Source organism: Chenopodium album, chromosome 26, assembly GCF_948465745.1.
Source record: "Chenopodium album chromosome 26, dcCheAlbu1.1, whole genome shotgun sequence".
NCBI lineage: Eukaryota > Viridiplantae > Streptophyta > Magnoliopsida > Caryophyllales > Amaranthaceae > Chenopodium > Chenopodium album.
In genome coordinates, this window is record NC_137859.1 from 18,618,753 (window position 1) to 18,762,931 (window position 144,179).

Here is a 144,179-nt window from a genome sequence, read left to right on the forward strand (position 1 = left end):
GATCTCCCTACTGATCACCCCCGTGTTGCTGGCTGCAAGATTCCCAACCAGGTTGTGCTGAAAATTGGAAGTTCCTCTCTGCCCTGACGTTGCTGCGACTATTGGAGTGGAGTCCTTGGCTGGTGATCAATAAAGGTTATGGCGGCTGTCACCTTCTTACTCTAGTAGCTCCTTTGAGTTTCCCTCACCCAGATCTGTTGTAACTAGGTAGTTTTTGTAACTTTCTTTGGGGTGTATAGCCGCCAAAGATTATGTTTCCTTGTGTCTTCTCATAATATTTTGTCTTTCGTTGCTAGCTCTGCCCAGCTTAGCTTGAATTTGTGTTTCTCTGACTTTACTTGCTGAGTGTTTTCTTGTCCTGGTGGACGAGGGCTCAGGTTTGCCTATATTGTAACTGACCCACTGAATGTTTACTCTGCCATGGTGGGCAGGGGTTCAGCTTTATATTGTATGCACTTTGTGATCTTCTTCTACTGTTTTGCTTGCTATTTATTTCGTTGCCTACACATTTGTCTAGAACTAAGTACTCCATAGCAGTATCTAGATCTTTTAGCATAGCAGCTTCTTTATTACATTTGGTAAAGCCTCGTAGGTTAGGGCTCCCTGTCTTCTTAATTTGGCTGCTGAGTACTTCTGCTGTGCTTTGGTAGGGACTTTAATGAATTTTATTCTTCCTGTTCTATTTGTTTTTGAGTGCTTATGCATTATGCACTATGTTTAACTCTGATAGAGGTTTGTTTGCACGCTGTTTTGTTTATTCAATTGTTGCCTGTCTAGGCGTTATTCTGCTTACTTTGTTGAGACTTATTTGTGTCAATCAGCTTTCTAATTGCTCGTCTTATGTCATCCAGCTTGTTTTGCTGCAACTTGTTTTATGTCGTTCAGCTTGTTTGTGTTGTGGCTTGTTTTATGTCGTTCAGCTTGTTTATGCTATGACTTGTTGTTTTGTGCCACTTACTTCTCTTTGTAAGGGCTTATTGTATGTCTATCTCCCCCTTTCCTCTCCTTCTCAAAGAGGTGAGCTAGGTGGGACTAAGAGAACCTTAGTGTTGCCCTCGTAGCTCAACTTCTTCGTTTCCCTTTATCTCTCTAGGTTGAACGTGCTAGGCCTCCCCCTCAGGCGTCCCCGAGGTGGCGTCATGTTTTACTTTGAGCAGGTGAGGTGAGGTCTCGGGGAGGGATGCGTTAATTTGCCACTTTGCACTGGGGTGCTTTTTGCCTCTAAGACTTGTGTGTGTGTGTGTGTGTGTTTTTTTTTTTTACTTCTGCATGTTAGTATATGACGCTAAAGCATGATGTATTAAAACAAGTGTACACAACATACTCCTCACGTAGAGGCTCGTATTTCATTGAATAAAAATGGCTTAAATGCCTTAATTAATATAACATGAACTAGATAGAGTTTTTGCAGAATTGAAACGACTATCCTTGTTTCTTCTTACTTACTTTCATGCTTCTCAAACAAAATATTTCTTTAACACATCAGCATTGAAACTGTTTCTTAAGACCTGACCTTCTTGATCTGCGAGGAGTAATGCGCCTGGTCCTACCTGCTTGTGAATGATGAAAGGGCCTTCCCAGTTCGCTGATAGCTTTCCATGTTGATTTCTTCTTCCCACTGTTGTTGTCCTTCTAAGGACTAAATCTCCGGGCAGGAGCTCTTTGTGCTTGACTCTCTTGTTGAAAGCTTTGGAAATCCTGCTCTTCTGAGCTGCCAGCTTGAGAGCTACTTTTAGCCTTACTTCTGGCTGGAAGCCTAGCTCTTCTAGCATGCGCTTTTCGTTTTCTTGTTGTTCATAGTGCTGTATTCTCAGGCTGGGAATTTGCACTTCCACTAGGACGACTGCATCAGCCCCGTAGGCTAAGGTGATAGGGCTTTTACTAGTGGACTCCTTTTATGTGGTTTTGTTTGCCCACAAGCCCTTGTATTCTTCCAACTTCCTCTACAGGGCTGTTAGGATCAGCTTGTTTGCTGATTTTGCCTGGCCATTACTCTGCAGGTGGCAGACTGAGGCACTTGCGTATTTGGTGTCCATGTCCTCTAGGTAATCCTTAATCATGTCGCAGTCAAATTGGCACCCATGGTCAAAGACTATGCAATGTGGCACCCCGAACCTTGTGATGACGTTTTTCCATATAAACGTCCTCACTTGGGTTGCCTTTATGTACTTTGTCAGTTCAGCTTCTATCCACTTACTAAAATAATCTACCGCCACAATGAGGTACTTTTTGCCCGCTGACCCAGTGGTGAATGGTCCTAATATGTCCATTCCCCACTTAGCAAATAGGATCGGGCTGAGGATTGGGATCAGATCATTTGCTGGCTGGTTTATGACTGGGGAGTACTTTTGGCACTTGTTGCATTTTTTCACGTATGCCAGCGCGTCTTGAGTTAGGGTCGGCCAATATGCACCCGTTCTTAGAACTTCTAACCCTAATGCCTTTCCACTAATGTGATTGGCACATATTTCTAAGTGGGCTTCTTCCATAATGTTTTCTTGCTTCCACTCTAGTATACACCTCAGTAGTGGCTTTGAGAAGCCTTTCTTGTTGAGCTCTCCATTTATCACCACATACCAATTGGCGTCTTTCTTTACTTTCTTCGCCTGTACTTCATCGTCGAGCAGTTAGCCATAAACTTTGTATGCCAGAATGTCTGCGAACCAGGCTCTCTGTTGCCCAATGCAGTTTACCTGCTCCTTTTCAACAATACTGCTTTCCTCCAGGACTTCAACCATCACTATCCTTGTGAGGCTCTGCGGTGTGGAGCTGGCTAACTTTGATAAAGCGTCAGCCTGGGAGTTTCTTGCTCTTGGGACCAAGTCTATCTGAAAGTAAACTAGTTCGGCTGCCAGCTCCTTTACTTTAGTAACATATTTCAGCATGGCGGCTTCTCAAATCTCACACGCACCCTACAGTTGGCTGGCGACGAGCTGAGAATTAGTCTGCAAGTGGACTTTGCGGGCTCCGACCGCGATGCTCATGTGTAGGCCTGCCAGCGCTACCTCGTACTCTGCCTCATTGTTCGATGCTTTGAACTTGAACTTTATAGCGTACTCAAATACATTTCCCTCTGGGGATGTCATTATTACTCCTACCCCGCTCCCCGTTTGGGCTGAGGATTAGTCTATTTCTACCATCCAGACCCCAATGTCATCCTCTTTCTCCTCGTAGGAGGCTTCCACAATGAAATCTACTAAGGCTTGTGCCTTGATGGCTGCCCTAGGTTTGACCTCGAACTCATACTCCGAAAGTTCGATGGCCCACTTTAAGAGTCTGCCTGATGCATCCATTTTCTGTAACGCTTTTTCCAGCGGGTGATTTGTGAGGATTTGTATTACGTGCGTGTCAAAGTATGGTTTCAGCTCCCTTGCTATTTTTACTACTGCGAAGGCCAGCTTTTCTACCAGTGGGTACCTTTGCTCTGCCTCGGTCAGAACATTGCTCACGAAGTATATTGGCCTTTGCTGCTTTTGTCTCTCTACCAGTAGGACGGTTGCGATCGTCTGAATTGATACGGAGATGTACAACTGCAACTTTTCTCTCAGCTCCGGGCTAATCATTGTTGGGAGCTTAGTCAGATGCTCCTTAATACCCTCAAAGGCTTCTTTTTCTGCAGCCCCCCACTTAAAATCTCTGTTTCCTTTCAGTAGCTGATAGAATGGTAAAGCCTTGTCTGCTGACTTGCTGATGAACCTGGTCAGCGCGACCATTCTGCCTATCAACCGCATGATATCTTTAATGCACTTAGGTTCCGACAGGTTTAGGACTGCTTCAACCTTTTCTGGATTTGCGTCTATTCCCCTCACGCTGATCAGGTTACCTTGGAACTTTCCTGAGCTCACTCCGAAGACACATTTCTTCGGGTTGAGTTTGATTTTGTACTTGTTCAAGGTAGTGAATGTTTCTTCCGGATCCATTATATGCCCTTCCTGCGTGACACTTTAACAATTGAGTCGTCAACATATACCTCAACATTTCTACCCTTCTGGTGTATGAACACTCTATCCATTGTCTTCTGAAAGGTTGCCCCAGCATTCTTCAGCCCGAAGGGCATAGCTATGTAATTGTATACTCCCCCTTCGGTGATGGATGCGGTTTTTTGCCGGTCTGGTTCATGCAGGCTGATCTGATGGTACCCTAAGAAGGCGTCCATGAAACTTAGCAAGGCGTGCCCGCTGGTTGAGTCCACCAGCTGGTCAATCCGCGGCAGCGGGTAGCAGTCTTTCGGGCATGCCTTGTTCAGATCTGTGAAATCAACACACATTCTCCACTGGCCATTTGCTTTTTTCACCATGACCACGTTGGCTAACCACTCTGGGTAATCGCAAGGCTCGATGAATCCTGCCTCCAAGAGTTTCTCCACTTCCTCCTGGATTGCTTGATTTTTCTTTGAGGAGAAGCTTCGTTTTTTCTGCCTGACTGGCTTTATATCCTCTTTCACATTCAGCCTGTGGACCATGACTGCAGGGTCAACTTCGGGCATCTCATCTGCGAAGAATGCGAAAATATCCTTGTTCCTTCTCAGCAGCTCTATGAGGTGTACCCTACTCCCGAATCGATGTCTTTCCTGATCTTCATCGTTCTAAGGGGTCACCCTCTGTGAGCTCAACTGTGACATACTCTCCACTTCTGTTTATCCACTGTGACAGGCTCGAAGTTTTCCATTGCTAACTTCTGTTTATCCTTCTCCCTGTGATACTCTTCGCGCTTCCTTTTCCTTGACTTCCTTTCAGCCTGCTGAACGGGTTTCCGTTCTGAGGTTGGCTGCTGCCTGGTCCTTGTAGGCTGCTTTAGAGCAGTTATATAACATTGTTGAGATGTCTTCTAGCTTCCCCTGAGCTTTTCTGACCGCCCTTCATTAGTTGTGTAGGCCATGGCGAGGTGGTAGGTGGATACTACTCCGCCTATCTTGTGGATGAGCGGTATGCCCATTATCACATTATAGGGCAAAGGAGAATTTATCATAAGGAATTCTGCCTGAACATCACGCCTTTTTTACCTATCACCTACTCACATTGAGAGCTTGATTATACCTTCGGGGGTCAATCCTGATCCATTGAACCCGGTGACTTCGTAACTCACCCTTTTCAGATCCTTCTTGTCCAACTTCAGCTCGTAGAACGCGCTGATGTATATGATGTTGGCTGAGTTGCCTCCATATATCAATATCCAGTCCACCTCCCAGTTTGAGATTCTCATTGTCACTATTAATGGATCATCATGAGGGTAAATTATGCCTTCCTGATCATATTCGTCAAACGTTGCTCGCGGCTGCGGGGGAAGAGATGGCCATCTACGCTTCTCATTGTAGTTTATCAGGTGTATCATCGCCCGCAGATCAGCCCGTGCTTTGTTCACAGTTCCTCCATGCACAGGTCCTCCACTGATCACATATACTCTGACCTCGGGCTTACCATCTCTGTCTCTGTCCCCAACGGGACCCCTATGACCCCCTCTACAGTAGCGCGGCCTGTTCTATCCTCGTCCCTCCTTTTAGGAGGGTCATCGCGCTGCTTAAACTAATTTAGGTACCCTCTCCTGACTAGATCCTCTATGTTATCCTTTAAGTGTGTGCATTCATCTATGGTATGGCCATGATCTCTGTGAAACTCACACCACTTGCTGGTATCACGATTTCTATTGACCATCCTTGAGGGTCTCTACCACTTATCGTCAACTTTGTTCACGCTGAAGATATGAGATCTTGAGTAGGTTAGCAGGGTATATTGGTCGAACCTTCCAAGTCTGGCCCTCTCTTTTGATCTGACCTTCTCACCCCCACTGCCTTGTCCGCTTCCCTGCGGCTTTGCTCAGCCCTGCTTGGCTCGTCAGCCCTGGGTGTGTTCTCTGCCCGAGTAACCTCTGCTCGATTAGTTGAGTCACCCAGTACTTTCCTACTCAGCATGGCTCTGTCTGTTTCGTCTGCCTTAATGAACTCGTGCGCTTTACCCAGCGCTTCAGCTAGTGTTTTGAGGCTCTTACGCCCTATGTACGCTCTGAATGGCGAGCCTGGTAGCAAGCTGCTCTGCATTGCTAGCAGCGCTACCTCTTGACCTATATTTGGAATGGTTGTTGCCTCCTTATTGAATCTGGTGACGAACTCCCTCAAGGGCTCGTCCTTTCCCTGAACCAACGACATTAGCTCAGTTGTCATCTTAGTTCAATCTACCAGGGTTATAAAATGCTCCATAAACATTCTTTTCAGCCGATTATACGAGTACACAGAACATTTGGGAATGGCTTCATACCACTCCGCTGCCTTCCTTATAGGGTTGGCGGAAATGCCTTACACCAAACTGAGTCCATCATAAGAAATAGAGTACCATGTGGTTCTCAAAAGCTGATATGTGGCTCTTAGGTGTTGTGATTCCATTGTATCTGCAGCTCAGCATCTTTACTTTCTCCATTAGTTCCTCCAGAATCTCCCGGCAAAATGGGGAATCATCTGGAACAATTTGGATTTGCACTCGCTTGTCTCTCTTCGGGCTAGGTCCTCGCTCGGAGGCTGGCGACCTGCTGCTGTGGACCCGCTTCTCCGGGCTGATCTGAGCCGGGGTTACTTCCTCCACGCTCCATTCTCGGTTCAGATTACGAGCTTCCAACTCCAATACCTTCTTCCACAGCTGAACGAGCTCTTTCTGCTCGAGGGCGAGGGCTGAGGGCGCCGGCTTCTTTACTGCGGGCTCCGTAGTCGCCGTTGTCGGTGACGGGCTTGCCCCCTTACCCATATTGGTAAGGACCGCCTTTATTGCTTCCAACTGTTCCTTACTGCTGTAGACATCTACATTTGGCCTCTTGTCCCTAAAGGAAGTGCTAGATCAAAAACCCGTTCTTCATGCTAGATCAAAGTTGAAGTGTTTATGGACTACAAAAAGTATTTTGAAGTAAGTTAAAACTCGTATTTGAGACCAAGTTATCTTAGATCCTTGTCCGATTAATAATTAAGCCTAAAACGTGTTCATACATGTTTAAACTTGATTAATAACGGACCCAAATGCGTCAAATGCAATGATTGGATCCAATGGAACCTACATTGTTGAAAACCGAGCAAAACAGATAAACCCAACCATAAAGTTACCGTGAAAGGCCTATAAAGATGGATAGCCCTTTCAAAGAGCTTTCTAACAGTATATCATAATCACAATTCTGAGCCAAAACGAAGAAGTTATGATCAAAACACTAAACCGGGCCTAAAACCGACACCCTTGCACTCCAACGGCCATAACTTTTGATCCATAACATAATTTAACCTAATTCTAACGGAATTTAAAAGTAGACATCTAGAGCTTTCCAATGATATCTTACACGCCTAAATCCGACTTTACAATCAAAAGTTATGGATGTTTTAAAAACGCGTTTTCTTATAAGGCAAACCGCAAACCAGCGCAACTCAATAAGTTGCGCGCGCCTGGCACGCACGACTCATTGAGATGCGCGCGGCACTCGAGCGCGACTCTCTGAGTTTTGTGTGCCACCTGATGGCATGGCTCTAAATCCCTAAACCGAGATTCCTACGCCTATAAAAAGGGGTCTTCGCACAGCTCCAATGACAGAAAATCAGAATTTAAAAACCGTAAATTTCTGAAACCCCTAATCTCTCAAACCCTCTTACTATCATACTACTTTTCCCTCTTTCTTCCCAACTACTCTTCAACCCTAATCCATCCATTGAAGCTCTTGAAGGTAAGAAGAAGAAAGAAAGTCCATAAACGCATTAAACGGAGATTTAACATAAAAGAAGAACGGTTAGTTTCCTGAGCACTTAGATAAATCACTTTTATTTTATTGTTTAAATAACTTTAATTGATTAATTAGTGTTGTTTGATCACTTTAAACAAACTTTTAATTAATTAATTCACATAGTATTCTTTCGTTAATCAAGACTAGAATTTGATAATTAATTGTTGTTTTATCACTTAAGCCAAGGCGAATATTGTTTATTTCTTGTTCTTTTCATAAATTTGATTAAATAAGAATAACGACTTTTGCAATGTAATTCCTACATGATTAACGCGTGTAAATGAAATCAACTAACATAGTTTTAGGTATCACGTTGCATATATTGTTTGGTAATGAAATTGTGCAAAGGAAGAGCTAGTAGAGGCCGCACTAGGGCTAGGATCGTGATTCCCCTCTAAAGGGAACGTTATCTTAGTTCCCTCGCTCTCGAACTCATTTCTGGTTTCTAGATCAATTTGGACATGGGTAAACTTATGATTCTTGATTGTAGGCGTCGTTCGAAGCGCGCCTACGTAAGCATATTGTGAATATGCTTGGAACTCATAGGAAGTGGGAATTGACACAACGATTAGGGACATGATTAGGGACAAGGAAAGTAGGGAGCCGCCAACAAGTTTTTTAAGGAACTTGTAAACCGTTCACGGATCATTATAAGGCAACCACGATTAAGGGACAACGATAGGCAACAACGATTGACCCGTGAAGGTTACACCCCATTCATAATCCATGAGATTACTAACTCCATATGGTTCGGAACCACGAAAGGAGGATCGGGGATGATGGTACGAAGTGAGTCATGGAGTCACATTCGCCCGTATTGGCCTCTACTCGATTCTTATATTGAAAAGTATTCTTGTGATCTCAAAGGCATACAAACAAAGATTCAATTTGCTCCAAACTATTATTATGCTAAATTGGTTGAATATTAATGCAACACATAATTCTAAAATATTGGTGATCACTTCGATTAAACAACAAGATTAAAAAGGAACCTAAACCGGTTGTCCAAATTATCTTATTAAGCGTGATATTCAATTACAAATTCCCTTTAAACATGCAATATGGTGATCATAAAATAATAATAGAACAAACATTAATATTGGAAGCAATATAGCAATAATTCCAACAATATAAAATCGTTAGAAAAATAATAGAAATAAAAGGAACATGATTCCTTACTTTGATTTTGTTTGCTTGCTACTATAAAAACAATAAACGCGTTAGTAACTTCAAGGAAAATAATTAAACAATAATTAAAATGGAATTAAATTAAATGAGAATTGATTTGGGCCAAACCCTCAAACAGTTCTACCTTTCACGCCGTGGCTTAAGGACAGAACCTCGGGTAAAGTATGGACTCCTTGGAGTGCTTAAGGAAGGTATTTTGAAAGAGAGAAGGGTAGGCTAGTGTTTAGGCTAGAGCATAGAAGAGAAAATGAGAGATTATTTTGATGCCCCGTACATCAGAAATGAGGGGTTATTTATAGGGAAAATGTGCTGAGGGAGCACACGGAACCCTAAAATGACAGAAACCCTAAAACAGTATCCCGTGACACGGCAAAGTGTACCGTGATACGGTAAACCCTACCGTCAGACGGGAAAAAATCCCGTGACACGGTGCACTTTTGTGTGACACGGGATAATTTTTAACACACGGGGGAAGAAAACGCGTTAGGGTTTACGCGGAAGGGACACATACTGTACCCGTGTCACATCAGATCTCCCGTGACACGGGATTCTTTGCCGTCAGACGGGAAAGATTCCCGTGGCGCGGGATTTCTTGCCGTGACACGGGACAATTTTATCCTTTTTTCCATCTAAATTCATTTTTAACCCTAATTTCATTCAGCATTTTAGGTGCCGATTGATAATTTCGGGCCATTTTTCTGATTTATTAAAATTGGGCTAAAATAATTAAAAAGAAATAAATAAAATCTATGGGCCAAAAATAAATAATAAAAAAGGTTTTGGGCTGGAATTAAAACTATGCTTTTTACTAAACACCAAGACTGATCCATGGACTATTCAGAAATACGAATTTAATTAAATATGATTTTTAAGCACTCTCGGGATTAAATACTGAACCCGACCAATAATGGCGGTGAAAGGTTGTTCATCATCGGGTTTGGTTTTGGGGAGACATTTTTAGGTGTCTACAGAAGCCCCCACTTTGACTGAGTTTGTAGAAACGTTAGTTTCGAAAACGATAGTCAAAGTATTCGAGTGGGACGGAGAATGATTTAAGACGTTCTGCGATCTCAAATCACTCTGTATACGCCGATACCTGCAGAAAAATGTTAGTTCTACAGATAAAATAGTAAAGGGATAGAATACGTATCTGACACCAGTGTATCAGTGACAAATGAGTTTGGAAGCTTCATATGCTTGAAGGAATCCACCGGATCATGTTTCGCTGAAATGCTTTCCATGCCTGAGGAAAGCCGACTGATGAATTTGGTAGTTTTCTATGCTTGAAGAAATCTACCGGATGACATTTTCCATGCTTGAGGAAAATCGACAAATGATTTTGGCGGTTTTCTATGCTTGAAGAAATCCACCGATAATGTTTTCCATGCTTGAGGAAAACCGACAAATGAATACTTTCCATGCTTGAGGAAAGCCGATGAATGAATACTTTCCATGCTTGAGGAAAGTCGATGAGATGAATGAAATTGCAAGTCTCTGTGTATCGAGAACCTTGCGCCATGAAATGATGGTGGTTCGATTGTCCCCGAACGTGGGCTGTAGATGGTCCGCTTGTCCCCGGACGTGGGCTGTGGATGGTCCGCTTGTCCCCGGACGTGGGCTGTAGATGGTCCGCTTGTCCCCGGACGTGGGCTGTAGATGGTCCGCTTGTCCCCGGACGTGGGTTGTGGATGGTCCGCTTGTCCCCGGACGTGGGCTGTAGATGGTCCGCTTGTCCCCGGACGTGGGCTGTAGATGGTCCGCTTGTCCCCGGACGTGGGATGTGGATGGTCCGCTTGTCCCCGGACGTGGGCTGTAGATGGGGGCTGTAGATGGTCCGCTTGTCCCTGGACGTGGGCTGTAGATGGTCCGCTTGTCCCCGGACGTGGGCTGTGGATGGTCCGCTTGTCCCCGGACGTGGGCTGTGGATGGTCCGCTTGTCCCCGAACGTGGGCTGTAGATGGTCCGCTTGTCCCCGGACGTGGGCTGTAATTGACACCTGCAAAATAAAATTTGCCAAGGGACTCGTATAGACCATGATTGACTCGACCAACTGACTTGACCAAGTTTGACTTGACATGACATGTGTATGACTTGTGATTGTGTGTGTGTGTGTATATGTATGATTTGAGTGTGTGCGCAGACACAAGCAAACTAAGATGCAAAAGCAAAAATTTTCCGTCATTTTTGTCATGAGTGGAGGGTACCGACTTTCTCCCGAAAAAGAAAGACATGAAAAAGATTTTATTTTCGAACTTCCCTCGATGAGAAAATTTTGAAAAAGTTTTTGAACTTCCCCAAAAGAAAATAATGAAAAAGGGGAAGAAGTTTTGAACTTCCTCCTTAAGCAAGACGAAATGAATCGTATGAATTGAATTTCTTGTCTTGAAACAGTTTATGCATGATGCATGCTCTTTGGCCAGGAGGCTAAGGACAATTACATCATGTGACACGATAGATGAATGAACTTAGGTTATGGAGCTAAGCATCATATATGGTGTAAGAAACGATCTTGAACGCCACTTAGGTCTAGAAGCTAAGTACGTATATAGACGAAGTGATTATTGCATAATGAATGTTGCTTAAGTCAAGGAGCTAAGCACGATATGCTTTGTATGATTAAAAATCACAGATATATAAATGTAACTCAGCACATTATGCGATGCATGAAACAATGAATATTGCTCAGGTCAGGAAGCTAAGCAAGTATACAATGTTTTTTCTAATGAATGTTGTCTTCAAATATGATGACATGCACAGTGTTGAAACAAGATTTCATGATAGAGGGTTCTTAAAGGGAAGGATGATATGGCTATGTATGTGTGAGTGAAGTGTGTGAAAGTGATACTGAGGTTGGCTGCAGGGTTGTGGTGATGGAAATAGATGTGAGAAGAGTCAAAGATGATGACTCTCGTTAGGCTGGGTAAGCTAAGTGATGTGGGTTCAAGCCCCCAAGTCTAGCTCTAAATGGGTAGGGATAAGCATTGGATATTCTTTGACTCGATCATGCACATATATGAATATGAATGTGGCCGCACCTCAATGCGAGGTTGCCTACGTATCCGTTAGGAATCAGGCCGAACGTAGCTTTAACCGAACCTTGCACAAGTGTATGTACACCTCAAAGAGGTCTTTCAAGGGTTGTAATGTGGTTAAGTTGATGGTTTAAGGAAGAAAGGGATAAAAGGCTCAAAACCCGAGAGAAACTCCCCCGAGATGTGAAATTGTGTATTTGAATACTTTGAATTTGCAAGTTTTATTTTTCACATATTTTTTGCTTTGAAATTCTTTTCTATCTCTTCCTTTTTTTTTTTTTTACTCTTTTGAATCAATGTAGGCAATCTCAGATCATGCGGTTCATCACTCACTTAGCATTCATGTTTCTCAGGCACGGTACCAAGCACTCGATGAGAGACGCAATTTGAGACGTGTTCATATCGAAGACATTGAAACACTTGCCTTTAGACATTGTTTTTTTTTTTATTTTTATTTACTTTTATTTTTTATTATTTGAACTTGCTTTCTTACTGTTACACAAATTGCACATCTTTCCATCCCTGGGTTAAGTGAATGTGGGTTGAATAAATAAGGTCAATCGTTAGACGAGGCTCAAAGTGGTTGACGAAGAAATGGAATGAGTGTTTGAAAATGTTTTAAAGGAATGAATGGGTTGCAAAGGTGCCTCAAATCATGGGTGTACCTTGTGTTTAGTTCGGCAATTTTTCTTTTTAAAAAAAAGAAAATTGCTATGATCGATATATAAAGAAATAATGCTCATTTTATTGATGGAAATGGTGAATAAGATAACAAAAATATCAAATTATAGAAAGATGAAATCTAAACACTAAACTTAGGATGGGAAATCTATGCTAGACTTAAAAGGGCGGAAAGGAAAAAATCATGAAATCTTGCACGAGGAGCTCGTCGTGCGCTTTGTCTTCATTGCTGCTTGTCATTTTTTACCACCTGGAGGGACTGGAAGTTTGTTGGCATCAACAAGATCCTGAATAGCATCCTTCAAATTCCAGCATTGTTCGGTAGAGTGACCCCTTCCTTGATGGAACTTACAATGGGCATTGGGGTTCCATTTGGCGCTCCTTTCTTCAGGTTTGGGCTCTGGAAATGGCCCAATTGGTGTGATCAAGCCTTGTCCGTAAAGGCGATCAAAGGCCGCATCATAAGTCATTCCTAAAGGAGTGTAGGTTCTCCTTTTCTTGGGCTAATACTTCATTGAGATCAACTTGGCTTATATTGTTGGTAGTATTTTCCTGCTTAGAAGACGAAGAAGAAGGAAGGTCGTTCTTCTTGTTTTTCCAAGTGTTGTTATTGTTACTACCAGCAGTCTTTATTAGCTCGTCCTCGATATTGATGCCAATGTCATATACAGCTTCAAAAGTGTTCAACGGAAGAAATTTGAGATGTTGCTTGTACTTGTGAGTCAGATTTTGGATGAAGAGGCGAATCATCTCTTTTTCTTTGGGAGGATCTACCAAGAGTGCAGCTGTTTCCCTCCACCTATTCAGGTAAGCAGTGAAGCCTTCATTCTCTTTCTGCTTGAGAATTGAGAGTTCACGTTCAGAAGTTTTACTTTGAATGTTACACTTGTAACGGTTCATAAAACTGTCGGTGACATCTTGCCAAGTCGCAGTACATTTGGCATCTAGGGAATAAAACCATTGTTGGCAAGCATGTTCTAAGGAGAGAGGGAACACTGTAGGGAAGAGTGTTACGTCCAATCCCTTAAGAGCCATGGTTGCAGAAAAAGCCTTCAAATGAAACATCGGGTTATCAGTAGGCTTGAACTTGGGAATGTCAGCGGTGGAAAATTTCTCGGGAAGCCTATCCCTTATGTTCAGAGAAGTGGCAGGTTGCTCGACATAGGTAAACTCTTCAGAGATCTTACTCATCTGTTCTCTGATCTTGTCTATTGCAGCTATAGTGGCATTGCTTTGATTGTTTTGCTCTACTGTGAGAACCCTGGTAGTGAGTGCTTCCATCATAGTAGACAACCTTTCGATGGCCTGGTTCATGTTCTCCATATCTTCCTTAGTGGCCATTGGTTGAAAATAAATGGGAGATGGATTCTGTGGGGATGCTTGTGGTGGTTTTCTTGTACGCCTCTTAGGTATAAGAGGTTGGTGAGGTAGCGACTCAAACCGTAACAGTCTTCCCCTGCTTCTTGACCAAGTGCTGTGAAATGAAATAAAATCACTTAATTGTTTGACTCATTGCTCAAGATAGGAAAGGAAGGAAAAAGACATTTGAAAACAGGTGAGAAAACTCCACTCATTTTTTATTATGACGGAAAAGGTTGCATGAACCTAGTATACGATCATAAACGACATGGTGCACGACTCAAGTCGGAACATAAAGAAAGTGTGTGGACTATACTTGACTCGTAAGTGACTAAGTGATGTTATAAGACTCGTGGTATGATCGTACGGCTAGACATGTGAACAGTAACCAAAATGACTCATGCGAGGACACGGAAAACTTGACTGACGGCTTTTTTTTTTTGAAAAAACCACTGTGACACGGTATACATTCCCGTGCCACAGTACGGTACCCCGTCAGACGGTGCACTGTACCGTGACACGGTCAATTTTTTTTTTTTTTTTTTTTTTTTTGAAAAACCCACCGTGACACGGTACACATTCCCGTGCCACGGTACAGTACCCCGTCAGACGGTGTACTGTACCGTGACACGGTACACATTCCCGTGCCACGGTACGGTACCCCGTCAGACGGTGTACTGTACCGTGACACGGTCAATTTTTTTTTTTTTTTTTTGAAAAACCCACCGTGACACGGTACACATTCCCGTGCCACGGTACGGTACCCCGTCAGACGGTGTACTGTACCGTGCCACGGTCATTTTTTTTTTTTTTTTTTTTTTTGAAAAACCCACCGTGACACGGTACACATTCCCGTGCCACGGTACGGTACCCCGTCAGACGGTGTACTGTACCGTGACACGGTCAATTTTTTTTTTTTTTTTTTTTTGAAAAATCGACCGTCTCTCGATCGGTATTCTGCGAATAAGGGGAGGATACCATCCGACGACACAAAAACAAGACTTCCCTAAAATACGGTCAAAAAGTGGTGCACGATTTAAAAATGTGTGAACACTACATGTAGTGATAGACGCGTGTTTTGACCGTATAGCTAAACATGACACCAAACTGGACACATAGACCACATACGCACACAGAACCAAAAAAAAGATAGACGGGACATTTTCCTGGGCACCGTGTCACGGTGCTGTCTTTCGTGACACGGTGCAGTCCACCGTCAGACGGTAGTAAGTACCGTGTCACGGCAGACTTGCTGTGACGCGGTGCTCAGTTCCAAGCCTTTTTGTGACATTTTTCCAGATTTTAATCGATTTTATGGTCCGTACTAATTACTAAGTGGAAATAAAAAAAACCCTCGGTCATAGATTAGTCCAAGAAAAAAAATGAACAAACACATGTGGGTTAGTATCAAATAAACCACGTAGCATTTAGTCACGATGATGCAAAAACGTTCTCAACCTAAAGTCAAGTTCTATGTTCGACTATGGTCAAGCTTTGGGTGTCAAAAGGGTACCATGGTTAAGAGTTTGGACGCGTTAGCAAGGCAGCCACCCTTGAGGGTGTATGCCAACGGGCGGCTCCGCGAGTTCGTGATGAAATCGAACTCGACTCCATGGTTTGGGTGGATTTAATAACTCGGATGAACCCTTATTGCCATGAGCGTTTTTAGGTTAATAGAGCTTAAATCCCCCGGGGCTAAGACGTATGTAGAACACATACGGTTTTTCAGAAAAATCGAAGGAAGTCAACTGTGAGAAGAGAAAATAAGCCACCGGACTGATTTTAGGACTGCCGTGACACGGCAAAAATTCCCGTGTCACGGTACAGTGCACCGTCAGACGGTACATTGTACCGTGACACGGCAGACTCTGCCGTGACACGGCAGTCAGAAAATCTGACCGGTGCCCTATTTTTCTTCGTACGCAATCAAGTTGTTCAATTTTTCCTACGGGACAGATCTAATTCGACGTTAGAACGTCGATTGCTTATGCAAAAATGCCAAATTAATCACAGGAATATTTTTCAAGAATCTTTCAAGTCTCATCCACTCATCTCGATTAAATACCGATCACTCAAATCGACAAATAACCGAGAATCCTCCCCATTGGAGTCGCCAAATTGTAGGCGTCGTTCGAAGTGCGCTACGTTAAAGCATAGTGGTGAATATGCTTGGAACTCATAGGAAGTGGGAATTGACACAACGATTAGGGACACGATTAGGGACAAGGAAAGTAGGGAGCCGCCAACAAGTTTTTGAAGGAACTTGTAAACCGTTCACGGATCATTATAAGGCAACCACGATTAAGGGACAACGATAGGCAACAACGATTGACCCGTGAAGGTTACACCCCATTCATAATCCATGAGATTACTAACTCCATATGGTTCGGAACCACGAAAGGAGGATCGGGGATGATGGTACGAAGTGAGTCATGGAGTCACATTCGCCCGTATTGGCCTCTACTCGATTCTTATATTGAAAAGTATTCCTGTGATCTCAAAGGCATACAAACAAAGATTCAATTTGCTCCAAACTATTATTATGCTAAATTGGTTGAATATTAATGCAACACATAATTCTAAAATATTGGTGATCACTTCGATTAAACAACAAGATTAAAAAGGAACCTAAACCGGTTGTCCAAATTATCTTATTAAGCGTGATATTCAATTACATATTCCCTTTAAACATGCAATATGGTGATCATAAAATAATAATAGAACAAACATTAATATTGGAAGCAATATAGCAATAATTCCAACAATATAAAATCGTTAGAAAAATAATAGAAATAAAAGGAACATGATTCCTTACTTTGATTTTGTTTGCTTGCTACTATAAAAACAATAAACGCGTTAGTAACTTCAAGGAAAATAATTAAACAATAATTAAAATGGAATTAAATTAAATGAGAATTGATTTGGGCCAAACCCTCAAACAGTTCTACCTTTCACGCCGTGGCTTAAGGACAGAACCTCGGGTAAAGTATGGACTCCTTGGAGTGCTTAAGGAAGGTATTTTGAAAGAGAGAAGGGTAGGCTAGTGTTTAGGCTAGAGCATAGAAGAGAAAATGAGAGATTATTTTGATGCCCCGTACATCAGAAATGAGGGGTTATTTATAGGGAAAATGTGCTGAGGGAGCACACGGAACCCTAAAATGACAGAAACCCTAAAACAGTATCCCGTGACACGACAAAGTGTACCGTGACACGGTAAACCCTACCGTCAGACGGGAAAAAATCCCGTGACACGGTGCACTTTTGTGTGACACGGGATAATTTTTAACACACGGGGGAAGAAAACGCGTTAGGGTTTACGCGGAAGGGACACATACTGTACCCGTGTCACATCAGATCTCCCGTGACACGGGATTCTTTGCCGTCAGACGGGAAAGATTTCCGTGGCGCGGGATTTCTTGCCGTGACACGGGACAGTTTTGTCCTTTTTTCCGTCTAAATTCATTTTTAACCCTAATTTCATTCAGCATTTTAGGTGTCGATTGATAATTTCGGGCCATTTTTCTGATTTATTAAAATTGGGCTAAAATAATTAAAAAGAAATAAATAAAAGCTATGGGCCAAAAATAAATAATAAAAAAGGTTTTGGGCTGGAATTAAAACTATGCTTTTTACTAAACACCAAGACTGATCCATGGACTATTCAGAAATACGAATTTAATTAAATATGATTTTTAAGCACTCTCGGGATTAAATACTGAACCCGACCAATAATGGCGGTGAAAGGTTGTTCATCATCGGGTTTGGTTTTGGGGAGACATTTTTAGGTGTCTACATTGATAAATATCCCTTGAACTCTACTTGGGAGAAAGGCATGAACGAGGTTTATGAGTTTTCTTAAAACTCATTAGCGACTCCTACTAGTTTCTTACAAAAAAGCGTGTATGATAGAATCATCTCTAATTCAAGGTCTCCCAAACAGTCAGGAATTCAAATCCTAATATACCCTAACAAGTGTAAAGTCCTAGGCTTTAAAGGGCCATGGACATCTAAGGAGAAGGATCCCTTACGACGGGAACACCCTCCTAACAATTCCACTTAGAGAGGTTCTGCAGGATAACTAGCATGTTTACGGGCTGCGGTTTCTGGTTTATAGGAGTTGAAACAACGGGCTCATTGTTCGCGCCTGTTAACGGCACTCCGTATTTGAAAATGGAACTGGATCCTGTCGGATCGACTGGTTTCGACGCCACTTTGGCTGCAGCTGACGTCGATTCGATAGGGTTGGATTTCTGTGAGATGGTCGATTTGGGATTTCCGGTGGATCCTTTTTGATCGAGGGTTACTGAGGGTGTTTTTTGTGGTGTTTGGTTGGTCTCATTGGCTTTGGATATCGGTGTTTGTACAGCTTCTTCTCCGGCCATGGTGGTTTTTTAAGTAGTCCCTAGCTCAGTTGGTGAACCTCAGGTTAGATGATCCTTCCCCTCCTTCTAGCGCCAATTGTTCTAGGTATGGACCCAAGGGTTCTGCTGGGTGAACTGGGTCCCGTCAACAACCTACACACGACATCACACGTAAACTGCTCTCGGGGGTGGTTCGAGGAACCCCCCACCGAAGCTTAAGATAGAGAGTGTTTAGAGAGAGAAAGTGTACTTAGAGAGATATAGAAAGTATAATAACTTGAATGTCTAACCTCCTTTTTGTTGTACTTTACCCTCTATTTATAGGCGTAACATCTCCTTCATGGAGATTTTAGCCTGGTCAGCCCTCCACTGGGCTAATGAGCCCTCCTTAATTGCTTTCTCGGCAGTGAGTACGCACCCTGGGGGCTGGGCGATAGTTCAGCGGGAGCTATCCTATACACTACTAATGTTATGTCTTCTTCTACTACTTTCAATCACAAGTTCAATCTCTATTGCACTCATTGTAATTGTGCGGGACACGATTACTATGGTTGTTTTCTTGTTCATGGTCTTCCCGAATGGTGGTTATAAAAAATATGGCCACCGCGGACGATCGATTAATGTTTCATCGGAGACCGATGCTACTACCTTGCCCACTACGACTGCTCTGCCTGCTGCTCCTCTGCACGCTGCCCTTTCTGCCCTGCCCGATGCTACTGCCACACCTGTTTCTGCCCTGCTTGCTGCGACTGCTCCGCCTGTTGATGCGTTTTCCGCGGCTGCTGCCCCCTCTGATTTGTCGCTGCACTCTAATTCTGTCACTACCCCTCTTGTGGGTGGTGTGTTCGATTATACTACGGACTATATTGATGATGAATATTTATCGTCGTCATGGATTATTGACACCGGTCCATCCCATTATGTTACCGGCAATGAGAAATTTCTACAAGATGCTCACTTAATCACTTCTTGTTCTGTTGGTCTTCCCAATGGTGCTAAGGACATGGCTACAAAGGAGGATCGTCTTGTTCAGTCGGATGGCATCACTCTTCAACATGTTCTATCTGTTCCGTAATTGAATTGCAATTGGATTTCGGTGTCTAAGTTGATTGATGATTCTAATTGCTTTGTCCGATTTACTAATTCTCTTTGTGCTATACAAGATCAATCCTCGGGGAGCTTAATTGGAGGCGGTGAACGGATAGATGGACTATATTACTTTCGGCGTATCCCCTAAGTATGTGCAATCACAGGTCCGGAGATATCTACATTTGAGTAGTGGCATCGTCGTTTGGGGCATCCGTCGGAGAAAATTGTCAAATTGATTCCTGCTATTCAAGGTAGTACTACTTCTAAGTGTTTACATAAAGCATGTAAAATTTTCCCTTTAGATAAACAAACCCGATACGGTTTCCCTGATAGTGATAGTCGTGTTAGTCGTCCTCTTGAAATGATACATTGTGATTTATGGGTTCGTATAAAACTGCTTCTACTTGTGGTGCTCATTATTTTTTAACTATTGTGGATGATTTTTCAAGAGGTGTTTGGGTTTATCTGCTGAATAATAAAACTGAAGTTTATTCCTCCTTCTGCTCAATCTTTGCTATGATTAAAAATCAATTTGATGTTACTGTTAAGTGTGTCCGAAGTGATAATGGCACCGGATTTAAACACATGCTTCCCTATTTTGATGAACATGACATTCTCTTTCAAAGTTCTTGTGTTGGTACCCCTCAACAAAATGGTCAGGTTGAGTGTAAACACCAACATATATTAAATGTCAGTAGAGCATTGATGTTTCAAGGCAACTTGCCGATTGATTTGTGGGGAGAATGTGTTCTTGGGGCGGTTTATGTTATTAATCACACCCCTTCTCTTTTACTTGATAAGAAAACTCCATAAGAAATGCTCTTTGGCAAACAACCTGATTTTGATGCATTGCGTGTCTTTGGGTGTCTTTGCTTTGCTCATAACAAAAAGGCTAAGGGTGACAACTTTGCTCCTCGGAGTCGGAAATGTGTGTTTGTGGGTTATCCTCATGGTAAGAAGGGTTGGAAGATGTATAATTTTGAAACCGGTGAAATATTTGTCTCACGTGATGTCAAATTCTATGAGAATGAATTTCCCTTTGTGCCTAATAGTGACTCGATTAATGATAATGTGGGAACCAAGGGTGCGTCGCCAGAAAATGTGGTGCTTGATCATGATTTTTTAGACGATTTGGAACATGTTTTGGAGGTCGATGAAGACTCCATTGCTCACGAACCTCCGGCCATCACTGCTCATAGCAGCCCTGACACGGGTAATGCCACTGCTACACATAACAGCAGCCCTACGGTGACTGCTACCTCTGCTGCCCATCACAACAGCCCCGGGGTGCCTGCTGCCACTGCTTCCCATAACAGTAGCCCCGGAGTGCCTGCTGCCACTACTGCCCAACATAGCAGCAGCCCCGTGGTGCCTGCAGCCAGCCCAGGGGCGTCTGCTGCTATTGCTGATAGTGTCAGCAGTCTGGACCGCATCCCCCCTATGACATTTAGTGCTGATCGCAACCCTCTTGCGGTGTCGTCTGCCGCTGCCACGGTTTCGGGTTCAGAACCATTCTTCGGCTTCTACTTCTGTTTTGGAACTTGGTCAACGTCCCCGACATCCTCCGGGTTGGCACCGTGATTATGTTGCACATGATATCTCTCTACCGAGTCCATCTATCTCTCCGTGTTCATCTACTCCGAGCTCCTCAGGTACTCCTTATCCTTTAGCAGATTTTGTGAATTGTGATAAATTTTCTGTGTGACACCGTGTGTTTATTGCAGCTACTTATACGATGGTTAAGCCTCGTAATTTCAAGGAGGCAATGCAAGATGAGGGATGGAAAGAGGCAATGTAAAAAGAAATTGATGCATTGGAAAATAATGGCACATGGGTGATGGAAAATTACCTTCGGAAAAGAAAGCTCTTGGGTGTAAATGGGTTTACAAGGTCAAGCTTAATTCTGACGGCACACTAGAGTGATTGAAGGCACGTCTCGTTATTTTTGGTAATCATCAAGTTGAGGATATCGATTATAACGAGACTTTTGATCCTGTTGCTAAAATGGTAACTGTTCGTGCCTTTCTTGCTGTGGCTGCTGCAAAGAATTGGGAATTACATTAGATGGATGTCCAAAATGCATTCCTTCATGGTGATCTCGATGAGGAGGTTTGTATGAAACTTCCCCTGGTTTTCATGGCACTCAACCTGGTATGGTGTGTCGTCTTCTGAAGTCGTTGTATGGTCTTCGGCAAGCACCTCGTTGTTGGTTCTCTAAATTGGCCTCATCTCTGAAAAGGTATGGATTTCTACAATCGTTCTCTGATTACTCTCTTTTTACTCTACAATTTGGGTCTGTTCAACTGAGTGTTCTGGTGTATGTTGATGACTTGGTTGTATCCGGTAATGATTCTTCTGCAATTTCAAAATTCAAATCAAATTTGAGTGACTGTTTTCATATGAAAGATTTGGGTGTGTTGAAGTATTTTCTTGGCATTGAGGTTGCACGGAGTCCGGAAGGCATATTTTTATGTCAACGGAAATATACACTTGAAATCATTGCAGAGTCCGGTTTGCTAGGGGCACGTCCGACAAGTACTCCTATTGAGCAAAATCATAATTTGGCAAAATCTGAGTCCTCTTTTCTTTCTGATCCAGAAATGTATCGCGGCTTGTGGGTCGTTTGATTTATTTGTCTTTTACTAGACTTGATCTAGCTTATACGGTGCATATTTTATCTCAATTTATACAACACCCGGGACAGGATCATTGGGAGGCTACTCTTAGTACAGTGCGATACTTGAAAGGATGTCCAGGTTAGGGAATCCTTTTGAGTTCATATTGTGATTTACGTATTACAGGTTGGTGTGATTCGGATTGGGCAGGTTGTCCCTTGTCGCGACGATCTATCACCGGCTGGTTGGTGTTTCTTGGTGCTTCTCCTATATCTTGGAAGACTAAGAAGCAGGACATTGTGGACAAGTCTTCTTCAGAGGCCAAATTCCACTCAATGTCTAAAACTACTGATGAGTTGAAATGGTTAAAGGCTCTTCTTTTGGGTTTGGGTGTCTCGCATCCCCATGCAATGAGTTTGTTTTGTGATAATCAATTTGCTTTGTATATTCGCAGAACCCGGTTTTCCATGAGCGTACTAAGAACATTGAGGTGGATTGCTATCATCTTCGTGATGCGATTCAGGACGGTATCATTAGTCCATCTTATGTGAAGACAACAGACCAATTAGCAGATATATTCACCAAGGCTTTGAGTAAAAGTCAATTCATGTACTTGGCAAGTTGGGCATTTGTGATTTGCATGCTCCAACTTGAGGGGGGGGGGATTAGGGCCTATTATTGTGTATAGTATATAGCTAACGGGCCTAGTTATTGTGCCCTAATCTCTTGTATATATACTCTGCTCATACTCTAATACAAACTATGGAAAATCATTTCGTGACAATTTCTCTCTCTTCCATAGTCCCCACTTAAATAATAAAGTCGATGAGGTGCATATATAAATACATTACTTCCAAGCAAAGCTTAAACGAGAAGTCTTGAGCTTTCTAACTTTGAGGTTGGGGTTCAATACGCACTAGGGATACTTTGAAAGTAGGAATTTTTCTTACTCCATCCGTTTTTTTATTTTTTTTTTATTTGCATCACTTTCCTTTTATGGGTGTTTTTTTTAAATGCATCACTTCTATATTTGGTAACTTTATACTTTATTTTATCAATTCTCTTTCTTACTTTAAACCCCACTCAAATTATTTTATCATTTCTCTCTCTTCTATGGTCCCCACTTAAATAATAAAATTATCTATCTTCTTTTACTCTTTCATGGTCACTATCTTACCTTTTACTATAATAATTTATTCACCCAATCAAAATATTTTATTACTCTCTTAAAACTTTCTGCATCATCAAGTGATACAAAAAAAAAAAAAAAAAAAAAAAAAAAAAAAAAAAAAACAAACAAAAACGGAAGGAGTACCTTTTTTCAACCTTCAATATGTCTAGTCCGCAAGCTCAACCGGGTTGACATATAAAAGTTTTAAATCCGATAGAGTTCATCTTACCTACATCGGCTACATATAATGCAAAAATCAACATATAAGTGCATTAGAAGTAACATACTAATCTTGGGTATGAGTTTGGTGACCTCAAACTAATCCCAAACATATGGGGCCTAATTTAGTTAGTTATATATATCATCTCTATAGTACTCACAAACCTTTTCAACACGCCTTATTTCATTTTTTTGCAGTACAAAAATACCAAACATGGTAGTACAAGTACAATGGACCATCTAGTCAGATTTCAACAACGCCAACTCTCCCACATTTGTCAATATTTTCTCTCTCTCTCTCTCTTCTCCCACCTGCTCCATCAACCTTCAACCTCCTTCTCCTACTTTTACCTCCTTAAATCCTTCTTTTTCCTCCTCTTTTCTTCCCCCCTCAATTATTAATTAAACCTCTTCCCAAAAAAAAAAAAAAAAAACACCATTTTCAATTTCCTGTGTTTGGCTCATGCTTCTATTATTATGGCGTTCAACAACATGAAAGACCTTCAGCTAACGTCGACCCGAGGCTCCGATGTTTCCGACGCTGTAGACCTCGAAGATGTGCGCCTACTTGACCATTATGAAGCTTCCGGCGCATCGTTGGAGGATGGAATTCGTAATTCGCGTAGAATTCAAGTTAGTGTTGGTGGTATGACCTGTGCTGCTTGTTCTAATTCTGTTGAGTCAGCTCTTCTTGCCGTTAATGGCGTCTTCCATGCTTCCGTTGCTTTGTTACAGAATAAAGCCGATGTTGTTTTTAATCCTGATTTGATCAAGGTTTGTGTTATTAATTTACTTTATTGATTGATTGATGTTGGATTTAATTCAGCTTTTATATTGGATTTTGGATCATGTTTTTACTTGAACTTTCCTTACAATTATGAACACAACTATTTAACTTGTTACTTTAGGGGTAAATCGAAGTTTGGTGGTTAGTGTAGGGTTGAGTGGGATTGCGAATTGATGCTGAATGCTACATATATTATAAGATATTGATTTCGAGTTTAGATAGTGTTACTGGTAATATTAACTAAATGTTGTATTTGCGGAGCAAGGTGTATTGTTGATCATTGATCATAATATTTCTATTTCTGGAGTTGTTAGATTCTGGATTTTATGATTAGAAGTAAGTAATGACTAGGGTGTTGCATTTCTTATGATATTTCAACTTGAAGCTGTATTAATTTGCTGTTCTGTGTAACTTTTATTGATTTCTCGAATCTAATCGTAAAATTAGGTTGTACATCGGTGACAAAGGGTTAGAGCGCGGTGTGTACATGGCAAAATAAAAATTTTAGGGGACAGTAGTTCGAGTGATGTGTGAGTTTGTGTGTTGAATGCAGGACTCCACTGCCTTCTTAAAGTGACCAACTGTCCATTCCAATCCCGTCGATCATGAACTGTGTTGAGATTGGTTTCAATCATGGTTGTTAACCTTTTCTGGGAACGTTTATTTTATGTATAGTAGAGCGCTAGAGCTACACAATCAAACCAACTTCCCAACCAGGATGAACTCGTTTTACGGTCAAGAATCCTTTCCCAAAATGAAAACTCAATGTGGAATCCTCAAGATAGCTGCAAGATTCTCTATAAGCAACTGGGATGCCATGTTTGTTTGGTGGAAATTGAGTTCATATTCATCTGTGTTGGCGTAATGTAACGGAGTTTTGAAAACTGCTTGGCTGAAATGTTTGACTTTGGAGGGGATAGAACAAAATGCATCACTGTTGGAAAGTTGATTGGTTTTAGCTTTGATGCGTATCAGTCCTTTTTTCTGCCCTTCAGCATGGTTATATCGGTGCTTATCTATCCAAGATAAATTTCTTCTAGCTGGTGAAAGCCATTCTGTGTGATTATTGTATGAGAGATGTCCTTTCATGTAAACCTTGATATCATAGTTTATTTATTGTTTCTGATTATTATGTCTTTATCACGGCGAAGGGATCAAATCCTGGAACTTGCACACGTGCTCCTTCGAGTAGCTTGAGAGGGGTCTTCTAAGTTTTCAAATAAATGGGTTCATGACCTCGGGTGCGTTTGTCACCAATTTACCGTCTGGCAAAGCGAAATTGTTGTCTTTTTTTCATCTCAAGTTCATTAGGTCCAGGGTTAATTTGGCTTCTTTTTGCACTGATGTGTTTTCATAAATAATTATTTCTATCCTAATAATTGTCACGGTGACTTATTTTTTAATCTTGTCCTTTGCATTCTTCTGCTAGGTGGATATTTAATTAGCAACTTTTTATATGTCTTCATCATGACTGCATATTTTAGTGTAAAGCTTTTGTTGAAGTTGGTGCTGCATTGGTCCACTTAATGTATGCCTTTTACTGCTTTTTCTAAGGTGGGTACAATCATCACCAACCATAACAAAATAAAATAGAAAGTAGCTGGTTTGAAGGTATATCTTATGTTGCTTTAGTCATACAATATAGTATTGTATTCTACTGTGATTTATTGGCCCCAATTTGTGCTACGCTAACTTTTATTACCTGGTTGCCTTGCAGGATGCGGATATTAAATCTGCTATCGAAGATGCAGGATTTGAGGCAGAAATTTTGCCTGAACCAAATTCTTCTCGGACGATTTCAAATAAAACTTTGTTGGGGCAGTTCAGTATCGGCGGCATGACTTGTGCAGCATGTGTTAACTCAGTTGAAAGTATTTTGAGGGAGCTCCCTGGGGTTACCAGAGCTGTGGTTTCCTTAACAACTTCGTTAGGAGAAGTTGAGTATGATCCATCTGTAGTCAGCAAGGATGGCATTGTGAATGCCATCGAAGATGCTGGATTTGAAGCTTCACTTGTACAGAGCAGTGAGCAGGGCAAAATAATTCTTGAGGTTGCAGGGATTTTTGGGGACCTGGATGCACAGTCTCTGGAAGGGGTGCTTTGTCATATAAAAGGAGTACTACAGTTTCGTTTCGAAAGGAATTCAAGAGAGCTGGAAGTTTGCTTTGATTCTGAAGTCATTGGTTCTCGGTCCTTGGTTGATGCCATTGAAGAGGCTAGTGGTGGCCGATTTAAATTGAGTGTGAAGAACCCTTATGCCAGAATGACCTCTAAAGATTTGGAAGAATCATCAAAAATGTTCCAGCTTTTTACATCCAGTGTCTATCTTAGTGTAAGTATCAATTATTCTGCTACTTGATTGTTATATGTTTCCACTAAGGCTCAATGGCTTCTGGCAAATTTACTCTCTTTAATATCTATTTACACGCATATTTTTAAACAATTCTTCAACATGACCAACAACTTACATCATGTTCTGGTAATCTAGTGGTTTGCACTTTCTAGTTGTTTAGCACTATCTCCTTGTTTTAATTATTGTTTGCAACCTGCAATAGATTTCTATTAAGTAGGAGCATTGGATTGGGAAAGTTATATGCAACTATTCATTTGAAGAATATGCATGTAGGTAGAATAAGAAAGGCTGCTTAGTTGACGTTATCTATCCTTATTGGACTTAATTTACCCAAATTTCAGCTCCTTGTAGCTGTGATTGAGAGATGTTTAAGCTTCACATTCTAACTTTTTTCGTCTGGAGCATATAAATGCTGTGGACCATGTGTTCTAGCTTACTTCAAATATTGAGCCATTATCAAGTTTCTGCTTTTTTTTTTTACACACAAAAAAAAAAAAAAAAAAAAAAAAAAAAAAAAAAAAAAAAAAAAAAAAAAAAAAAATATTTGTAGACCTCCAACTATGCTTTCCTTGTATCTTGCAGGTCACTGCGTATTTTATCAAATAGAATAGAGTTTTGTGATTGTAAATTAGACAATTGGAAGCATGCTTTAAAATTTATTCCCTCTGTTCTCAATAACTTGACTCACTTACTGTTGACTCTTGTTTCTAGGAATGCTTTTAAAAGGTGAGTGGATGCAAGAAAAATATGGATAAAGTAAGAGAGATGGGGTTTAAAGGTGGGTGGGTGTAAGAAAGAAAGTGGGTGAAGAGAGAATATTAAAAGGTGTAAATTGTGTGGGGTAGGAGGGGTAAGATAGTAAAGAGGGTTTTTAGCAAAATGGAGTATAGTAGAAGTGAGTTGAATTTTTTGAAACAGCTCAATGGAAAGCGAGAAGAACTTTTGGAAATGGAGTATATCTGAATAACCGGCTACGATATTTGCTAAACTCTTATGATTTTTCCTAATGTATGTATTGGTGAAGTTTAGAAGGGAAGATACGCTAAAAATTAACCTCTTGAATTCAAATTAAACAGCATGTATTCCCTCCAGTTCTATGTTAAAAGAAATTCCAGTGACCATTTGTTGCTTCTTTGATATTGGAAACTAATGCATTCAACTTTGTTTCATCAAAATCACAGGTTCCTGTGTTTCTTATTCGTGTCTGCCCCCATGTACCGGTGTTGTATCCTTTTCTCTTGTGGCGTTGTGGACCTTTCCTGATGAGGGATTGGCTGACGTGGGCATTGGTGAGTCTTGTTCAGTTTGTCATTGGAAAGCGTTTCTATGTAGCAGCTGCTAAAGCGTTAAGGCGTGGAGCTACAAACATGGATGTATTAGTTGCATTGGGAACTTCAGCTTCCTACTTTTATTCTGTCTGTGCTCTTCTTTATGGGGCTGCTACTGGTTTCTGGTCTCCAACATACTTTGAGACAAGTGCCATGCTAATAACATTTGTTCTCTTGGGCAAATATTTGGAGTCTCTAGCAAAGGGGAAAACATCAGATGCTATCAAGAAACTTGTTGAACTTGCACCTGCTACAGCATTGTTACTTGTGAAAGACAAAGGTTTGCTTACTAAGGGTCACTTATAAATTAGTTTGATTATACTTCATTCTTTTTTGCTGCAACATATGACATTTTATACTTCTCGCACAAACTCCTTTGACCTTATTTCGTGATGTATGTTAGGAAAAATATAGTCATATGGGATTTTGTTAGATTTGTCTCAATACATTGAATTTTTATGATTAAAGTATAATTAAAGATATTAGTTGTACAAAATGTGAATTGAAAAGTGTGGAAGCCCCAGCATTGCAATTAAAAAAGCCAGATGAATTATTATTTACAAGGCCAAAATTGTTGATTTGAGTAATGTTACATTGTTGAATTGGTTTGATTTTATTCTATAGGTGGGAAATGTTTAGGAGAGCGCGAAATTGATGCTTTGTTGATTCAACCTGGTGATCCATTAAAAGTTCTCCCTGGTACTAAGGTTCCAGTAGATGGTGTAGTGTTGTGGGGTTCAAGTTATGTCAATGAAAGTATGGTCACTGGTGAATCTGTCCCTGTCTTGAAAGAGGTCGAAGCACATGTAATTGGGGGCACAATGAATTTGCATGGGGTTCTTCATATTCAGGCAACCAAAGTGGGATCTGACACATTTTTGAGTCAGATAATAAATCTGGTTGAAGCTGCACAAATGTCCAAAGCTCCAATACAGAAATTTGCTGACTTTGTAAGTATTGAGCTGGAATAAGTGATATAATGTTACAATTTAATGACAGTTCGTTTAAATCCTTCTTAATATGTATGTCATTGCTTGGTAAGTGGTTGGGAGTTGGGATAATTGATACATTTATTGTCATAAACTCATAATTGGAAAACAGCTGTGTTGGTTTTTTCAATAGTACATATAATCTTCACCTTGGTGATGCTAAGCAATTCATCATACTAGCCTTTCCAAGATGGAAAGAATTGATGGTTTCTGAATGCTTAGAGTTTATCTATCCTTTTTATTTCCATACTGTATTTTTTTCCCCGGGTGCTTTTCGAGGAAGAAAGCAACCTTTTGGAATGAGGAAGAGGGCTCGGTGAGATTTTATAATCTTTTTATGGGATATATGGGAGTAAAGGATCTAAGATGGCATAAATATTCAGCTGTTAATTAGTGAATCAATGTGGCTCTTGTGAATACTATGTGTTTCACAGAAGTAGGACCTGTTAATTTATCTTCTGAAAGGTTTTACCATTTATTTTTAAACCCTACTTTTGTAGTCAGTAATTAGGATTTATGTGGAATTAGCTATAAAGTTGCTTTGATTTCTGTATATATTCAACTCCATCCTCATGAATATCTCAGACTGACATGCTTTTACTGTAGGTTGCAAGTGTATTTGTTCCTACTGTGGTTGTTATGGCATTGTTTACACTACTGGGCTGGTAAGTCACTGCTGGTATTTGGCTTTTTGTGCAATTAGTTCATAATGATACATTCTGAGTTTTAAGTCTAATGCATTTTCTGCACTAATCATTCTAGGTACATTGGTGGAGTGACTAGATCTTATCCTCAAAGCTGGTTGCCAGAGAATGGCAATTATTTTGTATTTTCCTTGATGTTTGCAATATCAGTTGTTGTAATTGCATGTCCATGCGCTTTGGGTTTGGCTACACCTACCGCTGTCATGGTCGCAACTGGGGTTGGTGCAAAACATGGTGTGCTTATTAAAGGGGGAGATGCATTGGAAAGGGCTCAAAAGGTCAATTATGTCATCTTTGATAAAACGGGGACTCTTACGCAGGGAAAAGCCACAGTGACAACTGCTAAAGTTTTCACTGGCATGGATAGAGGAGAATTTCTTAGATTGGTGGCTTCTGCTGAGGTGAATTGTCTCCTATTTCCACTGAAAATGTTGAATTATATTTCTATCTGATGGTTTCCAGTATGACTTTAGTGCTTTGTATAGTGGTATGGTGTAAAATCTTGAATTAGCATTTTAGATTTTAGGTGTTGCTGTCAAATTTTCAATATCCTATTGAATCGAATCTCTTTGTATGTTGATCTCATACTAATTAATGTTGTAGGCTAGTAGTGAGCATCCTTTGGCAAAAGCAGTGGTTGAATATGCTCGGCATTTTCATTTCTTTGAGCCTTCTGAAACCAAGGACTCTCAGAAGAATGACAAGAATTCTGGATGGCTTTTAGAAGTTTCAGATTTCATTGCTGTGCCTGGAAGAGGAGTCCAATGTTCTGTTGATGGAAAACATGTTCTGGTGAGTTCCAGACTTTTGAGTGTTGCCACATATGTCAAATAGAAGGATATAGTGTTATTTGTCTTAACGACTGCTTAATGATACATTTCAATGACAGATCGGAAACAGGAAGCTGCTTACTGAAAATGGGATGGCAATTCCTAAACACATTGAAAAATTTTTGGTGGAGCTCGAGGAAGGTGCACAGACAGGAGTACTTGTTGCCTGTGATCATGTACTAACCGGAGCTCTAGGAGTAGCTGATCCTCTGAAAAGAGAAGCTGCTGTTGTCATTGAGGGCCTTTGCAAAATGGGCATTAGACCTGTCATGGTCACTGGGGATAACTGGCGAACAGCTCAAGCTGTTGCCAAGGAGGTATTTACTGATCTTGTTGCCCCAAGTTTATTTTTATTTCCTCTGCATTTTTTATGTCTTCCACAATAAATGTTATTTTGTTATTGAAAATGTTCTAGGTAGTAGATTTGGGCTTATGTTCTCTTCACCTTATTTAAGGTTTTTTGATCAAGAACCAAACTGATCTGGGGGTCTAATTTTAACAAGAATTAGTTAAAAGAACAAGGTGAAGAGAACAAATATATTGAAATTGCTATTTTGGCTTATGGAAGAATCCAATCATATGTTGCAGATAGTGACTTAATTATTGTGGCAATAATGCTTTTTCAAAAGTAATTGTGTCCTTGAAAGCAAAACCATTTATTTTCTGGAGTTCCTTAAAAGCATGGATGACACATATTTAACACTATATTGGCAAAATAATGGCTTTTGCAAAAGCGATCGTGTCCATTATATCTTCTCTAAAGTTGTGACATTGCCCTAGTGCTTCACTTTTGTTCTGAATTTTGAACTAAATAAAGATGACAAGGAAATCACCTGACTGGCAGGTGGGCATACATGACGTGAGGGCTGAAGTGATGCCAGCTGGGAAAGCAGAAGTAGTTCGTTCGTTTCAAAGTAATGGAAGTGTGGTGGCAATGGTAGGTGACGGCATCAATGACTCACCTGCTCTTGCTGCTGCTGATGTTGGTATGGCAATTGGTGCCGGAACTGATGTGGCCATTGAGGCTGCCGATTATGTCTTGATGAGAAGTAATCTGGAAGATGTAATAACAGCCATAGATCTTTCAAAGAAGACATTCTCACGTATCCGTCTGAATTATATCTTTGCCATGGCTTACAACGTAATTGCTATACCCATTGCTGCAGGAGTTTTTTATCCCTCGATAAAGTTAAGCTTGCCCCCTTGGGTGGCTGGTGCTTGCATGGCTCTCTCTTCTGTAAGTGTTGTTTGTTCTTCTTTGCTTCTTAGGATGTATAAAAAACCCAGATTGACAAGTATACTTGAGATAACTGTAGAATAGGGCTCGAACTTTGAATTTGTGGGTGACCTTTGGTTTCCTTCAAGTTTTGTACATGTGAGATATGATTTTTAACGATTTAATGGGGGAAAAAATTAGCTGCCCTACATTCCTCGTGTATAGGGGAACTGTTGTAACACATCCTGTATACTATGTAGTCTATGTTAATGATTTTCTTTAGTGGTTGGTGAAAATATGCCACTGTCTCATTGTATGGAATAGGCATCCGTGTGACGGTGTGAGCTGGGATAGTCTTATGTATAATGCTAACACCATCTGACTCCCTTCGTCACGATTTAGGTGCATAACTTTCTTTTTACAGTCAATCCTGTAACAGTTCAATGAAAGGAAAAGACTTTAAAATTTTATTTATAATTTGTCTCACTATTAATAACAAGATTAACAACTGTAACTAAATATATTCCCACTCACTTCAATATATGATCCACTTCTAATTACAATTTTTAAGGGAAAAAAAAAATTACTGACAAAAACTCAAAAAATAAGAAAGTTAATTGTTTTGTATAGGGGTGCTAATCGAGTGAGTCGATCACGAGGGGTGCTTGACTCGTGATCAAAATTTGTGGCTCATGCTCATGCTCGCCTCGTTACTCGCTAAACTCGTTAATTTGTAGCTCAGCTTTGGTCATAGCTCGACCTGGCTCGTAACTTGTGTAGCTTAGTTGTGCTCAGCTAGATGCCTAGATTGTTTGGTAAGTTGGTCTTTTCATTGTAAAACAAGACATGTAGAGCAATGGCACAACAATTATGAGGAGCATGAAACTATATTTATTATTTTCTACTTCTTTTTTTTTTCCCCAAGCATGAAACTATATTTATTATTTTCTACTTCGTTTTTTTTTTCCCGGGAAATTCTCTTTGGTCACACCATATTTTATAATTTTTTCGTTGATAAATTGTAAAAATTCTTATTATCTTTGATAAACTCTAATTAGATACATTAATCAAATGGTGACATTAATTTTGTATTATAGTTACGGTTAACGTTTTTTTAAAAAATTCCCTTACATTATTTTTATTTTTTTACTATTAAAAATATATATATAAATAATTTACATATTTTTTAACAGTTTTTTTTTAAAGAACAAATATATAAAAATAATCCACCCCTCTCCACCAACTCACTCCCCACCTACAAGAAAGTATTAACGACTACTAGATATGGGTAATACTACCCAATACCACAATATAATTTTTTATTTTATTTTGCTTTTCCCTTGTTTTTCCCTTTCCTCTTCATCTTCTTCCTCCCTTAAACCCTTTTCCCACATCCATAGATAGCTCCCATTGATGGCCAAACCTCTGCCCACCACACCTTCACCTCCTATAGCAAGAAACCCACCCCACCAGCTATAACCTTGGTCGAAATCCAAAAACACACAACTACCTCCGTTAAAAATCATCGGAATTCACCCAAAAACACATAACCCAAAATGAGAGACACAAACTTATGGCTCTAGCCATTAGAATCGGTGAGTTCTATGCTAGAAATAGTTGAGTTCGGTCAAAATTGACGACAGTACTTGTTTGTCGGTGCTCAGTTATTATTAATTTATATACTGTTATTATTGGTTTGCGTACTGTTATTCTTGGTTTGTATACTGTTATTCTTAATTTGTATATTGTTATTGAGAGGAGAGACACTACATCTTTACAACATGGGTAAATAATACGTGAAATTACATTTTTGCCCCTTGTATGGGCCCAACGAGCCCATACTTGGTAGTGGTCTATCACTAGTAAATTAATTAGTAACGTGAGGAATAAGCTAGAGGCTTGTTCGGAGGGATTTTTCTATAAATAGGCATCATTAGGAGGAAAAAGAATATGTTGAACATTGAGTGGTATGTTATTGGGAGAGAGTGAGCCTCTTGAAAGCTCATATTAGGAGAGAATCCACTTGTCGAAAGTGGAATTATCATTGATTTATTCTCATCTTATTCATCTTCTAATTAATATTCAATCATTGTTAAAGTTGTCACCTATGTCAGTTCTTAGCAAATGGTATCAGAGCGGAACGGTCCCCAATGACCTTGCCGTAAATTAAGCGTCGATGACCAGTGAGAACGTGCAAATAGACTAAATTACATAGAGAATGTGAAAGAACATAGAGAATATAGTTGATAATACATTTTTTCGGTTCAAAATTAGATTTAGGTCTAATTCAAGAAGGTCTCAAGGAGGAAGAACATCAAGTAAGTGCTAAGCAGTAGTCAACCACCACTAATTTGTCATGTGGTGAGGGAGGAATGGTATCAGAAGAGGAAAAGAAGGTGGAGGAGAAATTAAAAATTTCGAGATTAGACGGGTACCTTTGCTCCGTCGTTAGTAACTTCTGCAGTAGGTGGAGGACTCGTAAGACCGGAAGAAGATTTGGAGGCCGGAAAGGTAGTGGTCAAAGAGGTGTCACCGACGATTGATCGAGTGATGGGAATTGTCTCGCAGGAAAATTGCTAAGACGAATGTTCAAGCGTGGTGGTGCCGGAGGAAGTGGATCCGGTGGTGGCCCGAGTAAATGTGCTGATGGTAGTGATTTTGTGGTGGTGTAGTGTGGAATTGCTGAAATGATTTCCAAAAAATGTTGGGTATGGAAGGATTCTGCTAACTTGGGAAAGAAGACAATTGTAGAAGAAGATACTAGTAAGGGCAATACAGTAAAAGACAAAAAAGATGACCAAGATGGTACACTATGGGGACACATACAACTCAAAAAGGAGATTTAAAAGAGTTTAACAATCAAATTAGATTAAAATTGGTGAGGTGATGTTAGAGGCAATGCCCACTTATTTTAATCCTTATTATTCATTTAAAAATGAAAGTCAAACGTTGGGCTTAGTGACTATAGGCCCATTTTTCAGCCCCTAAATTTCAATCTTCAGTATCCTCCCACTCTTTTAACAACTCAACCCAGCACCCTTTCTCATAGGCTCATAGCCCATTTACTAGCCCTAACCTAGCCTACAAAATTCCAACTCCAATACTAAGCACTCCACTCAGTTCATGACTATTGTCCATAACCATATTCAACCTCTAGGCCACAAATCAATCTATTATGTCTCCAACTCTCCCATCGGTTCCTGATACCATTACAAAATTATTTTATCATAGCTCAACAATTTAAGATTAAATAAAACCTCACTAATGAGTAGCCTTATGGCAAGCTAAGCAAGGGTAACATAGATCATCATCGTTGCTGCTAGTGCCAAGAATCAAGTGTCGACTACTATCCACCTTGAGGACAAAGGTGAAAGGTTAGGCGGCGGGTAATGCAAGGAATTAATATTTAGGGGAGGGCACTTGGGGAATAAGCTAGAGGTTTGTTAGGAGAAATTTTTCTACAAATAGGCCTCATTAGGAGGAAAGAGGATATGTTGAATATTGAGTGGTATGTTATTGGGAGAGAGTGGCCTCTCGAAAGTGACATTATCATTCGAGTTATTGTAACTCTCATCTTATCACTATTAATTATCATCTTCTTATTAATTTTTTGCCATTGTTAGAGCTGTCAGCTATGTCCATGGTTAATGACTTTAATTTAAAAATAATAATTTATCATTGGTAATCAATAATACAATATTACAAAAAATAATTGATTTTTTACAATTCACCATAGAGAAATATAAAAACTTCGATATTATCAAAGAGAATTTCTCTTTTTTTTTTTTGCTATTAGAGGGAGTTTCAGTTTGTCATCTTGGAAAATGAAATTCGTTCACCAAAGAGAATCTCTTTAAGTGACTTGAAAGACTAAGGGCCTGTTCTCGTCAGCTTAATTTCAGTTCAGTTCGGTTCAGCTCTAATCAGTTCAGTTCAGTTCATTTCAGCTCTAATCAGTTCAGTTCAGTTCAGCTCCTAATTTCTTTCTCTCATAAAATATTCATTTCAGCTATATTCAGTTCAGTTCAGCTCAACTCTAATCAGTCAGCTCAATTCAGTAAATGTGAACAAGCCCTAAATATATTAGTTAATTTTGAACTTCTCTTCAAAAAAATCCTAAAATATCTCTGTTCGATATCTTCAAACCTAACCACCATAGTAAAACTTAGGGGCTGCCATCGATTTTTATCGATGGTAAGCCCCAAATTCTTCTTTAATTTAATGTTTTTAGCCAATAATCATCACCAACAATATGGTGATTATAGTCTGTCCCTCCATGTAGGTTTAGTTTGTCCCTCCATGTAGGGTTTAATAATGTTTGTTTGTTTATTTTTAGTGTGTACATGGATATAAATTTGGAAGATTATTCGTCTTGCAAACTTGTGGAATTGCGGGTCTATTGATATAGGGATGCATATTTAGAAGATTCGTCTTACAAATTTGCAAATCTTGATAACCAATCAAGTCTTATCACTTTTGCGACTATATATCAATGGAGCTCCGACCCGTCAACAACGATGCAAAGATATCTAATATTATCAAATAGCAGTTCAGAAGCGATGTCATTAGTTTAGGGGTGTTTAATTCTTGTATTGAAATTTTAGATCTCCTAGTGAATGATTGTAAGTGACTCCACTAGCTGTAGAGCAAAGCAAGGCAATCCAGCTAAAAGCAACAGCAACTAGAGCATCATGTTTGAAGGCCGAGGAAAAATGATTTTCTTTTCCCTCACATCGATGTTCTAGTGAACAACTGCCATGATCAGTATAGGTGTTCTTGGATTTCTTGTTTGGGTAACTTGGTTCACTTTGGCTAGCTACCACTTATTCTAAGGTTTCGATTCAAAATAACTGGTTAGGTTACTCCCCTTCTCTCAGGGTGCACACCTGGTAGCTATGTTTGTGAGTCCGCCTCGGTCTCACTCACTCTAGTAAGTACAACACTGATCGATTTCCGATGTCAGATTCTCAAGTTTTGGAGCGATAGTCACTCCTAACCGATGAAGCGAAAGAACAGCCGAGGAGCCGAAGAGAAGGCAAGGTATGGAGTTGCTTTCTCCCCGCCTAACATCAAGTGGATCATCGCCTGTTCTCTTCTTTCTTTTTTATTTTGGTTTTCAGTATTGCCCGGAACGCTAAAAGGTAGGGAAGAAGCTAGCCAAACCCGATACTTGAATCTTAAGTTGCGATCATGTCTTGCCCTCCTCTAGTACCCCATTCTGAGGACAATCGGCAGGAAAGCCTCTTCCGGAGGAAATCTTTCCATTATCTCCGAAAAGAGATTCCCAGCATGTAATTAAAAGTCAATTGAGAAAGAAAAAGCCCATGCTTTAGTGTAGCACCGGTTCTGGCAAGCTTTTTGTAAAGATCCCAATACCGGTTTTTCCGGCTCCGTGACCGAAAAGACCTAATGGACAGTCCTAAGAACCCTCGAATGACTATTATTACCTAATGAAACTAAGCCTCCTTATTCCATTAAAAAAAAGAAGAAGAAGATGAAGACGAGAGAGAGAGAGAGAGAATTTTCCTTTTTTTGCTATTTTTTTTTTTTTTTTTTTAATATTGTAAGGAAATAAGAGGGAATTTCATCTTGCTAAATGAAAATTCGTTCATCTAGTGGTGAAACCGTACATAAATAAACAAAAATGTAACGTAACTCTTGTAATTATATAAACCGTGGGGCTCAATTTTAATTTTAAAAAAAAAAATTATTCATTTACTTATTGTTTTGTCATCTGGTAAACAAATTATCAATGTGCACTTGTATTTTCTTGATAAATGAAAAAATTTATTGTTTCGAGTTTATTTTTAAATTTTTGTTACCCACTTCTAATTGTTTGTTCTTCTCAATTTTAATTGGCACGCTCGCAAATGTACATTATACACTAATAAAGAAGATAAAAGAGTATCAAATGAAATGTCTTTAGATTGCATTAATTTTTTTGAAACCTTTAGATAATTAAATTGCATTAATAACCACATTCCAAACATGAAAATTTCGTCATTTTATTAATTACAAAATTTAAAATATTCAGAAATATATATAAATGAAATAAAACAAGACAAAATTTTGCACTAAACTACTGAAGCCATTTACAAATAAAAATGACATTTATTATTACATTTTTAACAGATCAAGAGGGTACAACAAACAGAAGTGCTTAATAGGCATTGTAACCAATATGAATGAACTGCTACTGTCTATATATGTACAACAGACAGGTACATTATGTACATTTGATGTGCTGTTTGAAACATAGCCATGAATCCTACACATGATTCTCTAAAAATGCTAAGACTGCCAAACCAGCAGCCCAAACATCATCATCCAATACATGTTCTGCAGGTGAATGACTGATACCTCCACGACAACGAACAAAGAGCATGCCCATCTGTTTGAACAATCTCCATTAGAGTTGTATATTATATTACTTCTGAATAATCAACATATATAACATAAGGGGTGCAAAAACTGACCTTAGTTAGATGAGCCATGGCCATGGCATCATGCCCTGCCCCACTCATTAATTTGGGCACATCAACATCAATATTACCTGCCATTTTTCTGAATGCAGTGAGGGCAGCCGACTGGAGCTGCAAACTCAATTCACTGTCGCATTTAACAGCATTGGCATCATGCTGAAAATATCAAACAAGCATTTTAAATTATAATCAGCAAAAAGAAGAAGTGACTTGAAAAAAAAAAATTAAATTAAAAATAATGAACAAAAGTACCTTGCGTTCAATTACACACGAAACTGATCGTTTATCACAAATATTGTACATTCTAGCTGATAATTCATACAATACAGCCTCACGGCCAGCATCATCCATAGCACGTAAATCTACAGTAAATGTCACCTGCAAAAAGGGAAATCAAACATGCCTTAGCATTTGGTCCAATAATTAATTTGAAGACCTACTAAGTTAACCAAAAGCATAAGGTAAAGATCCTGCCTGTCCTGGGATAACATTACTGGCACTTGGCCACAATGATATTTCTCCTACGGTACAAACAAGTGAACCAAAAAGAGATTCAACTGTACTGCAATCATCATCATAGGACAAAAAATTTTGAGGTTGTTTACAAAGGCTTTCAAGTAATACAATCAATTCAGCAGCGGCTGCCATAGGATCACGCCGCATAGACATGGGGACAGTTCCTGCATGTCCTTGTGAACCTGAGACTGTTACCTGCAGTGAACTTCATGTGAGATAATCTAGGTAAAGCGTCACTACTTTACTTTTAAGCAAGATCCTAGAGATATATTCTAGTTGTTTAGCCATTATGATTTCCAGGACTGGCAGTTATATAGGCTCAGTTCTAAACTAATTTAAACACATTTAGAATTAAAAATAAATAATAAAATAAAACAAGTTAAGCCTAAAAATATTATGTGAGTTCATTATATAAGAAAACTAAAACAAAAGTTAAGCAAAAACAAGTTAATGTTTTTTTTTTTCAGCAAAAAACTAAGCTGAGGAGAATAGAGCCTTAGTCACCTAAGAAGGATGGAAATCATGAAGACAAAATAATGAAATTTAAAATAATAGAATACAGGAAGAGGGTGATACAACTGCATCATAAATAAGATGATTTATTTACACCAAGTGTTACACGTTGCACACGAAATCTATCATAGTCCTGGTGTGCCTAAAGGAAAATACACCAAATGCACTTCAAGGTGGCGTGTGCTTCTCATGAACGTCACATGCATCACATCCAGCGTCTGGTGCGCATTCACACCACAAAACATGTGGGCAATGAGCCAATGATAAGACATGATCATTACCTCATTGTTAACTAGATGTGTCAAAGCTCAAAGAAGAGCCCATGCTAGGTCTCTAATTCTTCATTCTTAGATCATTAACTATCAGTTTGGAGAAGATGATTATCAAGCTTGATATGTAAACAAAATACACACTATATCTTCATCAACCAACCTTGAAACACAGAGGGCCTACCTTGTCAACATTGCCATTTGACACCATTCCCAGAAGTGTATTTGCAATCGATGAAACATAAAATACTAATTTTTGTCCATCCATTTTAATTTACAATTCCAAAGAAAAATTATCAATTAGCTTTCATTTGCCTGTATGTGTCTATCACTTAGCTTGAGCCAATCTGACTTCGAAGCATAGCTACTTAAAAGAATAGAGATGAATGTTCCACCTTTTCCCTCAAAAGTTGTCCGGAGGAATGCCAGGTTGGCCAATGGCCAGGACACAGGAGCTGAGGCCCATCTGGTTCATGTGACAACTTTGGTACTAGTTATCCTGTAAGATATTTTAACGAAAAGTCTTTGGTGTGGTTGCGGACAGTTTACATTTCTTTTATTTACATGGATTAGAAAGAGTATGCAGCTGAAAGCAAGCAGAAAGGGACGTTTACCTTTAACCGTGTCTGCCCAGCTATGCCTTTGACTACCCCAAGAGGAATACCGGCTGATTCTAAAACTGGTCCCTGTTCAATGTGAACCTGCAAGATTTATGCCCAAAACACGTCAAAGGCTGTCAAATGACCTAAAAGCTCATGTTAGAAAAAACATTAAAGCATGTACTTTTTGGAGTTTACAGCTCATATACCTCAACATAACCTAATACAGACTCTGGCTGATACTTGAGCTGGATAAATTTGTCCTCTGTTACCCCAACAGCATTTTTGTTAAGGACCTCTTGTAAAGTTATCCCACTGATCATTGTGCAAGGGGGAACAAATTATAAGAAATTATATATAATTAGGATAAACAGAAAGGTGGTAAATTCAAACCTCTTGTCTGATATGTTCAATGTGGAAGCTGGTAAGATGCCTGCTATGGCAGCACTCCCCAGGAAGGTTGACTGGAATCTCACACCTTCTTCATCACTAAAGGCAATCACCTAAACATTATGAACAGCAATTACTTTAGGCGACGCACAAGGGATCTTGCAGTAAAAAAACAAACAAGAATTGTTTCAAGTTTTAAATCCACTATAAAAGACAGAAGGAATAAAATCCTTGCATGCCAAGAGCCTGATCAAATTCCCTAATACTTGGACATACATATATCCACAAAACCTGAGTAATAAATGAATCAAACTTTGGGCTCTATTTTTCCATTCCCACCATTAGGGCTGTCATTGAGGAATAGTGAATTTGTGCCAGACTAAGCACCTTGGAGGGACACAAACGAGGTTTTGTAAGTCGGCTATTAGTGTATGACAGGGATATATTTGGGACCTGTAAGAGAGGAGAGGTCTATTTCTCTCAGCTATGTACAAAGGCAAAAATTGAGCGTGTTGAATATTCAGCAACTTTAGGTGATCAAACAACTTGGTACAATAACAACTCCAATGTATTTTTGCCTAGTGCAAAAGCAATTTTAAAATTGTAATGGAATATATGTCCTATAGATCTCAAGAATAACAGTAGTGTGCAGTTGTATTGTGTAACACTCTAGTTGATGGATGCAACTGTGCAAGCTATTACTTTAGTCTAGACACATGCACTGATTCTCAGGCCATGAATGAAAGTTGATTATCTATGTATAAATCTACTTCAGTTCCTATCAGGATTTAAGAGAGCAAGAAGGAACAGAGGCAATTAGTCAAATAATTAAACCAACTAAGCCTCAAGCTTTTGTGATGCGGCTATGAGCATATGCTATCACAATCTCATACTCGGACACGTGGAGGACATGTATGGGCAATAACATGGAAAAATACTCATCAACAAATGTAGTTCTACTGGCTTCAAGCTGTTATTATTATAATAAATTATTTTTTTTAATTAGCAAGAAGCAGGGAGAGAAAAGGAAAAAAGTACTTTCAAATACCTCAACTGGGTTCTTCAAGTTTTCTAGCTTCTCGGTCACCTTCAAAACCTTCAGGGCTGATATTGCAGATACAATACCTAGCGCACCATCAAACTTTCCAGCATCGACTACAGTATCCTTCATTGAGGCAAGATCCAGACAAAACTCTATTAGTAAACTACCCAAAAAAAAAATGCATGAGAGGTTAAGAGAACCGATTTAATCTTACCAAATGAGATCCCATCAGCAGAGCAGGAGCACTTGCATTCATCCCATCTACCCGACCATGCACATTACCCATAATGTCTACCCACCTGCAAGCAGAAGTTTATTGAAGCATAACCTTCAAAAAGAAAATACATTAACAAGCACAAGAAGATGCCTCACGTTCTCAAACCCGCATCTTCCATCCATTGACTGATAACATTTGCAGCCCTCACAGAGGCAGGGCTCAAGAAAGTCCTCTCAAGATAGCCATTCACATCACTAACCTGCCACATAAATTTAATATTTAAGCTCATTTCTCAAATACTAATGTACTCAACCTATCATGTGATATGACTGTAAATCAAATTAAGAAAATTTTTACAGGTACAAAAGACTGTATATTCTAATATCTTGATCAACTTCTTCAGCTGCATTAGCCTTTGTTCTAACTGGTGCATCGACAACACATTATATTTGATATGATAGAAATCAATTGGTAAATGCAAAAGATGATATAATTGATATTATGGCTTATCTTGATTAACTAACATAAATATGTATGATGTATTATTCCTTCGTATCAATCAATGTTCTATATAAAAGTACAAATCGTTTTCAAGGGAATAGTTTGATATGGTCTATGTGAATCAACTCCATTACATAATTCATATTATAAAATATATACATGAAACATACAGCTATGATGATGCAAGACAATAAACCAAGTTAGCGTTGACAAAAGAGTCAATCAAACTGTTTAACAAATCATATAAAAATCGCACCAAAACTCAAGAATTTCCAAAATCTGGTTTTATTTCATGATATAGCACAAATTCATAGGTCAAATAATACCTTAATCGATTGATCATGACAGTTAAGTTTAAATATTTATACCTTCCCCAGCTCATTTAATCTTGAGGCCGCTTCATCCCTCAAATATTCCCGGTATAAATCATGCCCCACTGCTTCAATTTCTTCACCTCCTAAATCGAAAGTGCACCAGAAAGACTGTCATACTTAAACAACCACAAACTCGCAAAACCAAAATCACTAAATTATTTAAAACCAGCCATAAAAGTTGCTTTTGAAGCATCATTACAGTTATTTTTCCTTCATAAAAAAAACCTCGGTCGAGTTCAAAATACCCATCTGCATTCTTTAAACCTTGAACTGTAGTAGATCATTATTCAATCTATCAACCATAAACTTTTTTACTTTATATCCGTTTCCTAATACAATAAGATTAATTCAAATAAATGTGAGTGTGTGGATGATCAACAAGCTTAGTTAGATAAAGTCTTGCGGGGTTGTAAAATCAAATCTCGAATACATCATTTAAGATAATAATAGACGTTTATATAAAAGAACAATCATCAGCGTCATTAGATTATACTTTTATATGATTGTTAATAAAACCCATCACTGATAACAAGCAAACGCAAATATATATACGTCCTTTGATTGATATTACCGAAGTATATTAAAAATAACACATCCATTCCATACATTTGAATACACCTAAACGTAGATCAAATAATGAAGACCATATAATAAGACAAGATGATAAATTTACCATGTAATAAATCAGCAGTAGTAGAAGTAGAAGCAGAAGCAGAGGATAAAGCAAATAGCAAGAAGGGCAAGAAACAGAGAGAGGAAGCCATAGATGAGCCTGCGGCGTAAAACAACGACAGAAGAGGGGTTAAAGGGCGGCGGAAAGAAGAAACCCTCTGCAGTCGATGAGTTACGGGGTTAGGATTGTGATTTGTAAATGGTGGCTAACATTATAAACTACCATAAAATATAAGCGATATTTGTTTATCTAAATCACATTTTTCTAATACGAGTATTAATTACGTATTCACAATTATTGTTGATTGGATAATTTTAAATGACTACTGTAAAATTTTTATTGGATAATAATTATTGGTTTACATGTAATAACATGGTTTTTAGATGCAATATTTATCAAGCAGGACGAGAATGTAAACTAGTGGCCTCCAAAAATGGGTGTGTTGTGATATGCGAGGTTTTGTTTGGTAGTGGAGTAGGACGTGAGTAGTTTTTAGAGTGGAGATAAGCAATTTGACAACTTCGCTTCATCGACGTCCGCTATTTCTTTTCTATATTTGTAAGTGTTTTTTAATTATTTTTTTTTATTTACTTTTTTTTAATGTTACGTGGTCCATTAACGTAGGGCCTAAATCTGATCAGGATATCATTATTTTTCAGTGGTAAAGACTGAAGAGGTGGACACTTTTTTTATTTTTTAAGCATCAACGCAGGCGGAAGCACCAAAGTATTACACATTTACGTGATGTCCTCTTTTTATTCCATTCGTGTTTTAATAAATGTTACACTTATCAAATCAGGTCAGTTTATTAAGTGTTACACTTCATTTTTTTGGTAAAAAAGTATATTAAAATATTATATCTCTCTGCTCTCATGGTCCCCACCCAAACCCACTATTACTTTATTATTATATACTTTCTCTCACATTCATTAAATTTCATTAAACTATTAACCTCACTATCTTTCTTTTACAATTTTTAAATACTCCAACTACCCCACTTACCTCTTATTTTATTTAACTCAATTAAATTGCCTAAAACTATATGCCGGTCAAACTGTAACACTTAAAAAAAATACGGAGGTAGTATTACGAGTGCCATTAGAGGTGTCAAAACAGAACCGACCCAAATAAAATTATCCATTTCCAACCGTAACCAATCCGATTTGTTCCTAGAAATTTAAGATTCAAACCCGATCTGTAACCAAACAGAACTCAACCCGAATTTGAACTTGACCCGATCTTAACTTAACCCAACATCGATTTGATCCGACTTGAACTCAACCCGAATCCGATTTGACCCGACCTGAATTCAAATTAAACCGATTTCATCCGACCCGAGCTCAACCCGATTCGTAATTGACCCGGAAAATAACATCTAATCCGATCTGTTTTGACCCGAACTGATATTAACCCGACCTTATTTTAAATCGATTTGATTATTGTCCGATCCGAATTTAACCGATCATAATTAATTATTGACCTTTTTATCAAGTTCTTATACTACGGGGTACTACATTTACTAATTATTAACAAGTTAACGTTTTTAACCAACAAGAGTTGGCTCAAGTGGTAATTAACTTGATTTCGCTTAAGAGAGGTCTCGGGTTGAGTCTCACCGTATGCAAAAACTCTTGTTGGGAGACTCGCCCACCATAAGCCAAGTGTAATACCCAAGTCAAATCCAAATATAGTCGGAGAATCGGGTGGGCATCCTAAAAAAAAATAAGTTAACGTTTTTTACTACAAAGAAATAATATGGAGTAACAAGTTTACTTCATGTATATACAAATTTTATAAAATTACTTTCTAAGATTTATATTTGTCTCATCTAAAATTTTCTACAAATCATTTGTAATACTTGAACATTAAAACCATTTCTTTCTACTTTGATACATGAATGACTTGATATTGACCCAATAATAAGGTAAAACTCAATAATAACTCTAGCTTAAAAATAACCTTATTTGGATATGAATTGGGTCAACTCGATTAAAATCCGACCAAACACATAAAGGAATTGAATTGAAATTGACCAATTAATGAATCAATGGATCAACATTATTTTAATCAAACCGAACCTAACCGAACCGAAATGATCTGAACGGAAATCAATCTGACCCAAAATTAACCCGTTTTGAACCCAATCTGAATCATCCAAACTGAACATGAACCGATCTGGAGTTGACCCTATGATCCAATCCAAATTTGACCTGACCCAACCCTATCCAAATTAAAAGAATAATTTTGACCCGAATAGACTCGACCCAAACTCTATCCAGTTATCCGAATTGACACCTCTACGAGTGCTAGTTCAAGTTTCGATTTACTGAAAACAACTGATCTGAATTAAAATGAATTGAACTGAATAGAGCTGAAATGAATTGTTTATGAGAGAAGGAAATTAAAAACTGAACTAAATTAAACTGAACTGATTGAAACTGAATTGAACTGAACTAAACTCAAATTAAGTTGAACAGAACAGTTCCTTAAGTCTCATTTAAATAATTGTATGTTTACATACTCCTATTACTAGGAAATAATGTAGATTTTATAATGGAAAATTTGTCTAGAAGGCACATATTTGTTTACTGTTTTGTTGGGAAGGACCTTATATGTTTAAAGTAGTCTAAAAAGACCTTATAAGTTGATTTTGTTGTTTGGGGGCCTTGAGGTTGGAATCCGACAATAATTGACTTTTTTCTCCGACGTTGACTTCTGACATGACCTTAAAATATGACCCATTTTTTTTCCACAATTTCCCTCAAATTTCTCCTCTCCAAATAACACAAATCAAAATAAGGGAATTTGAGGGAAACCGTGGAAAAAAAAAAGGGGGTCATTTTTTAGGTCACATGAGAGGTCAACGTTGGAGGAAAAAAAAAATCAATTATTGCCGGATTCCGACCCCAAGGTCCCCTCAAACAACAAAATCAACTTGAGAAGGTTTTCCGTAGAACGGACTCACGTGAGTCCGGTTTATAATGAAGACATTCATCCCCACCAACTGCCACCCAAGTCAGCTCATTCCACCGCCCGCCTTCGCTGCCATTCCCAAATCCTTTAATCTGTGCACCATTAGTAGAGATTGAAGACGGTTAAAATGAAGAGAAAACGAAAATAGGAAGTAAAAACTTACAAGAATATTCATCATATACTTGGTTTTGCCATGAATATCAGCGAAGTTAACGAGAAAATCTCGAGCAAGACCCGTAAAACCAAACCAAATCAAAAGCAATTACACAAAGAGATGGAAAAAAAGAGGAGAGAGAAAATCGAAGAAGAAGGACATGGAAATACCTCGATCTTGTTTATAGTCGACGTCGTTGTTCATTCTTGCGGTTGCAGATTAGAGAGAAAGTGGAGAGTTGCAGAAATGGCGACTTTGAGGAGAGAGAAAGAGGGTAAAGGGAGAGAGATATGCTTGCCAAATATTATGTAATACCCGACTAATATTTGACATTTGCTACCACTAAAAACACATTGTTTCACATTTACTACCGGTTTAAAAAAAAAATTTACTATACTACCACCCAAATCAGAGTTTGTTTAAAATACTTAACACTTAACGGAATCTGTTAGGGTTCCGTTAAGTTTATTCAATTTTTTTTTTTTAAAGGAGCCATTCTCCCCCCGATCGGCGGCCGGCGCTGGCGACCCAAACCTCCTCCCTTTCCTCCACCTACGCAGCCCATCCTCCTCCACTTTCTCCTTCTTGCTGCCCCAACCCCCACCTGAAACTGGAAACCACCACCAGATTCCTCCTACAGCACCGGCTGAAGTTCAAACTTCATGACCTCTCTTCATTGAAGCTGCAATTACATCAAAATCAATACAAAATCTAACTTAAATTAATTCAAGAACTTTTTTTAATGGAGTAGATGCCCCGATGTCGATGAACTAGGAATCGGATTTGATGGCGAAATGTATCGAACTGGACCATCATCATCCTCTTCGTAAGTTAACAACATTTTACATGATAGTGGAAAGCTAGCCGAGTGGAAAACCTCCAAAAACGTCAACCAATTGCGTGGAAATGGTGTGATTTGTGTGGATAAGCACACTGAAAATGCTACTCCGTGATGCTTTGGGTGGGTTGCCGGGAAATTGAAATTGGGGGTGGCCGGAAATTGAGAAGGAATGCCGGTGGGGGCTGCGTAGCCGTAGGGGGGGAGGAGTGGCTGACGAGGAGGGGGTGGCGGTGGGGTGGTTGGAAGGTGGTTGGACGGTGGTTGGATCCCACTAACAGCAATAGCAACGGTATAAGACATGAGGTATTTATTTTTAACAAACTCTGGTTTGCCTGGTACTAAAGTTAAAAAAAAAAAATTAAACCGGTAGCAAATGTGAAGCACAGTGTTTTTAGTGGTAGCAAATGTCAAAATTTCCTATCATGTAATACCTAACAAATATTATCTAATACCTGATAATTTTATCTAATTTCTGACACTTATAATCTAATTTCTAATAATTATTATCTAATATTTGACCATTATTATCTAATACCTGACCAATATTATTTAATTTCTGATACTTATTATCTAATATCTAACCATTATTATCTAATTTCTAACAATTAAATTTTTTTGTATGATTGGATTCACGTGAGTCCATTCTACACAATACTTTTCCTTTCCTATGATTAGGAATGTCAATAAAACTAGTGGTTCATATAAATAATGATGCTGTATTGCAATAGTTTCATAATATCTTGAAAAAAGCAAACATGTTAGTCAGGGACTTTAGCCTTCCGATTAAGAGCAAATCAGTTTAATGCTTCATTGCTAGGATACGTGATGAGGCCAGACATACTCATGATTTATCTAATTTTAAAGTTGAGCTTGCTCTACAACAGGGGCTGATGGAACCAACTGCTGAAGCTGATGAACAACATGAGACATTCGGGGCCTCATTGAAGGTAAGTGTTGAGTGCAAGAATAGACGAGGTCAACTACTTTCTGAATTGCTCCGGCCTCTGGAATCTCAGAGGATGAGCTTGATATGACTGGATCTAGTAAGTCTAGATAGCGGTGGGACTGTACAAGGGTTGTAGCCCACTGGAATATACTCTGCAAACTACCTGAATCATCAGCCTGGGCAAGATGACGCCCGCTCACAATCTCAAGTAGCAAGACTCCAAAGCTATACACGTCACTTTTTGTTGTAAGCTCATTTCTATAGACAAACTCTGGAGCAAGGTACCCATGAGTTCCACCAGCCATTACAGTCCTCTCTTGCACAACTTCCCATGGCACAAACTTTGCGAGTCCAACTCCCATTAGATGTGCTCCAAATTCTTCATCGAGAAGCACATTGCTTGCACGAATGTCTCGATGCACAACTTGAGGCTTGACCTTGTCATGTAAAAATCTATTATTGGAATAAGTAGAACAATCAGTTTCAATAACAAAGCTTTAAAATTCCATAGATTTTTTGCAAGGAAACAAATATAATTTACGCAATTATATCTATTTACATAAGATACGTACTGTGACTTTACAAGGCATGGACACTGTCTAACATCTACGACAAGTCCTAGCCAAAAGATCCCACAAAAGAACAACAACCAGGATACTCAGTAAATGAACGAAACTACCAAATATAATCTAAACAAAAGCCAGCATGATGAACATTCTTTTCCACACAGAAATAACAGCCTAACAAACTAGTGTTGCTTCACTGAATTGCCCCTCCAGTGAATTTAACACAATTTGGCGCCTTTTCCTTGCGTGCATAAGTGGACCAGCAGTGGTGGTTTAGGTGTCATGCATCCAAACATTTTTCTTTTTGTTAAACAAATAATATAACTAATAATTGGTTCATCAAAGATTCAAAGTATAATTATCACTCTCTTAGTTGATAAAGGAACTTAATTCAGCCATGAAAATTAAAAACCAAAGCCACTAAATCATCACAATGAAAATACTCAGAGCAAAAACCCAAAAAGTAAAGAGCCAAAGCATGGATATGTAAGAAAAAAAAAAAAAGAAAGAAAGAAAGAAAGAAACAAAAGAAGAAGAAATAGGCTGCAAGGAGATAGAACAGGACTGTTCATTTTTTTTCTCTATTTTTTATTCTTTTTTTGGGCAGGCTGGTATATGGTAGGTTGGTAGCAACTAGGACTCAAACATATATTACCTACGCTCATATGAGCATTAGTCACCGACAATATAATGACTCATACATTGAGGAGGTACTTTGGAAGGATTTGTGTGCACGTACACCCCAATAATTGTCTCAGGCTATGCTTTTATGCATGTGTTCCCTTTCTCTTTTCTTTTTCCTTTCTTCTAGGTGCTCCCCCCCACCCCCCAAAACAGTGGGGTATCAGTGGGAAGGAGGAAGGTTTAGACTAATCATTGTTTGTCTTGCTGATCTGGTTGTAGGTTACACTTACTGATTACGAAAGCAAAGATGGAGATAACGTTTATACATTGACATGCTTGATCAGTCTACCAGAAGCATTTCCAGATCAATGTAACCTTCTACTGAGGACCAACGTTTTCATAAAGTCTTGCATGACTTTCATATTATGTATTCAATACATATAATAATCAGAAAAGGAGATAATTTATAATTGTATAATGGCATCAAAGCAAGTAAAGTGAATATGAACTTACGCAATTCCTTGGGCAAGGGTTGTGGCAATTTTCATTCGCATAGGCCAGCTTAAGCATCTACCACCTCTTGGAACATGGTGCAGCCACCTATCAAGAGGACCATTCACTATGAATTCATAAACAATATAGCGATGACCATGGTTAAAACAGCAACCTTTCACAGATACCAGACTTGGGTGATGAAGCCGTGCAACTCTCCCAACTTCAGAATAGAACTCTTTTTTCCTTTGGTGATTGGACCTTTTCAATTTCTTAATTGCCACCTTTGAACCATCAGCTAAAATGCCACTATATGTACCTCCTGTCTTGGATTCGCCAGGAAGACGATTTCCCTCACTGAAATTCTTTGAAATAGACTTCAGCTCTTCAATTGTGAAGACCTTCCAGGATGGAGGCGCTAAAGATGATGCTACTAGATTTGATTGCCTACGGGACCTTCTACGCCTTTTACTTCGTCTGTAGACAAGTAACCAAACCACAACAGCTAATGTGGCACAGAGAATCCCACCACTAACAACTGCTAGGATAATTATATACAAGTTTTGGCACTGTCCTCCATAGCATTGGTTTCCTACACAAAAATGATGCATTTATTAGAATTGAATTTCAAAGAACATTCAAGCATTAAATGGCATGCAGTACTTCCCTAATTCACAAGGTACGAGAAATCAAGCACTGACTTTTAAATGGTAAACCATTCTTCATGCTTCTGCCTGATATGAAAAAAGTAATAAAAACAACAAAAACTTCAGAAAAAAAAATATGAGAGGTAGCCTCTGAAATTTCTAGTGAATCTACAAGGATGTATGTATTAAATAAAAATTGTTTATCAATTATCTTAAACAACATAAGGTGCAAAAGCACAGAAATCAGCCTAGAAAAAAGCGCATATAGGCACTCGCCTTTTGTTGGTTTTAAGCCTTGCAGAACTAGGCCTAGTCACGCCTAAACCACAATTTTTAAAACTAAGGTTGGAAGAGGTTGAAAAGACTCCGTAAGGTGCTTGATAAGCAATAGAAAGACTGGCATAAGGAAAAGATTTCACACCACGTTAGATGCCAGAACATCAACACCAATAACCTATTCACCTTGAGGACAAGGTGGAAGTTTGTGTGCTTGGTAAAGTTATGAATTTTCCTAAGGGATAAAGCATTATAGGTAGTGCATTATATATACTCGTAGTATCATGATGAGGAAGATAGTCAGTCAGTCAAAGGGAAATGAGAATCTGATGTTATAAATAAAGGAGAGTAGGCAAAGAAAAAAGCATCAAGCAAGTCATATTAGATTTGTTTAGATCATGGGAATGAATCAGGCCACTTGAATGCTTGATCAATCATCCTAAACTAACTGTATTTCCACTTAATCTTCTTCCTTTAATTTATTATCCAATTATGGATTTCATAAATAACCAAAACAAGACCGATAAACAAAAATTGACATAATAATAGTATTGACACAATAATGCTATATTGGATACATTAGATTTTCCCTCACCCAAATAGGGAGGTAGAAGGAAAAAAGAAAACAGATTTTTTTTTTTTGATCAGAAAGACATAAACTTTTGGCAACTTGTCAAATAAGGTGTAGAAACACGTCAAGAGTTACAAAAGCTATAGAGAGAATATGTGGAAAGTTGAGTTTTATTTGCAGCTGAGTGTGAATCATAGCTGAATAAACATGAAAACGTTGAATCAATCGTGTCCACTATATTATAATTATTTATCAAGAAGAAAAACCACTCCCATTAGTGGAATAGTATTTATTTAAATACTTTCATGTTAAAAAGTCAAAGCAATCATCAATAGATTTAGAAAAAGTAGTACATCCCTTGCTCCTATTTGTTGGTTAATTTTTTGATTTAGGGCAACTTCCTTCTCTTTTTGTTTTGGTTGATTAAAAGTGAGTAAAAACAAAAAACTGTGGGATTTCATTGATTAAAAGTGGGTAAAAACACATGATATAAGGGTTTATTTAATTAAATGTGGGTTAAAAAATAAGACAGTGATGTGAATCAAGCAATAAATTCTTTGGAAGGGTCTAATACCTTTTTAGAAGGTCTAGATAACTTTAATATAGGCTACCCAAACAAGGAAATAAATGCATCATTTATTGTTTTTACTTAGTTTCTTCTAGAATTTGCTTGCAAATTATAACTTTCACTTGAAAGGGTTTTTCTTGGTCTAAGCGCTTAGGATTTATTTTATCATCTAGTTTATAAGTTTCCTTATGTTTCTAGGAGTTTGTTAGATTTTGTAGAAGTCTAGGAACTACAGATAGACTTGAAGCTCAAAGAAAACATATGCCTTATAATATGTTTTTGGAAACGCCAGGATGTCATCTAACTAATGGAAGTGGTTTCACAAGACTCGGAGTTCATTTAGTCAGTCAACGAAGGCTAAAACCAAAACTGCAATTACTGCCAAGTAGGTTGGTTTTGATAGTTTCCTAATCTAAGTAGGTTTAGTATTCCTATTCCACTTAGGTTACTTGGAGGGGCTTGTCCTAGTCCTATTAGGCTTAGAATTAGTTTTTTTGTCTATAAATAGGGGAATTTTGTGGCTTTGTAATACATAACAAGTACACAACATTAAGCATAATAAAAGTTGATTGTTTAGCTTTTGAATAAACGTTATTTGCTAGTTTTCAATTCAAGGAGTTGGTTGAAGATTAGAACATTAAACACTTAGTATCTAGGAGTAGGCTAAGAGTTTAATCTCAAAATAATTAGCATCCAAAAGTGGGTTAATTAATTTGGGAATTCGAATTGTAAGTTAAAGAAGTTATCTTGTGAGGATAAATATCGGTTTGTTTATATTCGATCGTCAAGAAATTCTTCAAGATTGGATTTTTATAACAAAATTGTGGATTATCTAAAAACTTGGCTAAACAAGGGGTTAAGATCCACATCAAACAGTTTGGTTAAAGTTGATTAATAATGAATAAAGTACTCATGAAATTACAAGTTCTAGGTGTTATTGACTTATTGTTACATGTTAACATTTCAAGAATTGACGTCATTCATGACACCCAAAAACCATGTTCTCAAAAATCTACATTCCAAATATTATTCCACAAGGTATTCTCAAACATATGTATCAACATATGCATCTCTACTACACTCATCTTCTTAACATGTCCTTAATTGCGAACATTTTGACCCATGAAATAATACAAGTCTAATTGTCATCCCATAAAATTTTCCTTATAACCTTAAAGGCAATCAGCAATGATCACATATTAACCCATGAGCTACCAAATTAGTTCTATGTGTTACATCCCCATCAATATGCTAGGACTTAGCTAAAACAGAGGATTGAAATAGGGAAGAAACAGAGAAATTAGGCAAGTAACTGATATTTTGTATTGAAGATCAAAGCAATCAGGCAATACAAATGCTCTTTATTCAGAGGAAGAGATTCTCTCCAGGTTCATTCACTCAATAATAATTTGCATAACCTCCTATCCAAGCAACTTACTACCTAAATACAATTAGTCATAACAAACTAACTGATTAGGGAATCAAACTAGGAAAACGAATTACAAAACTGTCCTCAAGGCTAACAAAGTTCTAACAGAAAATCCCAGCTCACTCCTCCAGCTCATTCCTCACTCCTCACTGCTAAATTGGTTCTCCTTCGAGCATAAGTGAATTGTATAGCAGGCCTGCACTTCGTATTGGGCTGATTCCTTGCAATACCCCCTTCCCAAAGATTAACCTTGTCCTCAAGGTGGAAGTGAGGAAATCTGCAGTCCAGCTCAGTAAAATCTTCCCATGTAGCTTCCCAGTCAGGCAACCCCTTCAAAAGAATCAACACCTCAGTAGCAGCTTGAGTGGTTCTCACCCCAAGCACTTTCTCTGGCTCAGTATCAAGCACCAAGTCAGATGTGAGCTGAACAGGTAATGGAGAGGCCTGCTGCCCCACCCCTAAAGCCTTTTTGAGTTGAGAAATATGAAAAACTGGATGGATACGAGCTGTAGCAGGGAGCTCTAATTTGTATGCCACCTCACCAATCCTTTGGATCACAGGGTAGGGTCCATAGTAGCGTGGAGAGAGCTTTTCATTTTTCCTTTTGGCTAATGAATTCCGTCGGTAAGGTCTCAGCTTCACATAAACCAAGTCACCAACCACAAATGAGCCATCCCTCCTACTCTTATTCTCATGCTGCCTCATATAAACCTGAGCCTTCGTGAGGTGAAACTTGAGGTCATCCAAGATAGCATCCCTTTCCATCAATTGTTCCTCCAAAGAAGAAACATTGGTGCTGCCAGGTGAAAAACGCAGCAAGTGGGGTGGATCCCTTCCATAAATAGCTTTGAATGGAGAACATTTAGTAGCAGAGTGAAAGGCCGTATTGTAGCAATACTCAGCCCATGACAGCCAGGTAGCCCAAGTTCTCGGCTGCCCATTTACAAAGCAACGCAAGTACGACTCCACACCCTTATTTACAACCTCGGTTTGACCATCAGGTGATATGAAGTACTCCTCCGCAACTGTGTTCCCTGTAGTCTGAATAATTCTGACCAGAAGATACTCAAAAATACAGAAACTATAGAAGATGGAATGCCATGAAGTCGGACTATCTCTTTGGAGAAGTTTTGAACCACGGTTTGAGCAGTGAACGGGTGTTTTAAGGGAATGAAATGGCCATATTTGGATAGCCTATCAACCACCACGAGTATTGAATCCCACCCCAAGGATTTAGGTAACCCCTCGATGAAGTCCATGGAAATGTCCTCCCAAATTTTGTCCGGAATTGGTAAGGGCTGAAGCAACCCGAGAAGAGAGAGAGTAGAAGATTTGTTTTGTTGGCATACATGACAACGTTTGACATACTCGGTTACATCCTTCCTCATGCCTTCCCAATACCACTCCCCCGACAATCTTTGATATGTCTTTAGATCACCCCCATGACCACCACCAGGGGAGTCGTGATACTCCTTGAGGAAAACAGTGATGAGCTCAGATTGATTAGGTAAAACCACTCTACCTTTATACTTCAGACCCCATTCTCCAAAGTGAACCATTTTGGTGTCTCATCTCCATTCTGCAACTGTGTGATCAGCTTTTGCAAGGTCGGGTCCCTGCTAATGAACCCATGTACAAACTCCCAGGTCAAACCACAGGTAGTGGTTAAGGCAGAAATTTCAGGAGAGTATTGGCGTGATAATGCATCAGCCACTTTGTTGCAAGGCCCGGGTTTGTAGTGTATATCAAAAGTATAACCCATTAGCTTACTTACCCACTTCTGATAAGCGTGCCCCACTTCCCTTTGCTCCAAAAGAAACCTCAAACTTCGTTGATCAGTCCGCACCACAAAATGTCTTCCCAAAAGATAATGACGCCATTTCTCTATGGCAAACACAATCGCCATAAGCTCCTTCTCATAGATGAGCTTCATTCTAGCACGCATTCCCAGTACCTTACTAAAGTAAGCAATAGGATGAGCTCCTTGCAACAGCACAGCCCCTAAGCCATGGTCGGAGGCATCGGTCTCTACAATAAAAGGCTGAGTAAAATCTGGCATAGCCAAGACAGGAGCACGAGTCATAGCTTCTTTCAAGGACTCAAATACCTTGGAGGCCTCCTCAGTCCATCCCCAACAATCTTTACGAAGTTGATCAGTCAAGGGTCGAGCAAGCAAGGCATAATTCTGGATAAACTTCCTATAGTACCCTGTTAAGTGGTACAGGCTAGTCAAGCATTGCTTGGATTTTGGTTGCATCAACCTCCACTCCCTCTGCTGAAATTATATGGCCTAAGTACGCAACTCTAGCCTTCCCAATCTCACATTTCTTTAAATTAGCATACAGTTGATGTGAAGCCAAAGTGGACAGAACTTGCTCCAAATGCCCCTGATGCTCTTCCATAGTTTTGCTGTAAACTAAGATGTCGTCAAAAAAGACCAAGACAAATTTCCGGAGAAAAGGCCTGAACACTTCGTTCATCAAAGACTGGAAAGTAGCAGGAGTGTTGGTTAGGCCGAAAGGCATCACCAAAAACTCGTAATGACCCTCGTGAGTTCGAAAAGCGGTTTTATGAACATCTTCACCTCTAACACGAATCTGGTGGTACCCAGATTTAAGGTCCAGTTTAGTGAACACAGTTGCTCCAAACAATTCATCCAATAATTCATCAATTACGGGGATGGGAAATTTATCAGGAATAGTGTCTTTATTCAAAGCCCGGTAATCTACACAGAAACGCCACGACCCATCCTTTTTTTTAACTAAGAGAACAGGACTAGAAAATGCACTAGTTGAAGGCTGAATGATACCTGCACTGAGCATATCCCTCACCAATTTTTCGATCTCATCCTTCTGATATTGTGGGTATCTGTAAGGGCGCTTACAGGGTTCACTCCACTCTTCAAGGTGATGGAATGGTCTATTTGTCGTTTGGGTGGGAGCCCCTTGAATAACCCCCTGATATTGAGTGAGTAAGGGTCTGAGAGCAGCTGGTGGTAGTATGTCCTCGTCCCCTGCGTTCTCCAAATGATTGAATTCCAACAATAACCCATGACCAGCTTTCTGAATGGTTTTTAACCATTGCTTTCAATATTATACAGGAACGTCCCAACTGAGGATCGCCCCTTAGAACCACCGAGTTGCCACCAGCTTGGAACCGCAATGTCGGAGTCTACCAATTCGACGAAATTGTTCCCAATTTTTCCAGCCACTGAACACCCAAAATAACATCAGAATTTCCGAGGGGAAGAACAAGAAAATCTTCCATGATTGTGAGTCCTTGCAATTCCAACAACACCCCAACACATACATACACCCTCTCCTTGTACAGTCGCCCCTGTTCCAAGAGTAACACCAAAGCTCTTAGATTCTGAAATAGGTAAATTAAGATGATTCGCCGCCTTCGTTGAAATGAAATTATGGGTTGCCCCGGGATCCACCATAACTACCACCTTCCCTCCATTAATCACCCCCTCCATGCGCATGGTTTTTGGGCTAGTGATACCCATAACCGAGCAAAGCGAAACTCCATGTTGGTCCTTGGGTTGCAATTCGGGTGGTGGTGTGATTGGGTCTATTTCCGCCGCAGCAAGCTCTCCAGATCCCCCGTCATCCTCCTCTTCTTCGTCCCCCACCGTGAGCAGGACGCCTCAGCTCTCGCCGGCGGCAACGATGATTGAGATGCCACTTCTCATCACAACAGAAACACAGTCCTTGCTCTTGCTCTCTCTTCTGCTGAACCTCCCTCTCCGTCAGCCGCCTTATCTCTCCTTATCTCTCCGGTGGTTTTAGTGAATTGATAGGTGAGTCGATTCTGGGAATTTTGGTTAGTGGAGGATAGGTTTAAGTTTGTGTTTTGGGTTGGATTTGTGTTTTGGTTCGGGTGGTGTGGGTTATGTGTTTGTGGGTTGGATCGGTAAGTCGGGTATGGGGCTCTCCAACTGGGTAGGTTGTTTGTGGGCTTGGGCTTTGGGCTGGGCTTCAACTTCTCTTCGATTGGCATGGATAGCTCCATCGCCCGATCCAAGGTGACTGGATCTAGGATCCGGACCTCGACTCGAATATCCTCCCTTAACCCATTTATATATTGACCCTTTGCGATCTCTTGAGGCACTCCCTCAATCGGAGCCAAGAGCTCAATAAATCGGCGTCTATAATCGGCCACCGTGCCGGTTTGCTGGTGGGCGAGCCATTGCTCGTGGAGAGTGCCGGTGGCGGTGGTGCGAAAACGGCGAAGAATAAGCTTCTTCAAGTCCTCCCACGCGAGTAAGGGGTGACGCCGATGCTCCCACTGGTACCACAGTAGAACGTCGCCGTTGAGAGCCACCACCGCTGCCTCTAGTTGATCGTCGGCGGAAAGCCGATAAAAATGAAAAAACCGCTCGGCTCGAAGAATCCACCCATCTGGGTTCGATCCATCAAAAAGAGGCAGGTCAAGCTTTCGCAACTTCCAGTTAGCCTGACCACCTTCATTGTAATCCAACCATGGTTGCGATCCAGTGAAGGGGTTATCCCACACATACGGTGGTCCAATACCCACAGAAGGGCGGTTCTCCGATCTATTCTTATCTCCACCCGCAGCTAATTGAGCAGAGAAGTCTGCTCTAAAAGCTTCCAGAGCGTCGGTCGGTAATTTCCTGAGCCACACAACTAGTAACGCCGGCGATCTCCTGCTCCAGTAAATCCAAGCGCTGTACGTGAGTCAGACGGGCCATTGTCTTCTCCGGCGAGAAACGTGACTGCTCTGATTACCAAATAGGGAAGAAACAGAGAAATTAGGCAAGTAACTGATATTTTGTATTGAAGATCAAAGCAATCAGGCAATACAAATGCTCTTCATTCGAGAGGAAGAGATTCTCTCCAGGTTCATTCACTCAATAATAATTTGCATAACCTCCTATCCAAGCAACTTACTACCTAAATACAATTAGTCATAACAAACTAACTGATTAGGGAATCAAACTAGGAAAACGAATTACAAAACTGCCCTCAAGGCTAACAAACTTCTAACAGAAAATCCCAGCTCACTCCTCCAGCTCATTCCTCACTGCTAAATTGGTTCTCCTTCGAGCATAAGTGAATTGTATAGCAGGCCTGGACTTCATATTGGGCTGATTCCTTGCACAATATCTCCATTTTTTTTGTAAAATCGGTACGAGGTGATCAAATTGTTCACTAGTAGCTAAAACTCAATGTACTCTTCATACTCCTACTTAGCCAAAACCCTCAAGATTCTAAATTATGTCTCCATCATTCCAACTCAACGTTAATCCCAAGCTCTAGCCTCATCCACCAATTTGATATCAAACAAAATTAACACACAGCATGGTGTCTCATCTTAGATATACCTTGTAACTTTATCCAAAAAGCTACAAAGAATTAGGGTTGATCATTTGATCTTCATTGTAAACTAATCATTATAACAAACCCTTGATATCATATCCTTAACTATACTTAGGTGGTATTCCTTTCTTCGTCATTTTCCCACCGAAGCCCTTCTCTTAGACTCTCAGTACCTAGTCATATATCTTCTCTAAAGTCTTAGCAATCCATTCTAAAAAAAAATAGCAAGAGAATAGAATGGAGTTTAGGAATATGAAATCAATTTTGAAATGATAATTAAAAAATTGGTTTTAATATGTACTTTCCATGCTCATACACTTCAGTTTTGGTTTTTAATTTATAACTATGGTACAAGTGTCCCTTGAAATTTATATCTTATAAGGCTAGGTGGCAAAGAAATACACATGGCCTCACTAGTTTCCTTTCAACTGAAATCCTTTTTCAATTGCTTTTGACAAAAATAGAACTACCCAGGCTTTCCACATGGTACAATTCCTTTCCTTGTAAAGGCATTTCTACCAATATGACTAGCTCCTCATTATCACCTATTACTCTCATATTTCCTTGGAATGAAAATTAGTTATCAGCAGCCAAAACAAATGACTAATTTTTTCTGCATGTTCTCTTAAGCAGATAGAATAAACTCTTACACATTTTCTGGCATATGGTGCCTTTTTCATATAAAACCTACATGCTTGTTTTAGTCATGTTCATGGAGTTTGGGGATTCTGGATAGAATGTACAACTGAGATGAAGTTATGTGGCGCTTTCATTTGTTTGTTGCATCTGGTTACACCATGATGTAAGCACTTTTGGCAGTCGCACAGAGTTTTTTTTATAGTTTGAAATAGTGAGTTGCATTGGTGTGACTGATTTTCATTACAATAAGATGGCATGTAATATTTGTTGTCTATTATGAAAACACTACAAATTATGCAGTAAACATTTTTAAAGACTGTGTAGCATTTGTCTATTTGAAGGTAACTAATTATCCTATATACCCTTTTACCAATGCAATTCCTGAAGCAAGGCGCCAAGGCCAACACAGGACAAGACAAGAGAAAATTGACAAGACAGAGTCAAGCCATACCTGTATCAACTGTGCAAATAAAAGCATGAGAATGGTTACATCCTACAGCTTTAATGGGCACGGTCCCAGAGGACAACAAAGAACATGAATCACTTCCATTATTGCAGGACAAGTTGCCACAATTTGATCCATGCTGCACCTTGGGTAAAAAGGAGTCATTATGCAGAGATTTATGATCAGACCACATCCAACTGTGCCCAGAAGTAGATTGTCCTCGTCCTCCAATCCAGCAACCATCAACATTAATTCTACACAGGTCTTGAACAAATTTCAACTCTTTAAGCGATGACACAGATGCTAAGTGTCCTCTATGGTCCTTACAATAGGCCTCTGACTCATCCCAAGACTTTAAGTCTGATATGCACTTGAAGCATTTAGTCTTGTTTTCATTGACAATCCAATCAGACAGGCAATGCCCTACATGCACATTATAGAAAAAAGATACTAGTAACATCAGATATCAATACCAACAACTTTAAGCAAACAGTAACAACAAAAATGATAACCCACAATTTATTTAGAAAAAAAAATAATAATAATAATAACAAAAACAAGTGGGTAGATAGAAAGAGAACGAAAAGTCACACCAGCATTACTTATCATTCTCTCACAAATTATTACGGAGAACTAAGTAATCAATCTTGGACTCACATTACAAATTGAGAGAAGGATATCACATAAAACTTTGGTACCTCAATTGATGTTTTCATACACTTGGTATCTCATTTAAAGTAATCATGATTTTGTCATACATGTACATATGTCGCATTTGACTCAAAATTTAATGCATATGCAATCGTAAAGGCATATCTCAACATATGCTGATATGCAATTTGTAGATTGTATCTTTTTGGCCGAAGAGAGAGTTGAATTTGCGTAAGCTTTTATGTTGTACTTAAAAAAAAAAAAAAAAAAAAAAAAAAAAACATGAGTGCCACATCATTTTTCTTGCATATAGTAGTTTAAAACCCTGGACTTCCTAGAAGCACAAGAGAAGTTCCCCTGCCAAAATCTAACTTCTCTTGCATAATCATACTATCCTACCATAAGCAAATATCACATTTCCTCTAATATCCGAAATAAGGGTTAGAAAGAGAACTCAGAATCTAACTCTTGAACTCACAACTCAATAAGTATTCATTTATAATATGCAAGCATATATTTTGTACCTGCTTTATGTGAAGCAAGTAATTTCCGGTGATGTCGATGCCGGGCCCATCCCTGATCACCGGAAGGAGGGGCAGCCGCCCGAGGCCCGGGGAGATTAGGTTCATTTTCATGGTTTTGTTCTGACATCAATGGATAGTTTACACCTGCACATTAACAACCAAAGTTGACTCAATTGTCAAAGTAAGCTCCAAAAATTTGGTTAAATTCATCAAAGAACATGAATAGCAAAGTTCAAGCAACGAGATCGCTCATTATAATCTTTCATAATTTTAGAATTTAGAATATATGGTAGTTCAATAATTCACCAAAGAACCCTAAATTGACTATACTGACATTTAAATTAACAATTGACTAGAGTGTAAAATTGATTCCAAGATTATAAATAATAGTAGTAATATTAATAATCTTAACTGAGAAAATACTAAGTGAGAAAAGGAGAGAAAGCTCACGAGTTGTTTCAATGGAGAATTCAGAGTACGAATTAGCGGAGGAGATGAGAGAGGAGAGAGGGGAGTGGTGCAGCTAGGCAGCTTAAAGGTGAAAACTGAAACAATCTAAACGGGTAAAAAGAAATATAGTTGAGGAATATTAAATGACAATCAATTTTGTCAAAAATAACCAAAAGGATTTTTTGATTTTACTACCTCTAAAACAAGTGTATTTCACTTTTGCTACCTGAGAAAACTTTTATTTTATTTACTACCCATCAAATCCTTTTTTAAAAAAAATTTCGCTACCAGTTAACGGAATCTGTTAGGTTTTCGTTAAGTTTTTTTTTTTTAAAAAAATAATAATAATTTTAAAATTTAAAAATTTAAAAAAAAACCAAACCCTCCCGTTAACCACCCCCCTCCCCGGCGCCGGCGACCCTATCCCTCTCCCTTTCCCCCTCGAACGCAGCCCAGCCATTCCCTTTTCCCCTTCGTTCTTGCTGCCCCGACCCCAATCGGAAAACAAGAACTTTGACTTCACACAGATTACGGCTTCTAAGGGGAAAAAGGACTTCGACTTCACCGGAAAATGAGGATGCGGCTTCGTCGGCGAAGGTAACGGTCTCGGGACTAGTGATTATCTTCTATTTTTGGGTCGATTTTGGGGGAAATCGGATTTTATGCTGCGATGGTGTGGGAAGGGAGGGGGCTGCGGTGGTGGGGTAAAGAAGGGGGCTGGATTCGCCTGTGCCGGCCGCCGTTAGGGGGAGGGGGTTGTGTGGCTAATGGGACTAAGGAGTGGCTACGGGTAGGCTGGCTAGGTGGCTACGGGGTGGGTGGCTTGGTTGCTGGGCTGGGCTAGGCTGGCTGGGTGGCTACGGGTGGGTGGCTTGGTTGCTGAGCTAGCTAGATGGCTACGGGTGGGTGGCTTGATTGCTTGGCTTTAAAAATATATAATTTTTTTTATTTTGGTGGCTGACGGGGAGGCATTTAGGGTGGCTAGGGAGGTAGTGGTGGTCAGAAGGTGGTAATGAGGGTGGTTGGATCTCTCTAACGGAATTATAAACTGAAAACGTTAACTGGTAGCAAAAGTTAAAAAAAAAGGGCATATGTTAGGTAGTTAAATAAAATAAAAGTTTTCATAGGTAGCAAAAATGAAATTGATGTGTTTGACAAGTAGCAAAAGTCAAAAAATCCTAACCAAAATCCACCGTTTTGACATTTTTTAGATGAAAAATGCAAATGATTTAAAATTTTGGACGTGTTCATTTTAAATAATACAATCTTTGGATTATTTCTTAATATTACTACCTTTTTATTTTAAATAAGATTAAAAAAAATTAAAAAAAAAAAAAAAAAACTTCTAACCTGTTAAACTGGTTGCTCAGTACACATGTCATCATGCAGTTGGTTTCAATATTAACTTTTTAAAGAAAATAATAGAGGTGATCATGGATGGGCCCCGCCGAAGCTAAAAAATTATGCCCACTTTTCGGGCCGGGTTGGCCCAAGCCAAGCTTTGGGCCGAAATTTTTGTGCACAACCCGTCCAAAATGGTCGGGCTGTGCGGGCTTTTAGGGCCATTTTTGGGCCGGGCCTAAAAAATCAACTAAAAATGCCTTAAATACATTCCCAAACCCGCCTAAAAAAAAAATTCGAGGAAAAAATATGCCCAAAACTCACCCAAAATCGGGTCGGGCCGGGCAGGGCTAACTTTGATCACCTATTGAAACTAATAATTAAAGATTTTAATTAATTTTTTTATTAAAACAACTAATTAACTTCAATTAAGTCATTAATTGTGATTGTTTTCTAATAAATCTATACCCTTTCTATAAATATGCGGAGTTTGCTACTGTAGCTTAGGAACAGTAGCGTTTGGAACTGTAGCTTAGGAACAGTGGATTGCCATTTCTTCCCTTGTCACGTGCTTCTTCCTCCTTTTCTTACGTGCTTCTTCCTTCTTTTTTTTTTTTGTTTTTTTATTTCTGTCTTCTTCTTCTATTCTCTCTCTCTCTATATTACTTTATCTTTGATGTCCTTCTCTATTGTTTGTATTATTTTTATCGTTTTTGTTGTTCTTTTTTTCCCGTGTTTTGGGTTGCTTTTATATTAGTAAATGTTGATCAATTAATTATTATGGGATAAATATATTTCGTGTTTTAAAATTGTGGGTGTAATTAAATTATTGTGTGTTCTTTTATTGTGGGTGTATTTAATTATGGTTGTTTTTTTTGGTGTGTGTTAATTAGAGAGTCAGTGATTAATTTTATGTATTTTTTTTTTGGTTTGTTAATTAGAGAGTCATCAATGATTTTTTTTAAAGTTTTGTAATGAGTAACGCTGAATTTCTAGATTTTCTTTTAATTAATGTCATTATTTTAATGTTGGGAGTAATTATTTTTTTATTTTAATTAATGTCGTTATTTTAATGTTGGGAATAATTATTTTTGGTGTATGAATTAAATTTTGTAATTATTTTGCATTAGTAAGAGTTATTGATTTTGTTTTTAGCTGTAAATTATATTTGGATATTACACGTGTGATGTGGATAGAAGTGATGATCAGTATTGATTTTGCATGTGTGTATGATTTTGGTTTATTAAAATATTCCTTAGATTTGACAAATTAGGAGGTGTTGATAAAGTAGCTTTGGTGGGTTGTACTTTATGTTGCTTGTGGTTTTAGGTTAACTTAAAGTACATACTTGCATGAGTCTTGTTATATATATACTACAATCAAGACATTTCAGCAGTTTAGATTTTGATAGAGCTCTTTGTTTGCATGAACCGTAAGAGGTATCATTTTTGGGTTTTTCTGATTTTCTTTTTTTTGGTGAATTTTCCAGTTGTGTTGTGTTTTTTGTTAATTTCCTTTCGATTGCTTTGTGGTTTTACTAGGTTTGTTCATCTTTTGGAAGTCATTATAGTGATTATTGCTGTGGTTAAAGTACTTCTTTTGGTAAGTTTTTGTGCTATGTATATTGTGATTCTTTCTATTGTCTGTGTGGTTTAAATTTTGGCTTCATTGGTTATTGCATTAGATGTATTTATTTGTGCCTGTAGTTTTAGTAATAGTGATCAAATGTAAGAAATAGTAGTGGCTTTTATACTCTCATATTATTTTCAGTAGATTTGTTTGGTTTAAGATAAGATACAGCTTTGATGGTGAGATGATAGTGATTGAGTTTTTCTGTTAAATGTGGCTTTCCATATATTGTCTCTTCCTATTCCATTGTTTAGGTTGTTTTAATTTCCTTTGCTTTGACTCTTACCAGTGTAGCTATTTGATTATCCCTAATGATCAATTATTGCCCAGCCTGCACTATCAGTTTGTTTTGCCAGTTCACTCTTAGCTTTAGATTGTTGTTTTGAATCAGAATTATTCCAAGGATTAAATGTAAGTGCTTTAAGACTTATTTTTGGATTTATTCTTGTTCAAAAGAACTGTATAAAGTTATGAGTAAAGGAGCAAAACAAAATGTTAGTGTTGGCTAGATGATAAATGCTCTTTAGGGGAAATTATTTGGGTGCGCTGGTGTGAATGGAAATAAAGGAGATTCGAATAATGCGGATTGTGGAGCAGTGATTGAATACCATTGGGAAGTCCTGTAATATGAAGAGTGAAAGAAAGTCTTTGAAAAGAACAATGAATAGATTATCTTGGTTGAATATCACCAATAATGGCTTCTTTCAAGTTTTAAAAATGCAATGCATGTGATTCTTAAAAAACTTTAGGTGGCATGTAAGTGTTTAGATTTAAAGCTTCACATGTGGTTTCTATTCTTTGTCTCTTGCTGCTCCATTATTCAGGTTGTTCCAATTTCCTTGTTGTTTTTGACTTTTACCAATCTAGCTATTTGATTATCCCTATTGAGCAATTGTTGTGCAGCTAACAGTGACAAACTCTTTTGCCATTTAATTTAGAGCTTTAGACTCTTCTTTGATTTAGAGCTTTAGACTCTTCTTTGAATTGAGAAATACTCCAAGGATTAGTAATCAGATGTTTTAAACTTCATCCTTGAAGTAATCTTGTTCAAAAGAACTGTGCAAAGTTTTGAGTAAAGGAGCAAAAGAGGTTGTTAGTGTTGGCTAGGGGATAAATGCTCTATATGGAAAATTAATGAGGTGGGTTGGTGCAAGTGAGAATAAATGGAAATTTGAATAGAGTGAGTTATGGAGTAGGGGTTGATTAGCATTGGGAAATCCTATCATAATATAACAAATAAAATAGATTGAGTAGGGGAAATATTGAGAAATACACTATAGCAATGTTAAGCTGCAAGTTAGCCAGTTATCTATCTAAATCAATCTTTTGATGTTTCAGATTGATATTAGAATGTTGTTCCTAGCATGATGGCTTCTTCCAGGTTTAAAAAATGCAATGCATTTGATTCTTAAGAAATTATGACTTTTATCAGTGATACTATTTGATTATCATTGTTGATCAATTATTGTTTACCTAACAGTGGCAAACTTTTTTGCCGATTCACTCTAAGCTTTACACTGTTCTCTGGAATCAGAATTATTCAAAGGATTAGTAATCATTTGTTTGAACTTTATCCTTGGAGTACCTTTTTTTCGAAAGAACTTTGTACAATTTTGAGTAAAGGAGCAAAAGGGATTGTCACGGTTGGCTAGAGGATTTGTGGTCTTTAGGGAAAATTATGTAGGTGGGCTGGTGCGGGTGGAAATAGAAGAGGATTTGAATAAGTTGAGTTATGGAGTAGGGATTGATTGACATTGGAAAATTCTGAAATATGATAACTTGATCACAGCTTTGGAAATAAGTTCTTTGAATCAGAACCTTTTCCTAAGATGTTTTTTTGGCCTTTTGTCATCTGAACTTTCAAATGGCTAAATTGGAATAGTATATTGATATTAAAAGTCATGGTTGGCTAGAGGATTGGTGATCTTTAGGGAAAATTACATAGGTGGACTGGTGTAGGTGGAAATAGACGGGGGGGATTGATTAGCATTGGTAAATCTTAAAATATGATAACTTGATCACAGTTTTGGAAACAGGTTCTTTGAATCAGAACCTTTTCTTGAGAGTATATTTGGGTTTTTGTCATCTAAACTTCCAAATAGCTAAATTGAAATAGTATATTAATATTAAAAGTCATGCACTGCTTTCTTTGTAACTTAGATTACATGTACATGTTTGAGTTGTAAACTGAAATATAGTAGCTTCATTTTATCTATTACTTTTAGATTATGTATGGTTCTGGTTATTACTGAAGTTACTACTGACTTTTGTTGTAATGTGTGTATATGTTTTTATCATGAATATTGTTTATATTCATAAGGTCAGTTTGTTAAATTGTAGAAATGTGGTACTTTCAGGTTATGGCCTCTTCATCTTCATCACGCGAAAAAATTTCTATCCCTTTCCAGCCACTATTGGTTCAGATCACTGATTGTCTTGACTTTCTTAGGCCTACTTATTCTGTTGATGATCCAGTTAAGTGTAGTTCATGTGTGTGTATAAGAACTGAGGGAGAGCGTGGTATTTTTTGGTTTAATGGAGAAGCAGTTACCGTTGAGGAATCTAAAGAAAATGCAGCTCAGAAAGCAGTGTCCTTTTTAATTAAGAAATATGGTGTGTTTGTGTTGGTGATTTATCAATGGATAGTATGCGAATGTATGACTTGTGTGGGAAGTTGTATAGGCTAAAACGCAAATCTTTAGAATGTCGTAATGGAACAAATAGCTGTAGTAAGAAGATTGTAGGTGATGTTCTACCTGTTGCACTTGATTTTGTAGCCTTTCTTCCTAAAGTCATTAGGCAAACTGGTGTTCTTATAACTGGTTTAGAAACAGTGTATTCAGAAGGGCAGGGTTATGTATCTTGGCTTATAGTCACTTTTGCTTATGTCATAAGTAGGATGGAGTGTATATTCAGTGAATTGTGGGTGGATAGCAATAATGAGTCTGTACAAATGGTTACTAAGAAAACTATGTATTATATTATGCAGCTATATAATTTGGATATTGTGGAAGCAAACTATGGATGTGCAAGTTTTAGAGGAGTTTTATGTTCTCTAGAGAGGGAAAGTTGTTAGCAGTAGAAGAGCGAAAGAAAGGGCATAAAGATAATGCACAACTGTTGCCTTTCTTAGCTGCTGAAAGTCCATCTACTCTATCTAAGGATAATTCTGAAGATGGTGTAATTGTTCCTGTTCCAAGTACTCCTGCTCTTTTAAATTCAAAAAGGCTATCAGAGACTTCGGGTGTACCCAAGTTTGAAACTAACATTTCCTCTGTAGCAGCAAAAAGAATTAAATTTGTATAGGTGTAGAATTTTAGTTAGCAAAATACATTATGTCTAATGTAGTTGTATATCAACTATCTTATGTTATGTATCTTTGTGGATTAAAGCTTTGTAATATGTAGTTAAGGATGTTTAATTATATACCAATTTTCATGATGTATCATACATTATGTTTACATCTATATGGTTGTATGAAACACTTTTGAATATGAATATATATATATATATACATATGTATATATATATACATATGTATATATATATACATATGTATATATATATACATATGTATATATATATACATATGTATATATATATACATGTATATATGTATATATGTTATATGTATATATATACATGTATATATGTATATATGTATATATATACATATACATATGTATATATATACATATAGACATGTATATATATACATGTATATATGTATATATATACATATATATATACATATATATATATACATATATGATTATTCTAAATATATGTCAAACAATTTCAATTTCGTTGTTATTTAGATAATATAATATAATTTTGGTGCTATTGTTATAGCTACAATGATTTATTTATTAGACCCTTATTTATGGTACTATTGTTTTGATTAATAGTTCAATATGTGATATTATGAATAAGTTTTAATATGATATTCATGTCAAGGTCTTTATCAAATACAGGTAGACGTTGGCATGTAATAGCAGCCATGTCGCAGTCAAATATTATCAGGTGCTTACTATATGCAGTTTGTTTTTAAGTTGCCTATTTCAATTGATTGCTTATGCATTGTGTATATTTATTTAGATTTGTTTCATTAAGTGTTTACGATGATAGTACATGAACAAACAGGGCTAGTAGATTGCGCAGGCAAAGTGATGTTCAAGAAGCAGCAAATCCCAATTGTTGAATAAGAGTATTGAAAAGAGTTAAAAATTTAATATTTCCTACATACTATTAATTGCCAAATAGACTGAAATACTAAAGATATTATTATTATCAATCCAGCTACGACAGTACTTGATTCTGGAACTGAATTGCTAAATACTGAAAATAATACTTTGAGAGATGAGATTAACATGGCAATTGAATCAAAGGTTACTACTTACAATGATAGAGTAACTAGGCTTACAACACGAGTAAGCAGACGAAGCAGGATAATTCAGATGGGGTCTCAATCGCAATTTGTGAGGTATTTATAGTATGATGTAGTGACAAGTTAACGTAGAGTTTCTTCTCTTGAACAATAATCAAATTAGAGTGTTTATAATGACAGTGCACAATCCAATAGGACTGGAAGATTGCGTAGGCAGATTGCTGCTCAAGAGGCAGTGAATTGTAATGATAGAATAATAGAATTGAAGATTGTTAACTATTGTTGTTATTTCCTACATACTATTAATTGCTAAATAAACTGAAATACTAAAGATACAGTTATGGATGCAGCTATGACAAAACCTGATTCTGGAACTGAGTTGCTGAATACACAGAATAGTAGTTTGAGGTATATATAGACTTTTCAGAAGATGTTTTTTATAGTATCGATAGTGTTATAATGCTATAAGTACTTTTCTAACTCTCTACTACCTGCTAAAGTAGGCCTAGCAAACGTAGGCATTCAAATCTTTCTCGTGTGAATACTTCAGGTAATTTAAACTTCCAGACTTATTCATAGATATGCTGAAGTGGATGTTGATTATGACTTAACTGCTTTGAGTGATGTAGAGGAGCTCAACATGAGAATTGAGTCAGAGATTGCTACTGACAATGTCAGAATAACTAGGGGTACAACACAAGTAAGCAGACGAGGCAAAATTATTGGAATGGGATCTCAATCGCAACCTGTGAGGTATTCATAATATAATGCAGTGGCAAGTTAATGTTGAGCTCTTTCTTTTAAACGGCAATCAAATGAATCTTGTGCTGTGTTTTTTTTTTTAAAAAAATGACTGTTTTGCATTTAATTACTAGGACTAAGATGGCTAGGCAGACACGGAGTCGACACCCTATTCGGAATATTGGTATTAGTTATTCTATTCATTTTCTAGATTACACAAAAAAGTTCTATTTCATGTTCGTGAAAGATATTTGTATATTAATGCACTATTTGTTTTGTAGAAATTCCAGCAGCTACGATTGGGTTGCGATTGCCTATTGGTCCTGCAAAATTAGTTCCGCCACAATATTTTTCTAAATGTAATGCTAAAAAGTTTGCATATGAGACATTGCATTTTTGTTGTGGTAATGGAGAAGTGCAACTTGCTGTCAATAAATATCCCTTAGAGTTAAAGAGACTCTTTACAAGTGATGATGAAGATGCTCTTCATTTTAAGAAATTTGCTCGGTTGTACAACAATTTATTTGCTTTCAGCTCACTAGGTGGTAATTATGATTCTGATACGCACAAGGGAATTTATGTGTTTTAGGGCCACAGTCAACTGTATCACTTTGTTCCAGATTTACTTCCTACTGATGGGAAAGCTAAGTATTTACAGCTTTATTTCTATGATGGTCAACATGAAAGTACTAATTGCACAAAAAGTTTCCCAAAAGTAAGGGAAGATATAGTGGCTATATTGATGAATGTCACAAAGGATAATCCATATGCCAAGTTCTTTAGATCTTTGCAAGAAATACCTGTTGATCAAACCACAACTATTGTGCTAAACAAAGATACGGTTTTGGATCAAAGAGTGTACAATGCTCCATCGGCTGATGAAGTTGCTGGTATATGGCCAGATAACTCAGGTTCCAGCCATGGTAGTAGTCCTCATATTGTTGTTCAAGGTAGATCATCAGAATCTCATCACATTTAACATTTTTATGGGTGTTATGATCCATTACAATACCCTATTTTATTTCCAAGAGGTGAATGTGGATGGACTCAAGGGCTCAATAAAACAACATGGGGAGGGAGACAACAATCAGCTAATCAAGTTGATCCTATTATGTCATGTGCTATTCATTCTGAGGATGAGTTACTTGCAGAAGAAAAGTCACGTATGTTCTGACTTATTGATTTATGCTAGATCTTTTAAATATACATTTGAAGTTCACATTTTATATAATTTTTTTTTGTTTTTTGAAATATGTAGGTTCTTCAAGACGGAATACAAAAGCAGACAAGCATATATCAGCTAGGGAATATTATGCTTACAAATTGCAAATAAGGCCAAATAATTTGCTACTTCGGGCAGGGAGATGTTTACAGTAGTATATAGTTGATATGTATGTTAAAATAGAAAATACAAGGCTGGATTTCTTTCACAAGAATCAGGATACAATTAGAGCTGATTTATATCAAGGTGTTCTTGATTCTCTGGAATGTGGTGAAACTATTGCAGCAAATGTTGGGCGTAGAGTTATACTTCCGCCTACTTATATAGGAGGACCACGAGATATGAAAAAGAGATATTGTAATGCAATGGCTTTAGTGCACAAGTTTGGGAAACCTGATCTTTTTGTAACAATGACTTGTAATGCAAACTGGCCTGAGATACAAAATGAATTGGGTCCTAATGAACAGGCACAAGATCGCCCTGATTTAGTAGCACGTATTTTCCATGCTAAATTAATTTCTCTGAAAAAAGAAATCAAGGAAAACAAGTGCTTTGGTGAAGTTGCAGCTATGATATTTGTGGTTGAATTTCAGAAACGAGGGCTCCCGCATGCTCATTTTCTGATTATCTTAAAGCCAGTGTGCAAGCTGAAAAGTATTGAAGATTATGATAGATTTATGTCTGCTGAAATACCTCGCACTTCATCTCCTGCACTTCGGAAAATAGTACTACGACACATAATGCATGGACCATGTGGAGACTTGAATCCTAAATGTACATGTATGCGCAGATCAGGAAATACAGAATCTTCGAATCTGGTTACCCTAAACAGTTCTCTGATGACACCATTGTAAACAAAGAAAATTATCCTTTATACAGACGAAAAAACATAGGAGAGCATGTTAAAATAAGAGGTGCTCAGTTAGACAATCGCTGGGTCATACCATATAATCCATACTTGTCTATGCTGTTTGATAGCCATATAAATGTTGAGGTCTTTTCAACTATCAGAGCTGTCAAACATTTGTATAAATATGTGTATAAAGGTCATGATCGAATCCAATATAACATTGTACCTGACAAAGAAAATGTTGTTGATGAGATTAAACAGTACCAATCTGGGAGGTGGGTGTCATCGTGCGAAGCTGCGTGGAGAATTTTTGGTTTCGATCTATTTGAAATGTATCTTCCGGTTCTTCCATTACCGGTACATTTACCAAACATGCAGAGCATTTTGCTTAGGCCACATGAACGGGTACATGCTGTTGTTTCTGATGGTATGCGGCGTAGAACTCCATTGACTGAATTCTTCAAAATCAATTCTGCTATACCAGGTATGTATACATTATTATTAATATGCAAGTTAGTATTGCTTATATACTGTGTTGTCTCTTTCCACCAAATTTTATACTTTCTTGATATCTAATTATTCACACTGCATTTATATTAGACAATAAAATGAACTGTTATATTTAGGATAAAGTTTTCAGCCAGTTGTTAACCAGATTTTCAAACTAGTAGATCATAAATATTTAATTTAACACTTAAAACCCAAATTTAACCTAGCCAATCAAAATAACTTTGGTAATTGAACAATTATAAACTATATATATATATATATATATATATAAAACAAATTGAATTTATTATACAAATGATCAAATGAATTAGCAGAATAATAGAGTTGCCTAACCATTTTTGATTAATGTCTAAACTCATGTCAAGGTGGTACGGGTTATTTATATGGAGAATTTTGTGAGCATTATCGATGGGATGCATCTAGAAAAGAGTGGAGTAAAAGAAAAGCAAACATCTTAGTTGTTGGTAGATTAGCATTTGTTTATCCAGCTGAAGGAGAGCGTTTCTTTCTTAGATTACTTCTTATAAATGTTAGAAGTCCAACATCTTTTGAGGATCTCAAGACTGTGAATGGGCACTTATACCCTACATTTCAGGAAGCTGCTTTAAAATTAGGATTAGTTGTGGAAGATGATATAGGTGATCTTTGTATGTCAGAAGCAAAAGAGACTCACATGCCTATGGCTTTACGCCGTTTATTTGCAACTATTCTGATATTCTGTCAACCAAAAGACCCTTATGCTTTATGGGTGAAAGATTTTACATCTTTATCAGAAGATTTCCAACATCAATATCAAGATAATGTGCTTAAAGTTAAGCAGTTGACCATTAGGTCACTTGAGCAATATGTTGAAGTAAAGTGTAAATCACTAAAAAGTGTAGGATTACATGAATTGTGTCTTGGTGAAGAAGATGACTTTCAGCGTACGAAAGACATTATTGATGCTCTAGATGCTCCTATACCTCAGTCATGTATTGATTTATTGATCGTCTCAATAGTGAGCAATTGGTTGCTTTTTCACAAATAATGCAATATGTCCAGCTAGGGAAATCTGGAGCATTTTTTATAGATGGACCTGGTGGCACTGGTAAAACCTTCTTGTATAATGCTCTATATGCAAAATAAGGTTAATGAATAAAATAGTATTGCCAACAGCTACTTCTGGAATTGCGGCAGCCAACATTCCTTCTGGTAGAACTGCTGATGGGAAGGAGAACGGTAGGTCGTTGGGCTACCACCCCACCCTATCAAACAAAATTTGTAACTTAACTAACCCCTATTTAGCGTAGTGGTAAGTCAAGGTCGAACCCAAAGGAATGGAGGTCGAGTGCACGATGCCTAAGTTAAGCTATTCCGAAGTCTAGAAGGGGTTTATGGTAGAAACTAAGGCTAAACTAGGCGATGCAAAAGGCTTGTACTAAATGAATGCTAAGGCACTAAGGGAATGGATCCACATGCATCAACGATGAAGTTCAATCAACTTGGGGAATTAACCAATCAAGTCAAGCAATGTGAGGGAAAACCGAAATTGCAAACAAGAGAGTACATCAAGCTATTCTCCTAGAGGTCTAATTAGCGTCAACTACATCAAACACTAGCTAGGAAACATCACAAGATATCTCAATCGAGTAAATGTAAGCCACAAATCAATGGTCCGTATCAATGTGAACTCACAATGCAATCTAGTGTGAATAACAAGGGTGATCAAGCCAAATCAAGCACACACATGCAAAAAATCAATCAACCAATTTAATCACATCATCAACTCAATCAATATACCCCAAATTAATCTCAATTCATCATCAATACATGCTTCACCACTACCCTAGCAAATAAACTACTCACAATCCATAAAGAACAACAAAATCAAAGCTAAACTAATCATCATTCCCAAATTCATCAATTGAAATCAAATTGAAACCAACAAATTCAATCAAATCAATCAAACTATCAATCAACCAAATCAAACAACAATACTAATGAAATCAAACATTGAATTGCATTAAAGAGTAAAGAATCCTTACAAACTTGATAGAAATCAAATCAAATGAAGCAATCTTCAATCATCAATCATCAAACCCACAATTTCTCTCTCTAAAAATGCTAAGAACTAATGTTTTCTCCCTCTAGGATCTAATCTAATCTAATTCTTATTCTCTCAAATGAAGATCTAATCTTCTCTCTATATATGGAAAGAAATAACTAACAATCCCAAGAGGAAGTTGGGAAAGACGTCCAAAAATAGACCCACGTCGGTGCGGGCGCTCGAAGGAGAGAGAATGGTGCGCACGGGAGCACACCCACGCAGGTGCGCCCGCACGCACCTGATGTGCGGCCGCACACTCCTCTAGTGCGCCCGCACAACCTTGGGTCTTTCTTCCTTCTTCTCTTCGTCCTAGCTCAAGCAGTGCACACATCCTAGGTGATGATGATGGAGGACAAAGTAGGCAGAAACTTTCTTGAATTTCTTGAAGAGTATAAGCCATGAAGAAGGCATAAACAAAGCCTTGAAGCTTGCCCCTTGGATCCACCTTTGACTTGGAACTTCTTGCACCTTCTTTAGGCATAAAAGCAATGAAAACTCGTAGAGAGGAAGCTCGGGAATTCTTGGACAATCAATTACCACCTACAAGAAAAAGATAAAAAGCAAGTAAAAGAGAAAAATAACAAGTAAACTAGAAAAAGACATAAAAAAGAGAAACTAACTACAAAAAGCACAAAATGAAGAAAACAAGAATAAAACTAAGGAAAACTAAAGAAAAGAGAGATAAAATGAAATAAAAGTCACCCAAAAAGGAACCAAATGATTGCCAAAAATGTCACTCATCAACTGCTCATTCAAAGTTCAAAATCCCGATTGATATTGAAGCTTCGTTAGCATGTGATGTACCTAAACAAGGTAGCCTAGCAGCACTTTTGAAGGAAACAACATTAATCATTTGGGATGAAGCTTCCATGGCTAATAAAAGTAACTTAGAATCTTTAGATCTATTACTGCAAGTTATATGAAGTAATAACAAACTGTTTGGTGGGAACTTGGTTGTTCTTGTAGGTGATTTTCGTCAAGTATTACCTGTTTTTCCGCTTAAGAATCAAAAAGAAATTGTGCAATCCAGCATTGTTACTTAATATATATGGCCTCGGCTCATGAAATTCCAAGTGACAGAGAATCAAGAGCCAAGGATGATCCAAAATTTTCTTCTTTCTTACTTTCTCTAGGAAATGGTCAATTACAGCAGTCTGAAAATGCATATGTTCAATTGCCTGCAAATATTTCTAAACCTTTTGCAGCTAATGTGGATCCTCTATCAAATGTTTTCACATCAGTCTTTCCAGAGTTTTATAAAGGAGATTTTGATGAAACTTGGTTCACTGAGAGAGCTATTTTAACTCCTTTAAATGATACTATTGATTCTATCAACAGTTCACTTATACAACAATTTCCTGGTAATGCTGTTATATATAAAAGTTTTGACACAATTCTGAGTGATACATGTGACGTGTATCATACGAAATTTTTGAATAAACTATGTCTTGGTGGTTTAAGTCCTCATGAGCTTGTTTTGAAGAAAAATTATCTTGTAATATTGCTTCAAAATTTACTTCAAACTGCTAGTTTATGTAATGGGACACGCCTCGTCTGCAAGAATTTTTTCTCAAATACTATTTAGTGTGTCATTGCGGTAGGCCAATACAAAGGCACTGAAGTTTTTATTCCACGGATTAATCTGCGACCTTCTAAAAAATTGTAGTGTTAAAGTCAAAATTGTAGAAAAATCAAGGCAAAAAACTTCTAAAAAAGGAATTCTGTTTCAGACTTTAATACTTATTGATGAAAAGGTACTTTCCTATCTTCAGTTTATTACATACTTTCAATACTAATATAAATACCTATAGACTAGATATTTAGGTTTGCTATGAAAGTTAAATCTAGGAAAGTTAGCAATAGTAGTTGATTAAGTGTAAATTACATGGAAATAAAATGAAGGGTGCATTGTTTGGGGAACAAGTTGACAGCTTCAATAAAGAAATAGTCTATAATAGTCAGTAAATCATTTCAGATTCTCCTATCGAACTTGTTGAAGAACGATGGAGAAACAATTCAGATGAACTTCCTTTCCAGATGAGTTTTGGAGGACAAACTGTGGTCCAGAAAGTGAAGTGTGAAGGAACAACAGATGGACCACTGTTTCAGGCTATACAATCGATTCCTCGTATTGTTATTCCAGGCACTAAATATGGTAACCAGTATCTAACCTTCTGATTATATATATATGTATAGAGAAAAAGCGAGAAAAACAAAAGGAAAACAACAAAGACAAAAAGAAAAAGACCATTCCTTGATTCATCAATATCATTGAATACTTTGTATTCCTGTTTTTGTAGATATGTTAGGCATTGTTCTGTACGTAGAAGATAAAGTTCGACTTATCAATGTTAATCAGGGCCGAGAGTTGCATGTTAAAGAAAATTGTGATAAATGATCAGACGTAAGTTTATACATAATCTTAACTTTATACAGACTTGTTCATACAAAATTATCTTAGACTATATTTAAAATTATGTTTTGATTTCCAACATTGACCAACCTCTTGTCATAACTACTTGGAATGATTTAGCTGATAATGTTTGTGATGCTATTTGACGTGGGAAAATTAGGTCGTTGGACTAATCCTCCTAAATCAAACAAAATTTATAAACACTCAACAAACATAAATACAAGTATAGAGGTAAGTCAAGGGTCGAACCCAAAGGAACGGTAATGTCTAAGTGCTTCCAATTATATGCCTAAGCTAGGTCGAAGACAAGGGGTAAAAGAGGACACTAACAACTACTAAGACAAAGAAATCAAACAAATAAAATTCTAGGGATTAGGATTCACTTATAATAGCAATGAACAATGCAAATTGGTTTAGGAAGTTGACTAAGTCAAGCAATGTGAGGGAAGATCAATTATGCAACCAAAAGAGCATATTAAGCTAGTCTCCTAGAGGTCTAATTAGCGTCAACTACGATAAACTCTAACTAGGAAACATCACAAGACATCTCAATTGAGTAAATATAAGCCACAAATCAATGGTCCGTATCAATGTGAACTCACAATGCAATCTAGTGTGAATAACTAGGGTGATCAAGACTAAATCAAACACACACATGCACATAATCAATTAACCAAATTAATCACATCATCAACTTCATCAAAATCCCCAATCAACATCAATCGATTACATAATAAAAGCTTCACCAAATCCCTAACCAAACAACTACTCAAGCAACATCATCAATTCAACAAACAACTAAAGAAATCAACAATCAAAGAAATCAACAATACAAGAAGAACAATTACTCTAATCAAACATCAATCATCAAATCATCATAATCCAATCAAAATAAAACAATCTAAACATGAATACTAAACAAAACAATAAATGAGATAGATTTTAGAAATGCTCATTGATAATAGAGTACATCTCCAATACAATTGTCACCATTGAATCTTCAATCTCTCAATCACCATTGAAATTCTTCACTTTCTCTCTCTAAAATCTACTCCTAAAACTAACCCCTAGATCTAGAGAGAGAAGCTCTCAACTAAGCTAAGAATATGATCTAATTCTAATATGAAAACTTATTGCCTACAAAAATAGAAGGAAATAACTATATATACAAAGGAGAAGTCGGAAAATGTCGCCCAAAAATAGACCCACGCCGGTGCGGTCGCACGTAGGAGAGAGAAAGGTGCGCACGGGAAACACCCACACAAGTGCACCCGCACGCACCTGATGTGCAGCCGCACACCCCCCGTGTGCGCCCGCACCTGCCTGGGTAAGCTTCCTCTCTTCTCTTCGTCCTAGCTCATGAGGTGCACACACCCTTGATGATGGTGATGGAGGACAAGGTAGGTAGCAACTTTCCTTGGAATTTTAGATAAACACACTGCATGAAAAGTGCCCAACCAAGGTCTTGAAGCTTGCTCTTCGGGTCCTTCTTGACTTTGAGCTCTTCGCACAAGCATAAGGCATCAAAAGCGATGAAAACCAAGGAAAGGAAGCTCGGGAATTCTTGGACAACCGATCATAACCTACAAATAAAAGAGAACAAGCAAATAAAAGGGAAAAATAACAAATAAACTAGAAAATGCACAAAATAGAGAAACTAACTAAGAAAAGCACAAAATGGAGAAATTAAGAATAAAACTAAGGAAAACTAAAGAAAAGAGTTATAAAATGAAATGAAATTCATCCAAAAAGAGATCAAATGAGTGCCATAAATGTCACTCATTAAATTCCCCCAAGCTAAACTTTTGCTCGTCCTCCAGCAAAACCAAGCAAGAAAGATCAAGGATGAAAAACATATTGAAAATGAAAAAGAAAGACTCAAGATAAGAATATAGACTAAGACTCACTGTCGTAGGAATCACGGTTGCTTTTAGCTACAACAAGCCCTTTAAACCCCAAAGTCGCCTGTGAGGACGAGTGAGGTCTCGTAAGGGTATCCTAAGAGTTTGACCCATAACTCTCATAATAATACAAACAAGGTAAAGCATGAAAAAGAAAACAAAATACAAGAAAAGAAAACAAATGTTCATGAAAGGACTTTTGCAAATGTACAAGCACAAGTGGATGCAAATCTTTCTAAACAAGTAAGGGAGTGCACGCTCCAAGATACCCAAGGTTGATTGAAACATAAATATGCTAAGCATAAGAACTAGCTTTCACAATCCACTTTCATCCCAAACGATCTTACCGCGTTCTTCCTAATAGCTTCAAATCGACCTCTAATGAGCATCCCTATGATTCCACGAAGGAACCGGAAAAAGAGAATTTTTAGGCTACTCGACATCTTGACTTTTGAATCCCCTCTCACTATTCCTAAAACTCACATTCCTCTCCTCCGATGAATGACTCAACCACTTAGGTCAAAAGGTCTTTCCCCAAGGTTGTAACATTAAGGCAAAAGGGTGAAGGTAGGCTAAAATTTAAAATTTGGTGGTTTTCCTAATAGTGAAGCAAAGAACGGGCCCTTTCTTAGAATCACAATCAAGTAGTCACCAAACAAAAACAAACTAACACCCCCAAGCTTATTTCAAAGCTATAAATCACAAACATATACACAAAAAGCGTGAGAACGCTTCTCCCCAAGCTTAAATGGAGCATTGTCCTCAATGCTCAAAAGGGAGAAAACTCACATCAAAATATTTTTGAATTTTTCATTTTTCACTTTTTTTCCTTTTTTTTTAATAGTGCTTTGTCCTCGCCTCTTTTAACTTTGGACGGCTTTTTCGATATTGCACTTATTTGTCCATGCCTTTTATAATGTAGGACGGCTTTTACTCATACTCAAATGCCATTATTCACAAAGAATTCATAACACAATCTTGCTTTCATAAGAACCAAACATTTCAACTTCTCCACCACAAACTCCATCAAGAATGATCAATTGCTTCACAAAAACCAAGAAAAGAAAGAAAACGAAACAAAAGGCCAAAGATCTAAAGATGTGGCTTGAAAAGAAGGTATAAGGCTCAAATGGTTGCAAGAAGGCAAATGTAAACCCAAAATTAAAGATGAAACCAACTATCCTAAAAATGAAAAATACCATCCCGAAAATATGCCTTTGTCCTCCCTAAATGATTCGGTCTCGGATTCAAGATCTATGAGTCAAGTTTCAAGATTAGGTTTGCAAGAAGTCAAGGATCAATGCCGCTCATACAAGTAAGGTAGAAGGCTTGAAAAACATAGAACTCACATGGATGTAGCAAAAACTCACTATTGGCGTTAAATCGACTATAGGAAGCAACTACCAAACATGCCACAAACAAGTAGAGTCCGGCTTCATTAGTTCCAACCAACTACCTTAGCATGCTTTATCCTAGAATCAACCAAGCGTACTCTCAAACCGTGCACACCGTTACCATTTAAGAAGAAAAACATTCAATTATACAAGTCCAAATGTTATTATGTCCAAAGCAAGAACAAAACAAAACACATTGCAAATTTGCCTTGATAGAAACAAAAATCTTTTTGGAGTTTTTCAAAATATAAGAAACATGGAAAAGCATATATATACAAAGGTGCATAATACATAAGGATCAACATCCTACCAAACATGATAGAATACCCTACCCCAAGCTTGAATGAGACAATACACTCAAACATAAATCATATAATCCATGGGAGGGGAAAACAAGGAGATTAATCCAACAAACCAACATATGTCCAACATGGCATCATCCACTAGAGAAAGAGCAAGGAAAGATATTACTGGATTTGAGGTGGGTGTTGTTTCGGGGTTTTTTGAGTCCCTTGGGAGAGTTACAACACTAAGACTGGATGCTCGCTTGGATACCTGTACCAGCAAAACAACGGAGCACCGAATGGTCGGTGGTCCGCCTCCGAAGCTTAAGTTAGTCTAAGTCCGAAGAATAAGGTGCGGAATGTAAAGGGTTATCTGCTCGGATTCCGAGCTCGGGTGTACTGTTCTCTTGAGAGAGACAGTTCTGACAATGATTAGTAATCACTGAATATTCCTCGTAAAGAGTGTAAAAAAGAACGTAGCCATAAATGCGGAGATCATCTCCTACTTATAGGCTTCTTGAAAAACGTGCACTCCCTAGGGTTTTGTGCCCTAGGGAATATTTACGCAGCTTTTGTAGACCTCGGGATTTGGGCCTGAAAGCCGCCAATCCCAGGTCCTTTTATCTGTCTGCCACGTGTCGTTCCCTGAGAGGTCCAAGGTGGCGCCCCTTTCAGTGACACGTGGCGGACTCTAATTGGGCCAACTGGCCTTGGGTATTTTTACCCAAATCATTTGCCCCTCACAGGTGACACGCGCTTGCCACGTGTTACCTGTGACAGGTGTCAACATCCGATTGGTCGGATTTTGAATAGTTATTGTGGAGGGAAAATTTAGGGTTTTTAACCTTCTATAAATAGAAAGTTTCACCTCCGGATTTTTTACACCTTTGCGAATCTTTGGAGAATCTTGGACTTTTAACTTAAAGAATCTCAAAAATTCCCTAAGTGTTTCTTAGTTCTCAAGCATCCGACACTCGGCCCGCTGTCCGACCGTTCCCAGCCAACCAAGCGTCTCTCACCCTTCTTCTAAAGGTAACGCCTGTTTCTTCTTTTACTTTTCATTTTTTCTTTGTTTTCGAAAAAATTGTTTCCTAATCGCATGCGGCACAGTATAGGATAGTGATCAGCCGGTCACCGGGGACGGCTGAATCTAGAACTTGCAGTGCCGACTGCTTGGCAAGCGACTGTGCTTTGCGAACTTCTCCGAATCCGACTGGTTTCGCGTCTGTGCAGGACACGATGGCCAGGACAAAAAGAACTGCAAGAAAACCCAACTCCGATGGATCTTTTTTCTCGTCGGATGGTTCAACAATTTATTCTGACGGCTCAATGAGGGTGCCTCGAAGTGAGGTGTCGGAACAACCTGATAGCCCTTCTTATCTTCCACCTACCCCCACCTATTACCATTCGCCCTCTTCAAGCGGTACTCCTAGTGATAGGATACTAGAGGAGGCAGATGAAACCTATGCAGCCGGGCCTTCTGAACAGGCGCCGGAAGAGAGTCTAAGGGACGACCCTGCTGGCACCAGTCGGCAGTCCCTTAGCTCTGATGACAGTTCTGGTGACGAGTCGGCCTCGTCATCTTCTTCAGATAATGCCTCCGCCTCTTCAGGGGAGGCAAGAGCAAGAGTAGACACTGCTAGGAAGTCCCTGGCAGTTGAGAAGGGGGAATCCTAGGCCGAGCCGAGCGCTTCCAGGCGTTCGGAGAAAGCCCCTTACTATCATCATGTTCCGCAGAGCAGGCGGAACACCATGGCAAACAACCTTGCAAGTTTTAGGCGCAAGGTTGTGGTGGGCCATGGCTTTACTTTGTGCGTCCCTAATAAGGACGACACCATTACTTGGCCGAGCATGGCCAGCTACCAGGATCGAGCATTCGGTTGTTATGAGGCAGCCTTCCAGGCTGGCTTGCGCTTCCCTCTCCATCCGGCTGTGGAGAGAATTTTGGATGGATACCAACTTGGTATCTGGCAACTTGTACCCAATTCTTGGATAAACATTCTGGGGTACGTTGCCGCCTGCGAGATGCTGCAGGTGGAGGCGAGTTTTGAAGCTTTCGCCCACATGCATTATCTTAGCAGGGCGCCTGCTAGGGGTGGCGAGGGCTGGTACACCTTGACTACTTGCAAGGGGTACATGATGGCTGTTGGCAAGGAGAACAAGTGGAAAGACTGGAGAACTAAGTTCTACATAGTCAAAACCGCCAACAGCCGCCTGAACCTAAAGTATAACAGGTGGAACAAGGATCCGCCTCTCCTAGCAGGCAGGAGTGCATTGCCAGTTCTTCCTAGACGATCAAAGGAGGAGATCATGGACGCGGGTTTGTTCACCGTGTCTGTGAAGACGAATGATGAGGGGGACAAGGAAGTCACCCCTCAAAGCTATCTCCCTTTGTACAAATGGTTTGAGGAAGGGACCTTCTTGGCCGCTTGTGGGCTAAGTACTGAGATGCCGAGAGGTAGTCGGCCGTCTGTTTAATATGCCCCTTTTTATTTTGCTTGTGTGACTAACACTTGATTCTTTTTTGCAGACAAAGCAATGGAAAAACTCTCGGCCTCCAGGAAGCCGGCTGTATCTGCTGCCAGATACAGATCAAACGTCCTTAATAGGGCGAAGGCCACCACAAGGGTGGAAGAGCAGCAACCAACCGGTACCCCAGGGGTGAGATTTCATACTTAGCATTTATCTGATCAATGCTAATTTTTGCCGAATGTTTTACTGATCTTGTTTTCTCTTCAATGATACAGGGTACCTCCTCCAAATCCCCGTCCAAACCATCCGACCCCAAGCTCCAGAAAACTAGGGCTGGTGATGTGAGCGCATCCGGCAAGGGCGGCCGGAAGCACATTGCTCATAAGCCAAAGAGGCCCTCAGACGCCCCTCCCCGTGAGGAGAGGATTTTGGGGGAAAAGCCCCCCTCGTCTGCCGGTCCGAAGAGGTTTCTGGGAGAAAAGCCCCCCTCTTCATCCGACCTAAAGAGGTCTTTCGGGAAGAAGCCCGCCTCTTCATCCGATCCGAAGAGGATTTAGGGGAAGAGGAGGTGGATGAAGAAGATGGTAAGAACCATTCGTCCCCTTTTTCCTTTCTTCAAGTTATCCATACTTGGATATTTTCTAACTTTTTCTTCCTGCAGTCCCCATACAGAGGCCGACTGTAGTTCAAATGGCCAAGTCCATGCTGAGGGCGATTGATCCGGATGATAAAGCATCCGTCAGAGGAGTCGGCACCCTAGACCTTGATGGTATTCTAGGGAACCTTTGCGAGGTATAGACTTAACCTTGCCTTAACATTCGTTTTTTTTTTGTTTTTTTTTTTTGTGTCCGCCTGGTTCTCAACCATTCGACTTCTTTTTGCAGGCCATGCTGCGCATCCAAGGGCTCAGCAGACCCCTTAAGGAGAAGACCAAAGAGGTAAAAGCTGCTAAGGCTCAGGCCGAGTCCGCCTTGGATAGGGCTCAATTTGGTATTGCTCAGAATGAATTTCTGACACTTGATATGTTGTATTCACAGTCGGAGGCCAATCTGCAGGTGAAGAAGGATCTGGACTTGGCCCGCCTTCAAATCTCCAACCTCAAGAAGGAGGTCAAGGCCCTTAAGGCAGAGCTCGAGCCCCTTCAAGATGCCAAGGATGAGGCCGAGAGGGCCCAGAACAGGGTGAGCCGCCTGCAGCACAAGCTCAGCAACCAGGAGCAGCAGCTAAAAACCAAGTTTGAGTCCCGGGCCGAGCAAGAAAGAGCTGAACTGGTCAAACAAATGATCAGGGACAATAAGGCCATCATGCGGGACACTTGGGCGGCTGTTCAGCCAGACTCGGACTACTAAATTTGGAAGTCTAAGTTTGACGAACTCAACAAAGCTTACGACGATCGCCTCCTTGAGGAGATGGAAGAAGCTTCCAAGGCTGATGCTGAGGCCGAGGCTGCCGAAGGCTCTGGGTCCGACTCTTCTGAGAAGTCGTCCTCTGGGGAGGAGGAGGAAGATCAGGCGGAGGAGCAGGAGAAAAATGATGAAGAGCAGCCGAAGGGAAACAGTCCGGCTGCCAATGAAGAGGCTCTCCCCTGATCACTTAAGCTTTTTATTTTTTCTGTTTCTGCGGCCGAATGGCCAAGTACTTGCTTCTCCAGCCTGCGTGCCGAGTATTTATGTATCTTTACCGACCTAGGGGTCGGGTAATTTGACAATTTCCCTGGCTTTGCCAGATAACAATTTAACCAATCGTCGGGTGGCGATTGGTCATTTTTTAATTTGAATAATTCGGCCATTTGGCTGGAGTTTTTCATATTTTGTCTTTGAATTGTTTGAAAATTTTTGCATGTTTTTTGGCTAAGTATTATAACCTGTATACCATGCGAATGTTCTTGCCCCTGGACGGATGTCGAGCGGTTTCGGTTTATGGGATTGATTGACATAGAAATTATTGATACTTAAAAGAGTATTCATGGTTTCTAAGTCAATCAATCACTATGGTGATTGCCCCAAACCACGCGGCAGACGTCCATCCAGAATTTGGCAAATATAAGTGTTCATTCGGCCATTGGCTCGAACAGAACTCAAATTTCCAAATTAGCTGTAATGCTAAGGAAAAATCCCCGCCTGTTATGCCCCATAGGCAGAAATAGGCGCATCCGGCCATTTGGCCTCCTTGAGACTGAAGTGCTAAGTCTGAGACTTAGCTAATTTTCTTTAAAGTAACTCGTCATCTTTAAAGTAACTCGTCTTACCCCATAGGTAAGGATCAGGCGTCATCCGGCTGATAGCCTCAAATAAGCGCTAAGTAGTTAACTTAACGTATTTTTATAAAATTATTCCGCCTGTTTTGCCCCTGAGCTAAAACAGACGCATCTGGCTTTATGCCTCGGTTAGCCTCTACTTATGAAACAGTGACCATTTTTGAACTGTGCTAGAACATATAGAAAATTCTGGCCTTTTAGATTTCATTTTCGATTAAAACAAACGACTGCGAGTGCTGCCTTAGCATTCGGTTGGGCCGCTTGTGTATTCGTAGAGCAATGTGCCACCCAAATGGGAGATGCTTCTCCTCGACGAATTCACCCAAATGGGCGTCGCCGGTTATCTGACTCATGTTGGAGCAGACGGTCATACTCATGTTGGAGCAGACTGTGACCATTTGGTCTCTTTTTATTTTTATCTGGCCTTAGGCCTCGTATTTGATTAAGTAAATGTTGGTATCAACTTAATAAAATTTTGTAGGAACAACTGTTTATAATAGTCGGCTCCTTCAAAGGGTTTTTGAGGCGTCTATTGTTGGAACAGACGTCCTTTATAAGGGCCGTCTGTAGCTGGTACAGACGGTATTAAAAAATTAAGATAGTAGAACAAATTGGAACATGGAAGCATATTCTCATTAACGAAATTTTGAAATAACAAAATTGAAGTATTTACATCCGTACTTAGAAGTAGTACTTTTTCAAGTTGTTTACATTCCAAGTTCTAGGCAGCTGCCTGCCGTCTGGTTCTTCCAGGCGGTAGGTGCCGTCTCTTACTTCCTCATAGATTCGGTAGGGGCCTTTCCAGTTTGGGGTGAGTTTACCCTGCTCATTCGCGCTATCGACTGCTTCCATTTTTTGTAGTACAAAGTCTCCCACTTTAAGAGGACGCTTGTGTACTCTTTTGTTGTAAGCCCGAGTCATTCTCAGACGGTATATCTCATGACGCAGGGCAGCATTGCCCCTGCGCTCTGGAAGTGAGTCCAATGCTAGACGCATGGCCTCCCAATTCGCCTCCTCATCATACAACATGATTCGAAGAGTCGGCTCATAGTGTTCAATGGGCAAGACAGCTTCTGCACCATACACCATAAGGAATGGGGTCTCTCTAGTTGCCCCTTTAGCAGTCGTCCTGATGGACCAAAGGACGTGTGGTAATTCGTCCGCCCAAAGGCCACCAGCCCGTTCAATTTTCCTCTTAATCCCGTCTGAGATTAACTTGTTGAAAGCCTCGACCTGGCCGTTTACTTGAGGCCAGCCGACTGATGCAAAAAAGCTAGAGATCCCTTGGTCTCCCAGCCAAGTCTTGAGTTGGGGCGTTTCAAATTGAGGACCATTGTCAAAAACCATAGACATGGGCACCCCGAAACGAGTGATTATGTTTCTCCAGACGAAGGAAATAACATCTTTGGTCTTAATGTTTTTGACTGCCTCCGCCTCTACCCATTTAGTAAAGTAATCCACAGCCACCAATATGTAGCGCTTGCCGCCTGGTGCGGCTGTATATGGCCCCAAAATGTCCATGCCCCATTTGGCAAAGGGTATTGGGCTATGGATGGCCGTCAGGTCTGTAGCCGGACGGTGAATGAGCTTGCCAAATTTTTGACATTTGTCACATTTTTTCACCAATTCCATTGCACCCGACTCCAGTGTAGGCCAGAAATAAAGCCGCCTGGCTTTGGCAACAAGGGATCTGCCCCCTATGTGGGAGGCGCAGAATCCCGCATGCAATTCCTCGAGGACTTCCTTACCCTTTTCGGGGGTAACACACTTCAACAGAGGTTTCAGAAACCCAGCCCTGAAGAGTTCCCCTTGTCGCAACTCGAAGTTAGCCGCTCGTTTTTTCAAAACAGCCGCCTCCTGCGGTGAGTCAGGGAGCGTGCCGTCGGTAAGGTAAGCCCGGATGCTGTCCATCCAAGTTGAGCTTCGGTCTAGAACCCCAATGGGGTCTTCCTCAGAGATACTTCTTTTTTCCATGACCTCCCAGAAGACTGACTGAGGCGTTTCACAGGAGGCGAATGATGCCAGCTTGGACAAAGCATTCGCCTGATTGTTGGAAGACCTGGGCACCTGACTTAGTGAAAATTCTTCAAGTGTCCCAACTTCAGCCTTAACCGCCTGCAGGTATTTTATCATGGCCGGATGAGTGGCTTCGTACGTTCCATTAACTTGGAGTACGACCAATTGTGAGTCTGAGCAGGCGTCAATTTTCTTTGCCCCTGCTGCCTTACAATACCGAATGCTTGCAAGCAGGGCTTCATATTCGGCCTCGTTATTGGAGACCTGGAACTTGAACCGTAGTGCATATTCAAATTTGTCCCCCTCAAGAGACTGACAGATAATCCCTGCACCACAGCCATTCGTAGTAGAGCTCCCGTCTACATACACTTTCCAAACCTGACTAGTATCATCCGGAACAACCGGCCTTGTCATTTCCACAATAAAGTCGGCGAATGCTTGCCCCTTTATTGCCTTCCTAGGTTCGTAAGTGATTTCCAGTCCTTGCATTTCAATCGCCCATTTGAGCATTCGTCTAGAAGACTCCAAGGTTGTCAGAGGTCGTTTAATCGGCTGGTCAGTGTAGACTACTACCGCATGCGCCAAGAAGTAAGGTTTCAATTTCTTGATGGCCATGTAGAGGGCGAGACCAAACTTTTCAACCATGGGGTACCGAAGCTCGGCGTTCCTGAGAACATGGCTGATGAAATAGACAGGGAGCTGAGTGCCGTCTCTTTCAGCTAAGAGGACAGCGCTGAGGGCATGATCGGAGACGGCCAGATACATGAAAAGCGTCTCTTTGGGCAAAGGGCTAACAAGCCTCGGCAAAGAGTGCAAGTGAATTTTTAACTTTTGAAAGGCCGCCTCTGCATCATCCCCCCAAAATTAGTCTTCTTCCTGATTGCCTGGAAAAAGTAGAGACACTTATCGCCTGAACGACTGAGGAATCTCCCCAGGGCCGCCAGACAACCTGTAAGCTTTTGGACCTCTTTCACAGTTCGGGGCGACTGCATATCGATGACCGCCTGTATTTTCTCAGGGTTGGCCTCTATTCCCCGTTGATCAATCAGGAATCCGAGAAACTTCCCAGACTCAACGCCAAAGACACAGTTCTTTGGATTTAGCATGACCTTGTGCCGCCTGAGTGTGGCGAATGTTTCTCGGAGATCAGCAAGATGATCCGCTTGTTGTTTGGATTTGACTATCATGTCATCAATATATGCTTCTACATTCCTTCCAATCTGATTAATGAAGACTGTGTTAATCATTCGTTGGAAAGTTGCAGGCGCATTCTTCAAACCAAACGGCATCACCGTATAACAGAACAACCCCTGATCAGTGACGAATGCCGTCTTTTCTTGATCTTTCTTCCACAGGGGAATCTGATGGAAACCTGAATAGGCGTCCATAAAACTCATCAAGGCATGACCGGCTGTTGAATCAACCAGGCTGTCGATCTTAGGCAATGCATAACTGTCCTTCGGACATGCCTTGTTCAGGTCGGTGTAGTCAACACACATCCGCCAAGTTCCATTCGGCTTTTTTACTAACACTACGTTAGCTACCCAGTCAGGAAAGTTACATGGCCGAATGAACTTGGCGTCCAGCAGCTTTTTAACTTCAGCTGATGCCGCCTGACTTCTTTCTTCACCATGATTTCTTTTCTTTTGCCGAATGGGCTTCTTTTTAGGATCAACGGCGAGTTTGTGAACAGCGAGATCCGGACTTATGCCAAGCATCTCTTCCACTTCAAAGGCAAAGATGTCTTTGAATTCCTTCAGAAGCTGGTGCAGACTGTCACCTAGTTTAGCAAATGCAACTTTCCCCACCTTAACAGTCCGCTCTGGCCGAGCGTCGTCTAGAGGGATATCAATGTGCTCACCAGTCGGCTGGGGACGTAGATCATCCGACCGTTCCCCGGTCAGTGATTGCTATTTTTTTTCTTTTTTGACCACCACCGGTTGATCCATTTTTCTCTTTTTCTCAGCTGGTGGGGCCGCTTGGTCTTCCTTGTCATCATAAAGGTCGACTGTTTGTTTGCCCCGGACGGCTGCTGCGGCCGCGGGCTTGACATCCGAGAGATAACACTCCCGAGCTGTCTTCTGGTCCCCATTAAGGGAACCGACTGTGCCATCATCCCTCTCATACTTAACGAGCATGAGGGCAGGAATGATAACGGCCTTACACTCGTTAAGAATGGGTCGACCAAAGATGAGGTTGTAGGCAGTAAGCTCTTCAACCACGAGGAAACGGATGGTCATATGCCGGCCGTTTCCCTTTTGCCCTAGCCGGATGGGCAAATCTATCCGTCCGACTGGGTGCACGAGTCCTCCCCCAAACCCTACAAGGGTGTGAGAGACTTCCATCATGCTGTCTGGCTTGTACTTGAGATTGGACAAGCATTTGAGGCTGATGAGGTCTGAGGAACTGCCTGTGTCGATCAAGATTCGACCAACCAACTGGTTGGCCACTTTGCACTCAATGACAACAGGGTCATCATGCGGCCGACGGACTTTGCCTCTGTCCTTTTCGGTGATGATGACCTCGGGGAAGGCGGATGTGCTTGCCACCTCTCCCTCTTCAACAGAATGGATCTTCTTTTTTCAGATGATCCTTGGTGCCCCGAATAGTCGGGCCACCCCCGGCGAATCCGCCTGCTATGGTATATACCGGATCTTCATCGGTGTCAATACTAACAGTCGGCTGGGGAGCCTTCTTTTTGGACTGCCCATGATTCGCCTTTGAAGTCAGTTTGGACTTCGCATAAGACTTAAGCTGTCCTTTGTCGGCCAGACGGTCAAGCTCTCGCTTGAGGCTGAAACAGTCGTTGGTGTCATGACCGACATCTTCATGGAAGTGGCAATGTTTATTTTTGTTCCGATTTTCAACGGAACCTCTCAATGGAGTCGGCTTCTCAAGAGTTAGCCGGTCCTTTATTTCCATCAAGATGGAGCAGGAGTCCTTGTGGAATTCGTACCTTGGGACGTACGGTTTCCACTCTTTCTTTTTCTTCTGGGCCGGCTGATCAGAGTTACCAACGACCCAGACTTGCTTTTCCTTTTTGCTCTCTTCCGGCTTGGGAGCCGGCTGAGTAGGCCGACTCTCCTTCTGTCGGTCGGACCTTTTAGAGTCCGACTGTCTGTTGGAAGAACAGAGCTCGGTCGCCTGTATATAGGCTTCCGCCTCTCGTAGTGCTCCCTGCAAAGTGAAAATTTGCTTTCGGACAAGTTCGTACTTAAACGTAGAGCCGTCCTTTAGACCTTTGAAGAAGTCTGTGAAGGCAACCTCGTCAGATAGCCCATGGATCTGGATTCGGACCAGATTGAACCGCCTGACGTAGGAACGCAAGCCTTCTCTATCCCCCTGCTGTACATTGCCAAGATCAAGGCTTGTCTTCTTGGCAGGGATATTCATAGAGAAGTTTGAGGCAAACAAGAACGCAAGCGTCTTGAAGCTGTTAATGCAACCAGCCGGCAAGTTGCCGAACCACTGTTGGGCTATGCCTTTCAGCGTGGCTGGGAAGCAGCGGCACCATGCGGCATCATCCAGCCCCTGTAAATACATGAGGTGGGTGTATGCTAGCAGGTGGTCTTCTGGGTTGGTGGTCCCATCATAGGCTCCTACCAACACATTTTTAACCTTGGCCGGCTGTTCGGCGTCGGTTATTTCCTTAGAGAAATCAGAGGGTTGATCTCCAAGGTGCTGCAGCCTAAGCTGCCAGTCCATGGGCTGATAGCCACATGCCGCCTGTCCTCCAAGGAAGACAGGCTGGATGTAAGCTTGAGCGGGCGTTTGGTACATCGGTTGAGCCATGTACTGAGCCTGCTGGATGACATGAGGTCCAGTTTGAACCCTGGGGCTGCTTACTGGAATCTCATGTGCAGATTGTGAATACCTCAACGAGGTATGCTGGAAGTTGTCATGGTAAGTCGACGTTGAGGCCGACTCTGATAGCTCATTTCTCCTTTGTTCGATGTAGTGTCGGGCATCAGAGAATGTTTTCTTGTTATCATCCGGCTGAACATGCCGAATGGCTTTCCTTGTAACCGTTTCTGGAAACCGGAGTCTGGAGAGGACAAACTGAGGCCGAGCCGGTTCCTTGGGATGAGGAGTCGGCTGTCGGTCCCTGACCGATTTATTCTTGCCCATTTGGGCTGACATCTTGGCCGACTGTTCCTTAGCAGGAGTAGCCGACTTCTTGTTGGTGAGTTGTTTAATTTCACCACGGAGAGTGCTCACAAGCTTCATGAGCTCATCTCTAGTTACTGGGTCTGATCCTTCCGCATGGGTAGAATCAGACGGCTTCTTTGAATGTCCGGCTGATTTGCCCGGAGCATTCTGAGAGTGAGGGCGCTCCCGATTTTCCTTGCTGCGGACGCGCCTGGAGATGAGAGACCCATCTCTAGCAGTATAGGTTTCGATGTCGCCATCGTCACCTGAATCACGATCCGTCTGGACCAACACTTCGTCCAGGGACCGATTGGTCTCTGGTTGTTGATTAGTCTCCAGTGGCCGATTGGTTTCTGGAGGCCGATTAGTTACAGAAAGTGGTACAGTTTCCAAATAGGCCATCTTAGAAGTACTCTCCCCACAGACGGCGCCAAATGTTTCGGGGTTTTTTAAGTCCCTTGGGAGAGTTACAACACTAAGACTGGATGCTCGCTTGGATACTTGTACCTGCAAAACAACGGAGCACCGAATGGTCAGTGGTCCGCCTCCAAAGCTTAAGTTAGTCTAAGTCCGAAGAATAAGGTGCGGAATGTAAAGGGTTATCTGCTCGGATTCCGAGCTCGGGTGTACAGTTCTCTTGAGAGAGACAGTTCTGACAATGATTAGTAATCACTGAATATTCCTCGTAAAGAGTGTCAAAAAGAACGTAGCCATAAATGCGGAGATCATCTCCTACTTATAGGCTTCTTGAAAAACGTGAACTCCCTAGGGTTTTGTGCCCTAGGGAATATTTACGCAGCTTTTGCAGACCTCGGGATTTGGGCCTGAAAGCCGCCAATCCCAGGTCCTTTTATCTGTCTGCCACGTGTCGTTCCCTGAGAGGTCCAAGGTGGCGCCCCTTTCAGTGACACGTGGCGGACTCTGATTGGGCCAACTGGCCTTGGGTATTTTTACCCAAATCAGGTGTAAATACTTGCAAATGACCAAATTAAACCTTTCAAAGCTAATTTCTCAAGAATTGAACCTTGTCTCCATATGCTAGCAAAAATAGGAGCAAACCTTCCTTGATTCTTGATCCAAATCGAAGCACCAAAGTATATCAAGCCATGTACCTAGCAAAAGGCACACAAAAATTTCCATGAGAGAAAATCTATTCTAAAAAGAAAAGGAAAATCTATTCTAAAAAGAAAAGGAAAATCTATTCTAAAACACGGCTTACTTCCCGAGAAAGGCTTGCTTAAGGTCCAAGCTTGACCGCTCTAGTAAAATAATATTGCAACGATCGCAAGAGCTTGTCAAATGCATTACTACACATTTTATATCAGAGCAAGTATGCACATGACAAAAATAAGGCATGCAACAAGCATTGTGCACAGCTATGGAGTTGAGAAGAAGTATGCCAAGAAGAAGAAGGAGAGAAGGGAAAAACAAGAATATAAGAAAAAGGAAGAGAAATTAAAGAAAAAGAAGAAGGCATACTCTTCCCAACAAAATATTTTTGGTTGAAAATTCCACCATCATCTTCAAAAGTCATCAAATGAGGCACTTGAGGGACTAAAGGCTTTTCAAGAGGTGGGAACACGAGAAAAGAAGGTAATGACATGGGATAGGAGGGAACAAGATCAAGCTTTCTTGAAAATGAGGTGTAAGGTGAAGGAATAGGAATTGGTTGCTCACTTACACCACTATCCATTGAAACACATGCTCTCTCATCCAATGAACTCACATCCAAAGGGCTCTCCTCCAACTCATCATCATTCAAACAAAGCTCATTCTCAATTACATCCTCCTCACAAACTTCACACCCTAAGAGAGCTCTCAAAAGCTTCAAATCACGATCAAGGTTCAAAGGAAGCTCATCAAAGGGTTGAGGGTCAAACTTGGGAGGTAGCTCAAAATAATCATGAGAAGTACAATATCCCTCTAATAAGGCCTCATCCATCTCAATGGTGGAAAATGTAGAATAGAAAGGGTCATCAAAGGTGAAAGAGGAGGACAATGGTTGAATATTTGAGATAGGAGTTGGAGATTGAACCTCACCAAACACATCACTCTCATCTTCATAATCATCTAAAGTAGGTTCTACCTCCTCAACCTTATCACATGGAACCTCTTCTTCATCAAAATCACCTAAGCTCAAGGCCTCACCCTCAAAGAAACCATGGTAATCATACAAAGGAGATGGGGTGGAAGAAGGTTGGTCTCAAAATTGAGGAATGGGGGAATGAAATTGCAATCAAGGGAGGTGGGTGGGGAAATGGACTCTTCAATTGGTTTTTCAACACTCAAAACCTCTTGGTTCTCATCACCCTCAAACATCCAATCTCCCATGGAAACTACTTCATCCTTCTCATCCTCACTCTCTCTCCTCACAACTTCTCCACGCTTCAAAAATTGCAATGTCCCATCCTTCTTAACTTGAATTAACATTTCCTCAAAATCAAGAGAAATCAACCATTTTAGTTTCTCTTCAACTCCATCTAAAGGGTCAATGGAACAAAATTCAAATTGGGAAGGAGGTTCAAAATGCAAACTCTCTCTTGGAACATCCATCTCTACACACTTTTGCTCACTTATAGGCTCTCTAATGTCCTCCTCACACACCTTAGGCCTCTCAAAACAATCATCATCATCATCCTCAACACACACATTGGATTTGTTATTTTCACACTCAAGTAACAAAGATGACAATTGGCTTTCTAGCTCTTCATTTCTCCTTCTTCCTTCCTCAAGACGATCCTCACTCTTTTTCATCATCTCCAATTGACTTCTCAAACAATTAAGAGTTGACTCCATTTTAGGCCCAAGATCATCACTAAGCTCAACATGCCTAATTTGAGTTTCCAAGGTAGCAATAAGAGATTCAAATAGTGTAGAAGATTGAGGCTCAACAAAAGAAGAAGAAGTACAACCAAGGTTGGAAGAATCAACATTGAAATCATGAGCATGTACATCACATTGGGGGGTAGGGGCACAAGAAGGCATGCAAGATTCATTATTCATGGAACATGGACCATAACAATAACCAATAGAAGCATTTAAACAACCATGACCACGATTGTAACTATCTCTAGCAAACCATACATAAAAATCCCAAGCATCATCAATTGACAATGCCCGAAATCTACCATTAAACATGCTTTCAACAATATCTCTAGTTTGCTTAGTCAAATTATGATAACAAATCCCACAAGCCTCCCAAAGATCATAACCATGGTGACTAATGAAGTCCACTAGTCTATTAAAGTACACCCAAAATGGCTTATTCTCAAATTGAGGAAACGCGGTATTTCCCATTTTTATACAAAACAAGCAAAAATCAAATAAAAGAAAAGTATACACAAAGACCTAGACTCAAGCAATCAAAAACACTCAAACATAGACACCGTTCCCCGGCAACGGCGCCATTTTGACGTTGGAAAATTAGGTCGTTGGACTAATCCTCCTAAGTCAAACAAAATTTATAAACACTCAATAAACCTAAATACAAGTATAGAGGTAAGTCAAGGGTCGAACCAAAAGGAACGGTAATGTCTAAGTGCTTCCAATTATATGCCTAAGCTAGGTCGAAGACAAGGGGTAAAAGAGGACATTAACAACTACTAAGACAAAGAAATCAAACAAATAAAATGCTAGGGATTAGGATTCACTTATAATAGCAATGAACTATGCAAATTGGTTTAGGAAGTTGACTAAGTCAAGCAATGTGAGGGAAGATCAATTATGCAACCAAAAGAGCATATCAAACTTTTCTCCTAGAGGTCTAACTAGCGTCAACTACGATAAACTCTAACTAGGAAACATCACAAGACATCTCAATCGAGTAAATGTAAGCCACAAATCAATGGTCCGTATCAATGTGAACTCACAATGCAATCTAGTGTGAATAACTAGTGTGATCAAGCCTAAATCAAACACACACATGCACATAATCAATTAACCAAATTAATCACATCATCAACTCCATCAAAATCGCCAATCTACATCAATCCATTACATAATACAAGCTCACCAAATCCCTAACCAAACAACTACTCAAGCAACATCATCAATTCAACAAACAACTAAAGAAATCAACAATCAAAGAATCAACAATAAAAGAAGAACAATTACTCTAATCAAACTTCAATCATCAAATCATCAAAATTCAATCAAAATCAAACAATCTAAACATGAATACTAAACAAAACAATAAATGAGATAGAGTTTAGAAATGCTCATCGATAATAGAGTACATCTCCAATACAATTGTCACCATTGAATCTTCAGTCTCTCAATCACCATTGAAATTCTTCACTTTCTCTCTCTAAAATCTACTCCTAAAACTAACCCCTAGATCTAGAGAGAGAAGCTCTCAACTAAGCTAAGAATATGATCTAATTCTAATATGAAAACTTCTTGCCTACAAAAATAGAAGGAAATAACTATATATACAAAGGAGAAGTCGGAAAATGTCGCCCAAAAATAGACCCACGCCGGTGCGGTCGCACGTAGGAGAGAGAAAGGTGTGCACGAGAAACACCCACACAGGTGCACCCGCACGCACCTGATGTGCGGCCGCACACCCCCCGTGTGCGCCCGCACTTGCCTGGGTAAGCTTCCTCTCTTCTCTTCGTCTTAGCTCATGAGGTGCACACACCCTTGATGATGGTGATGGAGGACAAGGTAGGCAGCAACTTTCCATTGAATTTTAGATAAACACAATGCATGAAAAGTGCCCAACCAAGGTCTTGAAGCTTGCTCTTCGGGTCCCTCTTGACTTTGAGCTCTTCGCACAAGCATAAGGCATCAAAAGCGATGAAAACCAAGGAAAGGAAGTTCGGGAATTCTTGGACAACTAATCATAACCTACAAATAAAAGAGAACAAGCAAATAAAAGGGAAAAACAACAAATAAACTAGAAAATGCACAAAATAGAGAAACTAACTAAGAAAAGCACAAAATGAAGAAATTAAGAATAAAACTAAGGAAAACTAAAGAAAAGAGTTATAAAATGAAATGAAATTCATCCAAAAAGAGATCAAATGAGTGCCATAAATGTCACTCATCACTATTAGCCTATATGCTAAAACCTTTGATGTGATTGGATTCACTACTTTAAGGCCATCTATGCATAAAGGTATGCATCAATATAAATACTAATTTTATAATTCAAATTTGTGAACAATATTATGTATTTATCTGCATAAACTAACTTTGAAATAAAAGTTCTTTACCACGATTCTCTTTGTCTACTAGTATGTCTACTGAGATCCTATATGATCCTAAAGGGGATAAAGCCAAAATCCTCAGAGAATGGTATGTATAGAAAAACATTATATCACTTAATGTTTGATATAACTGAACTGAATAAATAGTAATCAACTTTCTATATAGGGCATGGTTTCACACTCAGCAGCTTCTAAATAGCCAGGATAAATTATTGCAAGTGCGCTCAGCACCTACAGATACAAGAACATTAGATATTCAGAGTTTGAGAACAAAAAAAGTAAACCATACTCCACCATCAAGAGCATATTACAATTCAACTATTTTCTATCCAAAACATCTACTAATATGTATGTCTATTTATGCTGTAGCCATGTGATTTACTTCAGGAAGAGCGACATTGGTTGCAAATGTCGATACCTGATGCTAATTTAAGAAATGTTGTTGCTTATATTGGGTGTTCAGCTTGTGGGAAACGCATAGATATTCCAGTTGGATCATAGTTTAGCTGTGCCAACTATAAAAAAAAAAGACAGCATTTTTGCATATCGGTAAGAAATGTGAACTGTAAACTTTTTGATACAGCAGCATATCTATATATTAGTAATATAGTGAACTAACCTTGATATAATTACAGAGCTACATTCAAATTTGAAGCCACACATGACTCAGGAACAATGACTTTCACAACATTTACGACTAACATTTACGACTGACACAGAAAAACTATTTGGAATATCTGCACACGAAATTCATTTGATAAAACACTCGTTAAGCATTTTTCAGATATTTATACTTACTGTAGTGCCTTCTTAATTAAATGAACTTTTATTTGTTTTCAAGGAATACCATAATTGTCACATTGATAATGGTCACATAGGAAAATGTTCAGATATTTGATTCAATTCAGCAGCAGATGAGATTTGTGACAGTCATGTTCTCGTACAAGTAGGACCGACAATAGCTCTTTCAAGAAACAATGTTCTTCATTGGTGTTTGAAAGACATAAAAGTTGAAGTGAGCAGCACAAAAGAAAACAACAGCAATTCCATGTCAGTCTCTTCAATAATTGCACAAAATCATAATGCTGATGAAAAAAAAACAGGAAACTTGTCTTCTAATCAGAATGAACTGAAACAAGTGCCTAACTTACACACTACGAGTTCTGAGAATGTTAAGGCAACAGATCTGAAGATACTGATGATATGGCCACAGCTAACTCATTGCTAGAGTTATCACAACAGCCAACTAAGAAAAGGCATACTGAAACACATGATGCCAAGCTCAAAAGTGTTGAGAAAGATGGGAATCCTACTATATTTGGTGACTTTGCTGCAACAGGTTCAACAATGCAAGATTTCCTATCTTTTGATCCTGTTCAGCAATTTGATGATTCTATCAATGAAGAACAAGGGGCTAAAAAAAGTGTTGAAGTCATTCCCACAAAGGCAAAACCAAAGAAACGTTCCTTGACTTCTCTGTCTCAAGCAACAAAAACTATGAATAGAAAACCATCAAAATGTATTTAGTAATTTGGCAAAATGGTGATGAAATTTTTTGGATAGAAATATAATTTATGTAATGCATGATTTGAAAGATGAAAACATTATAAGAATAATTAGTGCTGTCAAATTTCAAACCGAAACCGTTTAACCGCCCGAAACCGACCGACCCAAATGAGAACCGAACCGATTAAAAACCGATTTTTTTGAAACCGAAAACCGACCCGAACCGTATTTTAATAAACCCGAAACCGAATCGACCCGAATAATGTTAAACCGTATAGAACCGAAGCCATTAACAAACCGAAACAAATATAAACCGAACTGAAAGAAAACCGAACCGAAAAAGAACCGAACCGTATGTAACCCGAAACCGGTTCCAACCCGAAACCGTTTAAACTGGAAAAAAACCGCTTACACCGAACTGTTAGCAAACTGCTACCCGTTTGCAACCAACCACTAAAAAACCGAACTGATTGTAAACCGAACTGGTTATAAACCAAACCGTTTATGAACCAAACCGCTTCTAAATCGAACCGTTTACAAACTTTTTTATATAGTTAAATGGATTTTTTTTTTGACGGGAATATAATTAAATCGAACCGTTTACAAACTTTTTTTTTACGGGAATATAACTAGTAAGATCAGTATGACTAAACTTGAAACAGAACATAATATGTATTTATAAAATCAATGAGAATTTGTTTATAATATGATGCCTGAATATGAAATGATTCGCGACTTTATATAAAACTTGTGAACGCAAAAGGTTAGCAAGTACTATCAAATTTCAAACCAAAACTATTTAACTGCCCGAATCCAAACAACTCAATAAACAATTTATTTTTTGAAACCGAAAACCAACCCGAACCGTAATTTAGTAAACTTGAAATGGAACCAATATGAATGACGTTTAAGTGGTTAAACCATCGAAGAATTGAACCGAAAAAGAACCGAACCAGTTAAAAATTGAACCGAAAAAGAACCGAACCAGTTATAAACTGAACCAAAAAAGAACCGAACTGTTTCTAACCCAAAACTGTTTGAACCGGGATAAAAACCGTTTACTTCGCACCGTTAACAAACCGCAACCCGCATGTACCGAACCGTTTACTACCCGGACTGTTTAAAACCCGAACCGAATTAAAACCGCTTAAGAATAAACCGAAACCGAATCGAACCAATAACTATTTAAACCGAATCAAAACCGACCCGTGAGACAATTAAACCGATTCCAAACCGACCCGATTAAATATCGAACCGATTTCAAATCGAACCGAAACCGAACTGTCAAACCGTTTTGACAGTGCTAAGAATAATGCTTATTCATGCATGTTACTAACTTAGTTAAGTTAACTTTGATAGATCTTTAATTTACAAACATAAATATTTTGCTTTTGTATACTTATTTAGAATATGTAAGTGTGTAATATATGCTGTGTATGATAACTCATCTATTTTTATGGTTCAATGCAAAGAAAAGCTATTATTACTTCACTTTTAATGAAATGATGTTAAATTATATTAATAGTGCAACTTATTACAGTTTAATATTATTGATTTATAGTATACATGGTTCAGCTAATGTTATTATATAAAGTTAGCTTATATTGACAAATTTAAAAGCTTAGAAAGTTGATTTTTCTTTATAACAATTTATAATTTATAAATTCATTAAAAAGACATTTATTCTCTAATAATAAGTCTTAAAAGAGCTTAAATTTCCAAGCACTTTCTCCTCCTTGTACCCTTGATCTTTGTCTCTCTATTTTCCCTTACTCTTACTCTTTATTCCTCTATCATCTTCTCCCTTTTCTCTTATTATGATTATGATTTTAACTTCACCAATTACTCATATGAACTAGATTTCTATTAAGTCACTTTTAAATTAAATATCTAACAAACACTGCTTCACAAAAAACATTGATCTAAATAAGTAACAAAACAGTTACAAAGCTAAGCAAACTTAACCTTTCTGTTTTTTCCAATCTTAATATACATGCAAATGTAAATAGTAAAAAGTATAGGTATGATAGTCTTATGCTTATTACAAAAGTTAAGTTAAAAAAAAAAGATCAGAATCTTCTCTGCAAAATATTTCACTACCAGTTGACAAGAGGAAAATGCTTGTCGTAATCTACCCTTACCCCAAGCCAAACTAAATTTGTAAACACCTAACCAACCTTATAAGAATATAGGGCAAGTTAAGGGTCGATCCCAAGGGAATGCAATGATGAAAACTAAAGTCTAAGTCAAGCTACCTCGAAGTCGAAAATGAGATTATGGTTGGTACTAAAGTGAACTAGATCAAATTTAACAAGTAATTAAGGGTCGAAACACTAGGGATATGGGTTCCACATGCAAGTTCAATGATAATGCTAGTTTAAAGCTCAATCAATTAATTCAAGTATTGCAATGGACAAACAATAGTAGCAATCAAGAGAGTTCAAATGCTATCTCCTATAGGCCAATCTAGTGGTCACTATGAAAGGCAAACCAAGAAGAATCACAAGCAAACTTAATCAATTAGAGCAACCTTAAAATCAATTGGTCATGTCATTAAGAGTTGCATGCAATCTAGATTAATCTTATAGGGTGATCAATCCTAATCTAATCAATTTCATGCAAAACTATGTCAACCAATTTAATTGCAAAAAATCAACCAATCAAAGAGCATCAACTAGCAATTCCATTAATCAAACATGCTTCCCCCTTTCCCTAGCAACTAATCTACTCACTAATCATGGTGAAATTCAAAACCAAATAACTAGAAATTGCATTGATCATCATTCTATATCAAAATCTAATAGAAATCAAAGTATTCAATATTATCAAACTCAAATCCAAGAAAAACAAGCATCAAGCAAAAATCAAATAGCAAGTAAGAGATGAAAGAAGGAAGAGATTCTCACTAATATTGATGATTGAAAATGAAGAAATCCAAACTTGATTGATAAAATGTTGAGTTACAAATCCAAAACCAAGAATTTCTCTCTAACTTCTCTCTAGATTCTCTCTCTAAAACTAAGCTAATGAAATATTATCAAAAAGTTGGATTAAAAAAGGAAATACAATTCTATTTATAAGGTAAGAAGAAAACGGCAGCTCCCGCACCCTCTCCCGATAGACCCGCGCCCGCGGAGAAATAGGTACGGAACCCTCCGCGGGCTATCTGGGCAGCACCCGCGCCCGCGGGACGATCCCCTGGTCCCAAAGGCTGATCAGGGGCCACGGTCTCTCTGAGTGGATAAGCCTCTCCATTTTGCCCGCGCCCGCGGGAAGCCCTCGGGGCAACCGCGGCTAGTTCCTGCCTCATTTTGACATTTTTGAGCATTTTGGGCCCGCGCCCGCGGCAAGATGTCCCGCGCCCGCGGCCTGCTGGAAATATCTTGGAGACCTCTCCGAGGCCTCTCCAAGGCCTCTCTAAGCCCTCTCTAGCCAAATGCTTCTTCCTTGATTGATCATTGAGGTCCCGAATTGCATCCTTTGCCAAGGTGAATCTCACAATACCTACACAAGTAAATAAAGGAAGGAAATAAAAGGGAAAAAGAGCAAAATAAAGGAAAACACGATAAAAACACGAGAATCATAAAAAAAAGAGGAAAAAGGAGAAACTAAATGAAAAAGGACCAAAACTAAGAGAAGAAAGCATGAAAAAGGGAAAGAAATAACCTAAAAGACTACCCTATGAGTGCCATAAATGACACTCATCACCAGTGACCAATATAATTAACAATATATAGAAAAGTACATGTAATATAGATCAGCCATAGATTTACTTTGCAATAAATATAAACCATCTACTCACTTTCATTCTCTATTATAAATAGCTCATCCTCAGAAATCATAACTTTACTTTTACAAAAAAAAAAAAAAAAGGACACAACAAAGCTCTTTGATTCACTTTTACAATACTGAAAGCAAACGAAAGGCAGCTACAAAACAATCTCCAAACCTAGGTAATTTACTTCCTTTATAATATGACACTATATAATAAATGCTACTAAACTTGCTATGTTTATATTGCTTATGTCTTATTGCATTCCTTAACAAATTTGCATTCCAAAAATCCATTATCTAATTTCATATTTGATTATTGCATACAGAGGTAAAAATGAAGCTAGAATTGCTGTATATTGAAGAACTAAATATTGAAAGTAAAGAATACAGAATCCAAGTGAAATTAGTAACCATTGGAAATCAACATCAATCTTTTACTGATGGTACACTCTATGAAACATACCAATTTGCTGATGATAAGGTATTTTTGTACTTTTTCTATCAAATACTGCTATTCATTGATGAAAAATGTGTAATTTGTTTTCTAATAAGATATACATTGCCTCACTTGTCCTTATTATAAACCAAATAGTATACAATAAAGCCATATGATTATGCATATTGATAATAAAAATGATTGATGTACTAGAGTATTAAGTACCAAATCCCTATTCTGGCCATAAAGGACATATTTCATACAAATAAAAGTAGATAAACATATAATAAATACCCATTCCACTTGATATTATAGCCTTAAGTGCAAGTTGAATTATAAATTATGTTGTTAATTTTATCAATTTTATCATGCAAAATTTCTTCTATTTTAGCAATCCTCCTTCTTCAATTAACAAACAGGGGGATTATATTTTTAGAATACATACTCTTATATTTCAGCAATTTTCTTTAGATTACACTTTTGAACACATACACTTATATTTATTGTTAAATAGGGAACTTTGATACATGGTCGTTTGATAAAAGATGAGATACAAACTATTGGACCAAAATTTTCAATGAACAAGCATTATGAGATTATCAATGCTCCTGTGAATCTAATGCCACCGCATTTTAAGATTGCTCCTACAAAAATTCCATATGAATTAGCTTTTGGAGCACCAACTGTGATTCAGCCAATATTTGCAAGAACTAGCCATGCAGAACCTGATTTTGCCAAAATCTCTACAATTGCTACATCTCATTTTCTTGATGAAATATGTGGTATGATAAAGTACTGCTTCAATTCAATTTTGTATATATTCTATCAGTTATTTAACACAACTTTATTGCAGAACTGAAACAAGGAACCACTTTCACAGAAGATATTTGTGATGACTCTACATATGGTATATCTGATTAATACAAATATAAATGTTAAAACAAATATTGATAGAGAAGTCATTAACATTTGCAACCTCTTTCTAGATGTATTAGGTGTAGTATTATTTCTAGAAGAAGAAGCTCGACTTGTAGACTCTTTTTATGGACACCAAGAATATGTTAGAGAGGTTGTTATAACAGATCAAAAGTAAGACTATGTCCAATCTCTTTCATATTCAAATCATTATACAATTCAACAATCAGATTAAAACAAATCTAATTTATATCATATTGAAATAGGAATGCACAGCCTGTGATTGTTAATTTATGGAATCATTTAGCTGGAATGCATATGATACTTTGAATGTGTGGGCTAAAAAGTTCATAGTGTGGTTGGATTCACATCAGTTAAACCCAGTAGGATACAAGGTTAGTATTCCACTTTAAACAGTATATAATGATTAGCATTGAACATAAACTGATCTTCATATTTTTCTTATTATAGGGTTTTCTCAATGGAATGACAAGCAAAATTATCTATGATCCATAGGGTGATAGAGCTAATGCTCGGTGTGAATGGTATATGTATTGCTTTTATAAGTTATGAAAAATTAAATTGACTTCATATCACCTATTTTAACACAAAAAACAATATACAGGGCAAAACTTTACAGCCAACTACTGCTAGATCGACAGGACAGAATTCTACAAGTTCGTAATCCTCAAACAGGCCAAGACACTGTCACAATTCAATATCTATAAGAAAAAAAGGTTAGATCCTCAAATTATACATTCTTATACAATGAAAAACTGTATACTTCATTAAATTATATATAAGTAACTCCATAATAATTATCAAGCCCAACTAACTATGAAGATATATACAACCACAGAATGCATTACAGAATGAGAAGCATTGGATATCTGGAACAATACAGTCTGCAACGTTGGACCAACTGATTGTATACCTAGGCTGCTTACAATGTGGGAAACCCACAACTTATCCAGAGGGAAGACACTTTGCATGTAGAAAATGTTACACACGAGAGACAGTGTCATGTTTCAGGCATGTAAAAATCCTACTACAACTACATAGATCAAATTTTGGAAACTATAATGATGCTTCTATAACTACATATTGAACTTTTTTTTATACAGAGTTGCTTTCACTTTTGAAGCTATTGATGCTACTGACAGCATCTCCTTCACATCACTCAACAATGAAACTGAGAAAATCTTTGAAATGAAAGCAGAACAGCTCCAGGCCATGAAGAAAAGTGTAAGAATTTTTATCCCGCTAAACAAATATAGATATTAAGTATGAAATACGTTTCCTAAAGAAGGAATTAGATTCTTTTTAATTCCAAATAGTACTCACAACAATTAATATCATCACAGCAAGACTCTATGTCTTTTAACATTGAAGAACCGAAGATTACTTCAAAGCTGTTCAATTTTAAGGTTGACCAACACCAGCATTGACTGCCAGCAACATACTGAAGTGGTCAATAGAAGAAGTTGTGATTAGTTCTACTGATAATAAAACTCCAGTCCTTAACTGGTCACAGCAAAAACAAGTTCGAACATCAGTGAAAAGAAAAGAGCACCTGTTACTCAATGAAACAAGCAATAATGGAGCAACATCTTCTGAACAACAAACCAACATATCAGCAACTGGGGCTACAGGAAAAGGTCAAGAAAATAAAGAAGTGATCTGAAGCACCAATAACACCATGAACTATGTAGAACAAGTCTTTCAAGATTGGGTGAGAAATTCATTTTGCTAGAGTACATATTCAGCTTCCAAGTACTAACATATATAGGTTGCATTTTGGTCATTTTGCAGCATCATAACTTCAGTGGCTACTAAAAGTAACATATATTGTTACTGCATTTTGGTATTTTGTATCTTGTACAAATTAGTATCCTTCCATAACCCTCTATCTATATACAAATTTGATAAACGTGCCTATGTAATTAGTACATGAAAGAATAGACTAAATCTTTTGATGGTTTTTCAGTGAACATGTAGCATACATATTACATGTTCTTATGAAAAGCACAATCTATGTATTTTGTGGCTAAAATTAGATGTACCGAATCAATCTTTATAATATAGAATATGGAATTAGATGTACTTTCATGCTTCAATTTTGCAAGGCATTTATAATCTTAAAACTACTACATCTCCATTATACAAAAACAGAGAATGAATACAAATTATACAAATTACTTCATGTCATGATTAATTCATCCAAAAATTCCTTATTTCAAGTATAAATATAGTATAAAAGTCTAGATCATGTTGAAAAAAACATAATTATTTAGTTAAAATTGTATACAGAAAATGGTCAATCATGCCGGGTTATGCGAAATTTAGCTTTCCCATTGCTTAGTTAACCCGGATAAGAAGTACTACTATTGCTCGGGAAAATTTTATTGTTTTAAGTGATTTATTGAAATTTTAGGTTTCAATAACTTATTAACAAACAATCATCATATTAATGAATGAAATTCAATGAGATACATATAATGGAAGATCTCTATTTAACAATCAATACTATCAAATATATATAATCATATAACATTAGTAACTACTATCAAAATTAAAAACATAACAATGTCAATTGCTAAAAAGTGCTTAATACATTTTTTACAAAAACCCTAAATTAGCTAGCAAATCTTAGCAAAGTTGCTTGCAGTTCGTCGATACCCATCTGAATCAATCAAGGCCTCTGATCCGTAATTCTTCTCATACGCCATACTATCATTCCCACCACCACTATCACTAGATAAATAACCTTCACCATCATTCTGCATCTCAGCTTGCTCTGCAGCATCTTCATTTGCATCAATATCTTGATGCTCATTATCATCATCTCCTTACTCTATATTCTCTTCTTCGCTTCCATCTTGATTCACTCCCTCCATCTCTACATCATCACCAACAACCCCTCCTTCAACACCACCAACATCCATTCCATCTTCACCTCCACCAATCCCACCTACACCACTGGCCCTGTCCTCTTCAATCTCAGTTGGCTCCACATACCTAACAGCACTCCCTAATTCCTCCACGTGTTGCATACAACCGTCGGCGACTTTCACTTAATCTCCAAAAAAATACAGACATTCTTTGTGCACGAATCGTCTGTACTTGATTATACGAAACCCTAGCTTCTTTAACCTTATTCCTATACGCTGCTCTAATATTTGATAATTCTTCTCTCTTAATCCTCTCTTGTTCAGCAATTGCAGCCATTTCTGTATACAATGCATCAAGCTTCGCTTCGGCATCTCTCAATTCCGCATCATCGGCCATTTTCACCCACACAAATTTTGCAAAAAAAAAAAAAATCTATGAAATTTTAGGATGAAATTGTAAGTAAATTTTGGGAATTTATATGTAACACGTTTATTTTGCTTAGCCCCAAAACAGAAAAACTAAAGGTTGAAGAGAAAAAGAAACAGAGAAAGGAAGACAGAAAGAGAAAAAGAGATGAAAAGCTTACCCCAAAAGGCACGAAATCAAATATTTTTTTTTTAAAAGAAACAAATTTAATTATTATAATAATGAAAAATGGATTACTATTCTTTGGGCATGAAGACAACACTTACAATGACCATAGCAATATTTTTTATCATTCAATAAGAAGCCCGATCCACAACAAAAGCCTAATCACTATGAAATAATTTACAAATATACAAACCTTGTGACTTTGCTAAAAAAACAACTTACATAACTCTACAATTAAAAGGTATCCAATAAAATCATAATAAAAGAAATACTTGTGAGGATGAGAAGAGAAAAATTGACGATGAAAAGAATAAAATCAGCATACACTTCAATGGATCAGAAAAGAGAGATAGAGTATGAGAGAAGAAATAGAAGAGAAAGAAAGAAAATAGGAAAAAAAAGGAATAATTGTGAGGATGAAAAGAGCGAAATCAGTGTACGCTTCAATGGATTAGAGGAGAAAGATAGAGTATGAGAGAAGAAATAGAAGAGAGAGAAAGAAAATAGGAAAAGTGGTATAGAGAGAGAATAGAAGACGAAGGAAGAAAGTAGGGGAAAAATGTCACTTCACTGTCCATAAGCTACAGTAACGCGCGCTACAGTAAACCTAAGTTGCTTCTTCTTTTTTTTTTTTTTTTTTTTTTTTCTATTGCTTCTCTCTTTCTCTCTCTTCTATTCTCTCTCCATAACACTTTCTCGTTGCTCTCTGTTTCTTTCTTTTCTCACTTTCTCTTCTTTTCTCTCCATAACCTTTTATATGAAGGTTTGTTTTTTAGATAAAAGTGGTACAGAAAGAGAATATAAGTAAAAAAAAAAGAAAGTAGCACGTGATTGCAAGGGTAAAAATGACACTTCTCAAAGTTACCCCTTTTATAAATGAAGAAATTGATTTTGTTTCATTTTTTATGGAAGTAATTAATGATTTATTTGTATCTACCGATTCCTTCTTCTTTTGCCAAGATGAATCTTTAAGTTTATCCTTGTCTCGCACAATCTTGTTCATTTGCATTATCATTAATCCATCTGCCTAAATTTTCTTAATCCCTTTTCTTTCAACATTTGTTAGCATTTTTTCCCCGTGTAAACTTCTTCACTCCAACATTACTAACAATATCCCAAGATTGTTCATTGTCTTTCACTACTCAACAATCTTATTCATTTGCATTATCATTAGTCCATCAACCTGAACTTCCTTAATCGCTCTCCTTTCAAGAGTTGTCGCCAGTTTATCCTCATATAGACTTTTTGACTTCAACATTACTAGCGATATCCCAAAGCTATTCGTTGTCTTTCAATGTTCGCCAATCTTGTTCATTTGCATTATCATTAGTCCATTTGCCTAAACTTCCTTAATCAATCTTCTTTTAAGAATTATTGACAATTTCTCCCCGTATAGACTTTTTGATTCTAACGTTACTAGCAATGTCCCAAGATTATTCGTTGTCTTTCACTGCTCGATAATCCAAGCCAATTGAATCCCTTTTCTATTCACCCTTATCAAATGAGGCATCTTTAATTGTGATAATAGCAAGTAAACTTAAAATTGTTAGAATAATTTAGGGAAAACTTTTCTATGTTATTTCTCGCTTTGAAAAGAAGGGCCCATACTTTCACATCCATATAAGAATAAAATACTTATTGATCTATGTCACTGTAATAACTAATAAGGGCTCCTCAATACGTGTCACATACACTTAAATTTGACCTTTAATTGCCAAAAACATACACCGAGCACTCTCTTAAGTTCAATTGATGATAAATATAGTACATGAATTAAAACTTGAGTTGTTTCATTTTTTTAATTACTCAAATAAATGAGTGCACTTGTACTATAAAGATTGAATGTGCCACAAGATCATGCAAATTTGCCTTTTCTTTTTATGGATGATTATATTAGTTTACAATATTATGAATTAAAATATTATGATATTTGTTTTTAGATAAATCTATAACTTAAATTAAGTTGATGTTAGATACGGAGTATACATATACGGAACGTTTACTAAAAACGCTAAAATTTAGAAGAAGAAAAAACTTAATTAAACTTTTAATCATAATATCATAAAGAAGTGAGAAATATGTATAGTGATTGTTTGGGTTTAAATAAGAAATAAAAATAAAAAATAAATAAAATAATCTTAGGAAAAAAAATGTTGTATAAAGAAATTTTTTTTAGCAATCGTGGGTATAAGTTAAAATGATTGTTTATTGATAAGAATGTGTTTTGTTGGCTCGCTTTTTTCGCTAAATTAGACCCATAAATGATGAATTGATGATAATATATAGATCTTTATTTGCTAAATATAAAGCAAACCAGCCCAATCCTATGAAAACAGTACAAAATGATACTCTATTACCAGATTTTCTTTAACATATTATTCCGTCTCAAAATTCTTTTTTTAAAAAAATATTTATATTGACTTTTGTACTATTTACATGTTAGTTTTTTGCCATAAAATATTACTTCGTATATTTTTTTATTTATTATTGGGTTATCTTTTCAAATAAAAATTTGTATATTTGTAGATACTTTTTTTAGTAGTAAAATCAACTACTTTGTATTTAATAATTAGATATAGATAAATAACAATAATGAAAGTTGTACATTAGCAAATGTAAAAGCCAATATCTTTATATTGAAAAATGTAAATAAAATATACCATTTTATTTAGATAAACTGTACTTGATAAAATTTTAAAACCAAACAACTTTTCGGCCTCTAATACTCCGTATTATTTGATTGTAACACAAACGATGATAATGACTCCTCAATTTAACTAGAATTAAAGTCGTACAATAAACTTATCAAATTTAGATCTCATTGATTCAAACTAACAACTTTACAAATCAGTGCTCAGTTGCAAATAAACATATAAAGCAATACGATTGCCCCGACTAAGCTTGAACACAGCGCCTTCATCTATTTGCACATCATATTCATTCATCAATTTATCCACTCCTTTTTTTTAATAAAACACTTGACAATTCTATTTCCGGAAGTGTGTATCTTCAATTCAGCTTTAAATTTAGAATCATAAAGCCGCAAGAATATTTTTGTTGTCTCTCCAAGATTTTGAAAATGATCTCGGGCAAAATCAATTAGAACATTCTACATCCAACAACAGAAACAAAAGGAACACAAAAAAAGGGATAAATACCCGTATATAATTATAACAATGTTTACTAAAACATATCTCTAAAATATCAACAAAATATAAACTTAATAAAAAACACTTACTATAATTCCTTGTGAATGGTACGATTCTGAAAACGCAAATTGAAAAGTACGCCCTTTTAATCTAGCTGACATACTATTTGCCCAACTATTTGCCTCAATCATCCATTCAGAGCGTCCTTGAATCAAGGGCTTACGACCACGCTTGTTACTACCACTACTACCGATATTTTCCATATTATTTTCGATATAAGAACAAAAATAAAACAATAATGATGCCTATATAGATAACAAAGTGAACAAATGAAAGACGTTACTTACCCTTAAGTCAACCAAAAACTTAATACTACTAAATTCCACATTAACCTTTGACTTGAATAGGCATAAAACCAATTCCCTACAAGAATTGAGCAACAACGTGTAATTATATCCGCAAGTTACAATTGTAAATCCCAAATTAATACTTTAGTCAAACATATAGTAAATAATAAGCTTAGTGATACCTTCCACATTAATATAGCACCCTAATATTAATAAAAGTATCTCACTTGGACTATGTATATATAATGATATTCACATAGACTATGCATATATTCCCACTCTAAGATACTACAACCCGTTTTGTAATTTAAGCTAAACGGAAATCAAGTATCAGTTAGGCTTTTACAACAAAGCCCACTAATGAATCTAGAGCCAATTGAACAAGCTTACCCTACAATACCAAATAAAGATTACCACTATTTGAATCTCTTTGAGATTGGGCTTCTTCTACTTTAGTACAATGTCAGCCCTTTAAGCCTATATAGTTCATTTAAAACTATTTCTACAAAGTCTAATATTAAAAATAAATACATTCTTATTTAAACACTTTCTTAATTAAGTCGATTTGATGACTTATAATCCAATTTTTAGATGCTTTAGAACTATTATACATACATATATGTATATATATATATATGTGTATATATATATATATGTAAAATCGTAACTATCTAACTTCATACATTAGAAAAACAAAAAATAGGATTCAGAATTTTAAAATACATGTAACTACTTATCAGTAATATAAATTTTGACACATACACCAACTAATCCTTCCATAATATTTTCTTAATTACTATATAACTAATTACAATAACTTGGGGAACCGCGCGCGGGTCCACAACTAGTTAAAAAAATATAGCCCAACCACTACTTTAACTCCACGCAACCACCTTCTCTCCCCTCCCCTAAAGCAACCCTCTTCGGCACCAGTCGGCTGGCGCCTAGCTTTCTCACCGCCGGCCGACCCACCCCTTCCCTTTCCCCCTTCCCAGTTACGCCACCCTAGCCAACAAACCAAACCCTGACCAAAAATAATCTTGTTAAATTTTTGGTGGCCTTTAGGGCCCAATTCCCGAGAAAGCCGCAAAGCGGCGCAACCCATTAGGTCAGAGTGACCTAAGAGAGGGCACATATTCTAATGACCCTATAAATAGGGAGATCTCCCCTAATTTTGGGACACGTTCATTTATTGCAACACTCGATTTCTCTCACATCAAAGAAAAACACCTGATCTCGGAAATCAAGAAAATCTTACTTTTACCTTCTTCGCACCTTTTTACATTCTTTGAACCCGATCTAACTTGATTGTTAGAGGCGAAACTCCAACCACCCAAACTCTCCGTTTTTTTGTAGGTATAGACATCAGGAATCTAGACTTAGTGAAGTAACTCTCCCGAGGGACTAGACAAACCCCGAAACATTTAGCGTCGTTAGTGGGACTCTAAGATGGTTTCACAACAGTCTATACCGCTTCTTGAGCCCAACCAGCCTACGGCCGATGAGGAGGTCTATTTAGACCATGATACAGACAACGACATTGAAGTCGAAACGCATGTGGCCTTTGATGGGTCACTTAGAACAAGGCGCATTCGTTCGAGGGATAACTTGGAACGGGGCAATGGCGAAGCAGGTCCGAGCAAACCATCCGTACAACCAATTGGGCATACCCAAGCGGTAAGAGGAAAGGCTCCGTCACCAGAGACGAACTCATGAAATTCATGACTAGTTTCAAAGTGGATATCAAGGACTTGATCAACAAGAGGACGGCTGGCTCTAGAAAGGGTTAATTAGCTACAAAATCTCCTCATGTTGAGAGGAACAAGCCTGTTTAGGACCGGTAGCCTACTCCACACCCTAGTACAAAGGAGAAGGCTCGGACCTTGATTCATTGGACTAAGGTTCGTCTGCCCCAGATGGACACAAGGAAAGTCATTCGACACATATAATCGGATGGTAGCAAGAAATCATTCTCTGACGCCTGACATATCATTAAGCAAAAGAGAAACCAGTAGTTGTATGACTGGGCTTCCACATCGAGCTTCCCAGATAGCTTCAAGAATACCTCAGCAAGGTATTCCCAGTCAGTACATGAGAGCCAAATAGGAGGCCAGTCTGTCCATACAGGCCCCCAAATGATTGGTTCAGCCTCGTATGTGCTTTAGATACCATACGGGCCATATGCGCAACCTTACATGCAGCCGGCCTTCTTTGGAGGTCAGATGGCATTCAAAGTCCATCCTTTGGACTAGCAGCTCTGTCCACCTGAAACTTCGTGAACAACTCGCAGCGTTCACCAAAGAGATAACCAAGGCAGCTCCATCTGCCAAGGTTAGGAATATCATGGTGGGTACCTATGACAGTTGATATGCCTATTTTATATAGTGATTTACCCCAGTCCCTTGGTCATTATTAGTAATGTTTTTGGCTCTTTTGAGCCACTTTTATTACTAATTGGTGTTTTCTAGTGTTTTCGTAGTTTTGGTTGAACTTTGTAGGAATTCGCACTTTTGGAGCATTTTCCTGGGATTTTATGGAGCAACCACGGGCATTGGAGGAGCACGACCATCTTTTGTAGCCCAAGATCGGTTAGAGTAATCAAACCGGTGAATAAGAGCTCGACGTGTGTGAAGACGAGGCATTTGGACCAAATGATTAAAGCCCCAAAGAGAATATTTGGTTTGGGCCAAGTTACGAGCCTAAACGAGGAGTCCAAGCGGCCCAAGGGTATCCGCCTGGTGGTCCGCCCGATGATCCCCCCGATGGTCCGCCCGATGATCCCCCCGGTGGTCCGCTGGTGGTCCTCCAAATGATCCGCCCGATGGCGCGCCCGATCGGGCAAAGAAGACTTATATCGCAGCAGCCCTTCGCCCGATCAAAAAGGCGCGCCCGGTCGGGCGGTGTGGCACCCGGTCAGGTGCATGCCTCTGATAGATCTTTTAAGTTTAGGATTCTTGTTTATTATAAATATGTTTTCGTTAAGCAAGTTTAGTATTCTTCTACACTTCCTTATTCTCTCTTTACTTTTATAATTCTTTCTCTAGACTTTCTCTCTCTACTTAAGCTTATTTTCTCTCTCTACACTTTATACTTTATTGTTTACTCAACTCTTTATTCCGATTACTTTGGTAACGATTTCTTTTCTCTTAATCTCAGTTATTTATTTTATTCCTTCGATCATGTCTTATTTTATTGCTTTGATTAGTTTAGATTTAATTATGTGCGAGTAGTTCTCTTTCTAGGGTTTATGGGGATCCATAAATAATATGAAGGGGTAATTTATTGTTGTTGATTATCAATGCTAGATTAATTTCCTATTGATTTAATGCTCTGTGACTAGATTAGGCCTGATCTTTTATGCATGAGTTTGAAAATATTGATTCGAGATTCGAGATATGAGAATTGATGTTTAGGTCTAGTTTCAATAGGCAGGTTAATATATAAATGGTTAAGTCGAGATTCGAGAGATGAGATTTAATACCAGTAGATTAATTCTGTGATTGTAATACGTAGCGAAAGCCCTTTATAATCCGGTTAATTGACGCATTGATGATTGGTTATTGTGTTTTACCCTGGAGTATTATTTTTTGGTGAACCTATGCCCTAGGTCTTTAATTCATTGATTCCTCCTATTTTATTCTCCCTACTTATATTCTTCGTAGTATAATCTTTAAATCACAACAAATTGTTACTAATAATTTAGATTGCTATTAATTAATTAGGAATAGAAAGACTAGTTTCCCTGTGGATTTGACCCTACCTCCCAATCTACTTTAGTTAGAGGACTTAGGTAATTACTTTTCATTAGGTGATACGACTTTAGCCTGTCAAAATTTAGCGCCGTTGCCGGGGAAACGGTTTTATTTTTATTTCTGATTGTTTTTGTAGTCTAGTTTATTTTTTTTCGTTCCAGAGAACATAAATTCTTTAGGACAGTTCCCATATTTGTCATCTAGTTCTTTGTTTATGCCCAGGTGTTCCAGATCAGGTTACATTCCATTCGATCCTGAGATCGAGCGCTCTTTTTATAGGCATAAGAATTTATACAAGCAAATACTGGCGAGTTTTGGTGGTGATTTTTCTAGAGACCCTTCATTTGATTCTAGTGATCCAGACACTTCTTCAGAATCAAAATTAGAGATGGCAGGAGATCCACCTAAAAAGCTCAGCAACTATCCTTAGCCATCTTTGGCGCATTTTCCCCACCTTTCTCCTACGCTAGATCTCGAGGGAGTTCAGTTCGAGATCAAGCCCCAATTCATCATGATGATAGAAAGGAAGCAATTTAGTGGAGCTAAGGGTGAAGACCTCAATCTACACATTGCCGACTACTGTCAATGTTGTAACACTATAAGGCAAGCTGGGGTCACGCAAGACCAAATAAGGGAGATTCTCTTTCCTTTCTCTTTATGTGGAAAAGCTAAATTGTGGTTTAATGGTTTAAATAGAACTGCACTTGACATTACTAATTGGGAGAATCTTGTTTTGAATTTTTATTACAAGTATTACCCTCTAAAGAAAACAGTTCTATTGAGAAGCGCAATTCAGAATTTTGCCCAAGAGCCAGATGAAGCACTATATGAGGCTTGGGAGAGATTCAAAGACCTGCAGAGAGAGTGCCCTCATCATAACTTAGCAAAGTGGCAGTTGATACAAGCTTTCTACAATGGGATCGAAAATTCTTCTAGAGCAATTTTGGATTCTACAGCTAATGTGAGGTTTATGAACCTCAATGTTGATGATGCAGGTCAGCTTATTGAAGACATGGCAATCCATAATTCTCCATATGGGAATCCTAGAGGTTTTGCAATCAATGGAAAACACCACGTCGACTCTGTATCCTTTCTGCAATCTCAATTAACCTCTATTTGCCAAAAATTGGATAACCGTACTATTGCTAATTCTAAAATAGCTAATGTTTTTGCAATTGATAATAATGCTAATGATGCTTTCTATGAAAATTAGGGAATTGTAGGTCATTCGGAACATGAGTGTAGGAGTTCTATGGAGCACGTTAACGCTTTTCAGTCTATCAAGCAAAATAACCCATACTCCAACACCTATAATCCTGGGTATCGGAACCATCCTTATCTTTCCTACTGGAGTACTAATGTGCAAAATTCCACACCTCCACCTCCACAACAACCAGCACCACCACCACAGCAGAAATGCTACCATCCCAATGCTGGCCAGAAAAACCAACAAAAAACTCCTCCACCACCTTCTGACCCAGCTTTATTAGAAATTAGAGCGATGTTAACTAGTATGCAAAAGCATATTAAGAGTAGAGACTCACAAATTGACTCGATTGTAGCCCAATAATGTCATAGATACTCAAATTGCACAATTAGCCGCTGCTCTTCTGGTTCGCCCACAGTGAACCCTACCATCGCAACCGGTACAACCCATAGATCAGGCGTTTGCAATTACTCTCGGGAATGGTTCACACTATGATGGGCTTCCTATGCCCAAAGAGGATGAACCTGTTTCAACAGTAATTGCTAATCTTGATTCCTTTATACCAAGGGATATTAATCCTAGCCCTGCAGGGCTAAAGGGTAGTACTTAAATTTCTGATGTTACATTGCAGGGTAAAACTCCAGGGAAGGTTGCAACTCAAGACAAGAGTAATGAGCTGCAACAACCAATTATCAAACTACCATTCCCAAATCGACATTTGAAAACCAAGGTAGATAAGCAGTTTGGTAAGTTCCTTGAGATGGTGAAGGATTTGCATGTAACAGTTCCCTTTACAGAGTTAATCACGCAAATACCTGCATATGCAAAATTCATGAAAGAAATATTGACTAGGAAAAGGTCTATTAGTGAGGTAGAGACTGTCTCTTTTACTGCTGAATGCAGTGCCGTACTACAAAATAAATCTCCACCCAAACTAAAAGATCCCGATAGTTTTTCTATCCCTTGTCATATTGGCAATTTAATGATTGATAATGCATTGTGTGATTTGGGCGCTAATGTTAGTGTCATGCCATTATCTGTGTGCTTAAAGCTAAAAATGGGTAAATTAAAGTCTATTAATATTACTCTGCTAATGGCCGATCGTTCTTCTAAATACCCCATAGGCAATTAGAAGACGTCCCTGTTAATAGGTAAATTTTATATACCTGTGGATTTTGTTGTTCTTGATATGTCTGAGGATTTGCAAACCCCAATCATTTTGGGTAGACCCTTCCTTAATATGCAGGAGCAATTATTGATGTAAAATGTGGTAAATTGACACTATCTGTAGGGGATGATAAAATTGTTTTTAATTTGAATAATACCCCTAAAAGCCCGATGCTAGAGGAGAAGTGTTATAAAATTGATGTGGTTGGTAATTGTTCTAATAAGCCCTAAGCTTTTTATTAAAGATCCCTTGGAGGCGGTATCGTGTGTTGCATCTTCTACAGGTAAAACTAACCGATGGAAAGAGGAAGTGGACGCAATAGAGAAAGCTTTATACTGTAAAGGTCTTGGTTTTGAAGATGAGAAGGTTGAAATAAGTGCACAAGTTGCGGAAACTGAGCCTATAGTGAGAGTTCCACCCTACCGTGTTGTAATAGCTCAACAAAGTGATAAATCGAGGTAACCAACGGTTAAAAAGGGTTCTCAATCGAACAAAAGCAAAGAACCACCAGTTCAAGCCAATAAGGATCCACCTAATAGGGTGAATTGGCGCCTTACAGGGCGTGTTAGGAAGCCGAGTCGTGGTTTAAAAATCGCTCAACCGGGTGAAGAACCACCCGACCAGGCGATAGGCCAAGGGGCTTAACTTCCCGACATGTGGTAAGAGGGTCATGCGGGACCTAGATAAACCAGCGCTTTGCGGGAGGCAACCCGTATTTTTCTTATTTTTTTAGTCTTCTTTCTTTTTCTTGTGAGAGGAGAGAGTTTAATGAGTTTATTGAGTTGTACAGGTTAGAAGGAAAAGAGTTGGTCAAATTTGGAAAAAGGAGAAGGAGTCTCTCGTACTAAACATTGCATCAGGCCCAACCGAGCGAAGGACCGCCCGACTGGGCGCGAGAGCAAGAGTGAAAAATTGACAATTTTTGCCCGACCGGGAAAAGGACCGTCCGACTGGGCGCGAGAGTTGACGAGTACGAACATTTTGACCGCCCTACCCGGCGGTATGGCGCCCGACTGGGCTCGAGAACGAAGAGAATTTAGAGGGTTTATATCGCCCTACCGAGCGGTGTGGCGCCCGTCCGGGCGCGAGAATAGAAGAAAAAAACGGACCTCACGATCACCCGACCGGGTGCGAGAGCGGATCAGCAAAACTGCTCAACTTCGATAGGCGATAACTTTTGCGTCTCTTATCGGATTTTGGCGTGTGACCTATTGTTGGAAAGCTCTTTAAGTCTACTTTTTAATGCAATTAAAATCACTGCATTATCATTTTTATATCAAAAGTTATGATCAGAATGGTGAACCTAACTCAATTTTTATCTTTTTTGCACTAACACTTTGTTTCTTTCTTGCCCAATTTTGTTCCAAAGAGATGCATTGCAATCCGAAGGCTTTGGTGACATTGATGTTGTGATGATGAACACTAGTCACCTTGACTACTTGATTCCCCCTAAGACAATGAGTACATTGTCTGATTTAGCTTGGGGGGAGGTTCTCGTGTTCATATGGTATATCCTTCACTCTTTCTTTTTATTTTTATTGGTATGCTTAGTATAGTTTTACTGCTTTCTGATCCGTGCCATTTATGGCACCTTTAGGCTATGTTTTCTTTATATTTCTATGCTCCTTTTTAGTCGTTTGTGTCGTGTTTATAGAGAATAATGCTCGATTTGGTTATTTTGTGTTAGTTTAGAGAAATGCATGCTTTTAATGGTTTTCTTATCATTTTATTCATTTCTCGGCTATTTCTCTCGCTTCTCCGTTTCTTTGTGTTGTTTGTAGGTACGTCGCGGGCTATATGCATGGAAATTGAAAATAGCACCCACTAGCATCAATATGCACTTTTCGGAATTGAATTTGAGTTTGAAATAAAGGAAAACGAAGGATTGCAAAGTTTCAAATAGGACCTTTGTTCATTGTTTCAGCCATATCTCAAGTTCTACAACTCGGATTGATGTGATTCAAGTTGGGTTGGAAACTAGACTTAATGAGCTTTCCAATGATAGGTCGCACACCCTCATACGATTCATAGATTGAGAGTTACAGCCTTCCGAAGTTAACCCTGAAATTCTGCCGCGGGCGCGGGCTACAGTACCCGCGGGCGCGGGGTTGCTGCAGCTCCAAAACTGCCGTTTTGGGGCAGTAAGCACCCGCGGTTGTCCCGAGGGCTCCCCGAGGGCGCGGGCTTGGGCCGCGGGCGCGGCTATCGGGGTTTCCGTCTTCCTCCGCGGGCGCGGCCGAGTTCTCCGCGGGCGCGGGTTTCCGGGTTTTTACGATTTTAAAGCTTCTTTTCTCCTTTTGTTTATATAGTTTTTGGTTTCCTTTATTCTTCATTCATGTAATTCTTTAGTTTTAGAATAGTTTTCTCTCTCTTAGGTTGAGAGCTTCTCTCTCTAGATTAGGAGTAGTTTTAGAGAGAGAAAGTGAGGAATTTCAATGGTGATTGAGAGATTGAAGATGCAAGTGTGACAATTGTGTTGGAGATCTTCCTAATTATCAATGAGCATTTCTAAACTCTATCTCATTCAATTGTTTTGTTTAATTAGATGTTTGTTTGGTTTGATTTTGATATTTGATGTTTGATTAGAGTAATTGTTCTTGATATTTTGTTAATTCTTGTTTACTATAGTTGATAGTAGATTTGAAGATGATGTTTCTTGAGTAGTTTACTTGCTAGGGTTGGGGTAAACATGTGTGATTGATGAATTTAGGTTGATTTGGGAATTTGAGTAGTTCTTGTGTTGTGATTAAATTGATTCATAGAGGTTTGCATGTTGCTTAGTTGATTGGAATAGCTAACCATGATTGCTAGCATTGATTGCATGATTGAATTGATTGACATGGCCACTTGATATTGATTTGATCATAATTGGTTGAGTATTTGATTATGTTTCTTCCTATTTTTTTAACACTAGAGAAATCTATGTTAGAAAGTATGAAGATGATTAGTTGAATGCTCCTAATTGCTCCTACTATTTGTCTTTGCATTGCTTGGATTGCTTGACTCCTTAATTAGCTTGATTATCATGAATGCATGTTGATCCCCACTCCCTAGTGTTTCATTTGTTTGCTTGGTTTAGGAAGTAGAATAGCACTACCTTTCACCTTAGACTTCGACCTAGCTTAGGCGTAAATTAGAAATACTTGAACATAACCGTTCCTAGTGGTTCGACCCTTGACTTACCTCTATACTTGTATTTAGGTAGTTGAGTGATTATAAATTTGTTTGACCGTAGGGAGGATTAGTTCAACGACATAGTTTTCCCCACGTCAAAATGGCGCCGTTGCCGGGGAACGGTGTCTATGTTTGAGAGTTTTTAATTGCTTGAGTCTAGGTCTTTGTGTATACTTTTCTTTTATTTGATTTTTGCTTGTTTTGTATAAAATGGAAATTTTCTCGTTTCCTCAATTAGAGGATGAGCCATTTTGGGTGTACTTTAATAGATTAGAGAACTTCATTAGTTACCATGGTTGGGATATTTGGGAGGCTTGCGAGATTTGTTATCATAATTTGAATGAGCAAACTAGAGACATTGTTGAAAGCATGTTTAATGGTAGATTTCGGGCATTGTTAATCGATGATGCTTGGGAATTTTATGTATGGTTTGCTAGAGATAGTTATGATCGTGGTCATGGTTATTCAAATGTTTCCATTGATGATTGTTATGGTCCATGTTCCATGAATGATGAATCTTGCATGCCTACTTGTGCCCCCATTCCCCAATTTGATGATGCCACTCATACCTCTAATGTTGATCCTTGCATGCTTGAACATAATTCTTTCCCCCATGATGCTCCTCAATGCTCTTCATCTTTCCAATCTTTAGATCCTACCTTTGAGTCTTCTTATAATCAAATTGGTGGTTCTTTGAGAAAATTGGAGATGAATTCTAATTTGGAACCAAACGAGATGAGATATTTGGAGATTGTAAGAAGCCAAATGGAAATGTTGAAAAAGTTGGAAGAGAGTAATGAGGTTGTTTTTAGAAAGAATGAGGAGATGGAGAGTCAATTGTCATCAATATTGAATGTAAATGAAGTTTCTACCACATTGGTAGATATGGAAGATGATGACGATGATTGTTTTGAGAGCTCCAAAGTATGCAAGGAGGATGTTAGAGAACCTATGAGTGAGGAAAAGGGTGTAGAGATGGACATTCCTAAAAAGAGTTTGCATTTTGAACCTCCTTCTAAATTTGAATATTGTTCCATTGAGCCTTTAGAGGGAGTTGAAGAGAAATTAAAATTTTTGGCTTCTCTTAATATTGAGGAAATGGTAATTCAAGTTATGAAGGATGGGACATTGCAATTTTTGAAGCGTGAAGAAGTTGTTAGGAAAGAGAGTAAGGATGAGGAGGATGAAGTAGTCTCTATGGGAGATTGGATGTTTGAGGGTGATGAGGACCAAGAGGTTTTAAGTGTTGACAAACCAATTAGTGAGTCAATTCTCCCACCCACCTTCCTTGATTGTGATTTCATTCTTCCATACCTTAATCTTGGAAACCAACCTTCTTCCACCCCATCTCCTTTGCATGATGACCATGGTTGCTTTGATGGTGAGGCCTTGAGCTTAGATGATTTTGATGAAGAAGAGGTTTCATATGATAAGTTTGAGGAGGTAGAGCCTACTTTTGATGATTATGAAGATGGGAGTGAAGTGTTTGGTGAAGTTGAGTCTCCAACTCCTATCTCTAATGTTAAACAATTGCCTTCCTCTTTCAACTTTGATGAACCTTTCTCTTCTACATTTTCCACCATTGAGATGGATGAGGCCTTTTTAGAGGGAGATTGTACTTCTCATGATTATTTTGAGCTACCTCCGAAGTTTGACCCTCAACCCTTTGATGAGCTTCCTTTTAACCTTGATCGTGATTTGAAGCTTTTGAGAGCTCTCTTAGGGTGTGAAGTTTGTGAGGAGGATGTGATTGAGAATGAGCTTGATTTGAATGATGATGAGTTGGAGGAGAGCCCTTTGGATGTGAGTTCATTGGATGAGAGAGCTTGTGTTTCAATGGATAGTGGTGTAAGTGACCAACCAATTCCTATTCCTTCACCTTACACCTCATTTTCAAGAAAGCTTGATCTTGTCCCCTCTTATCCCATGTCATTACCTTCTTTTCTCATATCCCCTCCTCTTGAAAAGCCTTTAGTCCCTCAAGTGCCTCATTTGATGACTTTTGAGGATGATGGTGGGATTTTCAACCAAAAATATTTTGTTGGGAAGAGTATGCCTTCTTCTTTTTCTTTAATTTCTCTTCCTTTTTCTTATATTCTTGTTTTTCCCTTCTCTCCTTCTTCTTCTTGGCATACTTCTTCTCAACTCCATAGGTGTGCACTATGCTTGTTGCATGCCTTATTTTTGTCATGTGCATACTTGCTCTCATATGAAATGTGTAGTAGTGCATTTGACAAGCTCTTGCGATCGTTGCAATATTATTTTACTAGAGCGGTCAAGCTTGGACCTTAAGCAAGCCTTTCTTGGGAAGTAACCCGTGTTTTAGATTAGATTTTAATTTTCTTTTTAGAATAGATTTTTCTCTCATGGAAATTTTTGTGTGCCTTTTTCTAGGTACATGACTTAATATACTTTGGTGCTTCGATTTGGTTCAAGAATCAAGGAAGGTTGACTCCTATCTTTGCGAGCATATGGAGACAAGGTTTAATTCTTGAGAAATTAGCTTTGAAAGGTTAAAATTGGGTCATTTGCGGGTATTTACACCCACCTAATATCCGGTAATATCTTTCCTTGCTCTTTCTCTAGTGGATGATGCCATGTTGGACATATGTTGGTTTGTTGGATTAATCTCCTTGTTTTCCCCTCCCATGGATTATATGATTTATGTTTGAGTGTAATGTCTCATTCAAGCTTGGGGGAGGGTATTCTATCATGTTTGGTGGGATGTTGATTCATATATGCTACGCACCTTTGTATATGAGTTTCCATGTTTCTTATATTTTGAAAAACTCCAAAAAGATTTTTGTTTTTATCAAGGCAAATTTGCAATGTGTTTTGTTTTGTTCTTGCTTTGGACATAATAACATTTGGACTTGTATAATTGAATGCTTTTCTTCCTAAATGGTAGTGGCGTGCACGGTTTGAGATTACGTTTGGTTGATTTTAGGATAAAGCATGCTAAGGTAGTTGTCTAGAACTAGGGGAATCATGAAGCCGGATTCTACTTGTTTGTGGCATGTTTGGTAGTTGCTCCCTTTATTCGATTTGACAACCTTAGTGAGTTTTTGCTACAACCATGTGAGATTTATATTTGTTCAAGCTTTCATCATATTCTTGCATGAGCGGCATGGATCCTTGACTTTGCAAGCCTAATCTATAAAGCTTGATGTATGATTCTTAAACCCGAGACCGAGCTATCTAGGGAGGACAAAGGCACCTTTTTCGGGGTAGTATTTTTCATTTTTAGGTTAGTTTGATTTATATTTGTTTTTGGGTTCCATTTGCCTTCTTGCAACCATTTGAGCCTATTTCCTTCTTTTCAAGCCACATCTTTAGATCTTTGGCCTTTTGTTTCATTTTCTTTCTTTTCTTGTTTTTGTGAAGCAAATTGATAATATTTGATGGAGTTTGTGGTGGTGAAGTTGGATGTTTGGTTTTTTTATGAGTGCAAGATTGTGTTAAGTTTTCTTTGTGAATAATGGCAAGTGTTTGAGTAAAAGCCGTCCTTAATCATAAAAGGCATGGACTAATAAATTGCATTATAGAAAAAGCCGTCCGAATTTAGCAAAAGGCGAGGACATTGCAAGTAAAAAAAAAAAGAAAAAAAAATTGAAAAAAAGTAACAATTCAAAAATATTTTGATGTATTCTTTTCTCCTTCTAAGCATTGAGGACAATGCTTCATTTAAGCTTGGGGGAGAAGCGTTTAGGCTTTTTGTATATATTTCTTGTGGGTATAGCTTCAAATAAGCTTGGGGGTGTTGCTTTTGTTTGGTGATTTCTTGATCGTGTTGTTAAGGATTGATTACCCTTTTGCTTCACTTTTTAGGAAAACCGCCAAATTTTAAAAATTTTAGCCTACCTTCACCCTTTATGCCTTACGTTACAACCTTGGGGAAAGACCTTTTGACCTAGAAAGTTGAGTCATTATTCGGGGGAGGGAATCATGGGTCATTGCCTAAGGAAAGGGGATGCGAAGTCAAGATGTCGAGTAGCCCAAAAATTTGATCTTTTTCCGGTTCCTTCGCGAAATCTATGAGATGCTCACTAAGGGGAGATATGAGATTAGTAGGGGGAACGCGGTAAGACCGTTTGGGATGAAAGTGGAGTGTGATAACTAGTTCCTATGCTTAGCATATTTATGTTTCAATCAACCTTAGGTATCTTATAGCGTGCACTCCCTTACTTGTTTAGAAAGATTTGCATCCACTTGTGCTTGTACATTTGCAAAAATCCTTTCATGAACATTTGTTTGCTTTTCTTGTATTTTATTTTCTTTTTCATGCTTTGCCTTGTTTGTATTATTATGAGAGTTATGGGTAAACTCTTAGGATACCCTTACGAGAGCATCACTCGTCCTCTAGGGCGATCTAGGGGTTTAAATGGCTTGTCTTTAGTTGCTAAAATTGACCGTGATTCCTACGAAAGTGAGTTAGTGTATATTCCCATCTTCTCTAGTTTTCTCGTTTCTTTCTTTGCTTGAATAATGTCATCATTTTTCCCTTGGGTTGGATTTTGTTTTGCTCGAGGACGAGCAAAAGTTTAGCTTGGGGGAATTTGATCCGTGCCATTTATGGCACCTTTAGGCTATGTTTTCTTTATATTTCTATGCTCCTTTTTAGTCGTTTGTGTCGTGTTTATAGAGAATAATGCTCGATTTGGTTATTTTGTGTTAGTTTAGAGAAATGCATGCTTTTAATGGTTTTCTTATCATTTTATTCATTTCTCGGCTATTTCTCTCGCTTCTCCGTTTCTTTGTGTTGTTTGTAGGTACGTCGCGGGCTATATGCATGGAAATTGAAAATAGCACCCACTAGCATCAATATGCACTTTTCGGAATTGAATTTGAGTTTGAAATAAAGGAAAACGAAGGATTGCAAAGTTTCAAATAGGACCTTTGTTCATTGTTTCAGCCATATCTCAAGTTCTACAACTCGGATTGATGTGATTCAAGTTGGGTTGGAAACTAGACTTAATGAGCTTTCCAATGATAGGTCGCACACCCTCATACGATTCATAGATTGAGAGTTACAGCCTTCCGAAGTTAACCCTGAAATTCTGCCGCGGGCGCGGGCTACAGTACCCGCGGGCGCGGGGTTGCTGCAGCTCCAAAACTGCCGTTTTGGGGCAGTAAGCACCCGCGGTTGTCCCGAGGGCTCCCCGAGGGCGCGGGCCTTGGCCCCGCGGGCGCGGGCTTGGGCCGCGGGCGCGGCTATCGGGGTTTCCGTCTTCCTCCGCGGGCGCGGCCGAGTTCTCCGCGGGCGCGGGTTTCCGGGTTTTTACGATTTTAAAGCTTCTTTTCTCCTTTTGTTTATATAGTTTTTGGTTTCCTTTATTCTTCATTCATGTAATTCTTTAGTTTTAGAATAGTTTTCTCTCTCTTAGGTTGAGAGCTTCTCTCTCTAGATTAGGAGTAGTTTTAGAGAGAGAAAGTGAGGAATTTCAATGGTGATTGAGAGATTGAAGATGCAAGTGTGACAATTGTGTTGGAGATCTTCCTAATTATCAATGAGCATTTCTAAACTCTATCTCATTCAATTGTTTTGTTTAATTAGATGTTTGTTTGGTTTGATTTTGATATTTGATGTTTGATTAGAGTAATTGTTCTTGATATTTTGTTAATTCTTGTTTACTATAGTTGATAGTAGATTTGAAGATGATGTTTCTTGAGTAGTTTACTTGCTAGGGTTGGGGTAAACATGTGTGATTGATGAATTTAGGTTGATTTGGGAATTTGAGTAGTTCTTGTGTTGTGATTAAATTGATTCATAGAGGTTTGCATGTTGCTTAGTTGATTGGAATAGCTAACCATGATTGCTAGCATTGATTGCATTATTGAATTGATTGACATGGCCACTTGATATTGATTTGATCATAATTGGTTGAGTATTTGATTATGTTTCTTCCTATTTTTTTAACACTAGAGAAATCTATGTTAGAAAGTATGAAGATGATTAGTTGAATGCTCCTAATTGCTCCTACTATTTGTCTTTGCATTGCTTGGATTGCTTGACTCCTTAATTAGCTTGATTATCATGAATGCATGTTGATCCCCACTCCCTAGTGTTTCATTTGTTTGCTTGGTTTAGGAAGTAGAATAGCACTACCTTTCACCTTAGACTTCGACCTAGCTTAGGCGTAAATTAGAAATACTTGAACATAACCGTTCCTAGTGGTTCGACCCTTGACTTACCTCTATACTTGTATTTAGGTAGTTGAGTGATTATAAATTTGTTTGACCGTAGGGAGGATTAGTTCAACGACATAGTTTTCCCCACGTCAAAATGGCGCCGTTGCCGGGGAACGGTGTCTATGTTTGAGAGTTTTTAATTGCTTGAGTCTAGGTCTTTGTGTATACTTTTCTTTTATTTGATTTTTGCTTGTTTTGTCTATGGCTAGTGAGTAGTTTCCTAGCTAGGGAGATGGTGAAGCATGTATGAATGATGGAATAGTGTAATTTGGGGATAATTGATGGAGTTGATGATATGATTAAATTTGGTTGATCTTTCATGTGCATGTGTGTGATTAATTGAGGTTTGGCCATCTTTGATTAATACACTAGATTGCATTGTAAGCTTGCTATGATACGGACCATTGATTAGTGAACTTGCAATTTCACGATTGAGGTGCTTTGTGACGTTCCCTAGGTAGTGTTTAGCGTAGTTGACGCTAGTTAGACCTCTAGGTGAACCACCTTAGTATGCTCTTTTGGATACATGATGATTTTCCTTCATATCGCTTGACTTAGTCGGTTTGACCTCCCAAATTACCGTTTCCATTATGATTGCATGTGGATCCATTGCCCTAGTGTTTTAGATTGATTTTATACAAGTTTGCATTACCTAGTTCAGTCTTAGTTCTACCTCAAACCCCTTCTTGATTCCGAAATAGCTTGATTTAGACATCGTGCACTTGATATCCATTCCCTTGGGTTCGACCTTGACTTGCCACTACGCTAAATAGGGGTTAGTTAAGCTACAAATATTGTTTGATAGGGTGGGGTGGTAGCCCAACGACCTACCATTCTCCTCTCCATCAAAATGGCGCCGTTGCCGGGGAATGGTGCTTGAGTGTATGTTGTTTTTGAGTCTATTTCATTTTGATAAAATACAAAAAGATTTTGTTTCTTTAGGCTACATTTGTAGCCGTGCTACTAACATTCTTGTTTGAGTTTTTGCATGCATAGAACCCGTGATCGTCCCCTTGTTCCCCTTGATCCGGAGATAGAGAGGACTCTTTCAAGAAGAAGAGTGGACAATAGATCCTTGGCTTATAGCTCTTCGAGTGAAGAAGAAATTCAAGAAGAACAAGGAATGGGTGAACATCCTAGAATAGCCTTGAAGGAGCTTGGAGTGCCCGGGGCATATAGATTTGAGAGTGGAATAGCTCCACCAACTACCCCGGCAAATGACTTCGAAATCCGTCCGGCAATGATCACCTTGATTGAGAGAAGGCAATATAGTGGGGCTAAGAATGAGAGCCCATTGAACCATTTGAAAGAATTGGAAAAATATTGCAACACCATCAAAGTCAATGGGGTCTCTCAAGAATTCATCCGCCTCAAGTTGTTCCCTTTCTCTCTATAGGAAGATCTTTGGAGTGGCTAGACAAGGAGGTGAAGCCAAACTCCTTGAGAACTTGGGATGATGTTACAAAGGCTTTCTTGTCCCGTTTCTATCCCCAAAAGAAGACGGCGGAGGCAAGAGCCTTGATTCAAGGGTTCAAACAAAGGCCAAGTGAAAGTCTTTATGAAGCATGGGAGACATTTAAAGAGTATCAAAGGGAGTGTCCTCATCATGAAATCCGCACATACCAAGTGATCCAAATCTTCTATGGCGGTTTAAGTCCTCAAGGCAAGTCATGCCTTGATGGAGGGGCCGAGGGCCCTATCATGAACAAAACCGAAGAAGAAGTTGTGGACATCATTGAGGATGTGGTGACATATTATAGGGATTGGCAAGATGGGGAGAGAGACTCTTCAAGCAAATAATCTTCATTGTATTCGGTGTACCATCTCAATGCAATCAACAACCTTTCTTCTCAAATGACAAATTTAGGAAAGGAGGTCACCGCAATCAAAGCTAAGTTGGAGAGCACTTCTTCTTCTTCTCAAGCTTCTAATCTTCCCTCCCAATTTCAGGGGAGAGGTACTCCTTCTAACTCTCAACCCCCTCCCTCTTCACATAATATGCCTTTGGGTTGCTTGTTTTGTGATGCATGTGGATCGTATGATCATGACTCTAGTGCTTGTCCTGATGAATGTGTTGATGAATTTGACAATGAGTGTGAACATGTCAGTTTTGTGTCAAACAATAATGTTCAAAGGTTTGATAATCAAAAAGGCCAATGGAATAGGAATTACCAAAACCAAGGCAATTTTGACAACTATAATCATAATGGTGGTTATAGGAACCAAGGGAATCAAGGTTCTCGTGGTAACCATAACCAAGGTTATAGTAGCCAAAATCAAGGCCAAAACTATGGTAATCAAAATTATAATTATGGTAATCAAAACCAAAGTTATGTGAATCATAACCAAGGTAATGGAAACCATAATCATGGTGGTGGTAACCATAATGAAGGTTATGGTTCAAATCAAAATAGGAGTAATTGGAACAATCAAGGAAGGGGAAATTTTCAAAACAATGCTCAAAGAGGTCCCCCACCCGGTTTTGTTCCAAAGACTCAAAATGAAAATTCCTATTCACAACCTTCTTCTCCTAGGACAACTTTGGAAGAGTTGATTGATAATCAAACCAAGATCATTAACACCTATATGGCGGTTAGTGATAAGAAATTCAATGAGATGATGACCCACAATAAGATGCTTGAGACTCAAATTACTCAATTAGCAAGCACTATTAAGGATTTTGCTAGTCCTTCATCTTTGCCTTCCCAAGGTGTTGAACCAAAGAAACCCGTGTACTCTATTGCCACTAGTGGTGGACATGATTTTGATGAGGGAGTTTCTTGGTCAAAAGAAGGAAGATATGAGTGTGGTGCTAAGGAGAATGAAGAGAAAAGGGTTGAGTCTAAGGAATTCTATTGTGAGGTTGACAAAAGAAAAGAGTGTGTTGATGAAAAGATGAGTGAGATAGAGAGATTTCCCGATCTTCCATATCCCCAAAAATACTTGAGATTCAAAATGGATGAGCAATTTGGGAAGTTCCTTGAAGCTTTTAAGGATGTTCATGATTCTACACCCCCTACCGAACCAATTCCCGACATGCCTAAGTACTCCAAGTTTGTTAAGGAGATCTTAGAAGAGAGAGAGGATTTTGATGAGGATAGTTCGGTGGAAGGAGGGAAGTGCTTTAGTGCTCTTATCCATGGTGAACTCCCAAGGAAGATGGAAGATCCGGGGAATTTTTCAATCCCTTGTCAAATTAAGGAAATGGTTTTTGAAAATGCCTTGTGTGATCTTGGTGCTAGTGTTAGCATAATGCCTTTCTCGGTTTTCAAGCGGCTTGATCTTGGTGAGCTTCAACCATCCAAGATAACACTTCAATTGGCCGATCGTTCTATTAAGCTTCCTAAGGGAAGAATTGATGATGTCCCCTTAAGGATTGGAGAGTTTGTTTTTCTGGTGGATTTTGTTGTTCTAGAGATTGAGGAGGATGAACATATTCCAATCATCTTAGGGAGGCCTTTCTTAGCTACCTCGGGAGCTCTAATAGATGTCAAAGGAGGTCAAATTACTTTGAGGTGTGGGAATTTAGAAGAGAGTTTTAAGTTGAAACCAATGCATAAGTCTTTATCTTGTATGCAAGATATTGCATGTGCTAGTCTTTCTCGTTCCATTGATGGTATGTGTATGATTGATTCTTCTACTAACAATGTTTTTGAGATTGTTGATGATGTTTGTGCAAGTATTGATGATGTTAGTGAAGAAGAATTTGTGATTCAAAAGCCAAGGGATGAGAAAGATATTGGTTTTCCAAATTGGTTCAAGCTTAATTCTCATGAGGAAGAGAAAGCTTCCATGACAAAGGATGTTGAAGTTAAGCCGAAGAAAAAGGCTCATGACTCAAAGAAGGCAAGAAAAAGGAAGAAGTTGAGAAGTGAAAAAGAAGAGTTTGAAAAGAAGTTTGTGAGAGTTTCATCAAGCAACAATGAGAAGTTGCCAAAGGTTGAAGAACAATTTGCTCTATGAACCACCTTGAAGAAGGTGGTGTTCTTTGAAACTCCGTAATTAGGAGGAAGGGTCGAGCTTAGGACCTTAAGCAAGCGCTTCCCGGGAGGCAACCCGGAGTTTCTAACCTTTCTCTTTGATTTTTGAATTTTCTCATTTTTGTTTCTTTTATTACTTTGTCTTTTCTTTTACTTTTCTCCTTATTTGGATTTTTAGGATGTCCGTTTGTGGGATTGGAATTCAATAAGCATGCATGATGGATGGAAGGTTTTCATGGCACAAATCATATTTTGTTCGATTCTAATCGAAATTTGAGGAAAAAGGGTAAGAATTTTTAGAGAGGTGAGATAGGAAATTCATATTTTGAATAATGGAGGAAATTGATACTTAGTGAATTTTTGAGGTGTACACATGAATTTTCAACTTTGAGGACTTTGAAAATGATTTTAGCTACTGCCTATGTTGTTCCTCATCACCATCATGATTCATGTGCGCACCCAAATAGGCAGTAAGTATCAAATTTTTGAGAAATAAAGAAGGAAGAAGCACGCAGAGGGATGTGCGGCCGTACACGAGGCATGTGCGGGCGCACAGCCTGCGTGTGCGGGCGCACATCAGCTCTGTGCGGCCGCACAGATGCTATACGTGCATTTATCTTCTTCTTCCTCCTTCTTTCCCTTCATTTCCTTCATTCATCACCTCCAACCTCACGATCACCCTTCAAACCCTCCTCCTTATGCGCACCTCCAACCCTCCCATTCATCATCTAAAATCACTCAAATCCTCACTAAAATCACTCCATTCTCACTCAAAATCACTCACAAATCTTTCTACACTACAAATTCCTCACAATTTGACCCAAATTTCACTCACTCTCTCTCCTACTCTTGGTGGCCGAAAATTGGGGGTTTTGTGTGGAGTTGGAATTGCTTGCTCGAAATTGGTTTATCTTGCTTCTTTTATGGTATAATCACTAATCCTTGCTTTAATTTTGCCAATTATATCATAAATTTGCATGAATTACAAATTTGTATGAGCATGAATAATGTAGTATTGATTTTGTGATTTTTGATGCTTGTTCTTGATTTTGGTTGTGAATTAGTAATGTTTGTTGATTGATTTTGCATGACATTGTGTTGTTTGTTGATTTTGTAGTGATTTTCATCAATTTTGGTTGAATTCTTGTGAGTTGAAATTTTGGAACGTTGGTAGTATGTAGTGATTCCGGTATTGGTTTTGTGTTTGCTCTTGGTTTAATTGAAAAGGAATTTTTCTTGGTACATTGGTATTATTGATTGGTTTGGAATTAGTTTGATTGAAAGGAATTGTGAAATTAGAGTTTGGTGATTTTGGTAGTTGGTGAATTTGGGTGTGGTGCTCTTGGTTCTTTGGTTTGCTACTTGATTGGTTGTTGGTGATCTTCTTAACCTCTCACAATGTCTAAATACCTCAAGAAACTCACCAAAAAGCAAAAAACCGATGTTAGCATCGAGGAACCTCCCCGCCCAAGTACCTCCTATAGGCCTAGTACATCTTGTAGGCCCTAGGCCTAGTACTTCCAACCCATCTTCCACTCAAACTCGACCTCCAACCTCTCTTCCATAAAAGAAAAATTTCACCGATAAACAAAAAGCCTTTTACCAAAATCTGAAAGATGAAAGAACCCTCAAACAAACCCGCCATTACTTTCAACCCGATATGCTGAAGTTGGGGATTGATAATGATGTGCGGTCATTGCTTTTGAATTTGAGATTGGGGACTTTCATCGCCGATGCCTACCGCACCTACAAGGAGCCTACTTTGGAATTCTTGGCTACCTTGGAGCTTGTACCCGTTGGAGGGGTATATAGGGTGCGGTTCCAATTGTTCAACCACATTTTTTACCAATCTTTGGAGGAGTTCAACGCTGCTTTGGATTTTGATCCCCATGGGGATATTGTTAACGTTGAACACTTCATCTTCCCGGATTATGATCAAGATTCTTGGTGGGAAGACATCTCCGGTGGTAGTGAGTTCATCGCCAACAAGGCCAAGATCTCGGACGTGTACCAACCTTGTCTTAGGGTTGTACACCGTCTATTGGGCTATGTCCTGTTCCCCAAGCAAGAAATGGGGAAATTGAGTAAATTGGAGCTCAAGGTCCTTTGGTTATCTACTCGCCCGGAGTTTGTGGGCCGGTTGAACTTGGGCTACATCTTTGCCCAATATTGCTTGGAACTTCGCAAGAGAAGATCGGGAGAGATCCCTTGTGGGGGTATGGTGACTAGGCTCGTGACTCGCCTTCGCCTCAATGATTATCTTCCATTTTGTAGGGAGATAGGGGATGCGGCTTCCATCTATCTTGATATGCAACAATTGGGCCAAGTCCAATTTATCTCCAAGGGTTTCAGTGAAGGGAGATATGAGTGGCTAAGGGGCAACGAGCATTGGTGCTACTTGCCTAACCCTAGCTTGACTTCTTTGGCTAGGATTGCCGACAATGTTTGGCATGTTCCCAGGTCCTTCCGGCATCCCAACTTTGATTCCGAGGAGGATGAAGAAGAAGATGATGAGGAAGAACAACAAAATCAACAACAACAACAACATCAACAACAAAAACATTTTTCTCCACAACAACAAGCTTCTCATGAGCAAGAGCAAGAGCAAGGGCAACATGCTTTTGCCAATGATGATTTGAGGGCTCTTAGTGAGCAAATGAGTGGATTGAAAATCCACATTGATGGCATGTATGATCAAGACTTTGGGGCACTCTATGACCAAATAAGAGGTATTCAAGAAGTGCAACAAGGTATGTTTTCACAACAACAACAACTCTATGATGCGGAAGTTAACCGTGGGAACATTACTCCCCCGGTTAACTATCCGTATTTCCCGCCCCAACAAGGTCCTCTACCTTCGTTTGGGCATCCTTATTGGTCGGGGCCTCCTAACCCCGACACCGAGCGTCACTATTACCCGGACGAGCATGGCAACTATGATTACAAGGCTCCGGGTGGTAGTGACTATAGGGGGGATCCTAACTACCCCCATGTCCATCCCAACCACCCTTTTGAACTCACTTTGCCCGATAACTTCACCCCTCTTGCTCCTTGGCAACAAGATCTTTTCAAGGGGCATTATGGGTGGCCCGATGGGTACACCGGAGGATGGGAACCTTACCCTCATCCCTTCGATGACCCCGAGCGCAACAGGGACCCCGATGGGGCCGGGCCTAGTGGGAGTGGTGGTGGTGATGGTAGTAGTTATTAGTTTCCCTTTTAGCTTCTCATGCTTTTTACCTCCATCCCTTATATTTTTGATACTTGCTTTGTTTTTATTGGGATGTTGAGATGTATTTTCTATCTAGCTTGGGGAAACTAGTAACTTGCTCGGTGACCATGTTGTTGTTGTGTACATATCTTAGTTGCTTGCATGTTTATTTTCTTTCCTCTTTTTGGTTACCTCATTTTCTTGATCTCTAGGCTACTTTCCTTGTAGCTAGCTTGTTTGCCCTATTTGCTTGGATGTTTGTTGTTTTTGGAGATGTTTTGCTTGGCATGTTGTTGTTGATGATCCCTTAAATCCAAATCCCTCAATCCAAATCCCTTAAATCCAAATCTTGTAGTTTAGAGTAGTTCTTTAGTTAGTCTAGATTTTATTTCTTTTATTCTTTATTTTCTTTGGTTAATTTAGCTTTTCTTTCCTTTAGTTGTATATACTACTTGCTTTGTTTATTTTCCTTTATTTGTTGTTTTCTTTTCTTTGTTTTGAAGTTACTAACCATTTTCTTTGTTCATAGTTTCTTTTATTTCTTTTTCTCACTTGGTTCCTTGAAGAGCTAATGAATATGGAATGCTACGAGGTGGTTTCTTATTGCTTCGTTTATTTTTGCAATGCTTGGAATCCCGGTGAGACCTTTCTTATTTTTCTCTTTATTTTCCTTGATTGCATAGAATAGGATTAGTTTAGGAGAAGTTGAATGGTTCGAGGATGGATGCTTGTTAACACGTAATGTGTTTGGGATCGGTGACTTTGTTGTCTATCGATCACTTGTTTGTCGATTGGGATTTTTATGTGTTTAACATGCTTTCTAGACCTTTGCATGCTTTTCTCCTATGTTTTCCTTTCCTATGTCTCCATTTCTTTTCTTTTACTCTCTTTTATTTTACCTTTTTCTCTTATTTTTTTTTTTATTTCGATTCTCTTTTTATTTTTGATGTGATTTTGAGGCATTGTTTTTCATTTCTTTTCTTTTGAGATGAACATTGTACATTGGACTTGTCTTTTGCATGACTTTCTTCCTAGGTTGTAAAGGTATCCACGGTTTGAGATTATGTTCGGTTGACTCTAGGATAGTGTATGCTAGGGTAGTTGGTTTGAACTAGGAGGATCATGAAGCCGGATTCTACTTGTTTGTGGTATGTTGGTAGTTGCTTCCTATAGTTGATTTGACACCATTGGTGAGTTTTTGCCACAACCTTGTGAGGTTACTTGTTTTTCTAGCCTTCAACATTCCTTGTATGAGCGGCGTGGATCCTTGACTATGCAAACCTAATCTAATAAAGCTTGATTTATGATTCTCAAACACGAGACCGAACTATCTAGGAAGGACAAAGGCACATTTTTCGGGGTGGTATTTTTCATTTTTGCTATATTTTGTTATTTTCTTTTATTTTGGGTTTACATTTGCCCTCTTGCAACCATTTGAGCCTTATCCCTTCTTTTCAAGCCACATCTTTAGTCATTTGACATTTTGTTTCATTTTCTACCTTTCTTGATTTTTGTGAAGCAATATGATCATTTGAGATGAAGTTTGTGGTGGTTAAGTTGGAAATTTGGTTTTTATGAAAGCAAGATTGTGCTATGATTTCTTTGTGAATAATGGCAAATGAGTGTGAGTAAAAGCCGTCCAATATTATAAAAGGCATGGACAAATAAGTGCAAAAGTTGTAAAAGCCGTCCAAAGTTGAAAAGGCAAGGACTTCAATATAAAAAAAAACACAAAAAAAAAATTGAAAAGTGAAAAATTCAAAAATATTTTGATGTACTCTTTTCTCCTACTAAGCATTGAGGACAATGCTCCATTTTAGCTTGGGGGAGAAGCGTGTACGCTTTTTGTATATATTTTTGTGAGTATAGCTTCAAGTAAGCTTGGGGGTGTTGTTTTTGTTTGGTAATTTCTTGATTGTGGTGTTAAGGATTGATCACCCTTTTGCTTCACTTTTTAGGAATATCACCAAATTTTTAAATTTTAGCCTACCTTCACCCTTTATGCCTTACGTTACAACCTTGGGGAAAGACCTTTCGACCTAGATAGTTGAGTCACTATTCGGGGGAGGGCATCATGGGTCATTGCCTAAGGAAAGGGGATGCATAGTCAAGATTGTCGAGTAGCCTTAAAAATATTTCTTTTCCGGTTCCTTTGAGGAATCATTGGGACACTCACTAAGGGGAGATTTGAGACTAGTGGGAAGAACGCGGTAAGATTGTTTGGGATGAAAGTGAATTGTGATAACTAGTTCCTATGCCTAGCATACCCTATGTTTCAATCAACCTTGGATATCTTGAAACGTGCATACCTTAACTACTTGAGAAAGATTGTCATTCATTTGCTTTATAGTCTTTATGTTGATTCATTTCGTAAAGGTTTGTTTTTATTTCATTTTCTTTCTTTTAATTCTTTGGTTTGCCTCATTGATGTTTGGTGGAGAGTTATGGGTCAAACCATTGTTGTCAAAATCGCGATCCGGATCGTAGGATCGTACGATCTTACGATCCCATTTTAGCCAAACGATTCAGATCGGATGTTGAATCGCAGAGCAAGCAGGATCGTTGTAGAATCGGTCAGGATCGGACAGGATCGGTAGGATCGGTCAGGATCGTTCAGGATCGGGTAGGATCGGAGGATCCTATTTTATACTTAAATTGTTATTGGATTGTGCAAGATCGGTCAGAATCGGACATAATCGTGTAGGATCGGTTAGAATCGGGTAGGATCGGTCAGGATCGTACGATCCTACTTCTTACATATTAGAATGAGACTAAAGCAATTAAACTTTTCTCTAAGCTATGAAAATTAATATCCAACTACTAAACCTATAAATATTATCATTTTGATGGCTTAAAAATTGTTTTCTGGTTATGTAGCAACCTTTTTATTACTCTTTTTATCAATTTCGTAGGATCTTACGATTCTACGATCCGATTTTACCGATTCGATCCTACCCCTCTCATCGATCCAAAGTAGGATCCCGATCCTGACAACCTTGGGTCAAACTCTTAGGATACCCTTACGAGACCTCACTCGTCCTCATAGGCGACTTTGGCGTTTAAAGGGCTTGTTGCAGCTAAAAACAACCGTGATTCCTACGACAATGAGTTTTAGTGTATATTCTTATCTTGAGTCTTTCTTTTTCGTTTTTAATAATATTTTCATCCTCTTTTTCTCTTGCTTTGTTTTGCTCGAGGATGAGCAAAAGTTTAGCTTGGGGGAATTTGATGAGTGACATTTTTGGCACTCATTTGGTTCCTTTTTGGATGATTTTTATTTCATTTTATCTCTCTTTTCTTTAGTTTTCCTTAGTTTTATTCTTGTTTTCTTCATTTTATGCTTTTTGTAGTTAGTTTCTCTTTTTCATGTCTTTTTCTAGTTTACTTGTTATTTTTCTCTTTTACTTGTTTTTTTATCTTTTGCTTGTAGGTGGTAATTGATTGTCCAAGAATTCCCGAGCCTCCTCTCTACGAGTTTTCATTGCTTTCATGCCTAAAGAAGGTAAAAGAAGTTCCAAGTCAAAAGTGGATCCAAGGGGCAAGCTTCAAGGCTTTGTTTATGCCTTACTCATGGCTTTTATTCTTCAAGAAATTCAAGGAAGTTTCTGCCCACTTTGTCCTCCATCATCATCATCCTGGATGCGTGCACCACTTGAGCTAGGACGAAGAGAAGAAGGGGGGAAACCCAGCATGTGAAGCATGTATGAATGATGGAATAGTGTAATTTGGGGATAATTGATGGAGTTGATGATATGATTAAATTTGGTTGATCTTTCATGTGCATGTGTGTGATTAATTGAGGTTTGGCCATCTTTGATTAATACACTAGATTGCATTGTAAGCTTGCTATGATACGGACCATTGATCAGTGAACTTGCAATTTCACGATTGAGGTGCTTTGTGACGTTCCCTAGGTAGTGTTTAGCGTAGTTGACGCTAGTTAGACCTCTAGGTGAACCACCTTAGTATGCTCTTTTGGATACATGATGATTTTCCTTCATATCGCTTGACTTAGTCGGTTTGACCTCCCAAATTACCGTTTCCATTATGATTGCATGTGGATCCATTGCCCTAGTGTTTTAGATTGATTTTATACAAGTTTGCATTACCTAGTTCAGTCTTAGTTCTACCTCAAACCCCTTCTTGATTCCGAAATAGCTTGATTTAGACATCGTGCACTTGATATCCATTCCCTTGGGTTCGACCTTGACTTGCCACTACGCTAAATAGGGGTTAGTTAAGCTACAAATATTGTTTGATAGGGTGGGGTGGTAGCCCAACGACCTACCATTCTCCTCTCCATCATTCGAGGAAATTACGCTACCCAATTACTTTGGGGGAAGGGACTATAGAGGGTAGTAGATCCGAAGGTATGCCTCCAGAACATCATCAGGCTCCATACCCCTCTGGAAGGCCAAATCTAACGCGCTTCCTCCTTGCGCTTGGCCTAGAACTAGACTCACCCATCATAGGATGGTCCGTTGGTGGCTGGAGGACCTCAGCAGTAGTCAACTCAGGGGGCACCACCGAAGACCCAGTATCCGAGTTTTCATCAGGGGGTGAAGAAACAGGTGGATTAGAATACCCACCGCATCAGCATATCCACCATTTATGGTGATTACCGGAGCAGGATATGCCATTGGAGTGGGAGGATCAAGTTTTTTGGACCCAGAAACATTGGTGGTCTCCTCTTCATCATCGCTAGAGATGTATTGGACAAGCTTAGTGATGGGATGAAGAACGGTAGGTCGTTGGGCTACCACCCCACCCAATCAAACAAAATTTATAACTCAACTAACCCCTATGAAGTGTAGTGGTAAGTCAAGGTCGAACCCAAAGGAATGGAGATCGAATGTATATTGCCTAAGTCAAGCTATTCCGAAGTCTAGTAGGGGTTTATGGTAGAAACTAGAGCTAAGCTAGGCAATGCAAAAAGCTTGTACTAATCAAATGCAAAGGCACTAGGGAAATGGATCCACATGCATCGACAATGAAGTTCAATCAACTTGGGGAATCAACCAATCAAGTCAAGCAATGTGAGGGAAAACCGAAATTGCAACCGAAAGAGCACATCATGCTATTCTCCTAAAAGTCTAATTAGCGCCAACTACATCAAACACTAGCTAGGAAACATCACAAGATATCTCAATCGAGTAAATGTAAGCCACAAATCAATGGTCCGTATCAATGTGAACTCACAATGCAATCTAGTGTGAATAACAAGGGTGATCAAGCCTAATCAAGCACACACATGCACAAAATCAATCAACCAATTTAATCACATTATCAACTCAATCAATTTCCCCCAAATTAATCTCAATTCATCATCAACACATGCTTCACCACTACCCTAGCAATAAAACTACTCACAATCCATGAAAAAATCAAAATCAAAGCTAAACTAATCATCATACCCAAATTCATCAATTGAAATCAACAAATTCAATCCAAATCAATCAAAATATTTATCATCCAAATCAAACAACAATACTAATGAAATCAAACACTAAATTGGATTAAAGAGTAAAGAATCCTTACAAACTTGATAGAAATCAAATCAAATGTAGCAATCTTCAATCATCAATCATCAAACCCACATTTTCTCTCTCTAAAAAGCTAAGAACTAGTGTTTTTCTCTCTCTAAAATCTAATCTAATCTAATTCTCACTAATGAAGATCCAATTCTCCCTCTATAAATGGAAAGAAATAACTATCAATACAAAGGGGAAGTTAGGATTGACGTCCAAAAATAGACCCACGCCGGTGCGGGCGCTCGGAGGAGAGAGAGAAGTGCGCACGGGAACACACCTAGAAAGGTGCGCCCGCACGCACCTGGTGTGCGGCCGCACTTGACATATGTGCGGTCGCACACTCCCCGAGTGCGCTCGCACAAAGCAGCAGCTCCCTTTCTTCTTCTTCGTCCTAGCTCATGGGGTGCACACATCCTAGATGATGGTAATAGAGGACAAGGTAGGCAGTAACTTTCTTGGAATTCTTGAAGGATATAAGCCATGGAAAGAGCATATGCAAGGCCTTGAAGCATGCTCCTTGGATCCCCCTTTGACTTGAAACTCCTTGCACAAGCTTTAGGCATGAAAATCAATGAAAGTCCATGGAGAGGAAACTCGGGAATCCTTGTACAATCAATCACAACCTACAAACGAAGGATAAAAAGCAAGTAAAAGGGAAAAATAGCAAGTAAATTAGAATATGCATAAAAAAGAGAAACTAACTACAAAAAGCATAAAATGAAGAAAGTAAGAATAAAACTAAGGAAAACTAAAGAAAAGAGTAATAAAATGAAATAAAATTCATCCAAAAGGGACCTAATGAGTGCCATAAATGTCACTCATCAAATTCCCCCAAGCTAAACTTTTGCTCGTCTTCGAGCAAAACAAAGCAAGAAAGATCAAGGATGAAAAATTTATTGAAAATGAAAAAGAAAGACTCAAGATAAAAATATACACTAAGACTCACTATCGTAGGAATCACGGTTGCTTTTAGCTACAACAAGCCCTTTAAACCCCAAAGTCGCCTATGAGGACAAGTGAGTTCTCGTAAGGGTGTCCTAAGAGTTTGACCCATAACTCTCCACCAAACATCAATGAGTGTAGGGAATATTTCAAGCATTATGATAACCCCAAACTTGAACCCCACTGTGATCATACACTAAAGTACGGTGGCGTTCCAAAGGGAAAGACAAAGAGCAAAAAGAGTCGCCAACAAGTTTTAGGAACTTGTAAACCCAAAAGACAATCCAAAGGACCGTCAACTACTCCATAAGGTCTTGAACCAAACAGGGTCCGGGGATGAGGGTACGAATCCAATCTACAAAAGAAAGGACTCGCCCTATAAAATAGGCCTCTACTTTGTTCTGCTCGTATTCATGTGCGCTTTTCGAATAACATACAAACATTACATTAAACCTACCCTGTTTATCTATGTTGGTTGAATATTAATGCACACATAAGACTATTATTGGCGATCACTTGAATTAAAATCACATTAGCCTAAACCAAATTAATAATTATCTTATTAAGCGTGATTTCAAGTACAAATTCCCTTTAAACCTGCATAAAAGGCGTGATCAAGCAATAACAATAAATAAAATATCAAACAACATGTCAATAAACAATAATAATAATCATGATAACATGATAAGGTATAATAAAGCTTAATAATAATAGCAAGATCCTAGGCATGATACTAATTAATAACAAATCCTAGCATGTCACTAAACAATAAAGATCGAAGCTTTAACCTAACATGGTACTAACATGATATTAGAAATAATAAGAGGCGTCCTAAACATGAAACTAGGAATATAAAATAACATCCTAACATGATACTAGAAAGCATTAAAAGCATAACATGATACTAGGAATCATAAACAATAATAAGCATGCAATCTACATTGTGAAAGAAATAGGGAGTTAGCTAATCTACTTACTTTGAAGCCTCGTACCTCTTTCTAATAACAAAATACACAAGTTAGTAAACTTCAATGAAAATAATAAAGAACAATAATTAAAGAATCAAATTGAAATCAAATCAAATAAAGTTTTGGCTAGTTTGGACCAAACCCTCAGAAATTATCAACCTTTCACGTCTAGGGCGAAGGCAACTTCGAACTTGGTTAAGTGATTCTAGATCTTTTGAATGCGGAATATTGTATTTTGTAAAAAGGTAGTTTAGAAAGAGAGGGAGAAAGAAAGAATATATTGCTCAAGAGAGAAAAGAGAGAATCAAGGAAAAGTTAATGAGAATTGATGAGAGAATTGATGGAAGTTGATGAATAAAAACAGAGGTTCGGACCCTATTTATAAGGAAATAGTCCGGAAAATCATAGAATTTGATAAGGAATAAAACTCCACTCTGTCGCTAATCAAATAGACCTTGTCGCCAAAGATTTATCTTGTCGCCAGGCGACAGAGTCTGTCGCGAGGCGACAAACCTGTCGTTTCGCGACAAGACAGTTTTTTGCGGATTTTGTTTTAATCATATCTTTTGATCTAGAAGTCCAAATAAGTCATATAATATGTCGTCGGAAATCTCTTGAAGTATACTTTCTAATGCAATTAGAATCAGATTAAAACCTCTTTTAGATAAAAAGATATGGACGAAATAGTGAAAGGGTGTGTAGACACCCATTTGTGTCTCCCCAAAACCAAACCCAGTGATGAATGCCTTGTGCGTTGTAACATAATCGAATGAGGTGAAAGTGATTCGAAAGTCAAGTGTCGCGGTTTAGTTTTAATTAGTTTCTTTTCTCTCTGTTTTTGAAAATGACTTTATTTATTTGAAAACGTCCATTTTAGTTTATTTTGGTCCATGATAAGGGTCCAATAATAGTGTAGTTGGATGGGGCTTGAAAAGACCTTTCCGACGATATATTATAGGCCCAATTCCGATGAATATTGAGGAAGTTATGGCCAAAATACTAAACCCTGAGCCCGGTGTTCTATTTTAATGCGGCCCAATGATCTAGAGGAGGGCCCAATATTAATTACTATTCCTAAAACTATTAGGATTGATTATAGTTTTCTAGAAGTTTCTAGAAAGTTCTTTTTAATTCCAATATTGATAGGATTAATAATTAATTATCTTTAAAGGTTTTTTATTTGGAATAAAATATTATTTTATTATCTTAAAATATGTATTTTATCTTCTGTACGGATTCCGTAGATCAAGTTGATTAAAGATCGGATTCCGTGTGAAGAAAAATGCGCTTATACAGGCTGTCGCCAGACGACAAGTCTGTCGCCGCGCGACAGACTCTGTCGCCGCGCGACTGACCCTGTCGCCTCGCGACAGACATTGTCGCGTCGCGACAGAGTTAATTCCTGGCGACAGCGTGGAGTTTTATTCCTTATTAAATTCCGTGATTTTCCGGATTATTTTCATTATAAATAGCGTCCGGATTCCTGTTTTCAGAATGATCAATTCTCTCTATCAATTCCTATTAACTCTCTATCAATTCTTATTCTCTTCTCTCTTGAGCACTTTATGCTTTCTTTCTTTCTTTTCTAGTTTTTACAATATTCCGCATACATTAGACTTAGAGTCATCTAGCCAAGTTCGAAGTTGCCTTCGCCCTAGACGTGCAAGATTGGTAATTTCTGAGGGTTTGGTCCAAAACTAGTCAAAACTTTATTTTATTTGATTTCAATTTAATTATTTAATTATTTTTTATTTATTTTCATTGAAGTTTACAAACTTGTGTATTTTGTTATTAGAAAGAGGTACGAGGCTTCGAAGTAAGTAGATTAGCTTACTCCCTATTTCTTTCACAATGTAGATTGCATGCTTATTATTGTTTATTAATTCCTAGTATCATGTTAGGATGTGTTTAATTCCTAGTATCATGTTAGGATGTTTTTTATGCTTTCTAGAATCATGTTTAGGGTGCCTTTAATTCTTTCTAATATCATGATATAATGTTAGTACCATGTTAGGTTTAAAGCTTTGATCTTTATTGCTTAGTGACATGCTAGGATTTGTTATTAATCTTGTTAGTATCATGCCTAGGGTCTTGCTATTATTATCAAGCTTTATTATACCTTATCATGCTATTATCATCATTGTTATCATGTTGCTTGATATTATTGTTATTGCTTGATCACGCCTTTTATGCAGGTTTAAAGGGAATTTGTACTTGAAATCACGCTTAATAAGATTATTAATAATTTGGTTTAGGCTAATGTGATTTTAACTCAAGTGATCGCCAATAATAGTATTATTTGTGCATTAATTTCAACCAACATAGATAAACAGGGTAGGTTTAATATAATGTTTGTATGTTATTCGAAAAGCGCGCATGAATACGAGCAGAACAAAGTAGAGGCCTATTTTATAGGGCGGGTCCTTTCTTTTGTAGATTGGATTCGTACCCTCATCCCCGGACCCTGTTTGGTTCAAGACCTTATGGAGTAGTTGATGGTCCTTTTGGATTGTCTTTTGGGTACAAGTTCCTTAAAAGTTGTTGGCGACTCTTTTTGCACTTTGGCTTTCCCTTTGGAACGCCACCGTACTTTAGTGTATGATCACAGTGGGGTTCAAGTTTGGGGTTATCATAATGCTTGAAATATTCCCTACAGTTTTTGGCGACTCCACTGGGGAGGATTTCTATTTATAATCCTGAAATTTATTAAATTTTGGCAATTATTTAGGATGAGCGGATGAGACTCGAAAAATTCTAAGTATTTCATGTGCGTGATTTGAATAACATTATTGTCATATGCATTAAAAGGTCCTCATGGGAGCACCCCATGAGTCAATCCATAGGAATTTTCCACGTAGGAAATTTGGGAAATATCTTTCATGACTAGAATCGAAAAGATAATACGAAATCTGGAAAATTCGAAGAACACAGAAACTTGCCAAGGCATGTAGGAACTAGCGTCTAGAAAACAGGGCTTGTCGCCCGTAAAAAGTTTCTGTCGCCTGGCGACAGGAGCTTTTTTGCGGCGACAGTCCCTGTAGTCTGGCGCCAAGTTCTTCCAATACCGAGCCAGGGGTCTGTCTTCTTGCTTTGACCATTTCTAGTGTTGTTGGCTCGATTTTGCTTATTGATTGAGTCATTTTCTCACTTTTCTAAAACCCATATGTGTTCTACATATGGATATAACCCTCTGGGGGTTCCTGCTTCGCCTGCCCAATGGAGTATTTCACTATTTTGTGCAAAGCTCAGATTTGGGGACGTGTAAGTTTTGTGAATCCACCAAACCATGGCGTCGAGTCCGATCTCATATCGCACTCGCGGAATCTTGTCCATTCGCTCCAACCCTCCTGGTAGGCTTGTGTGCAATGCATGTGGATTCTTAACCATGGACCTTTTTTACTTAACCCATATCCTCGAACTTTAGAGAACTACTAGAGCCATGGTTAGGTTGCAAACTCATCATGTTGTGACTATGTGAACTACGTGTACCTTTTGCTTGTATATATTATATGTGTGTTAACCGTTTGTTTGACTTGTGTTCAAGACTAATAAATTGACTAATGACTAAAAGGACTTTGTCTAATTAATTAATTAATCTTGAATTAATTAAAGGCTAATAATTTAATCAATTCGACTTAGTACGACTTTAGGCATGTCCATTTAGAGTAAAATTACTGGAAACAGTCCAGATTAATGTTCAAGCAATGGCGCAGGAGTTTGGACTGTGGCACTGCAGTTTAGTGTCTGTCGCCTGGCGACAATTTTTTCGTCTGGCGACAGGCTATAAACAGTGGCGACAGTTCTGTTGTGTTAGCGACAGTCCAGTTTTCTTACTCGAGTCTAATTAGTGGTCTACTAATCGAATTAATCAGTTTGTTAGTTATTTAAACCATGTTCAAGTCTTTAATTGAATTTAGGCATTTAAAAGTCTCCTGGTCACACACTAGTAGTCAACGCATGTCACTCATATACACATAAAGCACACACATAACATGTTTGTCACGTTATAACCATGATTAGAGAGTCTTAAATGCGTGTTTTCCGTCATTTTTTTTGGGGGGGTAAGTCGGATATTAATCCTCCAATTTAGTTTCCCTTAATATATATATAATATATACCCCATCGTTTATTTTTATATTTTAAACATAAAGTCAAGTCAATTAGAGTCAAATATTAAAACAAATATGGTTTAAATTACAGCGCGTG

The 144,179-nt window shown here is 38.6% G+C and overlaps 5 protein-coding genes, 1 long non-coding RNA gene and 2 other non-coding genes across 10 annotated transcripts; 3 read left to right on the top strand and 5 right to left on the bottom strand.

Annotated features, from left to right (window-relative positions):
- The first annotated feature begins 20,269 nt into the window (after positions 1-20,269).
- Positions 20,270-21,517, top strand: LOC145616918 (uncharacterized). Its single transcript, XM_081671636.1, has 3 exons — positions 20,270-20,984; positions 21,178-21,242; positions 21,383-21,517. Exons 1-3 carry the CDS (start codon positions 20,270-20,272, stop codon positions 21,515-21,517), a joined length of 915 nt encoding a protein of 304 aa, XP_081527762.1.
- Positions 21,518-23,694: 2,177 nt separating this feature from the next.
- LOC145618576 (copper-transporting ATPase RAN1-like) lies at positions 23,695-31,976 on the top strand. Of its 2 annotated transcripts, XM_081673350.1 has the most exons (10): positions 24,094-24,232; positions 25,800-25,856; positions 25,963-26,577; positions 27,780-28,206; positions 28,551-28,876; positions 29,522-29,580; positions 29,678-30,020; positions 30,223-30,411; positions 30,509-30,766; positions 31,294-31,976. In XM_081673350.1, exons 3-10 carry the CDS (start codon positions 26,083-26,085, stop codon positions 31,768-31,770), a joined length of 2,574 nt encoding a protein of 857 aa, XP_081529476.1. In that variant the 5' UTR covers positions 24,094-24,232; positions 25,800-25,856; positions 25,963-26,082; the 3' UTR covers positions 31,771-31,976. The 2 variants fall into 2 exon arrangements, with proteins under 2 accessions (XP_081529475.1, XP_081529476.1); XM_081673349.1 differs by lacking the exon at positions 25,800-25,856 and having other exon boundaries at positions 23,695-24,232.
- A 5,780-nt stretch (positions 31,977-37,756) lies between these two features.
- Positions 37,757-43,446, bottom strand: LOC145616634 (allantoate deiminase 2-like). The gene is made up of 12 exons (XM_081671390.1): positions 43,242-43,446; positions 42,563-42,651; positions 41,849-41,952; positions 41,691-41,775; positions 41,483-41,599; positions 40,438-40,547; positions 40,254-40,359; positions 40,060-40,146; positions 38,622-38,858; positions 38,400-38,525; positions 38,142-38,303; positions 37,757-38,056 (listed from the first exon to the last, which is right to left on the bottom strand). Exons 1-12 carry the CDS (start codon positions 43,330-43,332, stop codon positions 37,934-37,936), a joined length of 1,437 nt encoding a protein of 478 aa, XP_081527516.1. The 5' UTR covers positions 43,333-43,446; the 3' UTR covers positions 37,757-37,933.
- A 2,264-nt stretch (positions 43,447-45,710) lies between these two features.
- On the bottom strand, positions 45,711-47,127 carry LOC145618521 (uncharacterized). Its single transcript, XR_014107936.1, has 2 exons — positions 46,539-47,127; positions 45,711-46,306 (listed from the first exon to the last, which is right to left on the bottom strand). It is a non-coding gene; the product is annotated as an uncharacterized LOC145618521 (long non-coding RNA).
- Positions 47,128-47,949: 822 nt separating this feature from the next.
- Positions 47,950-61,684, bottom strand: LOC145617290 (C-type lectin receptor-like tyrosine-protein kinase At1g52310). Of its 2 annotated transcripts, XM_081671983.1 has the most exons (6): positions 61,380-61,684; positions 60,930-61,073; positions 59,761-60,177; positions 50,539-50,571; positions 49,859-50,429; positions 47,950-48,608 (listed from the first exon to the last, which is right to left on the bottom strand). In XM_081671983.1, the coding sequence occupies exons 2-6, from the start codon at positions 61,054-61,056 to the stop codon at positions 48,068-48,070; spliced, it is 1,689 nt and encodes a 562-aa protein (XP_081528109.1). In that variant the 5' UTR covers positions 61,057-61,073; positions 61,380-61,684; the 3' UTR covers positions 47,950-48,067. The 2 variants fall into 2 exon arrangements, with proteins under 2 accessions (XP_081528109.1, XP_081528110.1); XM_081671984.1 differs by lacking the exon at positions 50,539-50,571 and having other exon boundaries at positions 61,380-61,677.
- Positions 61,685-70,866: 9,182 nt separating this feature from the next.
- On the top strand, positions 70,867-75,188 carry LOC145616919 (uncharacterized). Its single transcript, XM_081671637.1, has 5 exons — positions 70,867-71,424; positions 71,490-72,033; positions 72,425-73,030; positions 73,203-73,277; positions 75,112-75,188. Exons 1-5 carry the CDS (start codon positions 70,867-70,869, stop codon positions 75,186-75,188), a joined length of 1,860 nt encoding a protein of 619 aa, XP_081527763.1.
- A 39,190-nt stretch (positions 75,189-114,378) lies between these two features.
- Positions 114,379-114,485, bottom strand: LOC145618717 (small nucleolar RNA R71). The gene has a single exon (XR_014107980.1). It is a non-coding gene; the product is annotated as a small nucleolar RNA R71 (small nucleolar RNA).
- A 12,363-nt stretch (positions 114,486-126,848) lies between these two features.
- On the bottom strand, positions 126,849-126,954 carry LOC145618734 (small nucleolar RNA R71). Its single transcript, XR_014107994.1, has one exon. It is a non-coding gene; the product is annotated as a small nucleolar RNA R71 (small nucleolar RNA).
- Between the last annotated feature and the right edge of the window lie 17,225 nt (positions 126,955-144,179).

Coding starts and splice junctions, on each gene's coding strand:
- LOC145616918 (XM_081671636.1), top strand. CDS start 20,270: ATGCTCTTTGGCAAACAACCTGATTTTGATGCATTGCGTGTCTTTGGG. Junction 20,985..21,177: donor ATTCTTCGGCTTCTACTTCT/GTTTTGGAACTT, acceptor TGTTTATTGCAG/CTACTTATACGATGGTTAAG. Junction 21,243..21,382: donor AAGATGAGGGATGGAAAGAG/GCAATGTAAAAA, acceptor GAGTGATTGAAG/GCACGTCTCGTTATTTTTGG.
- LOC145618576 (XM_081673349.1), top strand. CDS start 23,936: ATGGCGTTCAACAACATGAAAGACCTTCAGCTAACGTCGACCCGAGGC. Junction 24,233..25,962: donor TTAATCCTGATTTGATCAAG/GTTTGTGTTATT, acceptor GTTGCCTTGCAG/GATGCGGATATTAAATCTGC. Junction 26,578..27,779: donor CATCCAGTGTCTATCTTAGT/GTAAGTATCAAT, acceptor TCAAAATCACAG/GTTCCTGTGTTTCTTATTCG.
- LOC145616634 (XM_081671390.1), bottom strand. CDS start 43,332: ATGGCTTCCTCTCTCTGTTTCTTGCCCTTCTTGCTATTTGCTTTATCC. Junction 42,652..43,241: donor TACTGCTGATTTATTACATG/GTAAATTTATCA, acceptor CTTTCGATTTAG/GAGGTGAAGAAATTGAAGCA. Junction 38,057..38,141: donor CCATGGCTCATCTAACTAAG/GTCAGTTTTTGC, acceptor TTGTTCAAACAG/ATGGGCATGCTCTTTGTTCG.
- LOC145617290 (XM_081671983.1), bottom strand. CDS start 61,056: ATGTCAGAACAAAACCATGAAAATGAACCTAATCTCCCCGGGCCTCGG. Junction 60,178..60,929: donor ACTTGCTTCACATAAAGCAG/GTACAAAATATA, acceptor ATGTGCATGTAG/GGCATTGCCTGTCTGATTGG. Junction 50,572..59,760: donor TATTTGCACAGTTGATACAG/GTATGGCTTGAC, acceptor TTTTCATATCAG/GCAGAAGCATGAAGAATGGT.
- LOC145616919 (XM_081671637.1), top strand. CDS start 70,867: ATGTATGTTAAAATAGAAAATACAAGGCTGGATTTCTTTCACAAGAAT. Junction 71,425..71,489: donor CTCCTGCACTTCGGAAAATA/GTACTACGACAC, acceptor ATGTATGCGCAG/ATCAGGAAATACAGAATCTT. Junction 73,031..73,202: donor TGCTCCTATACCTCAGTCAT/GTATTGATTTAT, acceptor TGAATAAAATAG/TATTGCCAACAGCTACTTCT.